The sequence below is a fragment of the Rhipicephalus microplus genome, chromosome 7 (genome assembly GCF_043290135.1).
Source record: "Rhipicephalus microplus isolate Deutch F79 chromosome 7, USDA_Rmic, whole genome shotgun sequence".
In the NCBI taxonomy this organism is placed as follows: Eukaryota; Metazoa; Arthropoda; class Arachnida; order Ixodida; family Ixodidae; genus Rhipicephalus; species Rhipicephalus microplus.
In genome coordinates, this window is record NC_134706.1 from 135,960,553 (window position 1) to 136,104,731 (window position 144,179).

At 45.4% G+C, this 144,179-nt stretch overlaps 1 protein-coding gene and 2 long non-coding RNA genes across 4 annotated transcripts; 2 read left to right on the forward strand and 1 right to left on the reverse strand.

Moving 5' to 3' along the window:
* Window positions 1–3,250: 3,250 nt before the first annotated feature.
* LOC142767640 (uncharacterized) lies at window positions 3,251–9,998 on the reverse strand. The gene is made up of 2 exons (XR_012885061.1): window positions 9,805–9,998; window positions 3,251–4,622 (listed from the first exon to the last, which is right to left on the reverse strand). It is a non-coding gene; the product is annotated as an uncharacterized LOC142767640 (long non-coding RNA).
* A 6,147-nt stretch (window positions 9,999–16,145) lies between these two features.
* LOC119180297 (Glutaredoxin 3) lies at window positions 16,146–69,216 on the forward strand. 2 transcript variants are annotated; one of them, XM_037431456.2, is made up of 10 exons: window positions 16,146–16,378; window positions 20,978–21,095; window positions 21,295–21,369; window positions 25,623–25,739; window positions 26,954–27,038; window positions 27,122–27,211; window positions 32,952–33,108; window positions 45,775–45,885; window positions 46,967–47,099; window positions 69,115–69,216. In XM_037431456.2, exons 1-10 carry the CDS (start codon window positions 16,314–16,316, stop codon window positions 69,157–69,159), a joined length of 996 nt encoding a protein of 331 aa, XP_037287353.2. In that variant the 5' UTR covers window positions 16,146–16,313; the 3' UTR covers window positions 69,160–69,216. The 2 variants fall into 2 exon arrangements, with proteins under 2 accessions (XP_037287353.2, XP_075725888.1); XM_075869773.1 differs by lacking the exon at window positions 69,115–69,216 and adding an exon at window positions 56,047–56,218.
* Window positions 69,217–75,022: 5,806 nt separating this feature from the next.
* On the forward strand, window positions 75,023–80,337 carry LOC142767641 (uncharacterized). The gene is made up of 2 exons (XR_012885062.1): window positions 75,023–76,535; window positions 80,051–80,337. It is a non-coding gene; the product is annotated as an uncharacterized LOC142767641 (long non-coding RNA).
* Window positions 80,338–144,179: the final 63,842 nt, after the last annotated feature.

A 144,179-nucleotide genomic window follows, 5' to 3' on the forward strand; every position in this document is an offset into this window, starting at 1 on the left:
TGCCAAATTAGACGTGATTTTAGCATCTGATAGCATTAGCCCATGCTCTCTTAAGCACACGTTTATGTAATGCCACATTTCACCTAAATATTCGCAGCTGCAAGACAGTGGAATACCATAAACCACGCCAGTAGTGCAAGGAGCATATCTGTGGACATGAATGGAGACACATTTGTTCCCTTTCCCTGGCTGCTGACACAATGCTCTATCCACCAAAGTACACATATTATGCACTTTATTACGTGCTGAGAATGACATGTTTATGCAATAACGAGCACCAACATTTTTTAAACCATGTGCTATCCTGTGTATGTATGGGATAACTGCCTGCCTCTTTTTCTTGCTAATTTCTAGTGCACTAGAATCACAATGATAAAACTTCTCGATCTTTGAAATAAGTTTTTCCGACAAGGAGCAAATCACGTCACTCGGAAAGCCAGAATTTGCAAGGCGAGCAACTTGTGCGTCAAATGCATGCGCCATAAGGTGCTGGCGTAACTTCTGAAGAGCGGCACCCAGCACAGTTGACGCAATGGCTCCCTGTATGGTTTTGAGTGGCCAGAATTAAAATTTAGAATTGGCTTTATGAATCTAGGTTGGTATTGCTATATATGTGATCTTTGACGAAAGCCTGTCTTAAATCGAGAAACTGTAGCTCATCAATTTTTTGAAACTCCAAAGTGAAATGCTGACATTTCGTTTTCCTTAACATCTTTCTTTATATTAGCAACCAGTAAAGAGCAATTGTTAATGTCCAGTAGAACTAAGAAGTCATGGACATATCAAACAGCGTGTGATGATAACCAATTCAAATGCTTTTGCAGCTGCCCGTCTACATACCCAAGAAAAATATAACTAATTACAGGTATATTCATGATTCAATGCAGATACCAGATTTTTGGACAAAATTATTTCCCTTCCAAGACACAACGGTAGAATTTAGGTGGCCTGCATGAGCTCTAAAAACAATGCAATAGAGATGCCACACTGGCACTGAAACAACAACTCATCATTATCTTCTCTCATGCACTGTTTTATACACTTCAAATCTTCACATTGGGGCAAACAATAATATAAATCTTTTACGTCTATACCGAATGCATTACGGCACAAAGAAGGTTGTTCACTTAGTGATAAGATGATAGATTCTGAGTTCGAAATTCTTAGCGGATCACAAGTCTTCAAACGCTCCAAATTTCTTTGAATATACTTTGAAACATTTATTTACCAAGTGTCTTTTTCTGAAACAACAGCTCTTAGTGGCAACATGAATCTTCACTGAAATAAAAACTGATAGTTTTTGCCTTTTTGCTTTTTTCACACTTGCCGCTACATGTTCCTGATTAAGCGTTAGTAACAGGGCATAAACTTATTTGTTCAGTCACCCGCTTTGTGCATCAACACTTTTTTTTTATTAATATATACCCTAAAGGCCCATTCAGGCATTATGCAGGGGGGTTTTAGTGATACAATAAATTTGCAAATCAGAACATTGCCATTATAAAATTAAAGTGGTAAACAATGTAAAATACAGTTCCATAGACAAAGATGCAAAAGGAAAAAAAAAATTGTGGCAGGAATGAAAACTCAATAAGAGAGACACAGCTATAGTGCAAAAAAATATATATACAGAAAATTGCAATGAAAAAAATTGCCCCCTATCTGCATATTTGACCAAAAATGTCGTCAAAAGACTATTGTATTTCACCTGAAAAGAGTGAATAGACAGAAATATTTATTTGATGCTTTGCATGAGAAAACTGGTGAATGGGATCCTGGAGGTGTTGCGTGAGACATGAATGCCCTCTGGCGGTAATTTCAGAAAACGAAAGGATGGCCTTTGTTATAGCGAGCACGCAGCACGCAGCATGCGTGCAATCTTGGAGGCCATATTTTGTAGATTTCAAGACAGGTAGCAGCACAGTATCGTCTTAGCAAAGCGTAGGAGACTCGCCTTTCCATGCGAAGCGTCGCATTGTCAGCTGCAGTGCTTAGAATTACTTATTTATACCTTTTCTAGTATAAATAAACACAGTGCACAATACCGACATGTTGATATTGTGCCTCAAATATGCTCAATATTTGCTTTTTATTGACAATCGTACAAGTATGAACGCAGAAACTTGAACAATACTGGTGGATGCTGTGGATGTGGTCATACTTGAGCCTTTTTGCTGACAGACCAAAATTTTTGCATTGGAGTATCCCAAGCAAGACTATCATCTTTAAGGAGAAAATCTATTTACAATGAAAGAAGAGTAAAAATAAGCACATACATGCACTTACAAACTCACACAGATAGGTAAGTCATATGTCCAAGAAAATATCGAATTGGTTTACAAAGGTGGCACGATCAATGAATCAAGCGATGTCGCTTGGCAGTGTGTTCCAGTGATGTGTGCTTCGAAGTAATGGTGAGTGTTGATACATAATTGTGCGTGCCAAAAAAGGTTGTATTTTGAATTGGTGATCAATATGTTTCAAAATATTATGAGGTGTGTTTGTACAAGCTTCATGAAGGCCCCATTACTATGATAAAATGTACGAAAATGCAACAACTGTGACGACAGTCTGCATTTTTCAAGAAGGGGTAATGAAAGTGAGTGTGTAATATCTGTAGTGCTGCAATTGCGAGAATACCACTTGGTGATAAATCCTGCTGCTTCATTTTATTTTAATTCTAGTTAATCGATGAGATATGATTGATGTGGATTCTAGATGATCGATGCATATTCTATCTTTGAACGGACAAGTGTAGTGTATGCTAGCATTTTAGAGGTATAGTTCACCAAGTAAAGGTTTCCTTTAATAAATCCAAGTGCTTTTGACACCTCACTAGTTATGATATCGATGCGCTTATTCTAAGGCAGGTCAGAAGATAAATGAATTCCAAGATACTTAAATAGGGATACTTTTTCAATGGGGAGAGCTTGAATTTCATATTGACTCATTTCTGTTTTATGTGCTCTTATACACGTCATGGCCTTCATTTTGGAAGTGTTAATTTGCCATGGTGACACCGAAATGCGAGTTTATTAGGGTCCAACTATAATGACTCCTTAGCTTGGGTACTGTCAATTTTTCTATAAATGATGTAGTTGTATGTAAATAATTTGATAGTAGATGACAAACCATGTCCAATGTCGTTGATGTAAATGAGAAACAACTGGTCCCATGATTGATCCCTGGGGAACACCAGACTTAGCATGTGAAAGTGAAGATGCATGTCCATCCACATAAATTGATTGGCTGCAGTTGCTCAGAAAATGATTTATTCAGCTTTTTTCCAAACCAGTGGCTACCTTATCATTATACATAGAGCCATCTAGAGTTGAAAAGAAGCCTTCCTTGTCAGCAACCAAAACATGCAACTTAGCTTCCAGATGCGTCTCAGGCAGCATGAACACCGTTGTGAGGAGTGACCAGGCTATGTACAACAAAGGCAAGCTGAAAAAGCCAGTAGGCTTTTTTTGTGAAGCTAAGTTGCGTGTTTTGGTTACCGTCATGCTACCTTCATTTACGTACTCTTCTATGAACATAATGATAAAATATACTTATGGATTTAATAACACCATCTCAAGGAAATGAAATGAGAAGAGAGTGTGCTACTCTTGAAATAGCTGCAATAAGTGCATAGCGGAGGACGTTTGCAGCTGCATCGCCAATAATAATAATAATAATAGCAATAATATTATACAAGGCAAGACATAGCCCAGCAAACCTCTTGTGATGGCAGTTCTAACATAAGCACCAAACTAAAAGGCCTTCAAGCCAAGCTGAATTTGTGGCCACGACAAATATGCACAAATTTACCGATGTGAGAAATGCTGTGCTTGGAAAGTCAGATATGATATGTGATATGTAGAAGGAACATACATCAAAATAGTACATGTACCAACATGGAAGCTAAGGAATGCTTTAGTCAATGGGAAGAATAAGCTGCCGAGCGAACATTCTGTAGTCTTCTTTACACTGTAGTCTGCCACGAGTGTGACAACCTGTCAGTCTATGAGACCTGTGATTTCAATGAAAGAGTTAAACAACACAACAGTTCAAAATGAAGTCACCAAATCATGGGTGGCCTTGGATGCCCTCGCTGAACATGCGGAATATACAGGCTTTCAAATTGACTGGTCAAGCAACCGTGTTCTGGTCGAAGAAAATAAGCTTGCATCATGCCAGCACCTGGAATACCTGCACATTCACACAGCTGCACATATACTCAATAAGATTTATGGAACGCTGACCATATACTTTTGGTGCTTACATCACGCACCTAGTCATACTTAAATACGATGTACCTTTCTTATGGCTGTCATTCAGAACAATATCAGGTGCCCGAACATCAGTAAACTTTGTGTTATTTTGTGGTCGGTGTATCCTTTTGTTAGTACACTAAGAAGAAACAGTTATGCGTTGCCTTTTTTTAGGCCTCTTCTAGCTGTTCACTGTAGTTGCAGTCGAAGGAGTGACTTTTTGAGTATTGATCAAGGGTAATGCTTATTTTTGTGATGGTGGCACAGACTGGTGCCAGTTTCCATGAATTAGACAGGTTTTACCAAAGTTCCTACAGTTTTCCAGCAAGGCCCCCATTCCCCGACTTTCCCAGGTTGGTAGACACCCTGCACAAACAAAGATAGATGGCAGTTAGCTCGCGTCCTGTTCCCTGTCTTATGCAAGTGTCACTCTGCACTTTATTACCTTAGAAGTACTTGCTGCTAGGCAGGTTGGTATAACATTATTAGGGAAAATTCTAGACGATGCGAATGTGTGGTGCAGTGTAAATATTTTCTGTAGTTCAGCTGCGACCGATGCTCTTTTTTTGTGCTTTTTCATTTTTCCAGTGGTGCTTAGGCATCTATAATTTTTCCCCTTAGCTTAATTACCTCCCTGAAGCTATGCATCATCTTGCCCATTAACAACCATTGTTAAACTATTGTATGTGGCATTGTTGATGCAAAATGATCTTAGAGTATATGCTAAAGCTCCTGCAGGATCACCGGCTGAATGTGACAACCAGTTGACCATTTATAGGACCCGAAGTATTGACATTTTCAATATATCTGTTCGCACAGTGCTTCATTGGAGTCATGCAAGCTTAATATATGGTGTTCCCACAGAGAAATTTTTCTTCCCGTGCTGTGACCAACGGAAAAACTATGTAGAGAATAATGAAAAGAGATCACAACTAGGCTTAGCTGTGTGATGTCTGCCTCAATAAAAATGTAATAAATTATTGCAAGTGTGCTTATATCACCATGGTGTTGCCAGTTTATTACTACATTTGATATGAATCTCTGCTCGCACCACCATGGTGTTCCTTAGGGTGTACACAGTCTTACCTCTGAGACAGCATTGCCAGAACTAATTTCACTGTCACAATCTTGAACAGGTGTGCAACAAGCATGCGCCAGTGCAGAGAACACAAGAGAAGTGGTCACTGCTTGCATGTTCAAGGTCGTATGCACGCACACCGGACTATGATTTTGCAGTGTCTTACATTTTGAGTGGAGTATACATCGTGATGGCGGGAGCCATCTCTGTGGTCACCAGCTAGACTGTCACAATGTGTATATTGTTGCTTCAGACAACTGTTTAGGACAAAAAAAGGGCACCATAGAAAAAAATATTTTTAGGCTAATGTAAGGGCTTGTGGTGAGGAGACTCTCAAAAGGTATATGGTGTGTCATCTTGCAATAGAGAAGCAACATTTATACCTAGTTTATGTTAGTAGGAGTCTGCTAAACATTGGCCATACAAGCTTGTGACTAGAGAAGGATGATGTCCAGAAGATGCCCTCCTGGAATGTTAACCTGCACCGTCCTCCCTTGCCCTTCTTGGTGCACTGGAATTTTCGCCCTATAGGTACTAATTCATTTAGTGGGTACTCTTGAAGGGCTTCTGAATAAGCTCACCTTTACCACCTGCTTTACCCAAGGGCAAATCCTACTGTTGGAACTTGTTTGCTTGGCAGAAATTTTTAACAGGAAAAGAAGCTTCACTCGTTACACAAATAAGGCTACAGCATTGCAAGATTACTATGATGTTATGTACACAGACCTCCCACATACAACTAACTAAAATCACACCACTTACCTCTATGGTGAGCCTGATTATGCCTTAAGACAGCATGTAAGTTTCTTGATCCTATACTTTTTAATCAGTACATGAACCTTGAAAAAACAAGATCATCACGTGCAGTCCGTAAAACCAGTGCTTATGAACTGTAATGATGCCATAGAAAGCATCAGCAAAAGTAAATTCACCCTGCTGGAAAGCAAACTGTGCGTGAAGCCTGTAAATGTACTGTTAACAAAGTCTTCTCGACAACTTCATTACTTCTACTTCTGCAATTTTCATAATCCTGTCTCTTCATACCTTGCTGTCAACCCAAAAATTATTGACCTATAAGGTGTTAGTCATATGACCATGCTCATTTAACATACCTGCAAGCCTCAGAGCTAACATAATAAAATTGAAGACTTTAATAAATTATTGCTCTCTGCTACTGACCCCTTCAAAAAAAATTTTTAGCATCCCCTTCATACCTGTTTTTTTAAAGACTCAACAGGCACAGTGACGTGACTCATGAAAGGCATATCCGGAGCTTGTGGTGCAACTAAAATCTTTTTGGAGCAGCATAAAAGCTGCCTGAAGCTTTTAAGCTAGAGCTGTTGCACCACATGTTACAGGGAACTAGTTCATGAACATATGCATGCATGTTCACTTGGACTTCTGCTCAACATAAACGTAGGCTTTTTGCTTTTTTGCAGACATCCCCAATTTATATAAAGCTACCTAGCGCTTTCCGGGAATTCACATGGCATTTGTAAATGACTCTGGCTTTCAACGATAGTTTAGCTACAATATTGAATCACGGACTGGTAAGACTATTTATGCAAAAAAAAGAGTCTGATTATATTAATGCTTTTATTAGTACAACCTAATCGTTCAATCTGTGGAGAAGTGGTTGCTGTCATCGTTTATGTATAGAATTGTTAGGTTCCCGATTAATGAGCACTTCATAAAAAAAGGGTTTTGTAACTGGTCCTTACTGCCAATTATTTATTATGGCTCGACAAAATTTAGCGTTATGGGGGAGTAAGTAGTTACACTTGGCAAACTGTTTCACATGTACAGTCGTCGAGGTCGAGAAGCCCAGCGGAAACATACCGGAATAGTGGAACACCATGCTTTCTAGGAGAAGTAAAAGTGATTGTACAGCATGCAGTACTGCTGATAAAATTTGCCCACTGTATGGACTTAAAACTTAACCACCTTGTATGAAATATTTTGAAAGCAAACTGTAACAAATAGGACCATAAATAAAAAAAAAATAACTAAGTGGTCAGTTCTATATGCAGGTACTAAATTACTGTATTTTAATACAGTAAAGCAAGACTGTTGTCCAAGCACAACTAGCTCATTATTACTTTTATCTGACAGTAACCACAACAGTTAGAAACTAATTGGCTGAAGTCACGTGGTAACTTTTGTAGTATAAGCGGGTTCAGATTGTTAAGAAAGTTGGTGCCCAGCAACGTTTTCAATTGCACGTGCATGTTCACTGTGATAACATCTTCAAATCGCAGGGGTAACGTATGGATTTCAAGCGTATGCCCTATACTTGCTCCCTGAGAGAACACAACAACGAAGAGTGCACGCATGCTTGACACAAATAATGAAATTTATGAAAAAGATGTATTTATTTATTTATTCATTTTACCTGCAGCGCCAATAAGACATTACAGCAGGGGGGTATATGCAAATACATGAATACGATTTATCATATGGAAAAAAAAAAAAACAGAACTGACATGAGAATGAGTGGTACAAATCTGCACAATAGCACGTCAAATGTACAAGCAGTGCCACAATGAAAAATTTACATGTGCGACAAAAACGTGTGAAACAGAGCATCAGATGTACAATTAACAATATTACCTGGTAGTTTATTCCAGGCCTCAATGGAATGGGGAAAGAAAGAACCCTTGTACACATCAGTACGGCAATCAATTTCACGAATTTTCCATTCATGGTCGCGTCGCTTAGATACAAAGTGCGGGGTTAGTAAGAAAATTTTAGGATCAAGAACAGTCTTATTGAAATAAATACGATATAGTAGTTCAAGTTTGTGATGCAACCGACGTTTACTTAGTGTTTCCCAGCCCAACTCTGATTTAAGTAATGTAATGCTAGTGCGAAAACTATAATTTTTAGTTACAAATCGGGCGGCGCGGTTCTGGACGCGTTCTAGCAGTGTACATAAATTTTCAAATTGTGGGTCCCACACGGCGCAGGCATACTCCGTAATGGATCTTACGTTGGTGAAATATAAAAGTTCTTTAACGTTTGGAGGAGAATCACTGAAGTTGCGTTTTAGAAAGCTGAACATGCGGGAAGCAGAAAAGGACACGTGTTCAATCTGACGTTTCCAGGTTAGGTTAGATGAAAAATAGACGCCGAGGTATTTATAATCTAGCACTGTATCAAGATGCGTACTTCCCAAAGTGTATTTTGATAAAACAGGGCTGCGACTGCATGTGAAGGAAACATGCTTACATTTCGCAATATTCAAAGTCATTTTCCATTTTGCACACCACGTTTGGATATGGTCGAGATCGCTTTGAAGATAGTCCATGTCAGGTGGGCTTTTGATACTGCGATAAACAACGCAGTCATCTGCGTAAAGGCGTACTTTGCAGGACAAATTACTTACAATACAATTACAAATTAGCAGGTTTCGTCTCTTGGTGCAGATCCCTGCAGGCACTTACCTTATTCCCACCCCATTTTGCTAACAAGCAGCCCATGTAAAACGTTCGAACATGCGCTATTATGTCGGGTCATAACCAGTTTCCTCTAACCACCTTGCACTTAGTTCTGGCACGACATACGTTTCAAAGATCTATTTCTTGCAAACTGTGTGAGTAATTGTAGACCATTCTTCAACAGTTATTTTTGTGCTTACTGGATAGGAAAACATGAGCTACAAATTTTCTAAGTTTCTAAAATATGAATGGTAATTGAATTGTGAATGGTAATCTACACCCAGCCTTAGCATATATTTCCTTTATAATCATTTTCAATTTGAGGCATGGCACAAATTTTGAAGTACGACTGAAGCCTCTCATATGCATGTTTCGTTTATTTGAAGGTGCCATTTAACAATCTTGAATTAATCTTGCAATGAACTAACATCTGAATGCCTTGCGAATTGCCTGCCACAAAATATATTTTACTAGGTAAATTGTTCTGTGCTTGTTACACAAGCTGAAGATGATGACGATACTGACTGCCGCATCGTCACTGATGAGGCAGAGGATAGCGCGTGTACAATTTAGGTGCACACACGAGGCCCAATGTCAGTGCTACATTTACAATTTAAACACGAGCGCGCGCAATATGTATGCTTTACCGCAATACACAGCGTGCACTTCACCGCAAGGCACGACTGCCTTGCGGCACTGTTTAATTTTAAGAAGACGCTTAAGGTGGCAATTTTGAGCGAATATTTATAGTGCTCCCAGCATATCTTCAACTTTATTTCTTTTTTTTTATTTGTATACACCCACAAGAAAAGACATAGCTTAGAAAACCGATTATCGTAATCGGCGACAACATATTTAAGCCACCTGGAAAATAACGTCGTGTGAACGCCTGGTAATATTCCATCGCTTCCAACTTGTGCATTTCGTATCTGTCTCACGCAGTTACGCAAGAAGAAGCTTCAATGAAAGTTTTGGCGCAAGCATACACTTCACCGAAGCGACACATCGATCCTTACGCTACACACGCACTTACCAGACATACACGTACGGCATACATCCACAAATAGCATAACACACGGTGTTCATGATCGGGCAAGTCGTTACCACATTGCTTATAGACAGTATTACAGAACGAGACCACGTATCCATGCGCAGAGGCGGTTCTCGCGAATGCATAAGGCTCCTGGCCAAGCAAAGACCACGGATAAATAACCACCGCACGGTAAAGATCCTCACAAGTTAGTGGGGAATCTTAGACCTTTCGTTACCACCACCTAAACGTCCCCCAAAAAATGTCCAACACGGCGATTCTGTCGCCGTCTATTCATACGTTTTCAGCCAAGTCAAGCCGGTTTTAGGCGGCTATTGGGTGAACCGAACCATGACCTACTACACTCCTGACCTGCCCAGAGAGCACCTCTTCCAGCGCCCACGTTCTAGTTCATACCTTCTGCCGCTAGGGCCGTAACTTAGGAGCACTGTGGCGCTAGTCAGCACCTGTTCGCTGACGTCAGCTTGAGTGTTCGTGGTCATATTTCGGCCAACAGAGCACTCATATTGCGTAATTATTATGCACTAATGAAAAATAATTTTGAAACAAATATTTCAAAAGTCATTCACAAATTCTTTGCAATTAAATGGACGCAACATCACATATGCTGTCCTACACTATGTAAGTCTACGGATTCTCGCATTTGTCCACCAGTGTGCAATAAATTTTTCGTCACACTGAACAGCTTACTTGACCAGTCATCTAAGTGAAAAAATAGTCACATATATGCCGGCTGTTCATCACGGAATGCAGCCGTTCTTACTCTAGCGCCGTCCAAACAGCCGTAAAGTAGCAGACGAACAGGTTATAGGTAGCGCCACCTACGGCGAGCGATTGAACGAGAGCGGGGACACGCGCTCCCATAGGAACCCCGCTATCTGAACAGGTCAGGAGTGTAGTAGGTCATGAACCGAACGCTTTTGCTAGAGTGTACTAGAATGGGGGAGTGGGTCCACTGAAGGCTCCACGCTGAGGCGTTTTTTTCGGAAAATCCAGGTGGCGCTACCATCGCCTTCACCTGAAGACTTAGCCGTGGTTGCCATGGTTACAAGTCCCCTTTGCCACGCGGTTCGCGACGGGTGGGTAGTCTGATAGTTCGCGCGGTTCGCGTGCTGCTCGCGCGTCTGGCGCAGTCTCGCAGCGTTGTTGCTTCGTTCGTGCGTGCGTGGCCGTGAACGGCGTCGCACCGTGCTTCCGCGCCAGTTCAACAAAATCTAAATGTTTATATTGCGAAACGCCCTGCTCGTATAGGTAGTCACGCACGCAAGTACCGTGATTTCCACGGTAATTGTTTACAATCAAGAGCGTAAGTTGAATTTGGCTTTTGCGAAAACGTACGCATCGAAAGTGTAATATGAGCATTAACTGCGATGCTTTTAAAAATGTCAATATAACTGGGATATATAAGTAAGTTTGCGTTTGGTGCAAATTTAGACTCACGGCAGCAAATTGAATATGATGCAAGACTAAAGTTACCAGCTGTTATCACGAGAATTAAAGCTAAAGTATGCGAACCCTTCTGCAAATTTGCAGCTATTCGTTAGGGACGCGTGATATTATTGAAAAACTGAACCAGTCCTGTTGCGATTACGTGAGGGTGTTGGCAAAGGAAGTTTAGTCACATCGGACGGCAACTGTGCTATTCGTAGGAAATGACTTATAGGGCGGACGCACGTCCGTCGCGGTGGTTTTATGATGAGTTTTTGTTCGGCATCTAGTGCTGGTATACGTTGTAGGTATTAATGAAATATGTTATATTTTACCTTTTCTCTTCGTGCCTGCGGTACGTGTCCATGCAAACATTTGTTCGAAACATGAACGTGTTTTCACCTATAGATAGGAAGTCTGAAAGACACCAATAAAGAAGTGATATGCGCAAAATATTTTATTTTAAATTGACTGCGCAAGCTTTTCGCATAAATATAAAAAACAAAATAAATATCATCGAAAGACTTCGACACCGTCGCTCAAGGAACGTCAGGCTCTATGTTGTCCTGCTAAGCTTTAAGTGTTTTGCTCTCGCTCGTTTCGAAGCGTTTTCCCTGTTCATTCCCTTCACTAAGAAGTGAAGGCGAGTGAGCACGTAGAACGAAACGAGCTTTGTGCTCACTGCATCTTTGTGGTCTGGACAGCCGACCGCTTTCGAGTTCAGAAAATTAGTTTTCACCAATGAAAAGATGTCAGAGATGCTATCTGTGTGCAACATGGAAACACTGAAACATTCAGTAAACAAGTTTTCAAGTGAGGCAATGAAATCATACAGCTGTCGTGAGGGGTACAGAAGTCCACCCCAGTCGCATTGCTCCGTGAATTGCGAAGGGAGCTGTTCAGCAACCGCGACAGCTTTCTCAAACAGAAGCACTTCTTTGCATTGTACGCATGCCAACTTCAATACACACTTTCTGGCCACGTACCCTGCTGTGTAGTAAATGAGTCTCGAGTCACTCTTCTCCAAAGTCACATCGATGTGGTCAGCAAACTTTTCTGGCATCGTGGCAATCGTGCTTTCGACCTCGCCAAGTTTTCCCTGTGATATAAGATCATCAATTTTTTTGTGCGTGACCTTTAGACCCTGTCTGTCATGCACAGTGACAAGAGCGTTTATCATGTCAGGGTTTGCGTTTGCGCTGTCCACACTGTGCGCCAAGTTATAAAAGGACAAGCAGTTGACGGTTATTAGAAACTCATCCGGAGAGGGGTGCGCGTTGCAGCCACTTGACTGGCGAACGATGCCGAAGAAATGTTCCACGGGATCGGTGCTAAGTCGAGATGTCATGAGATATTTGAATCCAACGCTCTCTGTCAGGTACTTCAGCAATGAAAGGGTATTTGCTATAGTGACCCTAAAACCTATGGCAGTGGACTCGCTGAGAAAGTGCCGCTTGTTGTCACTGAATGATTCCCAGTCATTCAGGAAGTCCAGAAAATTGGACAGGAATGCCACGTCTGTAGAAGCTGGTCTCAGCGCTTCGGCCCGAAACCTGGAAGTCATCACGGTGATCAGTCGTTGGATCTTCCTGCAAAATAAACAAAAAGAATGTATGTCAGAAGAGCGCTCATCATGCGTTTGAGATGTTTACGATTACACTTAATTCATTTGGAACGTAGGCGCAACTCACGAGAAGAACAGCTGAGTTGCCTCGATGCTGCCACACCTTCTCTCGATGTCCTCCTTGTAGAAGGCCAGGCCCCGTAGGACATATGGACCGAATAGTTGGAAGGCGAAAGGGGTTCTCATCTTCTCAAATGAGTTTGGTTCCAGATGCGTCTCGGTCAAATTGGGCATAACTTTCAGTGTCCTAACACTTCTGTCTAGAAGGTACGCCTCCCGAACCGGATGCACAGACACCTAGAAATATAGGTTGAGGTAATGCAATGTATGCAAAAAACACAATCTTTGTAAAATGTCAACCATGAATCTATACGTACCAATCCGTCTGGTGTTGCAAAGCCTTTCTGGAGAAGACCATTCCTGAGGCATTTTAGCAGATGCGGGAAATCGGAGATAAAGTGCAATTTCCTCATCTCGTCGACAGGATGCTGTATGGCGCCATTTATTTTCTTCGATGACGCCGACACCCCCGCTAGCTTCCACATTTTTCGATTCCAGGGGGCTCCGTCACAAGTGATGTGGTCGACGAACAAGCCCGCCTGTTCCACGAGGATGGTAGCTTCCATGAGAATTTTCAATAAAATGTCTCCTCTCACATTTCCTTTTGTCGCAAAAACGCCCACAATTTGGCTCCATTTTCCAGCGAAAGGCACAAACATGATGACCATGCCGTGATCACATTGCTGGTACTTGTCTTCGGGCTTCGTAAATTCTCCAAGGTCCACGAAGCCTTGAATCTGGCCAGACGCCGTCACATTGAAATGTTCTGACAATTTCATTTCGTCCACCAATAGTCCGCCGTGTCTTTCGAGGTCTGACATGCTCGCGGTTTTTTTCTTTAGAGTGTTCATTACTGCTTGATTAAAACCGAAGGCCGACTCGTATGACCTCAAGTATCTTTTCAAAGTAGTGTTGCTGGGCATCATGAGAATTTCGTTCTTTCTGATGTGCTGATAAAGCCGGGGACTCTTTAGTTTCATGAGTAAACACTCGAGGATCCACTCCTGATTGTAGCGCATGCCCTGCTTGCTGGTTTGTTTGGCAGCTTGAAAGCAAGCGCGAACACTTGCCTGCTGCTTTCGCGGTAGTGACGATATTTTATCCTCTAGTATTTTATCCGCGACATTCGCATTGTTTGCCCTCATCTCTTCGAGACGACCAGCAATGTCCAACAGCCTTGTCGCCATCCGCTTGTTTCTCTGACTCAGGACCCGCAGTTTGGTGGAGACTGAGTTTCTTCGCTCTTTTCGTTTTAGGTAGCTTTTTCTGGTGAGTATTACTTTCCTCACGTACTTGCATGAAATGCATGAAGAACCTGGAAGTATACGAGAAAAAAATTATGAAGAGCTTCCAGTTTTTTACCATGCATGTTTGAAACGCAATTTATGCACTTTCACTTTCTGTAGGCAAACTATTCTTTCGTAAATGTTAATGAGTACTACAAAAATTAGGGGCCACACAAATGTTCTAGCATTAAACAGGTTACTGATTGATTAATTGTACAATTACAAGTGACGTCTCAATAAACGTTTGCCGCACTCACCTTGTTGTTTAACCGCTCCTTTGCACGTGACACTGAAGACAAGGCCGTCGGAATGAGAGATTTGCGGCTCCAGTTTCTTCGTAAGAACGTCATAGGTGAAGTCCTTCGCCCTACCTGCTCCTCTGCAAGGGTGAAGAGATTCTGCGCAGTCCAGGACTTGTTTGGCATCTTCAAGGTTATAGGCGACCTTTTCGGAGATCAGCGTCTTCCGAACATATGTCCGACAAATCACTTCACTCCGGTCGGTACCGTAATTCATGAGCACAGTCTTTTCGATGCTTACGAGTTCACGACTTAGGGAGGCCGAAACATAAGCAATTCCGTCATAATGACGAAACTTGTGCATTGCCCAGTGGTCGTTTGGCCGGACAACGTCTTCAAGTTCAAATGCGTTGTCGCTTTGCCTCGCACTTTCGCAATCTTCAAATCTCAGTTGCGGCTCAACTGATTGCAGCGCAGTTCTTTTTGACGGCTGGTCTTCACAGGTTGGTGGTGAAGCCGCTCTCTTCTTCGTTGACTGCTCCGGTGTGGGCTGCTCGTCAGGACACTTCAGGAGATGAGGTATAATTATGGGTACAGCATCACTGCGAAGTTCCGGCTTTCCCCGCTCTATATATACTTCTCGGCCTTCGATAATATGTACATATTGCCTTAGTATGTATTTTTGCTCGAAGTGCAGCTCGCAAATGGCATCGGTGACTTGCAAGGGCCGATCAGCGCGGTTGAGATTCTGGTCCCATAGCCGGCGTCTTTCTTCGTCTTGAGGTACTCCAAAGAGTGAGAGCTTGGGCTGGTTTTTAACTCTGCTGTATCCGGTTTGGCAGCCTACGACACAACAGTAATTTCTACGCCTAGACGTGCTCATCCTCTAATCTTTTGAAGCAGCTTGGAACGCTCCGTTATGCAACCAGCAGACACATATCTGCGCACGCAAACGTGCCGTCTGCCGCGTATTCTTTGTCCAGACGGCTTTGCTCAAAGGGAAATACAAACCTACGCGTTCACGAAAAAAAGCATACATTTTATTTCATGTCACTTGTTTTTGTCTCTAATAATGTGTAAAAAAAGAACCAGGAGACAAATTGTGAAAACAGCGCACGAACGACGGTGCATCGAACAGACGACGGCGCGTCGAGCAGACGACAACATCGAGCGCTCAGCGTCCCCGCCAGCGCGTCGTGCGGCCCGAACCGCCGCACGACTCGCACGCTCCCGCCGAAACTGACGTCACTTCAGGAGAAGGCTACTGCAGCGCCACCAAATTTTCCGCCGTTTTTGCTTCACCCGCACCGCTTGCCGCCGGCCACAGTGGACCCACTCCCCCATTCTAGTACACTCTACTTTTGCCTCGAAAAGGTTTGTGCCACCCGGTGGCAGCAGACGCGGCCTTTTCAAAGCACTGAGGTTTAGGAACAGGGAGGGAAATAGACTTTAAGCGGGTAGACTTAACTAGAAGGAGGTTATCTGATTGGTGGCTAAAGTCAAGGCACGAGTGAAAATTAACTCTTCACTGCAAAGTACGAATCCTCAACCTCACTATTCAAAGGAAAAAAAAAAAAGAGATAAATCTAATGGTTAGTTCACTAAGTATTACGGCTAGATGGCGTTAGCCGCCACCCGATCTAAAGAGTACGGCCACATCCATCCATCCATCCATTCTTGTTTCATCTAGAGACCTTGCGGCTAGTGTGCTCTGGCTGAATCTGGCAGTTGAATTTGTGCTTGCGTGCATAGACGCGTGTTTCGAGGCAGTGAAGAACGCTCTGAGAATATTTGTGGAGGCGTGATATTTGCAAAAATATTTGTTTTACGTGGCCCCTCAAAACGAACCTCAAGATGATGTCCGTTCACAGTGCGATATCAACCGCTGAAGAGCTTCAGGATGCGATTACCCAAGCGAAGTAAGTTGTCTCACAACGATCTGGTGAGAAGTGTGGCAGCTTGGGCTGGTTGGTATGGCATGACGATAGTTATAGCGCGAGAACAAAACGACGTGTTCTTTTTGTCTCTGTGTCGTCGTTTTGTTCTCGCGCTATAACTATCGTCATGATCTGGCGAGGTTTTGTTTGGCTTTAACGTCCAAAGGGAGCTGCCTGGTGCGAATGCAAAAGGAAAAGGTGCGCGCACGGCAAATGGAGACTGCGTTGAGGGTTACGAGGACTGAATGATGAAGAGAAACACATGAAAAAGAGCCCGAATGACTAGAAATATAACTTAGAAGTGTGGCAGCTTGGGCTAGTTGGTATGGCATGACGATAGTTATAGCGCGAGAACAAAACGACCACCTTTCCTTCCTCCGTGAAAACTACGATACAGAGACAAGAAGGTCGACCCGCAGGGAGCGGGTTCGAATCCCGGCTGCGGCGGCTGCATTTCCGATGGAGGCGGAAATGTTGTAGGCCCGTGTGCTCAGATTTGGGTGCACGTTAAAGAACCCCAGGTGGTCTACATTTCCGGAGCCCTCCACTACGGCGTCTCTCATAATCATATAGTGGTTTTGGACGTTAAACCCCACATATCAATCAATCAATCAGAGACAAGAAGGTCGTTGCCAGACTTGGTGGGTCAGTGTTTCCAGGCTGCGGCCAGATTTCACAGAGAAATTTGCCCCTGTAGTTGTGCCTTTTCCGTGAGGGCTCTGTGTCGTCCGTGGTGCATTTTGCGAATGCGTGTGCGACGTTGGACGGAATGAACGGCGCGTTGCTGAATTGTGCCTTCTCCATGAGGGCTCTGTGTCGCCCGCGGGGCATTTTGCGAGTGCATGTGTGACGTTTTCAGTAACGCGCCGTTGATTCCGTCCAACGTCGCACAGGCACTCGTTTCGCCCGGGGATAATTTTGCGTAACGATATTTATAGCGCGAGAAAACGACGACACAGAGACAAGAAGAGCACGAAAGACACGAGCGCGAACTTCCAACTGAGTTTATTGCGCAGAGCACGAAAATATATAGAGAAGACAGTAACCATGTGATAAAAACCATATGGCACAAAGAGCAGAACGTGAGTAAAAGAAACAAAGACAAAAAACAAAAGCTCAGAAAAACGGCAAAGAAAAGTTTATAAAAAAACGAAACGGAAAAGTAAAGATAATATAACTATTTGCGCGCATCGAAACCTTCGAGGAACCTGAGTTTCTTCTCGGACAGAGCCATAGAGGACGTGCTAATACAAGGCACCTGTTCGAGTGTCATCTGCGCGGCCTCGACAATGACTCGAGTGCGCTCATCTTTGTGCTTGTACAGCGTCGCTGTGTCCTTGAAGAGGGAAACACAATTGCACTCAGTGCAGTGCTGAGCAAGAAAGCCATCTTTCCCGTTTCTAACATTGTTAGCGTGTTCTCTCAGCCGATCGTTTCAACACCTTCTGGTCGTTCCGACATAACAAGCACCGCATGAAAAGGGGCTCCTATAGACAACTTCCCGGGAGCAGGCCGCATACCTGTTTCTATGTTGAACTCTGCATTCCGTTGATGACTGCGTTTTCAGGGGGTTTGTTGATTTGGTGAGGCTGATTAATTTGAACGGTGCTGAGAACAGGACACGAACTCCCACACGTTTTCCGATTTTCTTGAGCCTGTGTGATATCTGGTGTTTGTATGGAATCACGGTAATCCTTTCACATTCTGTATCCGTGTTGCTGGAATTCTGTCGCTGCCTTTGCTCTGCCCTATTAGTCCGCAGAATAGTCTCAGCAACGGAAGCGATAAACGCCTCGGGGAAACCCGAAGCCTTAAGCCGGGAAACTTGAGTTTTGAAGCTCGCAGAGATATTGTGGGCACACGACCTATTTAAGGCATTCTCAAGACAGGTTCGTGCTATTCCTCACTTAACTTTCTGTGAGCGGAAGAAAAAGGAAGTAGAGGTTTCTGCGCACGTGGCTCATAACACCAACAGATGTGCTGCGAGCTAAAAACCAGTCTTTAATCTAAAAAGCCTAACTTTTCGTGCTCGGGCATTTCATGTGTCAATACAAGAGGCTTTAAACAACCTTCGAACACACCTATCTTTTCAGTCGCAGCCGAGTGGAACATAGAAGAATTACAATTTAGAAGAACCAAGAAATCATCCACGTATCTAAATACTTTGACGACATGCGAGCTTTCTAACTTTTCTTGCACTTTTGTGCCCATTTTTGCCAATAGAAGATCACTGAGCAGAGGTGCTATGCATGAGCGGATTGAAACACCCTTTTTCTGCAGATAAATGCAATGAGAATCGATGTTGTGCTGAGGGAAGGTAGCTGTGTTGCATTTTTTTTTAGTGAGATGTTATGAAATAATGCTAAATATGTGTTAAAGAGTTGTACACATAGATTTAATTTGAGCAGTGGTATATGGTATACATAAATAGTTGTTTACAGCTGTGTAAGGATACCAAAAACAACATAGTAGTAGTAAGCTGATATGTCACGCTTGTGCTTGCGAGCATGGTAACCCCAAACACTGCAGCATAAATCAACTTCAGCAAATAGCGCCCAAGTACAATTGACATTAACCTACGTGACATCTGTATCATAGGAGTTCGTAGATATGTATTGTTTATAACATTGGACATAGCCAGCACTGCAACCACCCTGGACGTTTCATGAACATTAGGGTTTATTTGAGAGGTGGTTGCTAGGCCTGGCGTGCCGCTGTGGTAGAATACTTGATTGCCAAGCAGAATGCAGGAATTCGATTCCTGCTGGGACCCTGACATTTATTTTTTGCATTTAGCTGATTAAAGCTGCCAATGTCAGCTATTAGTACTCTCGCGTTTAGATTACTTATGCCTATTCTCACTGTTCCTAGGTAGATATAAACTGGCAATCGCCTGTGGCATATACCCACATATCTGATCATCTTGAAGTTCTTGCGCGAATACGCGGGGACAAAGATGAGAAGCATTAACGGGTTCAAAAACTTCAACACAAATATATTCCAGTGGCCGAGTCGCAATTTTGCCGCATACCTGTGGCACTTACCGACCTATCGTACATGGGTATGTGCCACACTTGTCTGGCGGGAGAGGTTTGACGGCATGCTCGACGGGATTCTTGTTTTGTGAATAACTAGTCATAATTGTCACATCATCTTACCCTCCCATATTAATTTTGGTTTACCCTAAGGTAATTGGGTCATCATGCGAGCACCCATATGTGAGAGACAGATAGATAGATAGCTAATAGTTCCTGCAGAACGAAAAGAAATGCTTAGCAAATTAAAGCCATGTGTCCGTCACACACAATTCGACGAGCCAAGTGACAGGTATTAGAATTTTTAATAAATCTACGGTATGCAGTGCACGCGGTCCCAATAATGCAGCAACTATACAGATTGTGAAACTATGCGATTCAAGCAATTTGGACCTCTGCAGACACCAAGCAGAGATTAGCTAGGCATGTACATCTTGTATACATTGAAATTTTATCAGAGACGGGGATCATGTCACTACTTTCGATGCGTTTTACTTTTCTGTTGATATTCATAAACAGTAGAAGCAAGGGGAAGAATGAAAAAAATTCTCAGTACAGGGTGTCACTGGAGCCTTCAGGAATTTATGCAATAAAATGTGGCGATACAGCCGTGGCAGTACACCTCCATGTTACAAAGGGTACAGTAGCAAATTTTCATCATAATTACCTACTTTAGAGGTTTCACTCACTTTCGCTGTGTTAACGTTTTTTACCGCCATGCGCTTGCGTTTTGGCAAATTAGTACACTTATGAATAACTGACAAATTATGCCAAAGATGAAGGAGGCCATAAAAATACCCCAAAAACATGCTCTATACGATGGGAATTCAAGTTAGTATTATTGGCTAAGTACCAGATGCTACATGTATGAAGCTGACTCGTAACACAATAAGTCGGGAACACAGATTGATTGGCGCATCTGGGATAAGTTGCTCCACATCATGCACTTCACGAAAAACAGCTTCTGAAATATTAATGACTCGCTAGTCGTGTCTAGCAGTCTATGGAGTCAGGCAGCTGGAAACAGGAGCGGCAGGCGTGAGAGCACAGCTGCAAACTCGAAATGTTTCCCCAAAATATCCGTACAACTTTTTTCACCCACACTGACATGTTCAAATACAGTTTTTTCTCATCAACTATAGAAGCCTGGAATATGCTGCCCAAAGGGTTCATTCGCTATCACTTCAAGAATTTTTAGAAGCCTGTTCGTTAATGTTGCCTTGTTCCTGTTGTTTTTGTTTTTTTCCACTTCTGCAATAGCCTAAGTGAGGCTGCAGTACGTAAAAATAAAATAAATATACAGCATTTCAAATAGTATGTGTCGCATCACTACGTTATACCCACAAAACAATGTAAAACAGCATACTCAGGTCATTATACTGATACGTATGAGATCCAGGCCTAATTTGGGCCTGGCTCAGGCCCGGGTCCATATAGTGCTCTAGGCTGCCGATTCTCTTGTGACAGTCCTCACATCTTTGTTCAACTGACCACCATGAAATATCTTGCCTCTACTTTACATGCAACACTTATTTCTCTTTCTTAGGGACAAGTTGCTCGCCCTGTATTTCCATGCGAGCTGGTCGCCTCAGTGTAAGCAGGTGGAGGATTTATTGCCCGATCTTGCGAAAGATCCAGATCTGGCGCTGACGAGTTTCTGCAAGGTAAAGGTTGCTGAAAATACTTTTATAAAAAAATATGTGCCTATAGCTGCATTATATCAGCAGTGAATATGCTGAGAAGGCTAATTTGTCGTCATACGTTATGCCGGATTATGTATTTCTAATCTGAATACTTTTTTTTTTCGGCCTTGCTTATCCTGATTATGTACATTTTCAGAAGCATACATTGATTTTTGCGCAGGTCGAAGCTGAGCAAGCCAAGGATGTAAGCCTGAAGTATAAGGTCACCTCAGTGCCGACATTCGTCATCCTTCTGGTAGGTTGAAATTGTTGAAACTTGAAGTAAATGCTGTCAAACTTTTAAGGAGGGCTATAATTATTGTGATTCTTCTCCTTAACTTTAGGAATGCGGATTTGGGCATTGAACGAACAATGAAGGTATAATCTAAGGATGGTGATGTAAGTTAAAAATTGGTTTTTATTGCTTAAAGGACCCCTCACAAGAAATAGCAAGCTTTAGCATAGGAAGTCATGTCCCCAATAGAGAGCATTCTACCCTAGGAATTCTGCAAATCACTTCATAACCACTGTTGCGACCGGGGTTTGCGGCACCGGAGATCCTGATCAAGATGTCGAAGCAGGAGGAGGTTGAACTTCGTTGAGAGGGCTTATTTAGATTATTTACATGGCACAGGCTCTCTGGCCCAAAGCTCTACATTGAAGGCTCTAGATTGAAAAAAAAGGCTGTGTATTGAACAAGCTCTGGGAACCACACTAAGCGGCCCGCGAGGGCTGATTAAATACAGTTTCCTCTCCCCAGATCTCTAGATCGGGGAACAGGTCTAAACGGCACTGTCCAATAACATGTCTCGCAGCACATATGAGTGTCATTATGCCGGCACCGCCCCCAACAAACACACATACACAAACCAAACACGTGTATGGTCCTGGCGATGCTGCCTCTTTCGGCGAATCTTGCTTGAGCGGGGTGAAACGAATCTGTCATCTCGCCGCTTGGGCCGACCACCCAAGCTTTGTCAAACGGCAGTCAGGGTCTAGGCGCCTCCGAGGGGCCATGCCTGGACATCTGGTGCTGATTTGAGCGTCGCTGGCTCATCAGTCAAAGACGCACAGCGTGATGGTCCGACGTCTGTAATCGGCGGAAGCTCGGCATTGGGGCTTTTACCGGGGCACGAAGATACCACGTATCACATCTCTGCATGAACCCGAAGGACAGCGGTGCTCCGTAGAGTGATTTCAGCCACGCAGCGCCCAGCACATGGAAACAGCAGGGCGTCTTGGCGCTGCTCCTTATCTTCACAAAATGAGGTGGTTGCCTTTTTTTCGTTCTGGCAACCGTGCCAAAAGGGTGGCCCCGCCAAACGCAACAGCTCGTTCACCGGCGGGAAAATAGACCTGAGAGTGATCAGCCGTGCAGGTTGCCCGAAGCGTCATTGTTTGTTGGCGTCATCCAGGCCGCTGTCAATAACGCAATACGGCAATCTTCAATCATCCATGGGCCTTTCCTCCCTGGGATTACACAGACATACACACAATCACAGACACGGGAGAGCACCCTGCTCACACTTGAGACGCATTGAGTCTGAAAATATTCTAAAACCACCCTTTCTTAAGTATATTAATTACACACAAAGCAGCAATCGAAGCGTTTCTCACGCTCCCAATTTTAACACGAGAATAATCTTCTCCTAAACTGCTTTCTAGAAAATAAACACCCAATCGATGCGCTCTCCATGGCATACTTGTGCGCCAGCGTTAGTAATCTGCTGTAACTTGCCAGGCCTCTTACTCCTAAAATGAAGCCTTTTGCTTCACACTGTCTTTTAGTCTCCAAAATTTCGTGCTGCCAAAGCTAGTCATCAGTTTCCTTTGAGCTGACAAAGAGATAACTGTCATGCTGCACAAGTACAGGACCTTCCCATTACATGTCCGAAATCACACGCTATAGTGCTCCTGCGTGGATTAACTACTAATTCTGCCTGGCGGTTACCGTCTTCGTAAAAGCTACACAATAATTTTCGAACGAACTAACTCAATTCCTTTCAGCCACACCATACACATGCAAACAAAACAAAAAATAACAAAAAACTGTCGCATCAATCTTAAAAATACTCGCAAAGAGTATCCTTGCGGCTCCATGCTCACTCAAAATCTGTCTCTAACGTCGCTCCTACTCGACAAATGCTCCTAGGTGTGTCGTTTTGCAACCGCACGGTTGCTTTATTAGGTTAGCTTCATTAGCTCTATTAGGCTATGATTTATTAGCTTACTTTATTTCTTAAGCAAAGCTTAAGAAATAAACAAAACCTGATACTTGTTACCTAATTGCTATCTAGTAGCCGAGATACTTGAACTGTTACAAAACCAAAACTAACAAAACAGTAAAACAAAACTTCAAAACAAAACAAACAAGTCCGCTAGGTACCTTTTTCAAATGCTCACTGTTTTTACTTAATTTAGAAATGAACGCGTGGCGGTCGAGCTCTGTGGGGCTTTCTTGGCGAACGGGGGAAAGAACAATTGCAAAACCTATTAGCTTCGCCTCAGATCCCCGCTGAGCTCCTTGCTGGCAACCTGCATTGTTTCTCTCGCTCAACTATTTCTTGCGAGCCAGCAACCATGCACTCACCTGTCCCATCAAATGTGCCGAGGATAGAACTACGGAAGGTGTACTGCCCGCTTCCTTCTGCCTGCATTTTGGCCCAACGCACCCTTCTTTTTCTCTTCATCTGGCAGCTTGGACGCATGCAAGGACACATGCATAGCAACTCCGGCGCCGACGACAAACGTCTCATTCGGATGACTATGGTTGAACGCCTACTGCCTTTCTTCAAGCACGTGCTCGTTGTCACTTTCCTGCCTTTACGACGCTTCTTATAGTAGTCATATATTCTGCGATATAAAATATCTATGCATGTTTATTCAGCAAAGCGTCTTCCCGCACGTCTTTTAAAATTAATACCTTTACTTATATACCACCCTACATTTACCATCTCAACTTTATCGACCGTTTTTTTTTTCTGTACTATCGACATGACAAACAAATGGCATTACTTTTTCCTGTGTAGCACGACGACAAACTGAAGGAGATTCGTTGCACCAAATGTCATTTAAACCTAATGACATTAATTCCTGCAGTGTGACGGGGTATAACTCTTGGCAGACACAATCGTGAGTTCAGGATAGCCGGACCTGGTGAGGGGCGCTTTAAAGAGTGGAGCATTGATAGTGATAGCAAAGGGTAGCGTTGCGCTTTTCAGACAGTGCGTTAATTATTCACGGGGGCAGCATACATGCATATGACACAACTTCATGCATATTTAAAGCTTTTGCATGATCTTTAAGACTTGTAATGGGACTATGCTGGTGCAATGGCTGTGCCCAAAACTTCTACCTGTGTTTGTGTAATTATACTACATTTAGATTGTGATTAACAGTATTGCCTGGTAGTTTTTAATTATAATGTAAGACTTCAAATAAGAAGTAAATGTTGTAAATTAAGTGTTTCGTAACCATTATGCATGGTTTTATGGTAAAGTACTCTATACCATCAAAAATCTAGTATCAGAAGGACCTAAACATAACTTGCTATGTTGTATGAAAATAGCAAATGTGGCAAAAAAGGTTTCTTTCATACAAGTGAAGAGAGTGTAAGAAAGAAACAAACTACAATGAGAAAGAAAGGTGGACAACAATAGAGTATGATGACACATATGCTGCAAGCACTCACTGAAAGCATTTGAATTGAAGACACTTCTCGTTTTAGTAAGCATTGTTGATGGTACATTTAGGAGTGAATCTTTTGTTATATGTGTGTGTGTGTGTGTGCGCACGTACGTGCATGCGTGCGTGCATGCGCTCGCGAGCCCATATTATGATTACAATGTGATACTAAAATTCATCAATATTTTGCTTCTCTGTTCAAGCAAGGTCATCACTTGTGCATATATTTAAAATTTCGGTCTCTGATTGTCATTATCATTGTTAAGCTCTGTGTTCCCATGCTTGTTAGCAAAGCCAGTTTTAAACTTTTGTACTCTCTCCAAGAGATTGAAAGAAGAATTTTTTTAAACAGAGTAAATTATTATACAGATTGAATGCAACACTCAAATAAGTTTTGTGGTAAGTCATCATTGGGACACTGCATGGCTTATTTGGTGTTGTTCTCAGGTAGCAGTCTGCCTATTGGTGTTGGCACTGTAAAATCTCTAATTTGTGCATACTTGGTCATGCTTGGTTAAAACGCAGCAAAATTGTACTAAAATGAGAGGCACAGAGGCAGTGATCGTGCCGACGTTTTTTTTCGTCCCAGCTAAGATGCGTTATAATCTAGTAAGGTAAGTGTCAGTAACAACAGGAAAAAACGGCAGTAAGGGTGGGCTATACTACCAGTTTGCTTTAAATTTTGCGTTGTAGAAAAGCTGCCTAGTAAGTATTAATGCTAGTGTGTTAAAAATGTGACTAGTTAAAGTAGCAAGATGATACATGCCGAAAGCATTGCAACATACACATGATTTGTGCTGATTACTGCCTCTTATCCAAATCCAGAATGGAAAGGATGTTGGCAGAGTAGAAGGCGTGAACATGATGGAACTGGTGGGTAAGCTGAAGGCACTGAGAATTCGTGTGGAAATGCCGCCAATTACTGCTAGTGAGGACGACCGGGTGAGTGGAATTTTGCATTTCTTAAAAGCACGCATGTAAGAGTGGCCATGGGCCAGAGGCTATTTGCCCTACTATTCTCAGTTTAACAGTGTCACTGGGGGCTGGGTGGCCAATATGATGGCATTAAAGACATCGCTTATAGCAAGGTTGACCTGAAAATTTAACCTTACATTACTGTCCGTGAGCGGATCTTCAACTGCCATTATGGCATGCCTATTGTGATGTCTTGAAGTCTAGAGCTACTATTGTGTTGTCTGTTCCAAAACTGTGTGCACTGATTCGGTACATGCTCACTGCTATGTGAGTGCTTAGAAAGAAAGCACTGTGCATGATTTCTTCCCCTGCAATTGAGCAACATTAACAGCTGTCAGGTTCATTAGACAATGCATTGCATCAATGATTTTTTCACTTATTCATTCACATGATGAAAACAGCACAAACAAGAAAAAGCCTTTGAAAGTTTACCTAGACAGACTGCCGACATGTACTAATATTTGAAAATGTGAATTATCTGATTTTCCAAATTTATGGGAGTTGAATTCATGAGGTTTTAGCATACTATAAAATTCAATAACATATTTTTCACTGCACTCAGTGTTCTAATTTTTTCCATGCTTGTTGCAGAGTACATACTACTTTGCATTGAATGCATTGTTAAAAACTTAAAATAGTTACAAAGCTAGAGCAGGTTATTTTAGAACTGCTTTGGTAATGACAAACTTCTAGGTGTATAACTAAATGTAAATCTTGCACGAGAAGCCAGTCATTCTTCCCCGTCCAGTGGGAAACTAAAAATAACCAGATTAGAAATTGCAAAACTAAAAAAGCTATGAAAAATTGAATAAGTTCTTTATTATTCACGAGTTTTATGTATAACATACTTCAAAGTATGTTTACATATGAAATGTATGCAAGTCATGAATTCTATTAAAGAGTGTACTTTGTAATTTTATTCACTTAGTTAAATTAGTAAAATACGTGGTCTATACTAACTTGACTAGTGACATTGAGGAAGTAATGTCAGCCTTGTAAGTAGTTAAGCTTGAGAGATAAATGTCATTCTGAAAGTAGAAATGAAAGAATCCATTGAGTTAGTTTTTACTTATTTGTACCTAAGTTGTACATGACTGTATGTTGTACCTGTAATTGAGCCTTTACACTTGGACTTGAGCTCGGTATTTTTTTTCTGAGGAATTTTCTCTTCAACCCTCTAGAAGCTAATGCAGAGGCTGCAGGCCATTACAGCCCAAGCTCCTTATGTGCTTTTCATGGAAGGAAGCAAAAGTTCACCTGCTAAAGGTATGGTGTGGTGGCAGAAGTGTCCATCTTCTTAGCACCTCTTTTGGAATCTTCTTTTTTTTTTTTTTTTTTTTTTTTTGCAGGTGACAGCTCAGAGGCAGTGACTTTGCTACAAGAAGCTGGTCTTGAGTTTCAGCATTTTGACGTGGCCACCGATTCGGTACTTCGACAGCGTAAGGCACTTCTGTATCCTAGCTTTTTTCGTAACAGGGGGAAGGTAGGGGGAAACCTTTTTTTTTTTTTGGCATTGGCTGTCATTCTTCAGATGCTGTATTAAATATCGGTGTGTCAAATACACAGAAGCGAAAATTTGAATAGCGCACACATGATGCAGTTTGATTGATGATTGATTGATATGCGTGGTTCAACGTCCCAAAACCACCATATGATTTTGAGAGATGCCGTAGTGGAGGGCTCCAGAAATTTCGACCACCTGGGGTTTTTTAAAGTGCACCGAAATCTGCACATCATGCAGTTTAATGCCTAGAAGTGTACACCTAATATGGTGAATAAATTTTCCATATAGGGCTGTAGTCCTGTGATCCGCTGTGCTGGCTACTGAGACAAATGAAATGTCATTGGCCTATGGCTGGTTTCAGTGAAAATCAGCCATTAATGCCTAGTCGACATTCCTTATAAGTTATTGAAATTTATGAGGCAGCTTTTATGGTGGCAAAAACAAACTTGGGCTTAGACATTTCTCCTACATTGGGGCACCATCTGCAAGCTGTGCATTCTTGAGAACTGGCGTGATTGTACTAGACAAATAGTTTTCTAGTTTTCATACTGGACTGGATGGCAAAATTTTTGTCCTGCAGGACGTGCTTAGTGAGTAACAAGCATCTCCCATGTAGAGACTGACAGGGTCGTCTTTTCGTGCTGCAGATGGAGTATAAGTATTTTTCACGAATGATTGCAGCTTTGATGTTGAATTCCAAAGGCAGAGTTGGAGCAGCTGATGTACTCAGCGCTCGACTCTGGTGCATAGCAACGCCTCTAAATCCGCAATCGAAACACTATTCGCGCTGCCGGAGTTAGCATGGGGAGCAAGGTGGAAGCAGAAGTCTTTAAGTTGCCCAGAATACCTTGTGTGTAGTTATTCGGTTCCACCAATTCTATTTTCGAATTCTGTTGAATTATCGCTCATACGATAGTTTCAGTATCGCTGTCACTATCCGATGAACCGTTTATGCAGAAACTGTAGCTTTCTGACATGGAGCTATCGAACAGAAAAAGCAATTCTGCATGATTTGTCCAGTCAGCCATGTCGTCCACCATTACAGTCAAAACACGTGACTACGGCGGCACCCCCCAATTAGGTGAATGTGTTAAAGGGAGTACGTTATTTCGAGTTCCAGTTCACTCCGCCAATTTCGTTAAAGCAACTTCGTGCTCCTCGAAGGCACTCCTTCTTTGAGTCGAGCCTGACTCTCATTGGAACACTTGACTCCTGCCCTCACTCTGCTATTAAAACACACTTGCTTCAAAAGGAGCAGAAAAACTTGCTCCGTTCCGTCATTGGAATTCAACATAAGTTCGCACACACGCGCGCGCACGCACACTCACGTGCGCGCGCTAAATTTAAGATGGTGGCAGAAGAGCCTCTAAGAAAAATGCACACCTGTGCTTCTAATGAAATGCTTTATCGGGCGTGCATGCATTTACTGTTTTGAGTGAACCGTAGTATATCCTCATGTGGGATGAAAAGGGGGGAAAGAAGTCCTTCTAATGTTCCAACAATATGTGACAACTCAAAATGCATCCTCAAGGCACCACACTGTAGAAGTGCTAAGAAGTCATGCTCATATCTAAGGACTCTCCGAGCTTGTGTTCCTAGGAATCACTGCTGCAGGTTTCTGTAGCACAGAAAAGCTTGAAGAAATGGTGGGAAGAGGGGAGAGACGTGCTCAGGATTTCACTGTGTGTGTGTGTATGTGTGTGTGTGTGTATGTGTGTGTGTGTGTGCGTGCGTGTGTTCATTCATTTAGGAGGGGAGATTCAGACATAGGACAAAAATAATGTAGCACAAGCTGTGGATCACATTTCCATCCTTTCATATGAAATATTTAAAGCAGAAGGCTGACACTTTCTACACACAATAGGTATGTTATATTAGTTAGAGGGGGCATAGTCTGCATGCATGTTGTTGCAGCATTCACCATAAAGAAGCAGCATGGCATTAAAAGAAAACATGTTTTGTTTTTTTTCTCAGTTGAAGTATAGCTTGCCTTGGTGTTCTAAATTGTAGTTGGGATCAAAATATAAGAAATTCAAGGAACTTAGTCAGCTCTTGCAGCAATGCCTGTATGTCACAAAAATAATATATTCAGAAAATTCATTTTTTCCATGATTTTACAGCTCCAAGATTCGTCTCCCTCTTAATTTATGCCAAAGTTTATCTTTTTAGTTGTTTTCTTTCATGCACAAAATATATGCACAATGTACCACATTTGTTACTACATGAAAGCTTTAAAAATTTGGCCTAAAAAAACCTACTTGTTATTTCTTTCATAATGCTACCAGTGAAATTACAGTGTACAGCCTCTCATGTCGTAAAACAATATTTTGGTTAATTTTGTAAGTGTATGCTGCTCATAGAATGATCAAGACATAAAAAAATTTATGTATGACAGCTGGTACATTCAGTTGCTAAACGTAACCATGTCATGTTGCTATGAATCTGGTCACTTAGCTGTGATGTAGGCTTTGATGCGCGAGCTCAAGTAAATATTCCACGATGTGACTTAAGGGGGGACGCGGCACTTCGGGACCGAAAATCAGCCAAAAAATCGAGTTTTCGCGGACCTTCTTTTCGCGTTCCCGACATCATTGCGCACCTATTTACAAAATTTCATAGCCGAATACCATCAACTTTTATCGTTATTCAACTTTAAAAAACCGAAAATGGGCGTCCTGCCCTTTAAATTAAGGGCGAATAGCGCAGGTTTCGGCTCTACGATACGCGGGAACTACACGCTCGATCGGCGCCATTTTGGTCTTGTTTGAAAGAACGCGTTTTCAGCTGTTTTTTTTATTCAGTAAGCAACATTGAGCGTTTCCTCGGCTCGAAAAACGGGGCCTCAAAGACGAAGAGCCGCGCTCACTGCCATTGGCTAAACGGCGCACGTGACTGAAATGGCGCTTTCCGGTTGGCTGGAAGCTCGCGGCTTGCGCCTGCATACACGACCCGACGCCATTTTGAAAGGGTTACCGCTGTGACGCCTCGAAATCGGCAGAGCACTCTGAAGCTTCTGATCGTATCGCCATGCCTGGAAACGCAAAAAAGTATCAGACCGTGCACGCATTTGGTCGCAGGAAACGCAAAGGTCGTGGGAGAAAGTCTACGAAGTCATCAGAGCCCTTGGTTGACTCCGACGAACGATGTGTCGACGCTCCGCGGCCGTTCAGCGATGGTGCGACCGAGCGCGTTGCCTCCGACGACGATGACGGTGAAGCGAACTCCGGACGACTACGAATCGACGCCAAGGTGGTGACAAACGCCGAAGTTGAAGAAAATCATGCCCGGGAGAAAGCGACGCTCGACCGGCTTTCATCGGCGCCAGCAACTGCACGGAAAATTGACTTTTTCACCGCGAGTTGTAGCGAGGCAACCGCACAGGACTCGGACCACGCTGCTCCTTATCTGCTTATGCATCTAGATATCCTAAACGCGATAATGGGTGCCTTGTGTTGCAAAGCCTGCCACGGACCGGCTACGATCGTCAGAGGGGATCGGGACTACGGACTTGCCGTGAAAGTGCTAGTGCAGTGTGAAAGGTGCGGCGAGATCGCGAATGAATGGACTTCGCCCCGCACGAACGGCACGAAAACGTGCAATCCGTTTGAAGTAAATCTTCTCGCTTCGAGGGCGATGGTGGCTACCGGCAACGGCCAAACGAAAATGAACGATATTTTCGCAACAATGGGCATCTCACACCGCGGTATGCACCACAAGACGTTTCAGCGGCATTTGAAGAACACGCTGGCACCCGCTGCAACGCGAGCGGCTGAGTCCGCTATGAGCGAATGTGCGGAAAAGGTTAGAACAATTTATGATGACTTGTGCTTCGGCCACCGGGGCAATATTGCCGTTAGCTACGACGGCACGTGGAAGACGCGAGGCCATTCTTCCCACATCGGCGTGGGCACAGTTATCGAATTATTTAGTGGCTACGTGTTGGACTACGTCGTTGTTTCCAACTTTTGCCTAGGCTGCGAGGTGGGCCCAAAGCCTAGTAGTGAGGGCTATCAAGAATGGAAGGCTAACCACAAATGCCAAAAAAATACGAACAGCAAAGCGGGGCAAATGGAAGTGGAGGCGGCTCTAATTCTATTTCAGAGGTCGCTTGAACGCCATGGCCTGCGCTACACAACTATGCTGTCTGATGGAGACTCTAGGACATTTTGCGCCATACAAGACGCCAAGGTGTATGGTTACATTGACGTGCAGAAGGAAGACTGTATTAATCATGTACAGAAACGGATGGGCACCGCATTGAGAAACATGGTGCAGAAACAAAAGTGCGATGGGAAAAGAGGCCTTGGTGGGAAAGGCAGGCTCACAGGTGAGCTGATCACCAGGCTGAGCACATATTATGGCCGGGCTCTGAAATCGCATGAAGGTGACGTGGGCGAGATGCAAAAGGCTGTATGGCCACATACCGCCACGTCACCTCCACTGATGAATGCTCGGACCACAGTCTGTGCCCAGCTGGTGAAACTTCATGGTGTCGGCACAATGCCGCAAAAGCAAAGGGTGAGCCCGACCCCAGGCATGCCTACAATCTACCGAAAGACGTGGCAGAGGCATTACTACCGGTTTATACCCGGCTTTCGGAAAGAGCCCTGCTTCAGAGGTGCAAACGCGGCAAAACGCAGAACTCCAACGAGATCCTACATTCGGTAATCTGGAGTTTGGCCCCCAAGGAGCACCATGCGTCCCTGTTCGCTGTTGAAGCAGCTGTTGCAGAAGCAGTGCTGCGCTTCAACACGGGCAATTTGAATTCTGCAACGGCAATCTTAGGTGAAATGGACATGAATGTGACAAGTACTGGTGCCAGGAGAGCGAGAGAAAAAGAGCACCGTCGCAGCATTGTCTCCAACAAGAAAAGAACAGCCTCATTGGAACTCCGGAAGCTAGTGAAGAGGAGGCATGAGCACAGAATGCATTCAGACTATGCTTCTGGTGCGTTTTGAGGTTGTCTTGTTGCATCTTCTGCAATAAAAATGTGTGCCCACGTTTTTTCTCGATTTCTCAAAACGACAATTTTCATGTGCTTCCCATTATGCCGGAGCAATATCTCTTGTTCTATCTGGGTTATCATTACGATTTCTTTTTTGTTTCGAAGATAAATGCAGGGGATGTGTCGTAAAGTAAGTTTTATTGTAATAATTTTTGGAGAAAATTCTCTAAATGGATCTTTTGTTTCAAGTGTAGATGGGGAAATTTTTCATGTCATATTCAACATCCCACAACTTTGCTTCGAAATAGCCCAGAACAATGATTTATACTTTATTGCACACTGTGAACATACCGAATTGGTTCTATAGGTTGCACATCAATATCCAAGTTACAGTTAATTAGCTAATTAGGCCTTAATTGAAAAAGTCGCAGTTCATTATATCTTTAAAACTAATTGTCACAGCAAAAAAAGATATAGTTTTTTGAAATCAGCAGTAAAATCTACATAGGCTCTCCAAATTTGACTGAGGTACTCGCAAAAATAAAAGAGTTTTTGGAAGGTGTAGCATCCCCCCTTAAACCAAGGGCACTGTGAATCAAAGTATGATGTGGATTATTTAACTCTTATTTGATGTGCATGAGTGTCATTTTCAACCTTAATTTATAGATTTCGGTGGTTATGCGATGTTTTTTTTTTTCTCATTCACTTCCACATGTTTCTTTCGTTTCAGAGCTCCTTCAGCATTTGGCAAAGAAGGGAGCTTCCAATTACCCACTATTGTTTCTCAATGGAGATTTCATTGGTGGCATTGATAAAATAAAAAGGCTGGATGAACAAGGACAACTGGCTCGCTTGGGTGAACCTAAATGTGTAGACCTGACACAGAGGTATTCGCTTGCTGATGGCATCAAATTCAATTCTCAATAATTAAGCCTCCCTGCCATTCCTTACAGTGTTTGCAAAGTTGGGCTCTTTCTGTGATTAACTGTAGTATCAAGCATGAGCTACTGCATCTATTAGCACTTATTCTCAGAATTCAACCACTTCGCGTGCCTGACTAGCTCCTGAGCACCAGATGACCTAAGGATCACAGTGGTTTGAAGGAATACCGTGCTTTGAAATTGTTTTGCATTTCTGTTTGATTGCACTGTAACAAATTGCTTCCACTCTGTGTTGAGTACGTAGTTGGATCAAGCCCTTGAGAACAATGCCTCCCTGCTATGCTGGGGAAGTGCAGGTTCAGAGAGGGTGGTTGTAGTGAGGGTATAAACTTACTGGACCTGCTGTCACTGACAAGTTCATCCAACTACCACAAGTAGAACCTGTTAAAAGATATGTCAATTTGTATGCTTAACATGTCAGTTTTTACTTTTATACTGTCAACCCTCATGGAGAGTTATAACAGAGAGGACAATACAATGACATATTAGTCGAGCCCGCTTATAACGAACCTGAGCCTGACGCGGCATTTGTTCGCTGCATCCAGAAGTTCATAGTAAATGAAACACAGCTTTTAAAAAAGTTGTGAGTGAAAACACAAACCTTTTTTTGCCCAAAAAAGTCCGTGATGCACGTGTTTAGAAGGGCAGAAGCGATAAGGGCGGTCTCGAGTCTATTTCGAACGGCAGCGTGCTCATTCGCCGAGACCCGTGGCATAAGCTGCATGAGGCACTGGCTCCAAAGTTTCGTCGTTCTCTCCATCCAATTCCTGCAAATCGCTCTTGCCGCGTACTTCATTCACAATGCCTTAATCCGTGAACGGTTTCGCGGTGTCGGCATCGTCATCGGCCATAATTAAACCATTGCAACAGATGTCCCACTTGCTCTCTTATATCGGAGTCGATGGCGCTCTGCCACAAATCGCCGCCACAGTGGTCCAGTTAAGAAGCGTTAGGCTTGGCATCGGGCCCGATGCTGACGAAGTCGGCCTCACGAAAACAGCCTCACGCGCATGTAGTCGTCACTGCCGCCCACGAAATATTGACCATCTCCACAGCTGAATACTGGGACGCCCAAAGCGGCAAGTTGGCTGCCAGGTGGTCAACAGCTATGAGCAAGCGCTCTGCAACCTGCCACCTAATGCGCGGATTACGCCCAAGCCAAGTAGTCACACTTTTTCCGTTTTGTTGCGCAGCAGGAAAAAGCGTGAAAGTCCTCCCGTCTGCCATCCTGACCACACACACACACCAAGAGCGAGCAAAGCGCGCACAAGCGACACACATGCCAGAATGCGTGGAACAGCTCTCGGCCCGTTTCTAGTCTGAAAACGAAACTTTTGAATTCGAGCCAGCGTGCCTAGCATTGCGCAGTGGTGGAGACGGGTGAAGGAGTTGTGGTCAAGAGAGGAGAGCCGATTTGCGAGAGAAGGGAAAGGAGTTGCGATAGAGGGAAGAGAGGCGGGAGGGCAACCTTGAAAACCAAAACACGCGGGAAGAAGGCAGGTCAGGTAGCTTGCTTGAAAGGTCCGCGAAACGCGCCACTCGCATGTACTAAAACTTGAAAGAATGCCTACACGCGCAGAGGTCAAAGCACAGCCGCCTGGATCGACGTGCGCGGCGGGTTCGGTGGCCATGGTCAAAAAGTGGTTTGTTGCACCGGCAGGTTTGCGTGGCCTCACGACTTCGATATTTCGGGATTCATTTGGCGCAAATTAACAGCCGTTCTCGTGCTTCCGCACACGTGCGGAGGGCATGCTGAGCAGAGTGCGAAGTGAGCGAGAACAGGTCCTAAACACAAAACGAATCGCGAATTATCAGAATTGGTGGGGTAGCATACATGCATGCACTAGACGCAGACGATCAGATACAGTCGATGGCTGACGATGTTGGCAAATGGTGTGGTCACTCCACGCCGGCGACGCCAACGACAGTACCAGCGATCAAAAACAGGGGAGATGGCAGACCGGTCCTTGAAAGATCGGTGGCAGTGTGAAAACACGGGCCTCGTATGGCAATGCAAGGTGCTCAGAAAAGCGGGGGGGGGGGGGGGGGACAAAGGACGAAGGGGTAAAATGATATGGATTTAGTGAAATTCAGTTTGAGCGTGAAGGAAAGGTACTATACAGTCAAGAAGGGGAAAAAGCAGACGACTGTGTAAGCGCTCACACTGTCGTCTGTTTTTGTCGTCTGTTTCGTGTAATTGTTACCCCGAGGTACTTTAACTGGTGCGCATATACCAAGTGTCCACCAATGCTATGCGAATAGGAATGAATAGTTTTCCTTTTGATGATGTGTATATAGGAAGGCTTAGAATAATTCATCGCCATTCTCCATTTCCTACACCAATAATCTAAATTTTGCAAAATATAAATTTTGAGTTAGTCTCTAGCTTGGTAACTGTGGTGCAAATTAAGCAGTCATCTGCAAAAAGTTTCAGCTGAACACCCTCTTCTGCTGTGCTACTGATATCATTGATATAGTGGAGAAACAATAGTGGTCCCAGTACTGAGCTTTGGGGCACTCCTGAAAGCACAGCTAAAGGATCTGATAAATGACCATCCAGTTTTCCTAACTGTGTATGGTTTGTTAAATATGCTTCAATCTATTTTATTACTGGCTCATTTAAAGCATGACATAATTTGAAGACTAAATGGCTACGGGAACTTATTGAATGCTTTTGTGAAATCCATGCGAACCAGAACAACCTGTTGTCTTATATCTACAGAAGTGCAAAAATCATGAATTGTTTCTATTAACTGCATAACGGTTGATAGCCCGGTCGGGAAATCATGTTGGCAAGGGTACAGCGAAGTGTTCTGATCTAGAAAGCTCAGTATATGTTCTGTTATTATATGCTTGAATGCTTTGCAAGTGACTGAAGTAAGCAGGGTGTGTACAAATACTTAAAATCTGTGGAAACCCTTGAATTAGAAAAATCCGTTTTCGAGGCCCTTGAAAGTTTTTCTGTTGCTTGAAAATCCTTGAATTTCCTGAGTAGTGCACTCTCATATCAACATTGTGGCCTCCTAACATGGGAGGATCGGCAGGTGAACCTGTCAAACTCGCCATTTGAAGAGCAGCAATGTGGTAGGGGTACGCGTGGTTTTGTTTTGCAGAACTGCACGTGTAAAAAAAACCAGCAAGTTTTGTGGCGAGGGCGAAGCAGTGCAAGTTATAGCAACAGTGTTACACAAATAACAGCAAGCAACTCGCTACGCACAGTGCTTCACTTAAGCACGAAGGACGTACGGAAATAACACGTACAGGATGAATGCTAAAGAACAACTGTCACCGCTCGACATATGCGCGAAAATGGCTTTTTTTTGTATGTCTCGAGAATATTGTTTTTGTCACTATGAAAAGCACTCTAGGACGCATTGCAGCAAACCAAATTTTACAGGGTGTAATTCTCTTTAAAAAAAAATATATTTTGCAGAACACCGAAAATATTTTAGAATAAAGAAAATTGTGAAAAGTATATAATTTTTGGTGGCCAGCTGGTGAAAAGTGCAATAGAAAATAGTACAAATGCAAAAATACTCAAAATAAAGAAAATTCAGAATATACATTTTGAAGGTAAATGGCCCAGGACCACTATAAACAATAATAAATTTTGTAGGAAATGTTTCTATTCACATAAACAAAGAAAATTGGAACCGAGGTGCTGCTTCGTAGCTCGTGCTGTGCTGTGAAGCATTGCTTGGTTTTTCTTGAGGCACAAGCAAACTCGTACACATTAAAAAAAAAATTTTTTTTCGCTATAAAAGCTTCCAGGTGTTGAAATATAGATGTATATCCGTGATGAAAATAATGCCTCTATAAACCAGATGTTCAATGAGCTTCGTTATTTTGTCTAGCATAACCTCTTTCCATGAGCCACTTCACTCAGCATAGGTTGGCGTTCCTATATATGCATGTGAGCATATTTCTTAGAAGGTTGCACATCGTATTAAAAAAAGGATACAGTGTGAAGTTCCAAAACATTTCACGCTGCTCTATAGTCAGGGCCAAGATGTGCTCCAGTGGCCTCCTTGTCGTGAGGAGAAGCTCTGCAGCCAGCGCCACACACCGAGCCCCAGCGTAGTGTCGCATGTAATTGGGGTGGCTCTAAGATTGTCATAAAGGTCAGTAGCTACACACTTGCGATAGAGAACACAACTTGATCTGTAAACAAAACAAACCCATGAACGGCTGCCGATGTCTCAGGCTGGCGCAAAACATCGTCGCCACAAAACTTGAAGCTGGGGTTCTGTCATCCTCGGACTGTAAGCTCGTCCTCACTCAGTTCAGGTGGGGTTTCAAGGCAGTTTCGAGTGGTGCGTGTATTTTGTAGTGCTGGTGCGTACCCATCCGCACATGACGGTGACTGGTGACACTAAATGATCGAGAGGATCGACTAGTGGCACTAGATGCGACCCTGTGTCTGACATAACGATACAAGTGAAACTGAAACTGCTAGAAACTGGCTGAGAAGGCTACCTCAATACTTTAAACATGTGACGGACCTTCGAAAACATTTTTTTAGAATTAATTTTGCCATACTCCCAGCAACAGCTTTTTATTGAATAGCTGGCATAAATTACCGGCAATTATTACTACTCAACACTGTCAAATTGCAAAGCTGACTATTTGATTCGATATTTTGCTTGCAAAGGCTCTTTTGATTATGGGCCTTCAATGCTACTCTTGCATAATCACGAGGGGCATGCACATTTGTCAAGTTCGCCAGCCCAGTGCATTTTCCAACAACACACACACCTTGGTTTGTGCAAATATCTTTAAAAAACCACTATGTTGCCCAAAACGGGCAAATTCAAATTGATTCTGAAAGTTGACTGGCTTGACTAACTACTAGAAAGTGCTGGGTCCACGAGAAACAAATTTAACATGCCAAAATAGACGAACCGAATCATTGATCACTGGTGATCGTTTTGAATAAGCACGGTAACGAAAGAAACAAACAAAGATGCTTGAAAAGAATGCACAGGTATTCACAGAATGAGTGTGAAGTGACAACTGTCACAGTTGTTACTTGTGCACAACCCAACGCTCTTAAATTTTTTGTTCTTGAAAACTGCTGCGCTTGGAGCATGGCTTCTGAGATGTTGGGAAAACAGGTTTCTGTCCGCCATTCCAATTGCACGGAGAGGGCATAATTTCACAGGTGGGCATGACTGACTCCTTTGCAGTGCGCCACTCGCCATCAAGGCATTATTGATGCAGCTGCCGCTGTTTTAGTGCAGGTTCGGGCTACTGCATGGTGTTCCACCGACTTAGACTGGTCATTGTGCGCAGCAGTAATGAATGTGTTAGAAACCATACAAAAACATGATGTGCATTCAGCACACTGTGTGCACAGTGGCGATATCGAATTGTCCTTTCAGTTGTGCAGCTACGGTTATCCTGTGTAGGTGCGCAGCACCACATCTACGAACTGTAATCGCTAAAACGCTCAGTTTAAGCTACATGAGCACGTGAGAAAGAAATCGGATCCAGCCCACGCTGAAGAAGGGCTCTAAATGAAGTGATCGAACTAGTCAACCGGCAATAGACATGCTTTCTTCCTCCTATGTCGCCACTGCTGTCGGTTCTAAAACAGTCGTACAGACCTGCTGCTAAAGTGAAATCTGTGCTCGCATAGCTTTCTAACCTCTCTAGCACAATGCTTTGTGCTTTCCTGATAGTGTCTTATATTTCACTTCCAGACTGGAAAAAAAAAATGCTCTAGCACGGGCTGCATGCTTCTTCTGCGTGCAGCTGGTGCATGGCCCTGCAAAATGGCGACCCCGCCGCTACCGCTTCTCGCACATCACATCAAGTTCTTGCCTCCTATACATTTGTTTATCTTTGTATAAGTCAAATAACGTTAAGCTGAAAGTTTTGAATATGTTTGGTAAACTTTACAGAGCATACAGTGCACAAATCTGAACCGCTGTATGAAGAGCACACTGCGTTGTGAGTGTTATCTTTTACTGTTTAGGACTTGCAAAGTGATCCTGGCTACTCATTGTTATATCATTAAGACATACGTTTATTTATCTTTACATAAGTGAAATAACATTGCACAAGTCATTTTGATTGTGCTTGAGTGACTTCAAGCCTATGCTGAAAAACTTCGACCGCTTTTGTGAGCTTTAGTAGTGCGTTGTGATCTTGAGAAGTTATGAAGACTAGATGTTTTTGTTATAATTACGATATCTATTTATTGTAAGTGCAATAAGATGAGTCATTTCTGATAATTTTATAGGCGAAAATTTTAACTTTGCATGCCACTTTGAGTTCTAGAAAATTTGTGACAGGTCGTGGAAAGTCCTTAAATATCTCTGAATTTTCACCTTGGAAACCTGTGTGAACCCTGAATCGTTGCCTGTATTTTGGTTGCTTTCTTTAAATACAGGAATCGCAAAAGTGGTGTGCCACTCTTGTGGCAGTGAGTACGTTGCATAAGATTTTCAAAACGTGATATTTAGATAATGAGACTTCCATTCCCCAAATCCCTTGAGAAATACAGTTGGTATGCTATCGGGACTGCTAGATTTTGTTGTGTCTAAATTGAGTAAGTGTTGAAATACGCCTGCCCTAGATATTTCCAGTGTTTCTATTCAAGCATCCTTTCATTATGTCTCCTGATGCACGGAAGGTTCTTTATTTAGTGCAGCTAGTTCAACTACTAGTGATTAATTGTAGGCAGTTCGTCTGGCATCATCAATATCATATTGAGAATGTCCTACTGCGGCGCATGCATTCTTGTGCATTTACCTTAATTTTTCGGTAAGTAGGACGCTGCTCTTGGTAATATTGTCGTTTTAGACATTGTCATACATTAAGCTTTCACTCTGATGTAAATTGTTATTTGACTTTAGTGTCCCTTTCATTTCATTTACTTCATTTATTGATACTGTCAGCCCTTTGTGGGCTACTACACGAGTGGAGTTGACTCATATAAAACAGAAATGTGCATAAGAGAAACATAAGAAAAAGGACCTTCACTACTGGAACATATCATTTCAGAGCACATACAACAAATATATCATAATGGCTAAGCATGTAGTTTAAACAGAGAAGTTAGTGAAAAATAAGAAAAGAGAGCATCACTGCTGAAATACACATCATATTTTGTGCATAATAAAACACATAATAAATATCATAGCCTAGTTACAAAGCACGTAATTCACACATATTCACAATCTTAGTGCATGATATCAGAGTGCACTATATATTTTATTGCATCTAAAAAATCGATATACCATTTGATTTTCACAACCGAATCTGGTAACGAATTCCACTGCTGAATCGGCCTAGGGAAGAAGCTGTACCTGAAACAGTTATTATGAACTTTGGGGGGCGGTATGTACACACTGTGTCTGTGTCTTGACTTTTCTTGTGTTTTGATTTCGAAGTACCTGTCGTAGCTTTAACGTGATTATGAACTATTATGAAAAGGAATTTCAGCCTTTCATATTCGGTGCGTTTTTGTAGAGGTAAGAGCTCTGCAAGTTTGCATAATTCGGTAGGTGAATGGAAACGACAGTATTTATTAAATATAAACCTAGATCTAAGTCGCTGTATTTTGTTGAGTTTCAAACAGTTCGTTTGGGTATAGGGATCCCACACTACTTTAGCATATTCGATTATGGGTCTTAGCAAAGCTTTATAAGCTAAAGTTTTAACTTTGGGAGAGGCACAATGAAGGTTACGTCTCGGGCCTCATAACACATTGTTAGTTTTGGAACAAAGTTCCTGAAGATGAAGATTCCAACGCAAGTCGGGTGTAAATATGAGACCTAGGTATTTATATTGCTTAGCCTGAGCAAGTTCGTGACCGTTAATACTGTACGGATAACTAAGAATGTTCTTTTTTCTAGAAGTGGACATAAAAACAGTTTTTGTTGGGTTAAGCTGCATTTGCCACTGATCGCACAAGTTTTCAAATCTCTCTAAGTTAAGATTAAGTTTGGCCTGGTCGCTCGGTGACTGTACATTTTTGTATAGTATGCAATCGTCAACAAACATTCTTATTTGGGTAGTAATGTTTTGTGGCAGATCGTTTATAAACACCAGGAACAAGAGGGGCCCCAAGACACTATCCTGGGGCACACCAGATACCACAGGCAATATACCAGATTGGTGGTGCCCTAGTTAGACATATTGTTCTCGGCGTGCAAGATAGGAACTGAACCACCGGTTGAGGGCAGAATTATGAAAGGTACTATCGATTTTAAGTAGAAGGTTATTGTGCAACACCTTATCCAAAGCTTTTGCGAAGTCTGAAAATAATATGTCAGTTTGACCACGAGTATTAACTGTGCTAGATAAGTCTTGTACAAGCTCAATAAGCTGAGTAACGGTGGATAATCCTTTCCTAAAACCATGCTGAGAGGAAACAATTAAATTATGTTCATTGAGATAGGTTAGCAAGTGCTTTGATACAATGTGCTCTAATATTTTTGAACAGGTGCTTGTAAGCGATATAGGTCGGTAGTTGCTAGCGTGAGATGCGGAACCACCTTTGTGTATGGGCACGATTTTTGCACGTTTCCAAGCACTGGGAAAAGAGCCACTATTAACGGATGATTGAAAAATTAATGTTGAAAATTTCGATGACCATTCGGCATATCTACAAAGAAATTCATTGGGAATATTGTCAGGACCAGGGCTTTTTTTTGGTATTTGTATGAAGCAAGAGGTTTAAAACGCCCTCTTCAGTGATGCTTATATCCTGGATCGGAATCATATCTAAGGAATCGCTGATGTTGGGTACAGTACCATCATCGATTGTAAAAACTGACGAGAAGAAGGAATTAAACGCCTCTGCCTTATCCTTGCTACTTCTATGATTAGACATACTACTAGGCCTGGTCAAAGGATTTACGTACCTCCAAAATTTGTCTGTGGATTCTTTCAGAAATTGTTTCAACGTTGAGTTATAAAACTTGTTTTTAGATATCTTCACACTTTGCCGGAGGCTTTTACTTGAAACCTCGACGTTCTTCTTTTTTCAATGCTTGGATTGACAGAGCACGCCTTTCGCTTACGTTTAAGCTTTCCTTTAGCGTGTATTATATCATAATCCAAGGGTTTCGTTTTCTCACATTTTTACGACGTTTGGGAATGAATTGTTCGATACAAAACATTATCGTAGAACGAAAAAACCGCCACAGTTCTTCTGTTGAACAAGATGTTCGGTACATTTCCAGAAATGAATAATATGACTGCTCCAGATGTTTTAGTATGGCTAAGTTGTTTGCGGCACTAAAATTTGGGATCATAAGTTTTTCATCATTGTGCATGACATTGACATACAGATCTAAAGACAATAAAACCATTTTATGATCAGAAAGACCGTCCTCAATATCACACATACCAAGAAACGGGAGCAGTGATCCAGATAAGAACATCAAATCAAGCACTGAAGAAGCGGTTGGACCCACACGCATACAAGATGAAACGACCTGAGTCAGATCGTAGCAGAAAGCGAGCTCTAGCAGCTGATAACCTTTAATAACTTCGCTTCCCTCTGAAGTCAGCGTCGACCAATTAATTACAGGGAGATTAAAGTCTCCTATAAGGATAATAATATCATCATGCTTCAGGTAGGAATCCATAAAGCTTGTTAAGTTATCAAGTGCATTCACTGGGGAGTTCGGAGGTCTATACATAGCACCAATCTATACCGAGCGATGACTGAGCGTGGTTTTAATCCAAAGAGCTTCGACATCAATAGCGTGTGGAAGAACACTAACTAATATATTATTTTTAATTAAAATGGCCACACCTCCTTTTGTTTCACGGTCTCTTCTCACAATTTTGTATCTGGGAGGAGTAACCTCGGCATCCAGTACATCTTTCTTCAACCATGTTTCGGTCATTACTAAAAAGTCGGGATCATGTTCTAGTACCACAGCCTCAAGATCCACCATTTTATTCATAATACTTCTGACATCAATATTTATTAACTTTAACCGGTTAAAACTACTCTGACACCGTCAGTCGCCATCACGACGCCTGTCAGTTGTTTCGGGCGGTGTCTTACATATGTACTTTATATCCCCGTGCGAACCCTACACCACATCATTTATTTTCATTTTGTCAAAAATAAGCTTAACCTTGGCCCCCGTTTTTCTCTCCTCAGCACTAGACTCCCACAGCCTTCTGCGTATCTCAACAACTCATTTAGAAAAATCTTCGTTTATGCTGACCTCCTTACCACGCAGTTTAAAGCAGTTTCGTAGGATACTAGTCTTTTCTCTGAAATCTGAAACTCTCAGGATAACGAGCCTATCTTTGACCCCTGTTTTGCTCCTAAGCGATGACTTCGTTCAACTGAGTTAATTTTAAGGTTTAGCAGCTTATCAAAAACGTCGACGTTAACCTTTTCACGTAAAACATCTTCAGTTTTATTGATGTCTTCTTTTATCCCTCTGATAATAAGATTATTCCTCTGAGAGCGGTTTTCGAAATCGTCAAGTCGCTTGAGGAGGGCATTCCTGTCGGTGCACGACTTAGTAACGAACTCATCAACTTTTTGACTAACAGTTGCTATTAAGGTTTCGGCTTCACTGGCAGATTTCTCAAGGCTAGCAAGCCTGAGAGGGGCTTTGCCCAGAATTTCTAGCCTTTCCTCTATTTTCAAAAGCCTGCCCTCTACCCGAGCCTCAAAAGATGCTTGTATTTTTTTTTATTTTGGTTACTTTCTCCAGGACCGCCTTTTGTGTCTTAATTATTTTGTTAAGCTTTTCTTCAGTGATAGGCCCGGGATTTTCTTAAACATCACCCGAACGTGACACTAGCAAGCTGGCAATGGCAAAACATTCAGATAAACAACAAAGAAGAGTATGTGGACACGGCAACACACTAAGCACAGGTAATCACTACGAAAACAGTATTTTCGATCACCAACCTGGACAAGGAACGGAAAAGTCTGACATTTTCACGGCGGTGCCGCCGTGTCCACTGATGCTTGCAGAAGCAAGCGTCCCTTTTAAAGCATGAAAGCTAGCGGGTCCGGGATGTGCTGGTGACGTCAAGGTGCGTAAAGAAGATGCGCTGTAGCCATACTCCACGTGTGGCAGCCGCCGCAGAAGAGTGTCATCCGAGATTGCGCCTAGGACATCGTTTGGCAGAAGCGAAGGCGATGCAAGCTGGCAGTGTCCATTTGCCGTGAAAGTTTCAGCAGCGCTGATCTAAAAGCACCCAGCTAGAGCCTGCACAAAGAGCGGGAAAGTTGGTGACATTGTCATGGCGGTGCCGCCATGTTCACTGCCTTCAACATGCGATGGAACATAATTGTCTATGCAATAACTTATAACACATTTCAATTCTTGTCATAACTCCTCGACTGATTTTAAACCAAAGGTGCTTTTGAAATTTTTAAGTTGAATTTTCAAATAGTCAAGAATTGAAGTATCATCAGCATTAGCATAGTCTAACTTTTTCGGGTACCCATCTCTTCACATGTCGCATTGCTCGAACAGGCAGATCAAGACAGATAATCCCATAGTCCGATGTACCATATTCCATCATCACCCTGTAATCATTTAATTTATTTGATAGGAACACCAAGTCTAGCAACAACTTAGACATCAGCGTAATTCTGGTATCTTCAAGCACTATTTTTTTCAGATTTTAGGTAAACATAATTTCAGGCATTTTTTTGGTGTTGACTGGTTCCTTACCACTGCAAAAGACTTTTCAGTTTATATGTGGGATATTGAAATCTCCAGTCATTACCAACCTAGTGTTCACATTTACATGAGTGCATAGAAAGTTTTTCAAGGACATCAGGAACTTGGGGGAGCTTGAGGATTGTCGATATACAACTCTGATAAGAAAAATAGTATTTTTGGAAGTTATTCTACACCAGAGAGTTTCTGGTACTTCACAATCAACGAAGGATTAAGAGAACATTTAGTAATTATACATACCCCATCTCCTGTGAGTACTGGTCTTTTCTAAATATGTTGTAATTCGAAGGTACAATACAATCAATCTGTACATTTTTATGCAATCATGTTTTATGCTATTGTGGTTATGTGTGGATTATCTGAAAGCAATAAGTACTCAAGGTGCATAGTCTTGTTCACTATACTGCGAGCATTGAACGAGAGCAATCTTAGCTATTTTTTCTATGCATCCAAAGAGATGCATGAGCCATCAGATCAGTTTGACTTGGGTGATACGATACGTTTGCTTCGCTTCGTATTACCAGTATCACATTTGCTTGAGTACAAATAGTGCTTGCCTCTGACGTCATCCCACTTGTATAAGTCATCATTTATTCTTAGTTTATTATGCACAAGAACTACTTTCGCTCCCGCCTCCCTATCCAAAGCAGTGCTTTGACATATTACATAGTGGTATATGTGGGAGCAACAAGCATGGCGGATATTTGTCCACGAGATCATTGCTCAAATAGCTGTTAAAATTAGAGCTAGAGCAGTACTAGCTTTCGCTTGATAGCGATGGAATGGACCTATGGATATCTGTAAGTAAGTGCTAATTTGTATGATCAAAAGGTTTCTTAGAAATGGAGGAGGTTGTTCTGATATTTTATTCCTTTGCAGTTTGAAGTGCTGTAGTTTGAGGAGCATGAGTGATCTCTGGACACTATTTCAGATTGCAGCAGCTCATTGTTAAGGCACCAATCATGGTCTTCATGAAAGGCTCACCTGACGCTCCTCGGTGCGGCTTCAGCCGAACTTTGATGGAGATCTTCAAGAAGCACAAGTACGGCAATCTTGATATTTTGTTCATTGTCTTGGATGATATTTTCTGTCTTGCTTCGAAGTATTGTCCACATAACTGTTGAAATCCTATGAATAATGAATGAAAACTTGATTTTCTGAGTTTTTTAAAAAATCAATTGACTGACTGTCACAATTGTGAAAAATGTCTGTTGTTCTTGCTCATGTCGAAAAAGGAGTTGCAGCAGGTCATCCATTTTTGTTATTTACTATCTTTATTGAACAATAGCTCCTGATTTGATTCAAGTTTTTAATTTATTTAACGATGAATCTTATGCAGGAGCATAAGGCAAATAAAGTAGATTCTCAGTAAATATAAATCTGTTAAATGGAACTGCTGCATAATATACAGAACAGGTGCTTCTCGCAAAACTGGTTTTGTTCTTGTATTCTGCGCTCTTGTTCATATCTTAGTAAACGGAACTCCTGTTAAACGTAACTTTTTTTCCTGGTCCTTTCAGCTTCCGTTAAATAAGAGTCTACTGTATTTGCACCTGTCATTGTGGTTTTACTGTGTGCCAGTTTATTGTGGCTCCTTCGTTTTTGGTATCACTATGAGGTCTTTGAACCATTTGTCTATTGACTCAGCAGCCCCACCGAGGTGGTCTAGTGGCTAAGGCTAAGGTGTCTAGTGGTTAAAGCTGCTGACCCGCAGGTCACAGGTTCGAATCCCGGCTTCGGCGACTGCATGTCCGATGGAGGCGGAAATGGTGTAGGCCCGTGTGCTCAGATTTGGGTGAACGTTAAAGAACCCCAGGTGGTCGAAATTTCCGGACCCCTCCACTATGGCGTCTCTCATAATCATATGGTGGTTTTGGGACGTTAAACCCCACATATCAATCTATCGATCTATTGACTCAGCAATGAAATAAGGCCACTATGTGGCGGTGCTGTTGAGTAACTATATACTTAAGTTGATCAAGTTGTGCAAATGTTTGAAGTGCCTTTGCCAGATGGCCATTGCACCACTCAAAGATGGCATTGGTCACTGTGCTTATTTTATCGTATTGTCAAAGCATGACTTGGGTTCAGCCATCTTATGTGATGATTACTACCCATTCCAGAGTCACTTTTGGCAGCTTTGACATTCTGACAGATGAAGAGGTACGACAGAGTCTCAAGCAGTACTCTAACTGGCCAACATACCCACAGGTGTACGTAAAAGGAACACTTATCGGTGGCCTCGATATTATCAAGGTATGCAAAACAATTGTCTTGTACCCCATTTCACATGGTGTGATTTTGCTTGTACTTTTCAAAAATATGTGACGTTAAATGAGTGGAAAAGGGGCTCTTTTGAAAATGCTCATTCAAAGTGGGTGGTGAACCTAATACAGTCGATCCCGGATATATCGAACCCGAAGGGGATCACAAAATAGTTCGTAATATCAATAATTCGAAATACAAAGCATGTGCAATATGTGCCACGATCGCACGACACTAGAACTTGTCGAGGCCCACCACGTTAACGCGAGGGCTCCCATGTGTGTTAGCAATCCTTCTTTTGCCTTATCGGAAAAGGAAGTCACGCTACTTATTGAAAGGGGTTAGTCCAGAGGGGAGGGGGGTGCAGGATGTGTGTTCTAGGTTCGTATTAGTGCCTTTTGTTTCGCCCACGATGCACATGCATGGGATTTTGTTGGGCGCCTAGTATGAGTGTTATATATTTTCGGTTCAAGCATTAAAGCTTTAAATTGAGAGTAAGCGCTTGTGGTGCACCCTTCCTTATCCGTGTTTTTTTGCGCTACATTTACGCTATTATGGCACGTTGAATGCCTTAGCAATAACACATAAAACTTTTTTTTTGTCTTGAAGTTGTGTCGTCCCAGCCACGGTCCTGGCAATAGATGTCGGGTACAGTCGCCAGGCAAATGGGCACGCGCCGTTGTTACTTTATCTGGGAGAACACGCCTTGAATTAGAGCGGAAGTGGCACCTTACCCCACTGTGAAAGGAGAAAGGGTGGGAAGTGTTTGTGTGTGGGGGGGAGGGGGAGGGGTGTAGCGGTTAGAAAATTGCTTGGCTTGGAGATTCCAACCCATGCAGAGGATGCTGCATAAGCTGCCTTCGCTGCAGTACATCGGTGCCCTGCGGAAAAGCATACTGAGATTTATGGCGAATTCCATTGAGAGAACAGGAGTAGAGGGGTAGGGCAGTGAGGAGTGGGGGCAGAGCACTGAGAGCAGCGCCACTCAACCTGTCAATGGAATGCGGCGTGCTCCCGGAGGGCAGATGAAGAAAGGGGGTGATGAGTGGGGGACCATGTGACTGAATCATTCCAAGCCTCGGCATATTTTTTGTGAGGAAGCTGCAAAATACGCGTGAAATCGGTCAGCTAGATGTTCTTGATTATCCTAATATCTATTATGTTTGTGCAATGACCCATTCGGCAGATGTCCAGCTGTCATTGTAAGCGCCCGTACAAAACAGTGGTGCCAAACTACGCATAATTGCTACCATTGCCGCCACGCTCGCCGCCTGATAAAAAAAATTGGAAACTGTGACGTTAAAAGGCCATGTGACTCGTGGTACTCCGCCTACTCCGCTTTTCAGGCGAGAGCACTACAATCTGTCCCTGGCTGCTCTTGGCACAGCAAAAGCACTCTCGCTCCACCAATGGATGACAGTGCTCCTGCTGCTGTTCGACAGATGAAATACAACAGCTCTGAAGAGAGCACTTTCAGCATGCTTTTTAAGTGCTTCTGCTATTTCTATGAAATTCGTCGTTAGAAGGGTCTGTTAGCACTTGTCACGGAGACACTGTACATTTTGTTCAGTTACCGTATTTACTCGATTCTACCGCGCCCTCGATTGTAACGCACACCCGATTGCCACCGCGAAAAAAAAAAAAAAAAACACGTAAGACATCGATTGCAACGCGCACCCATTTTTCTCGCTGGCCCGCACGATCACACCACTCGAAAAAACGACTCCTTTCGGGAGCGTCTTTCATTTAAATATGAGGTACGGGTGAAGATTGTGCCCATCTGACGTGTAACAGAGCATTGCCCTCACTGTAGTTTTACCGTGGACCGATGTCAGCACGCGAACTTGCTTCGCCCCCTTCTTCTCGACGGTTGTGGTGCCAGGCATGTCAAAGTAAAGAGGCGTCTCATCGGCATTCCCGATTTGCCCAAGCAGGTAGCCATTGTTGCACCGCAAGTTAAGGACGAACCTCTGAAAACTGTGAAGCTTTTCATCGTACTCCTCCGCAAAACTTTTCGCATATGCATGTTCCCCTTCGGAGGGAAAAGCCTTTCCTCTTCATAAAGTTAGTTAGCCAGCACCTGCTCGCTTTCAACTGGCTCCGCATCAGACCTCTTTCTAAGACTAATTGCATAGCCCGCACTTCGAGCAGTTCTGTCGTCACGGGCCGCTGTGCCGCTCGCTGCTCAAGCACATATTCGCCGAGCAGCTCTTTAATTTGCGGAAACCGACCCTGCTGTGGTCCACTGAAGCCTTTACGTGAAGCTTTGCTGTCGACAATCTTCTGCTTTTGTTTCCGCCGGTCCCGCACGCACGTTTCGGGAACTCCGAACGACCGCGATGCGGCCCGATTTCCGTCCGTTTCTGCACACGCGATGACTTTTCTTTTAAAAGCGGTATCGTGGTGCACTCGAGTTTTTGGAGTCGGCCCTTCCATGCCGTCGATGCTAATGCACTACTAGATGACGAACTCCTCAGCACACGGACGAAGTGCCGCACATGGGAAACACATAGGCAGAAATGGCCGACGCGCCATGCCGACGCATGTAGGGGGCGGCCATTTTGAATTTGCCGATGGCAATAGATTGACCGTAATTTTTTTGTTCGTACTCGATTCTAACGCGCATGCGATTTATGAACTCGCTTAACCAGAGAAAAGGTGTGCCTTAGATTCGAGTAATTACGGTACTCATGCATTTGTACGCCGCATAATTCTGAGTATCAGTGTAATCACTTAAGTATAAATAAGCTACTGACAATCATTTGGAACAGTGTATCATATTCCTGCTTTGATAAAAAACAAACTAAATTTGCACCAGGTTTTCTTCGTACTCCTCGATTATACGAATATGTACCTCCACCAGATTTCAAGGTTGCGAATTCGGCAATTACATATTTAAATTGGAAGAGTCTGACAAATCATTTGACAGGCACAGCAAGTGCTAATATAGACTTTATCATTCTTTGCTCAGTGGGGTGGGTCAAAATACCACTCTTATTGAAATAGTAGCGCTCATGTTCACACTGCACAGTTTAGTTGATGTTGAATAGTTTATGCATATTTTTTTTCTAATTGTAAGCCTTCTTTTTTATACTGCTCCAAATTTAAATTTTAGGGCTCCAAAAGTAACATTTTGCTGCTCCAAAACTTTCTCGAAATTGTATTTCTGCTGTTGCACTCCTGATGGTGCCTCGAAACGCTGATAAGTCGCAGAATTCCCTGAGGCACCATACGTCGTTGTCAGCGGTTACCACGCACCCGAAGACATCACCTGGCCCGCAATGAAAGTTTATGATGTTACTTTGCTTAACGTTGCTCCAAGTGCCTGTCATAATTTTTATCGCTGCGTGAATGAGGATTAATCAAGAACAAGGCAAGAAGTACACAAGTCCATAAGGCACGAAAGACAAAGCTGAGTTCTCATTGTCAACATGTTGGCGATTTCAATGCCACTCGTGGCTTTGTAGGTGGCAGCCACTTATTTCAGCTGCTTTGATTGGAAAAGCTAAAAAAAGCGTAGGCTCCGAGACATGCATTTTAAAACCGAAAACACTAAAAATACATCACAAGGTTGCTTATCTCAAAGACCAGGCTTTTCAGGCTCGCATGTCATTGTGCACTAACAAACGAGGAAGGAAATGCAACCGTTGCAACGAGATCACTGAGTCACTTCACATTCTCATTTTGGTGTCCTCGTTAATCAGTCTTTTGATAAACACTATGCCCACACATTAAGACCTGCAGATCGCGCTTCAGACATAACGGGGCACTCGCAAGTGCCGCGCAACAATCCAAATCAGCGCAATGAAATAACACCGCCTTTTTGTCACCTGCATGTGAAATGGGATCAGGAACTTGTTATAACGTGACCGAAAATGAATCAATATTTGCTAGTAAAAATGCACTTTCTGCGCCTCGGTGCAGCGCAGCGTTTGATATAGCAGATGTCCCGCTGTGCGGGAGTTCAATATTTGGGTGCACCGGTCCCATACTTTTGCAATAGGAAGTTCAAGGGGATTTCTCAACTGTTCGATATAGCCAATAATTCTATATATCTGAGGTTGATATATGTGGGATCGACAGTGGCAGTAGAGTGCTGAACTGGTTTGTTTTGAGCATAGTGAAGCAGAAAAAACAGTGCAACAGTGTGGCATTGTAGTCAGTGCTGTGTATGTTCACTTCACAATGTCCCGCTGCTGCACTGCTTGTTTCGATTTGTAACTGACATGACATGACTTAAGGGGGCACACTCCTCTTAGACATTTTTTTTTGTTCATTTCTTCAGTGATCTTGATCAAACTGCAGAGGCCTATGCAGTTTTTCTGCTGGTTTCAAATATGTAACTACTTTTCCTGTAACTTGTCCTGTTCCAATGATAACTTAAGTTTATACCCTATCGTTCAAGGCCTCCATAGAAAAAAGAGTGCTTAACAAAAAGTGATATTTAAAATATGTCAACGTAGACTAATGATTTGAAATTGAAAGGGTGCAAGAGTTTTTTCTTTTTGTTTTCTGGCCTTTCTTGATTATAAAAAAATGAACTTTCCATTTTCAAAAGCAGTTGGAATTGTGTTACAATTTTGATGAGTAAATCATTGAAATTGAATTGAAATTCTGCTCCCGTATTTGCATTCTACACACGTACAGGTATCCATTGCAAAAAGAATTATTGTTGTACCTGCCCTAGCTGCAGAGAAATTGAGGACTCAAAATCGAACAGTCGTAAACTTACTTTTTCGAGAAAATTAGAAAAACTGATACTAACACGCAGTTTTTTCTTGAAACAACAATCACAGCGGGCATGTTTTGCAATGCTCATAAAGGCGCTAATATATTGGTAGCAAAGCTTTGAACACAGGTGCTAGCAAGATATAGACGCCTTGAAGTAGGCTACCCTCATTTTGTGGGTTCCGAATTTTGGTAACACCAAGAATCTGGACAGTCAGAATGACATTACAAGAAAATTACCACTTCCTGGCGTGTGAAAATTTGCAAAGATAATTACTGTTCCTGGCGTGTGAAAATTTGCAGAGATAGAAAAGTACTTGCAAAAATCAATTACAGTAGAATCTCGATGATACGATCACGGCTTATACGAAATTCTGGGTGATACGAATTTTTCTGTGATCTTGGCCGAGGCCCAATAATTTACTATGAGCTAGAGTACGGTTGTTACGAACTGATGTTTTACCCGAGTTGTTTATACGAATAAACACCACACATGGACGGCCGCGAAAGCAAGCAGCGTGCACGCACGTACTGAAATGCGTGCTGCGCCGCCGGTTTGGCACGTTATCAGTGCCGCGTGCGAGCGGCAGGTCACAGACTCGAAGATCTGCGCAACCTCGAACGCCAGAGTGCGCCTTTTGCTTTCTCCTGAAGGCTCCAGATGGCACTGGCGACGGTGGAGACACAAATCCAATCCAATCTTTGTTTTGCTTGGTGGTGGGTGCTCACTGTTGCGGACACTGCCTTTATATGTGTATATATATATATATATCATTCGTTTTAGACCCATCATTACCTCTATCTCAAATCGCATCGATCCCTGCTCAGATATACTCCTTTTTCAATTTTTGGCTTTTATTTCTATATATGTATTTTTTTCAGTTCAAAATTACTTTGTGTTTGAAAAACCATGAGCCTTTTACTTAAGATCCTGCCGCCCGGTTCTTGGCCGATCCCTCTTTGTGGGTGTGCGCCAGAGTAACAAGGATCATCATCATCCTTGTCATCATCATCGTGGTTACTGTAGTGCGGAGGCTGTCGACAGTCTTGACCAGTGGAGCACACGTATTTGCTTTGTTGTGCCTTTTTGTGGAGTCACAGGAAGCCATGTCTCGCAAGCGGAGGGCTCTCTCCTTGAAGGAGAAACTGGACATTGTGCGAAAGGTCGATGAGGATCCGAAAAGAAAACGCACGGAGTTGGCTAAGGAGCTAGGCCTCGCTACGTTAACATTGAGCACAATTGTTGAAAAGCTGGACACAATAATGAAAAATGTGCTTTCGTTGAGCGTCAACGCGAAGCAAGCGAAGACAACCCAACAGGTGAAATTTGAAGAATCTTTATTGATCTGGTTTAAGGAAGTTACTGCAGCCGGTGTGAACATTGACGGCAAAGTTTTGCGTGAAAAAGCCAACGAGATCGCACTTGCTCTGCACATCGACGGATTCCAGGCCTCAGGTGGCTGCACCGTTTCAAGACGAGACACGGTCTCGTGTACAAAAGCGTCTGTGGAGAAGCCAAGAAGGCGGACGAGACCGTTGTTAGCGACTGGCTCGTGAAGCTGGAGTCTCTTATCTCGGGGTATGAGCCTCGTGATGTTTTTAATGCAGATAAGGCAGGCCTGTTTTTTAATCTTCAACCCGAGAAGAGCCTTTGCTTAAAAGGTGAAGCGTGCCAAGGAGGCAAAAGAAGCAAAAAAAGAATAACGGTTCTTCTGTGCTGTAACGCCGACGGGTCGGAAAAACTGAAGTTGACCATAGTTGGAAAACTTCAGAAGCCTCGGTGTTTCAAGCGCGAGAGCCATTTACCATGCGTCTATCGCGCAAACAAAAAAGCGTGGATGACGGTGGCCCTATTTGAAAGATTTCTGTCTGGAGAATGGCCTGCAAGAATCGAAAGATTGTTCTGATTCTCGTCTAGTGCGCCGCCCACCCGAAGCAAGTGATGCTTCAAAACGTCATGCTGGGTTTTTCGCCCGCAAACACGATGACGCACTTGCAACCGCTTGACGCTGGCATTATAAAAAACGTCAAGCATCATTTCAAGATCCTTCTTGGGCGCCGCCTTCTTGCCAAAATTGATAGAAAAGACGAAGGTGGCCTGTGAATAAGCCTTTTGGACGCCATTCATTTTATCTCAATGGCTTGGAATAGAGTAACGCCGACTACCAATGCGAACTGCTTTGGTAAATGCGGCTTCTTTAGGATTTCCGAAGAGGTGCCAGAGGCCCTTTCAGAGTCGGAGGAGCCCATTGAGGGTCGGGAATGCCTTGATACCGGGTGCTCAGCCGACGACTTTTGCACGGCTGATGACAATCTTGCCACTTGTGGTGCGCGCGCGGTGGAAGATATTGTCAACGAGGCCACGTGTGAGGTTGCCGATTCCAGCGATGATGACGAGGAAATGGAAAAGTGCGACGGCGAAAGACCACCACCGGCGGCTGAAACTCTACACGCGCTCGACATCCTGAGGCGTGCTATGGCTTCTGAAAGAATCAGTGATGACACGTGCATGCGTTTTTACGGAGTTCAGAAAAATATGCTGAGTGACTTGACAAAAACAAAAAGAAGCAGAAAGACATCAGAGATTTTTTCTCAAAAAATTTTTTTTCGAGTCTCGAAAATGAGTTTGCCTTCGACTCGGTGTTAATTTAGCTAGTTTTGCATGTGTTCCAATGATACGAATTTCGGCTATTATGAATATTTTTTGTGACCCCACTAGATTCGTATCATCGAAATTCTACTGTATATCAATTTTTTTAACGAATAATTTTGTCACTTTTTGGTCCCCAAAACTAGTCCACCCCCTTAAATGCTTTAGAACAGATAGGTATTTTTCTTGGCACTCGCATATGTTAGCACCTAGCCCTGGACAATGTAGCAGGACTTATGTATCCAAAGTTTGGCAGTTGTAGTCCAACTGCATCATTTTGCTGCCATGCCTAATCCCTGCGCCTTGGTGTGCACATTCAAGTACAACTTGTGCCAACTGCACCAAATTTCACTAGTCCACCTGTTTACCAGGCGTCGAACTGTTTATGGCCCAAAACTATTCTTGGTAACAACAAATACAATTAGACTTTTTAAATAATGTCAACGGTGCCCTCTTCCCACAGTATTCTAGCGATGTTTTTTTTTACGTTACATTCAGCCTAACGAAGGTCTCTATGCCACGTGTGTCTCTTGGAAGTTTAGCATGCCGTCAATAGTTAGGGAACTTGTAGTAAAGTAGCCTTTCTTTTTTCCCACAAATTTCTTTGCGCACCAGCTATTAGCACTGTGCACTCTTCACAGAAATGAAGACTTGATCATTCAAAAGTTTGTTCAATATTTTGAAGAAATTGTAGATGCTTCCTAATTACGCTGTGCAACCTTGTTTGGTATGACTGTTGGAAAACTAAGTCTAAATGTGTGATACACTTCTGGTGAGGCCCCACCGATCTAACAACTGTTGTGGCAGCCTCGCAGGCTTCCACTTTACGCTTCTGCTGCAATGCCAGAAAGGCCTCCAAGTAGTACATTTCAAATTTGTGTAGACCGGTCGACCTGTGCGGGGTTGCAGGTGTAGTGATGTTTGAGTCTGACTGACGTGCACATGGAGCACACACGGACATTTCGTTGAAGACAAACAAGCATTTAGCTAGAGCAAGGGCCAGGCAAGAGCTTGCAAAAGTTAAGAGGGAAAACACAAATAAGTGTGATGAAAACGAGAACAAAAAGACAAACTATCTTCTAAAAGAACATTACAAGTATAAATATACACAACGTGGTACGTTAATGAAGTAACTGAACATGATGGAAACAAAACGAGGTACAAGGAAGAAATTACAAAATTGTCGTGCTCTCAAATTTGAGCTTCTCATGCTCACAACTAAATATAGCTTGGGATAATATAATAACGGTTAAAAAAAAAAAATTACGGTAACAAGTTTCATATGGACCAGCCCAGCTCGCGGTTCACGTAAAGGAGTTGACGGGGTGCCGCCGATGATCTGGCCAGCTTAGGCAGATGACGAGGGTGCCCGACGTTGCAGCTGTCTCAATACGTTTCACGGCACACTTTATGCTGGCCTCCTACACGAGACTCGCTACACCGACGACTGCGCTTTTCGCTGGTTGAAAGTCAACTGTCGAAGCAGTGAGATATTTTTGGGGTGTACACATCTCCTCGAGCTCATTTACCCTGACTGCATACATACCTCCTTCGCTTCAGGTGTAGGGAAGATGCGGCGGCGCCGTTGTCAAGTAGTTAGTTGCCAGAAATCTTTTCCCAATTTGTCAAAAGAACACATGGTCAAGAATGCTCTATGCTTGTGACAAAATGCCAGCATAGTGCGCGATGTCCTAGTGCTGAGAAGAATGTGGAATTGAGAGGGTTTGTACAACATGATTATGAGTTCTATTGAGCGCAACCGACAGGAGGGGACAGAAGAGAAGACGCTGAGTGCTGAACTTCCAAGTTCAGTGCTTTGTGTTTCTCTCTTATTGTTGTCCTTCTTGATCTGTGAAACAGATTGATTGATTGATTGATCAATATGTGGATTTTAACATCCCAAAACCACGATAGTTATGAGAGACGCCGTTGTAGAGGTCTCCAGAAATTTCAACCACCTGGGTTTCTTTAATGTGCAGCCAAATCTGAGCACCCGGGCTTACAGCATTTTGCCTTCATTGAAAATACAGCTGCCGCAGCCGCGATTCGATCCTGTGACCTACGGATCAGCAGCCAAGTACCTTAGCCACTTGAATTTGTGAAACCGATGTCATGTGCTTGCAAGCCAGCGCACGTATAAATTTGAGTCGTCATTTGACAATAAGAGGTCAAAAAAGACTTTCCAGAAAGCAAATCTTCTCAAAGAATTCCCTCCCACTCCTTTAAAACTATGTTTAAAAAGGGTAAGAGCGCACTGAATACGAATACACAAAGAAAGGACACACACACACACACACACACATAGCGGTACTTTCAACCAATACGTTGAAAGTAGCGCTATGTGTGTGTGTGTCCGTCCTTTCTTTGTTTATTCGTATTCAGTGTGCTCTTACCCTTCTTAAACATGGAATACCAACATGCCCACCTTTCTACCTTGGTGAACTTTAAAACTACACTTGCAAGTTTGCTCTGTGCGGCCACCATTTTTTTGAGTCTCACACTGGCGAACACAGAGGGGTTTTGCTGTAGGGGTTTATCGATGTTCACAGAATACCTAACTGCGTCGAAAGTCCTTTCTGGACCCACTCTTAGGACCCCTGTCAACGGCGAATTCGAATAGTGCTAACTTTTAGAAAGGAGGTAGTTAGGTCGTTCATGCCCTCCACTTCCTCTCAAGAAAGTAAATTATCAGTGGCATTATTTTTTCATGACCTTACAACACCTGTCATTTGGAGAAACCATATGTGCCATGTTTTGCTTGTTACTAATACTTCTATTACTGAGATAGCCTACTAATACTGAGGTAGCCTGCGAGATCAATTCCCGTGAATATGTGCATATCATCTGCAAAATATCAACAACAAACATAGCTTGCAAAGTATGTTATATGAAGTTTGAAGTTTGTGTGCACCGTCCCCTCAAAGGGGACGGTGCTCCCTATGAGGACCCCCCTACTTCTCTCTCGTTACCTTGCTGTGATCAATACAACAAGTTATGATGATGTCGTAGCCGCCACTGTGCCTTCTGACGGCTGCCTGCGAAGCTCAAAAGCGCGCACTGCGCATGCCTGCCCTTTTTTACCTACCAGCCCGCTTGTTTGCTTCCCGCATCAGCGTGCGCACCGAAACGCTATAAGAAGTGCAAGCTGTCACTCCAGCTGTCAGCATGCGTACCTTATTACAAAAGTCTATTTTCGAAAAACTGACGCTGTATGCACGTTTTCGATGGAGTGGATTATCTGAGACTAATGCTCAGAATGCGGCACTCACCGAGCACTGCCAATACAAATTACGTGTTTTCACCACATCATCGCTCGCTGTTTCTGCGGCGACAGCAGGAGTGACACCTTGCGCTTCTTCTGGCGTTCCGGTGCACGCGCTCTTCGATAGAGCGAACGAGCAGGCTAGCAGGTAAACAAAGGCACACGTGCACGCTCTCAAGCTTTACTGACAGTCATCAGAAGGCGCTTCGGTGCTGTTAGACGCGCGTTCCCGTGGTCTGCAATATTTTGACCGCCACTGTACATTTATAAATGCAACCAACTTGTCAGCAACGTTCAAAATACGTAATGAAATCGGTACTGAGGAGAATGGGCTCCACATGATTCTACAGTCTTGCCGGTGTGCATAGTAGTACTTGCTTGAAGGCTGTCACTCACACAGTGTAAATTAAAAGCTTGCTGCCTCGGAGGAGAGCCAAGATTGGCAATGTACACTGCTTATGCCGTGTTATTAGCGTGCAGACTGGAATGAGACAACAGCAATCTCCAATACACTTCTACATTTTCACACCCAGAAAGAAAATGAATGATGTACAATTTAAAAGGGTAAGCCAATGAACACAACTTGAGATATTGTCGAACACGAAAGCATGTTTACACATACGCATTGTGGTTAACCCCTTAACTGTTTCGTTACCATGCGAAAATGATTCTTTTTCGTGTGTCTCGGGAAGATTGCTTTTGCCAGTTTAAAAAGTACTCCAGCATGCATTGCATCACACCAAACTTTGCACAATGAAATGCTCTTCCCCATAAATATATGTTGTAGATCAACAAAAATATTTTACAATGAATAAAAATCTGAGAAGTGTATTTTTGGTCGCCAGCTGGTAAACAGTGGATTAAAAAGCCCTACATATGCGAAGAAATTCGAAGCAAAGAAAATTCAAAATATACACTTTGTAGATAAATGACCCAGGAACACTATAAAAGATAATGTATGTTGTACAATATGTTTCTCTTCACATAGACTGAGAAAATCAGAACTGAGGTGCTGCTTCAGTGCTCATGCCATGCGGTGAAGCATTGCATGTTTTTTTGTGAGACACCACGTGTACTTGTACACTTTCTCAGTAAATTTTTGTTTTCTTGCGATAAGAGTCTCCAGGTGTTCCAATATAAATGGATAACCGTGATGTGAGTAATGCCTCTATAAATGGCACGTCCAATGAACTTTGCCAATTCTTTTAGCAACAAGTATTTCCATGAGCCACCTCGCTCACTATGGGTTACCGTCCCAATTAATGCATCCAAGCATATTTGTTTGCATTTTCGCACATATTGTAATAAATAAAAGGACAATATCTTGAACAGTTCTAAATTGTTTCACGCTGCTCTGTAGTCAGCGTCAAGATGTTCTCCAGGGGTCTTCTTGCCGTTAGGAAAAGCTCTGCTGCCAGCGCCAGCACACTGCGCCCCAGCGAAGTATATACTACGCACGTTACCAGAGTAACTACAGCATTGTGCACAAGGCGCAGCAGCTACATACTTGCGGTGGAAGAGACAACTTGAGGCCGTAAACAAAACAAACCCATGAAAGGATGTGAATTTGTCAGGCTGACACAAAACATGGTCTCCATAAAATTTGAAGCTGAGGTGCTGTCATCCTCGAACTCTAAGCTCGTTCTCACTCAATTCAGGGGGGTTCGCAAGACAGTTTCGAGCAGTGCATGTTTTTTGCAGTTCTGGTGCGCGCCCATGTGTGCGTGACGACGATGTCATAGGAGCGACTGGTGACACTAGATGTGACCTTGCATATGATATAACAATGCAAGCAAAACCAAAGCTGCTGGAAACTGTCAGAGAAGGCCACCTCAACACTTTAAATGCACAGCGGAGCTTCGTAAATACTTTTTTGTATAGCAAATTTTCCCCGACTCCTAGGAACAATTATTTAATTGATATCTGGCAAAACTTCCTGGCAATTATTACTCCTAGACATTTTGTCAAATTGCGAAGCTGACACTTCAATTTCATATTTGGCTTGCAAAGGTTCTTTTCATTACAGAACTCCGATGTTGCTGTAGCATAATCACGAGGGGTACGCACTTTTGTCAAGTTTCCGAGCCTAGTGCACTTTTTCAACAATACACGCACATAAGTTTGCGCTAAGGTCTGTAAAAAATCTCTGTGTTGCCAAAATAAGCAAATTCGAATTGATTCTGAAAGTTCAGTGGCTGGACAAACTATTAAAAAGTGCTGGGTGCATGATAAACAAATTTAAAATGCCGAAATAAATGGTCCAAAAGCGTCGATCACTGTTGATTGAAATGAATAGGCGTGGTAACGAAAGAGTTAACTGCTTCGGACTAGCTGAGCTCGTCCTGGCGGAATAGATACTCCCCTCTAGCGTTAAGGTGGAGAAGCGCGCATTTATGAGTTTCATTGCATGTCATCCACTAGAAGGCAGCATTTTCTCAAGGATTTAGTTTTCTCCTACGGCAGGAGCGCAGTTTTTGTGTGGAAAGATGGCGTGCGCTGGGGGTGATCCAGTCATAGTTGACCCGTGAACACGAAAAAGAAGCTATTTGTTTTCGTCATTCTGTTTGAGTGATGATGATTCGAGTACAGATATTTATCTTGTGTCCGGAAGTGAAGACAGCGATCACTGAATGAGTAGCTCCTCCGGTGATCATGAAGACAGCTCGGAACGCGAACATTGCGAGTGCCCGCCAATGAAGCAGCCTTTCGTTGTTTTGCATTTTGAAAGTTTTCGCACAGCCCCGAAGCTTCCCGAGTGAAATACCCCAAGGGTGCTTAGCTATATACACAAGTGAAGAAATATGTGGTGTCTGTAACTGTCTTGTTTATAAGGTTTTCAATTTTGTTAGCAGTAGGTAGCTCATTTCCTATGTATTATTCAGAAATAAACTTTATTCTGCTGATTAGACTAAGTACGTGGTGAAAATATTTTTTCAATATCGACTAGCTACTTTTTATTACTACCAGAATTAAATTCCGCAATAAAAAAATAGGCACTTTTTGATCGGAAATTTTCGAAAAAAATGAGCAGTTAAGTGGTTAAACAAAATATCACGAAATTTTACTATCATTATCTAGTAACCTCATAGTGCACAAGTGTCATTGGTTATGCAGGATGTTTCAGCTAAAGAGTGTCAAGCAATAAAAAATAATTCATAAGTGCTATGCATTTCCAACCAGAGAAGTATTGTGCTGAGCCATATAGAGCACGTCAAAATAGTTTTCTGATTTACCAAGCTTGGCAGTTAATAAATATCACTTAAAGAACTTTTTAAATAGTGACTCTAGAGAAAAATTTGCAATTTGTAGTAAGATAACTGTGCTGCTTAATTTTTTAACCAGCCTTTGTTTAAAAGTGCACAAAATTAAAAGAGTACCTTGTGATTGGTGCCTAGTGTGCGGCGTGTTTAGTGCCCTCAAATGTAAGTTCAATGAATTATCAAAGACTGCTCATGCATGAAGGTTGCTTGAACAGGCTATCAGTACAATGGAGGGGCGTAGTCAAATTTTTTTTTGGTGTGGGGAGAGGGGGTCACACAGACATGCTGGGGGGGGGGGGGGGGTGAGCATCAGCTTTTCTCTGTGACATCACTCTCGGTGGTACTCTCAACAGATCGTTCACATGAATATCAAGTCATGAGAGTCCCCCTCTCTCTATGCGTATGGTTGTGAAGAGAGTAAGTAACGGTACTGTAAGAATGATTGATATGTGGGGTTTAACATCCCAAAACCACCATATGATTATGAGAGACGCCGCAGTGGAGGGATACAGAAATTTAGACCATCTGGGGTTCATTAACGTGCACCTAAATTTGAGCACACTGGCCTCCAGCATATTCGCCTCCATTGAAAATGCAGCCGCTGCAGCCGGAATTCGATCTCGAGACGTCGGGTTAGCAGCCGAGTACCTTAGCCACTAGACCACGGCGGCGGGGCAGTACTGTGAAAAGTACTCTAAGTACACTAAACGACAGGTACAGTGACCGTTTGGAGCAATGGCCTCTAGCCGCACCATTGAATGAACTATAGGGTTTAAAAACGCTTTATTGCGATTACCCTCCGGATCGTAGAAGACATCGTTAATCGTTAATGTGTGTTAAGCGTAGATAGCGTAGTCCTCATCGGGGCGAAGTGCGTTTGACAGGTCAAGGTGGTTTCCGCTTACTACGAGGAATGAGAAGCATACGCAGCATGTTTTTGTGCATTCATAATTACATTTTGGTTTTGCTTACTTTGCTGAGCGAATTTCTTCCTGTCTATGTCTGTGACTAAATGCCTATCAGAATGATTTTATATTTTATCCCTATATGTCAAGTCGTCCTGACGCACTGGTAGCTTTTAGTCAATTTTTTTTCTTTACTGCATGCATCCAAAGATGCTTGCGATAGGCAATAAGTAATTTTTTTGTAAAATATGCTGCATGTTGGCAATACTATTTTGCAGATGTTAGTTTTCGGGCAAACTTTCAGTTGCACTGGGACTATTGATTTCAATGAAGTACTTCAATCCTGGAGGTTTTATTGTGCACTTGGTCTCAATCAAAAGTGCACATGTAACTGGACTATACCTACTCACATAAACTTGGTCGCTGCGAATATGTGCTAAAACCATTTTAAAATGCGTGCAAAAAATGCGGTATGTTTTTTTTTTTCGGAGTTCTCTTCGGTTTCCTGAAACGAAAGCGTTGTGGCAGGGTGTCTTCTGTTGTTTGCAAGCATGCAAGACTTGTCTCTTTACGTAAGCAGATTCAGAACTGTATGGAATATTTCACTGCGAAGCATAGTATGGGCATTCATGTTTTCAATACTAACACCAGCGTGAACAGGAGCAGCCTCGAACCACACAAAATCTTCAGTGATCGGTTCACCAGTGATGAAGGAATGAACTTTGGATTTGCTCAGAGCATAGTGCACAATAATCCATTTTTCAGAAGGCATGAACTCCGACGAGAACTGCCAGTGCATGCAACAAGAGTTTACTTTTTACTGTGCACTGTCCATGCCTGTTGTCTGTTTCGGGCGCTCTGATGCGAGTCGCTGGAGTTTCACTACTGCCATCACCTCCTTCGTGTTAATTAACGTTTGTGGTATTTCATCATAAGGCGACAAAAATTACCAGCCTTCCGTATGGACGCAGCCACAAACGTGAGACATCTCGCGCGAAGAGCAGGATACTGGGCGAGCACGACCTTACCGGCACCTGAAAGGAAGCGGCGGAAATGTATACCCGCGAATCTTTCCGTCAGGCGAGAAACGAGTGCTAGTGTTTAAGGCGAAACTTTACCAGCCGGACATGTATCGTCGCTAAATTTATCGTTTCTCGCATTCAGGGTCACTGCCCGAACATTGCTTAGCTTTTTGCTTTCTATCAATGCGAAGTCGCCCACTTGAAATACTCTGCCTACATGTATTGCTTGGTATGTTGTGTCCTGGGTCCATCAGCGCCCTTCTATGAGACTCTATAGTCGCACCGAAACGCCTTACGGTATAACGCTTCACGATTATTTCCCGAAAAGTGCTGCTGCTCTCAGTGCGCACTTGACAACTGGGGAGAAAAGAATGCCGCTTGTCACAGACAGGCAGCTTCATCGATGTAACGTGCTAGTGGCTGGCATGGAAGAGCACTTGAGGCTTTCAGTATTTCTGGCCTTTTCTGAACTATTTAATAGACCACTTCAATAGGCGCTTTAAGAGGCATCGGCACACCTTGAAGATGCTTTCTTCGCCTCTGCCACAAGACATTCCTGAATCTGCCAGTTTTCCCACTGCCGAGAAGTTTACTGGCGTGCATACTCGAACATTACCTCAACTTCAGCATTGCGAGGGGAGTTAGCACTGTAGACTGCGAAATGGAAGCGAGAGAAGCGAGAAACGCTGAGCATGTCTGCGATGTGCGATGCAAGTGGTGTCCATTTGCCCAGAGGTATTCTTCCCAAATGTGCACAATCTTCTAAAGATTCCGGCAACTCTGCCGGTGAGCACAGCTGAAGCAGAACGCTTTTTTTTCATTGCTGAGATGCCTAAAGTTGTATCTGAGAGCTACAACAACACATGAAAGATTGTTTGGCATCGCTCTCTGAACATCCACTGTGAAATACAAGTCCGTCCGGAAGACATTTTCTCTGTTCTTTAATGGGAACAAAGTCGGCTTCAGCTGAATGTGTGTGTAATATCAACCATAGGCGCCAGCTCAATCAAGGATGAAAGTTGACTGAAGTTATTCTTGGATGGAGACTTTCTGTAAAACAGTAAAAACATAGTTGTTAATGATCAATTGATGAGGTTTAACATCTGATTGGCGACTTCACAATACCAAGGTACCGAAGAAGCAGTCTGGGGACCAGGCAATAGGAGATTATGGTAACGGTACTAAAAACGCCAGAGAAGAGCTATTAGTGGAATTCGCAGAATGCAATAATTTGCAGATCTTGAATACCATCTACCGAAAACGAGGGAATCGTAAGTGGGCATGGAGGGGCCCTAATGGCTAAAGTAAGAACGAAATAGATTTTAAACTGAATGCACACACAGGCATCGTGTAGGATGTAGAAGTGCTTGGCAAGGTACGCAGTGACCATAGAAGGTACGGTCTCGAACGTGCCTAGACTTGAAAATGGAACGACAAAAACTGATACGCAAGAAGCCAATAAATGAGCTAGCACTTAAAAGGAGACTACAGTAATTCAGAGTCTCGCTTCAAAGCAGGTGCTCGGCTCTTATTGAGGAAAACAGCCTTAGCATTGACGCAATAAATGATAATCTGGCGAATGTGATTACGGAGTGTGCAGTAGACGTTGTAGTTAAGGTACTTTGACAGGACACTGGCAAGCTGTCCCAGGAGATGAAAAACCTCATTAAAAAGGGTCAAAGCATGAAAGCCTTGAATACAATGGACAAAATAAAATTGGAAAATTGGCAAATATTTCGAAGTGGATTAATAAGCGTAAGGTATCTGATGTAAGAAGGTATAACATAGAGAAAATTGAGCACTCTCGGAAGAACGGAGGAAGCGTCAAAGCAGTGAAGAGAAAACTTGGGATAGGCAAAAACCAGATGTATTCACTAAGGGACAAGGAAGGCAAAGTAACTACCAATACGGATAGCATAGTTAAAATAGCACAGGAGTTTTACAGAGATGTGTACAGTAGCCGGGACAACCACGGGCTTAATATTATAAGAACTAGCAGTAACCCAGATGGCATCCCACCAGTAATGATAGAAGAATTCAGAAATGCCTTGGAGTGAATGCAAAGCTGCTAGCGAGGATCAGATAACATCAGATCTGCTAAAAGACGGAAGACAAAACTGGCCACTCTGTTTGTGAAGTGTCTCCCGACGAGAAGAGTACCAGAATCTTAAAGACTGCCAACATCATCCTAATACCTAAGAAAAGAGATGACAAGGACTTGAAGAATTAGAGGCCAATCAGCTTGCTCTCTGTCGTATCCAAGCAATATACAAAAGTAATTGGTAACAGTATTAAGACAACATTACAATTCAATCATCCAAAGGAACAAGGAGGATTTCGGACAGGCTATACTCAACAATCGACCACATTCATACTATCAATCAGGTAGTAGAAAAATGCTCAGAACACAGCCAACCATTATACACAACGATGACGATAGTTATAGCGCGAGAACAAAACTATGACAGAGACAAAAAGGACACGAAAGACACGAAAGTTTGTGTCGTCGTTTTGTTCTCGCGCTATAACTATCGTCATGCCATACCAACTAGCCCTAGCTGCCACACTTCTAAATTATACATAACTTTCATAGATTACGAGAAGGCGTTTGATTTAGTAGAAATATCAGCAGTCATGCGGACACTGCGAAATTAGGGCGTCGGCAAAGCATATGTAAACATCCTGGAAGAAATCTACAAGGGATCAACTGCCACCATAGTGCTCCATAAAGAAAGCGACAAAATGCCAATCAAGAAGGATGTAAGGCAGGTGGATACAATCTCCCCACTGGTATTTACTGCTTGCTTACAGGAGGTTTTCAGAGGCCTAGAATGGGAAGAGTTAGGGATAATAATTATTGGAGAGTACCTTAGTAACCTGTGCTTCACCGATGGCATCGCATTGCTGAGTAACTCAGGGAACGAATTGCAACTCATTATCAAGGAGTTAGACAAGGAGAGCAGAAAGGTAGGTCCCAATATTAATCTGCAGAAAATGAAAGTAATGTACAAGAACCTTTGAAGAGAACGATGCTTCGAGCTAGGTAATAGTCTACCTAAAGTTGTAAAAGACGTCTACTTAGGACAGGCAATAACCGCGGAGCCAAACTACGAGAATGAAGTAACTAGAAAAATAGGAATGGGGTGGAGCATATTTGGCAGGCACTCTAAAGTCATGACTGGTAGATTGCCACTATTCCTGAAGAGGAAGGTATATAACAGCTTAATCTTGCCGGTACTTAACTTTGGAACAGAAACCTGAAAATTTACATAGAGGGTTCAGCTTGAATTTAGGACCACGCAGCGAGCGATGGAAAGAAAATTGATAGGTGTAATATTAAAAGACAAGAAGAGAGCAGAGTGGATCAGGGAGCAAACCAGGTTAAGGATATTATAGTTTAAATCAAGAGGAAATTCACACGGGCCGAGCATGTAGCGTGTTAACAGGATAACCGCTAGCCATTAGAAGTAACTGACTGGATTCCCAGAGAAGGCAAGCGGGTAAGGGGGAGAGAGAAAGTTGGATGGGCAGATGAGATTAAGAAGTTTGGGGGTATAAAGTGGCAGCAGCAAGCACAGGACCGCGTTGACTGGTGGAACATGGGAGAGGCCTTTGTCTGGCTTATGATCATGATAATGAACATCTGAAAACCACAATATGGCTATGAGAGACGCCATAGTAGGCTGCTCCGAAAATATTGCCACTTTGCTTCTTCAACATGCACCTACATCGAAGCACATGGGCCTCAAGAATTTTCGCCTACGTTGAAAATGCGACAGGGATTGGATTCCGCTATTGCAGGTCAGCAATAGAGCACCATAACCACTTTACCACCCTGGCGGATAGTAAAAAGAGAGTTTCGGTAAAGTGAGTATGCGCTGCTTGTTTTCAACCAGTTGTAAGGAAGCAAGTTCAACTGTATGAGACATATTGCTGAAAATCTGACAGCATGGCAAAGTGATTCCGTTCTCTCCCGTTGCCTATTCCTTGCTTTTCAGTGGAATCTTTCACTTGCAGACGTGGTTAGCGGATATGAAAGGTTTGAACGACAATGCAACAACCCAAATTTGCATGTGAAAACTCTAGCAAATTTGGTTAACATAAGGGGCATATAATGTGACATTCAATGCGCAGGATAATCTTTGAGTCAATTGAAAAAGATAATGAACAGTATTTGGCTATGTAGTATGTCTGTGGCGAGAGACATTGCTTGCACAAACTTTCTTTCATTTCTTGAAAAAAATTAGGATTACTATGTATATTACTCGTAATTTTGCATGATAACACGCCCAGCCATGTTTCTACATTCTGTGCATTTCTTGTCGTGTGTCATGTTGCTAGTTACAGAAATTGCTTGGTGTGTCCTTCTAGTCATGTCACTGTAAAGAAACAAACAGATGAAGCAAATAAATATATATAATTTGTCGTATATTTTTCAACTTTATGTTCCTTATTCTTGCGCTGTTTGTCACAGTGCTGAACAATAAAGCTTGTGCTCACTACAGCTGCCCACACTGCATTTCTCATTACGCTGCACTGCTTTAGGTTTATGACCACCATTTTTTTTTTTATGAGCCAAAGTTACATGATTAGTATTTTAGTAGGCCTTTCTAAGGCTGTGATTAGCCTGCACATTTGCCTGTGTTGTACCTTCGTCACTAGACAGCACTTTGGAGTGCCTTATACGTTGGGGCATAATATATATTTATCGACTCTCGCATACCAGCCGAGTTAGGTGTATAAATCGAATATTCTATTGCGTGCATGCGTGCATGTGTGTGTGTTTGTGTTTAGATGTTAGCAGAACATGCGAAGGTTAAATAGAAATGTTATTCTTTGGGTTGAGTATATTTTAGCACACATATGAAGAATCACACTGTAATATGCTTGAATGTGGCCTATCAGACCTTGGAATTGTGTCTGGCTATTTCCATTAAAACGAACCTCTCCCTATTGCAAATCATCGTGGTGATAGACTCTGGCGAGATCTGTTCTGGCGGGTACAAGTATGACCACCACTTGAGCATTTATCCCATCGCCGAGTCAATTTAAAACACTCGTGGCCGAGATTCCTGCCCAAAATCTCACAGAATGTTAAGCCTTGAGAAACACCATGACACGGTATTTTGTATACAGACTTTATACATTGTAAAAGCGCCCAGAAATGATATTGTGATAGCAGTAGTGCTTAGTTTCTAAGTCATGTCAGTGTGAAGCAACGAAAAAAAAAATAATTTGAGTAAGTCCTGGGGGGTGAAGGCTGAAAAAAAATTAAGCAGCACATTTATCTTACCCCAGATTGAAAACTACTATTTGTGAATAAGTGCTACAAGTTTTGCACTGGAATTTTTTCTCTAGGGTCTCTAATTTAAAAAGATGGTTAAGCAAGTGTTAATTGTTGACCTTGGCAGATCTGAAAAAATATTTTACATGCTCTGTATGGCTGAGAACAATACTAAGCTAACTAGAGATGCGTAGTGCTCATGAATTATTTGTTTATTACTTGGTGCTTTTTAGCTGAAAGAGCCTCTACAGAATACGAGATTTGTATAAGAACCCTTACAAGCCCTGATAGGGAGTCTGTACAAGCACTACAGGAGTTAGGTTGTAAAAAGGATTTGTTCTGTGCCCTTCTGAGGCCAAAAGATTCTATAACCTTTGCTCTAGGTTTCCAAAATACCCAGAATTCTGTGCAGAAGTTCCACTGTGGGGACTTGAAGTATCTCTGGTATTGTGCATTCTGGCTGTGAACTTCAGACAGGAGCAACTATTCCAGCACGGCCAGAGTACTCTACATTGTATGCACATCACATGTATTCAGTACAGTTGGAGCTTTCTTGCTGCCAAGTGCTCGCACAACTTTGCATTTTGTGCGTAAGGGAGGGGGGGGGTAGATCGCAGGTGCACTTTCCCCTTTATGTTGAACGGGTCTAAAGGGGTCAAACGCCTTAACATCCACAATTACTGGGTCAACTTATCCTACAAACATACTACTATGCATGAATGAACCCTATAGAAGTCGATTTCAATTTTCTATCACTATGTTGATTTTCTTTCTATGCCTTCTTCAATACAATGCCATCTTAGAGTCGGAGAATGCTCGAGCATATATAATTTGATGCCACAAGAAGACGGTTACTTGCTACGTGTTAAGGCTGCTACGCTGTTGTCTGTTACAGGAACTGGAAGAGAGCGGTGAGCTTGAAGCTGCTTTAAATCTGTGACTTCCTACTGTGTCTTGGTCTTTCACATGAATAAATTTCATTTGTGTTACCTTGCCAGTGAATTTTCTCATTTTCTTGTGACTATGTTTTGTGACCGTGAAACCTGTTTGTTCTGTGGATGTCTGTGCAATCAAAATACAGTGATGTCACGACGTTATGACTCTCATTTAAAGGGACACTAAAGGAAACTGCTATGTCGACGTTGGTTGTTGAAATAGCAGTCCAGAAATCCTGTAGTGTTACTTTTGTGCCAAGGAAGGGCTTATTTTGAAATGAAATCGCGTTTTAGTGGCCCGCATCCGGTTAGAGTACTTCAAATTACCCGCCTCAAGAAGCGAACAGACACACGTCACTGTTGCCGTGCACAACGTTTTCCAGATTTACTGCACACTTGCCAACACTAGTAGACAAAACTACCGTAAAGCAGTGCGAGCCACAGCAGCAACAACAGCCATTGGTCGATTTGCTGCCATTGGCTCCATTATGGCAGACGTTTTTTGGTTCAATTGCGCCCCGCTAGATGGCACGACCTGTCCAGTATAACCATGAGAAAAATTGAATTTTGAACTACTCGCCCTATTCCCAATAGTAATGCCCAGCAGCTCTTTTTTCATTCAATCAAACAGAAACAAACAAGCAGCATTTTATTGTGTCTCTTGATGCACGCAAGGTTCTTTGTTTAGTGCAGCTAGATCGATTAGTAGTGAATAATTATAGGCGGTTCGTCTGACATCATCGGTATCATTTTGAGAATACCCTACTGTGGCACATGTAGTCTTGTGCATTTACCTTAATTTCTCGGTAAGTAAGACACTGCTGTTGATAATATTGTTACGCGAAGGAGACTGACTCAAAGGGGTAGTCACCGATGTATTTACAGCCGGTTAGGCGAGCAGCGCCAGCCACACAGATTAGCTCGCGCCAGTCTATCTGCTTCGTCTTCTTCAGCTCCATGCACTGGCACGTAGCATGACCCCCGGCAGCGGAGGCACCTTCTCGTTGCTTTAAAGGTCGTTATCTGACGCATTATTGTAGGGCTTGATCCGCAAGACGTGTACGATATCACTGGGCCGCATAGTAGATGATGATGGACAGATAGGGCTGTTCTCAGAGGTGAGAGGTGTTACTTGGCGCAATATACGTTAGGGTCCTGTGTAATGAGACAGAAGTTTTTCGGATAGGCCCAGCCGACGATGAGGGGACCAAAGTAAAACGAGGGTACCGGGAGCGAAATGTACGTGTCTACGTTCCGCATCGTACCGATGGCATTGGTGGGTTTGCGACGCCATCACCCGAGCGCGAGCGAGCTGACGGGCATGATCGGCTCACGCAATCGCGTCGCGGGCATACTCGCTGGTGGACGAGGTGTGAGCTGAGATGACTGTGTCCAATGGTAAAGTCAGCTCTCTTCCGTACAATAAGTAGAACGGCGAAAAGCCCGCTGTGTCGTGACGGGATGAATTATACGCGAAAGTTGCGTAGGGCAAGTCAATGTCCCAGTCGGTGGTCGGGCGACACGTACATAGCGAGCATATTTGTTAAAGTGCAGTTAAATCGTTCCGTGAGGCCGTTTGTTTGAGGGTGGTAAGCGGTTGTCAGTGTGTGTTGCGTGGAACAAGAACGCAGAATGTCGGCGATGACTTGGGATAGAAATGTACGGCCACGGTCTGTGAGAAGCTGTCTCGGAGCACCGTGAATCAATATAACGTCCCGTAACAAGACGTCAGCGACGTCGGCTGCACAGCCGGTCGGTAGAGCTCGCGCAATAGCGTAGCGTGTAGCGTAGTCTGTAATAACGGCTATCCATTTGTTTCGCAATGTTGATGTGGGAAAAGGACCAAGCAGGTCTAACCCAACACGGTAAAATGGTTCCGCGGGTATGTTAATTGGTTGAAGATGGCCAGCGGGTAGCAGCGACGGTGTTTTACGACGTTGGCATAGGTCACACGTGGCAACGTATCGGCGTACTGAACGAGCAAGGCCTGGCCAGAAAAAACGGCACCGCACGCGCTCGTACGTGCGGGATACGCCAAGGTGTCCAGCCGTGGGAGCGTCGTGAAGTTCGGTGAGAACACAGCGGCGCAAATGCTTAGGCACAACAATGAGAAAGTCGGGCCCGTCTGGTCGGAAATTGCGATGGTGTAGCACACCCTTTTGAATGACAAAGTAGCGGACGGAAGCATAATTTGTGGAGGATTCCATACGGCTAATGATGTCAAGCAGCTCTGGATCACGCTTCTGTTCTTCCCCAATATTAAGGAAGTCGGACACTGACAAGATAGAGTTCTCCGTGGGCTCGTCAGTGTCCTCAGGATCGTCGACAGGGTACCGGGAGAGGCAATCTGCATCATGGTGTAGGTGGCCAGATTTGTAGACCACTGAATAGGAAAACTCTTGCAGGCGCAAAGCCCAGCGGCCAAGGCGGCCTGATGGATCTTTCAGAGAGTTGAGGCAGCAAAGTGCGTGGTGGTTGGTAACTACCGAAAATGGGCGTCCGTATAGATAAGGTCGAAATTTCGCCACCGCCCATACAAGAGCCAAGCACTCACGCTCTGTTATCGAATAGTTACGTTCAGGGGCGGATAGGAGGTGGCTGGCATATGCAATAACGCAATCATGGCCATGTTGTTTCTGAGCCAGCACTGCACCAATGCCATGCCCACTTGCATCTGTACGGATTTCCGTAGGGGCAGCAGGGTTGAAGTGTGCCAGAATCAGAGGGGTAGTGAGAAGAGCGAGGAGAGTCGAGAATGCAGAAGCCTCTTCGGAGCCCCATGAAAACGGGACTTCTTTCTTGAGGAGCTGTGTAAGCGGCCTCGCTATGTGCGCAAAATTTTTCACGAAGCGTCAGAAGTAGGAGCATAGTCCGATAAAGTTGCGTACATCCTTCGCAGATCGTGGTACAGGAAAGTTTTTGATGGCGCTGATTTTTGCCTGGTCTGGTTGTACACCGTTGGCATCTACTAAATGGCCAAGCACTGTGATTTGATGGCGTCCAAAGTGACATTTGGATGAGTTGAGCTGCAGGCCAGCGTGACGGAAGATTCCCAGGATGGCTGAGATGCGCTCTAAGTGAGTTTCAAATGTTGGTGAAAAGACGATGACGTCGTCCAAGTAGCACAAACAGGTGGACCATTTGAATCCTCTGAGCAGGGAGGCCATCATTCGTTCGAAGGCGGCTGGAGCGTTACAAAGGCCGAAGGGCATGACCTTGAACTAATATAGGCCATCGGGGGTGATGAATGCCGTCTTTTCACGATCCATTTCATCTACCTCTATCTGCCAGTAGCCGGAGCGAAGGTCTATGGAGGAAAAATAGTGGGACCCATAGAGGCAATCAAGCACATCGTCTATTCGTGGCAGAGGGTAGACGTCTTTTTTGGTAATTTTGTTTAGGTGTTGATAATCCACGCAGAAACACCATGCACCGTCTTTTTTGCGGACTAGCACTACAGGAAAAGCCCAAGGACTGCAGGATGGCTCAATGATGTCTTTGGCGAGCATTTTGTCGACCTCACTTTGGATGATGTGACGCTCGGCCGCCGACACCCGATATGGACGCCTATGAATAGGATGCTCATTACCAGTGCTTATGCGGTTGCTCATACCGGTAGCTTTCCCCAACGGATGGCCGCTGATGTCAAAAACGTCGATGAAGGACAGCAGAACCCAGTGGAGCTCATCAGTCTGCTGCGGCGTTAAGTTGGAAGCGATTATCGAAGTAATAGCGCTGTCGGAGCAAGTGGCAAGTTGGTGTTGAGCGTGGGGGTCAGAAGGAGCGGACATCGCGAAAACATTTACCGCATTGTCTTCTAATGTGCAGAGCAACGCCAAAGAGATCCCTTGTGGCAGAACTTGAGGTGTCAAGCTAAAGTTGACAACTGGGAGGCACGTAGAATTTCCTGCGACGGACAGAATGGTGTGCGGTATTGTAATGCCACGGCTTATGAGGACATCGGTGATAGGGGTCAGAACATAGTCAACGTCGGAAACTGGTGGTATCGAAACGAGCTCTATGTAGGTCAGTGTCTGTGGAGGGAGGCGCGCGTGTCTCGTGCAGAGGCGACTCGGCCGTTGTGCAAGAGGTTCTGTTGCGGGCAAGTGTAGACGGAGCGTACTGGTCGAACAGTCTATGAGGGCAGAATGCGCGGACAAGAAGTCGAGGCCTAAGATTACGTCGTGGGGGCATTTATCAAGGACGGTGAAGAGAACAACTGTGTGTCAATCCGCAATGCTCACACGAGCGGAGCACATTCCAACAATAGATGCTATTCCACCATCCGCAACACGGACGAACTGAGTGGTCGCAGGTGTGAGAACCTTCTTGAGCTTGCGGAGAAAATCACTCGTCATCACGGAAATTTGGGTGCCGGTGTCGACAAGAGCAGTGACATGTACGCCGTCTACTTGTTTGTCTATGAGGTTCCGTTTTGTCGGTATCGTCAAAAGAGGATTTTAGGTCAGTCCGAGTGATGCAGGGCCACCTCCGGGGGCTGCAAAGCTTAGTTTTCGGTGGGGGAACCTCGTGGGAAGGCGGCGGAAGATGGTCGGCGGGGCTGTGGAGAAGGAGGCTGGCGACGTTGGGGGGATGGAGAGCGGGAGTAGCGGTGTTCAGAAGCAAGTTCCTGGGCAAAATGGTTGCGGCTGGTCTCATGGCGATAGCCAGGACGTGCATAGAAGGGACGAGAGGACGGTTGTGCAGGAGGACCCCAGCGATTTCTGCAATGGCGAGAAATGTGCCTGATTCTGTGACACGAGAAGCATATCGGCTTGTCATCCTGTGTTCGCCATGCGGACGGATTACGGAACGTTGAGGGAGAGCCGGTCGGGAAGGGACGTGCAGGCATGTATCGGGGCTGGTAGTCGGTGCGGGGAGGCGGTGAGATAGAGTGAATTCCCAAGCTGGCGATTTCCTGCCGGACGATTGCTTGAATGAGAGGCAACGTAATTGGCGGAGAGGGGTCAGGAGACGTTGGTCCCACCTTAGCAGGAGCAGCCGCTTCAAGCTCAGCCTGACGATTCGCGTCAAGTTGTCACAGGTGTCTGGTGGATGATATGTGTCGAGACACGAGGACGTCGCAGTGGTGTTCGGGAGGCGCTGAAACTGATGGAAGATGCGTCTGCTTTTAGCTTGTTGGAACCGGCGGCATTCTTGAATGATCACATCAACTGATGACACATTGTTGAATACCAACAAGTTGAACGCATCGTAGGCGATACCCTCTAGGATATGCGCAACTTTTTCAGGTTCAGACATATTTTCGTCAGCTTGGCGGCATAGTGAAAGGACAGCCTGAATATAACCGATTTAGGGCTCTTTGGAAGATTGTGTGCGAGTCGACAACTGATTTTTCACAGCTTCATGATGACCAGAGATGTTGCCAAAAAGCTCACGGATCTTTGCCTTGAAGCTGTCCCAGCTTGTTATGTCATGCTCGTGGTTATCCAACCAAACACGAGGGGTTCCGTCGAGATAAAAGATGAATTTGCGAGCTTAAGAGTGGGATCCCACCTGTAAGTGGCGCTGACGCGTTCGTAGAGGCGTAGCCACTGGTCGACGTCGGAACCCTTGTTGCCCGAGAACACGCCAGGGTCTTTGAGTGCGGGAAGCGTCACAAAAGTTGTTGCGGGCACTGGGTTGACAGGTCGGGCAGAAGGGGGAGCGACCGGAGAGGATGTAGCCGAGTATTGAGTGGTCATGTTGTAAGCCGCGAGAGAGCGTCTGCTTCGGAGTTCCGTGGCGAGGACAAGGATCGCACAACTCCACCAAATATGTTACGGGAAGGAGACTGACTCACAGGGGTAGTCACCGATGTATTTACAGCCGGTTAGGCGAGCAGCGCTAGCCACACAGATTAGCTCGCGCCAGTGTATCTGCTTTGTCTTCTTCAGCTCCATGCACTGGCACGCAGCAATATTGTATATATGTTGCCATAAATTGAGCGTTCACTCTGACACGAATTGTTATTTGACTTTAGTGTCCCTTTAAATGGAACCTCAAGAGACCATTGAGACCAACAGGAGTTCTGTTCACTGAGAGATCAGTTAGGCTGCAAAATGCAAGTACGAAAGCAATCGTAAGAGAGGCAGCTGTTCTATTTAAGAGATGCATATTTATTGAGAGTATGCTGGTAGTTCTACAGGTGTCATGATGACAGTAGGCCTCGTCACTTTCCTTCTTTAAGTGAGCTGAAGGTAACATTGAGGAGAATGTCAGGCACAGTGGTGTTATGGATTTTTTCTACGTTGAGTCGCAAGCCGTCAGAAATTGTGGAGCTCACTCAGACTCGCCGAAAGTTCCCCGAGCCGAACTCACTCGGACTCACGTTCATGAAACTTTTCTTGAACCGGACTCACTCGGACTCAAGTTCGCCAAAATATTACTCACCTGGACTCGTGGCTCGATCTGAGTCTGAGCGAGTCGACCCACGAGTCTGGAAGTCTAAAATTAGCTTTTTCAGTCATGGCATCAATTTTTTTAACACCAATATCTCACATAATTGGTGCTATTTTTGGTGCCTTTTGATATGGTACCTTCGAATATGAGTCATAAATGGTTGCAAACCAGTGAGGACACTTTTATAAGAGGAGATGACAACATGATATATTTACCAATAACTTCCCCAAAAGAGTTGGTGAAAGGGGAGTACAAGGCATCCTCCAATCTAATTGATGCCTCTTAATAATAAATATTGAAATGGTGTATGAATCGTACTGTTTTGGAATACTTGCAAGTATAAACGTGAATCCAGGTAAGGCTCATAGTAGTGCTGAAGATGAGTGGATAGAACCATAAGTCTGCAAATGTAAATAAGTGGAACTGACTTCCTCAATAAATAAAATATGCCTTGTCCTTTGGGCTCACTTGGACTCAGACTCACCAAAATTTTCCTGTGTCGGACTCAAAAAAAGTTTCTTTAAACAGACCCGTGGCTTGATCAGAGTCTGAGTGTGTCGACTCATGATCGAGTTTACTCACCTGTGGTTGGAGTTTTCGAAGCCCTTTATTTTTATAAAGATAAAAAGCTGAGTTAGTTGGCTAGGACTCTGCATAAAAGGCAATGTGTGCAAATACAAACTCTTTTCTTTTGTCTATTTTCTTGTGTTTGCCTTTGCACACCTTACCTTCTTCTGTGATGAACAGGTACTTATATTTTTACTACCCTACTTCTGGATTTCAATAGTTAAATCGATTTGTCGTAGTGCAAGCACTTGGAATCGCATATAGTTATTTTCCAACCCACTTAAGATTGCTACTACCATGCATTCTAATAGGCTGAAATGCAGCCAAGACTGGCTTGTCATTCAGATAATCCAAATTAGGCTACGATGGTCTTCCAGCGGAGTGTTATACATACTGTACAGTGCCCTTCAAGGTGAGTTTCCAAACTTAGTAAGAATAACAACAAAACCATTTCAATTACTTAGTGTACCTGTGGTACCAGTGCTGGTGTAAAAATTAAGGGTCATGGTGTAATGTTGCTATCTTTTATTCTTGCAAGATGCTGCCATACTTCATAGCTGCTCTTGGTCACTGAATAGATGCAAGAAATACAATGTGGATGGTGCCCGATAAAACAAATTCAATTCGGCCCCTTCTTCTGAACATTCCCCCATTCTACAAAACCAGGCAACAAAGTTGATACATAAGCAATGAATGTGCCAGAAGTACCGTTGTAATTTTTTTCTTTATGTAGGTCAACTTTCTCTGGTATCTGATAAGCCTGATACACGGAGCTGCGTGCATATGTGCATGCTTTCCACAAATGCCATGCCTCTTTGCAATAATAAGATGCACCATTTTTGTTCAGCAGAGGAAAGGGTGGTGTGCATTGGTTGAAAGAACTTTTTTATGCATACTTTTCAATTTTGGTTTTTAGGATGCATGAATGTCCCATGGTACTTAAATTATTAGGTCCTGTGACTTGGGTGCCAAAATGCTTTTACACATTTTGAGAATCAGATCCCCTTTCAGAATCTGTTCTGTTCTGTTCTGTTTTAACTGTTTTGCTGTGGAGAGGTTCAGAATCAAGGGCAAGGCAATACATAGCATATTTGATCCTAACTTTATGGGAATTCTTTTTGAAACTCATCTTAAGCATTGTGGCAATACACTTATTTAATACCTATTTCACATGCTGAGGAAGGAATGGGGGAAAAATAGTATCTCTTGCAATAGGGAGAAAAAAATTTACAGGGCATTTTAAAAAGCGATATTGAAATCTTGGTGATCCAGTATGCTGAACGTTGTGCTTGGAAAGTGGTTTCAGGCGATAATAAAATATCTGGGGTTTTAGGTCCCAGAACCAAGGTATGATTATGAGAGATGCTGTAGTGGAGGGCTCCAAAAATTTTGACCATCTCGTGTTCTTCAACGTGCACTGAAATTTCACAGTACACAGGCTTCTACCATTTCTCCTCCTTCGAAATGCGAACGCTGCGGCCGGGATCGAACCTGTTACTTTTGGGTCAGCAGCAGAGCACCCTTACCACTGCTCCACCGCAGTGGACTGGTTTCAGGCGATGCTCATCCAAGAGACAAAAGGGTCGTTGTGCAATTTTGTGTGACATGATAGTTGGTCTGCCTTATAGCAATTAACTGTCAATGGCAACTATTTGTCCTTCTTGAAAAGATGTTGTAATGATAGGTTTTGTGAAAACAATTAAGCTGAGATGATTTTCGGTGCAGCAAAAGCTCGGGCAAGTTTATGGTGCCCTTCATGGAGCTGAGACTGGAATGATGCGACTAATTCAATAAGATGAAATGTGCCGTGCGGTTGTTTGGTTTACATTATGCCCCCCCGAAATGCAGCTATTACGTCAGGAGTGTAAGGTTCCTGGAGACTTTCTACACAAGAGCAGAATACTGTAGTGTTAATTGACACAGTAGTGAAGCAGTAATTTAATTTCCCCAATAAAACACTACTTTAGAACTTCATCGTTGTTAACTTTACCAGCTGGTCTTTAGAAGTCGAAATGAAGTTTCAAAAGTTCATTTTCAACTTTGTGCCAATACTGCAGCACTTGAAGTCAGTGCGACTTTGCATATAATAAAAGAATATTTCTTTTGTTGGAGTCACACTGTCTCAATAAATTTCCTGAACGTGCTATGATAAGTCTATGGCTGCCTTAGAACACAGTGACTAATTTATGTCTATAATAATAGAGGTCCATCAAAATCTGTTACATCGCAGCGAGTTGGTGCAGAAACTTCAAGGTAGCGTAACCACGCACATTTTCTCACTTGCTAAGTCTCCTCATGACCAAGGTAATACAGCCACAGCCAAGTAGGGGTTTTGCTTTTTAGAAATTGAAAATCTGACTTGATAATAATAGTCTAGAGTTTTTTTCTGGAACAATAGGGTTGTGCTGCTTGCAGACACACTCTTTCCTGCAACCAGCTACATCTAACTGTAGTCTGGTGTAGTGCAAAGAAAAGACATCCACACTAGGCTGAGTAGCACCATTTGCGTCACACCCTTATCCCTTTTAGAAATTTCCTTCTTTTCCATCTTCTGAGACGCCAGTCCAGACACCACACTTTGTTATAGGTGTTTTTTTATTTGTATGGTTGCATCATAGAGAGCGAGGCCCTCCGATATGCCTCAAAGTTATTGACTGATGTTGGAATCGTACATATTTCACTGAAGAAACTTAGTTCCAATGCTTTCAAAACTAATGTTTCATCATACTAGCCAAAGCCATTCCCTTAATGGCAATATTTTATTACTGTACTATAGCCCAGCTCGAGCAAAATGGTTTGTTCAGTGAAAAATGCTTCACCAGCCTTTAATAGCTCCAGTACTGAGAGAGCTGGCGTATAGCATAACCTCGTGCAACCATTTTGAGAATGGCTTCTAATGCGCTTGTGAGATTTCTTTACACAACATCACTCATCGCTTCTTGTAGCTCATCTTGTAGCTTTATAAAACTAACAGGCCTACCAGGAGGATTGGCTTTATGCTAGTTTAAAAAAAAAAAATGCATGAGAAAAGAAAAATCTCAGGGTTCCTTGTGTATTGCTTTGTGTATTGCCGAAGGTGAAAGCTATCTCTCTCTTCTCAGTTTGTGTGTAAGGGAGCAGGGAACATGAGCTGTGGTGTCATATGCTACTGCCGAGCGCAATATTCATTTTCGTTTCTTTAGGTCGTGCACTCTGGTGTTTTCATTTGCTGCCCAAAAGAGGGTGCTACAACAGCATCATGCTGTGTTACGTCAGGTGTCACACCAGAATTTGTGCTGCCATGATCAAGTTGCAAGTTCTTGCAATCTGCGACATCATGGAGACATCATATGTATGATGTCATCACAGGAAATTTTTTGTGTTCTTCATCCACAATGCCACAGTACGTTCGCCACCGCTGGTCAAATTTCCCGACTTATGAGGCATTCAAGGCTTTTGCCTTGATAAATAAAGTAATACTAAACACTATATCTAAAAAAGATATAGCTTGGTGCAAATAAATATATAAATTTTAACCCAAGCAGTGACAAATGAAAGATTCGGATGAAAATGGCCATTTTTCGCTCTTTAAGGCATGGCGAAAAAAAAACATTTTAGGCGTGGGGAGGCACGTGCCCGGTGTGCCACCCCCTGGCTATGCTTCTGGCAACTGATGATAGCCACATACTCGCCCCAACACCTAAAGAACATAAATATGTTGTACGGTGTAGTGTATAGGCTTCTTGATTTTTTTTGCAAGTTATACCAGTAGAATAATTCATTTTTATTGCAACTTGCATAATACTAGCTTCTTTGTTTATATTAGGAGACATGGCGAGTAAAAATATTGCAAAAAATGTTTTCCCTTTTTGTGTTATTTGAAATTTGCATCCTTTTCTGAACCAGAATCAGTCGTTTGTTTGTCTCAGTACAACTTTTTTTCTCTAGAAATGACATATTTCAAAGCTCGAGCGGCAGCCTGCCATGCCCCCATTCTTCAAGCAAAGGATTCCTTGCAGTTCAAGCATCAAACCCATATTAAGAAGTTACAGTTTGCAAGCTGGAGTACATTTGGCACATACTGCGAAAACGAAAGAAAGCTGAGGCATCAAGCTTTCTGTCAAAAAATCTGTATCTGGTCAGGGGCTTCTTAGTGGTGCATCTCTGACACGCACCAAAACTATTATGATTGGGTCATTAAAATAAATAGAGCGAGCTTGGAGGACATGTGAAAAGCTGTCTGATTAATATTTTTACATGACATCAAAGGATACCAAGGCAAGAACATAACACATCATCTTCTGAGTTGGTTCCCAGCTCACCTTGGACAAATCAACGATTCCCCTCCCAATCTCAACAAAGCAGCACACGAGGCGGCGCGAGAACTCTCCAACCGCGCCTCCCCGGGGATGCGTTCTACCGGTGAAGGGGATAACCGGGAAATTCTTACAACATATAACGAGCTCACTAAACATTTCTACCTGTCTAGAAGGATTTTCCCTCCACCTCACAAAAATCTAACCCGGCCCCAAGCACTTACATTAAGGCTTTTGCAAACGCGGATGTACCCTACTTTGAAAATGTTACACATCATGTACCCTGACCTATACCCAAGTAATCTTTGTCCACATTGTGGGGAAATAGCTTCATTAGAACACATGCTCTGGCAGTGCACCAAATTCGCTCATTTATCGCACATCACCTATGCCAGATGGGAGGCGGCAATCCGCAGCTCGTCCTTGGCAGATCAGCTCTGGGCTGTCCACCAAGCCCGCGAGGCGGCTGAGGAGCTTGGCATCTCAGTCCCCACGTGGGAGCTGCCCGCAACACAGTGATCTGTGTTTTGGAGGACCAAATAAAAGTTTATCCAATCCAATCAAAGGATACCAATCAAACCCACAGCCTTTGTTCGAAGGACACCAAAGCTTTGTGTAAATTCAACAAAGCTTAGTTGAATGGTAAATAATTCATTCATTCATAAAGAACAACTCCCAGCATCTGTTATTGAGACTGTTAAGCCAAGTTATCTGAAACTAGTTGATGCAAAATTACTCGCTAAATGCTTCCGTGGGAAAAGTCGAAACCATAGCGAGTCCTGCAAAAAAACATTTTTTGGGGCACCATACACTGTAAATATAGATTCTTGATGCTGTGTTCACTATTAACGATGGCAGTACAGCCCATGTGAATGCACTGAACTATTATGAAATTTTACCAGGGCACTGCTGGGCCTACACACCCTTGAACTGCTTCAACAATACTGTGCCAACATGGCTGCTTAGCAGGCGACAAATGAGGCTCGCCAGGCAAGACGTTGCAACATAAAAAATGATACTGATGATGAGCATCTGGCTGGTGCCAATATAACAAATTTGTCAATTTGCTGCTATCTCATTGTACTTTTCAAATAATACAGATTTGCAACTTTAAATGCGAACATGCTTTTTATGTACTTATATCCCCTTTTCTCAGCAACCTCAGCATCTAGAAATTCTGCCAGTATTTAGATAACGAAATAGGGAATATGCTCAAGCAGAAATATTGTTGTTCAAGGAAGTGCGCTTCAGAAACACGAAATTTAATAGCTACTTTCGAGTGATAATTAGGTACCTTAGGTAAAATAATTCACAAAAAATGAACATTACAATTTTCAGGACTCAATCTGCATCATGAGAAGAGAAATGGCCCATGATCACAATGATAGTAAAATGATAACTGTAGCTCTTATGGTTATAGAGAAGAAAGGTCCACAAACTTCGTCTAAAATACATGGCGAGTATGTGGCTTACTTTGTTCCCGTGACCTTAGGACTTAATCTGTAGTGTTATCAATTTTACTTGTTGCTGCGTTTTGGTTTGCATGTGATGTTTGTCGTATGAATGTATTTTGATTGGCCTAAGGCACACCCAAGGTTTATGCCAAGACAATGTGTATAGAATGTGGGTGTATGCGTGCGATTGTGCATACGTGTGTGTGTGCGTGTGTACGCGTGCGTGTGTTTGCGCGTGCTTGTGTGTACACGCGTGTGTATGCGTGTGTGTGTGCGCATACGTGTTTGTGTGTGTACGCGTGCGTGTGTGTGTGTGCCTGTGTGTTTGTGTACGTGTGTGTGTACGTGTGCGTTTTTGTGCATGCGTGTGTGTGTATGTGTAATTGTGTGTATGCGTGCGTGTGTGTACGCGTGCGTGTGTGTGTGCATGCTTGTGCGTGTGCATATGTGTGCGTGCGTGTGTGTATGTGTGTCTGTGCATGCTTGTGTGTTTGTGTGTACGCGTGCGTGCGTGTCCGCGTGCGTGTGTGTGCGTGTACGCGTGCGTTTGTGTTCGAGTGTGTGTACGCGTGTGTGCGTGCGTACGTGTGTACGATTGCGAGCGTGTGTGCGTGCGTGTGTGTACACGTGCGTATGTGTGCGCGTGCGTGTGTGTTCGCGTGTGTATGTGCGTGTACGCGTGCGTGTGTGTGCGGATGTGGGTGTACGCGTGCGTGTGTGCGTGCGTGTGTACGCGCGCGTGCGTGTGTGTACGCGTGCAAGTGTGATTGCATGTATGTGTGTGTGTATGCGTGCGTGTGTGTGTGTATGCGTGCGTGTGTGTGTGCGTGTGTGTGTGCGCGTGCGTGTGTGTTTACGTGTGCATATGTGTGTGTACGCGTGTGCGTGCGTGTGTGTGTGTGTGTGTACGCGTGCGTGTGCATGTGCGTGTGTACGTGTATACATGTGCGTGTGTGTGTGTGTGTGCCTGCGCGCGTATGTGTGTGCGCGTGTGTGTGTGTGTGCCTGCGCGCGTGTGTGTTTACGCGTGTGTACGCGTGCGCGTGTATACGCGTGCGTGCGTGTACGCGTGTGTGTTTGTGAATGTGTGTATGCGTGCATGTGTTTGTGTGTGTGTGCGCGTGTGTCTGTGGGTGTACGCGCGCGTGTGTGTATGCGTAAATGTGTGCGCGTGTGTGTGTATGCGTGCGTATGTGTACGCGTGCGCGCGTGTGTGTGCGTGTGGGTGAGTCTGTTTGTGTGCGTGCGTGTATACGTGTTGTGTGCGTCTGCGTGTGTGTACGCGTGCGTGTGTTTACGCGTGCGTGTGTGTGTGTTTGTGTGTGTGTACGCATGCATGTGTGTGGGGGGTGCGCGTGTGTGTACGCGTCCGTGTGTGTGTATACGCAGCGTGTGTGTGTGCATGTGTACGCGTACGTGTGTGTGTGCGTGCGTATGTTTGCGTACGCGTGCGTCTGTGCGTGCGCCTGTGTGTGTACGCGTGTATGTACGCGGGCGTAAGCGTTTGCGCGCGTGTGTGTACGCGTGCAGGTGTGTGTGTGTCCGCGTGCGGGTGTGTTCGTGTGAGTGTGTTTGTGTGTGTGTACGCGTGTGGGTGTGTTCGTGTGAGTGTGTGGGTGTACGCGTGCGTGTGTGTGTGGGAGTGTGTGTGTACGCGTTCGTGTGTGTACGCCTGTGTGTGTACGCGTGCCTGTGTGCGTATGTGTACGCCTGCGTGTGTGTGTACGCGTGCGTGTGTGTGCGTGTGTGTGCGTATGTGTCTGTGCGTGCGCACGTGTGTGTATGTACGTGTGTATGTGTGCGTGTGTATGTTCGTGCGTGTGTGTGTGTACGCGTGCGTGTGTTTGTGCTTGTTCACGTGCGTGTGTGTGCGTATGTATGTTTACGTGTGTGTGCCTGTTTGTGTGATTACGCGTGCGTGTATGTATGCGTGCGTGCGTGTGTTTGCGCATGCGTGTGTGTGCGTGTGTGTTTACGTGTGCGTGTGTGTGTGCGCGTACGTGTGTTTGTGTGTGTGCGTGTGTGTGTGTACGCGTGCGTGTGTTTGTGCCTGTGTGTTTGTGTACGCGTGCGAGTGTGTGTGTGTACGTGTGCGTTTTTGTGTATGCGTGTGTGTGTAAATGTGTATGTGTGTGTGAGTTTGCGCGTGTTGGTGTGTTTCTGCATACGTGTGTGTGTGCGCGTGCGTGTGTGTCTGTGCGTGCGCGCGTGTGTGTGTGTACGCGTGCATGTGTGTGTGTGAGAGTTTGTGTGTGTGCGTACGTGTGGGTGTACGTGCGCTTGCGTGGGTGTGTGCGTGCGAGTGTGTGTGTACGCGTGCACGTGTCAGTTTGGTGTGTGTATGTGTGTGTTCGCGTGCGTATGTTTGCGTGCGTGTGCGTTTGTGTGATTACGCGTGCGTGTGTGTGTGCGTGCGTGCGTGTGTGATTACGTGTGCATTTGTGTGTGTGTACGCGTGCGGGTGTGTCCGCGCGTGGGTGTATGCGTGCACGTGTGCGTGCGTGCGTGTGTGTTTTGCGTGTGTGTGTACGCGGGCGTGTGTGTATGTGTGTGCGGGTACGCGTGCGTGTGTGTGTCTGTGCATGTGTGCCTGTGTGTGTACGCGTGCTTGTGTGTGAATGCGTGCGTGTTTGTGTGTGTGATTACGCGTGCGTTTGTGTGTGTAGGCGTTTGTGTGTGTGTAGGCGTGCGTGTGTGTGTGTACACATTCGTGTGTGTGCATATATGTGTGTACGCGCGCGTGTGTGTTTATGATTGCATGTGTGTGTTTCCGTGCATGTGTGTGCACACGTGCGTGTGTGTTTGGTGTGTGTGTGTTTGCGTGTTTGTGTACGCGTGCGTGTTTGTATGTGTACGCGCGCGGGTGTATGTGCGTGTACGTGTGTGTGTATGCGTGCTGCCTGAGTGTGTGTGCGTACGTGCGTGTGCGCGTGTATGTGTGTGTGTGCGTACGTGTGTTTATGTGTGTGCGCGTGTGTGTGTACGTGTGTGTTCGTGTGTGCCTGTGTGTGTCTGTACGCGTGCGTTTATGTGTATACGTGTGTGTACGCGTGCGTATGTGTGTACGCGTGTGTATGTGTGTACGCGTGTGTATGTGTGTGCGTGTATGCGTGCGCGCGTGTGCGTTTGTGTATGTGTCTCAGCGTACGCGTGCTTGTGCGTGAACGCGTGCGTGTGTGCGTTTGTGTGTGTATGCATGCGGGTGTGTGTGCGTGCGTGTGTGTATAAGCGTGTGTGTGGCGTGCGTGTGTGTGTACACGTGAGTGTGGGTTCATGTGTGTGTGTACGTGTGCGTGTGTGCGTGCGCGCGCGCGTGTGTGCGTGTGTGTACGCGTGCGTGTGGGTGTGTGTGTGCGTGCGTGTGTGTATGTTTAGCGTGTGTGCGTCTGTGTACGCGTGGTTATGTGGGTGTGCGTGCGTGTGTGTGTACCCGTGCGTTTGTGTGTGTGAGAATGCGTGTGTGTGCGCGTTTGTGTGTACGCGTGCGTGCGACTGTGTGTGCGTGTGTCCGTGTACGTTTGCGTGTGTGTGCGTGTGTATGTGCGCGTGCTTGTGTGTCTCTGCGTGCGTGAGTGTGCGTGTGTGTGTGTATGCATGCGAGTTTGTGTGTGCGTGTGGGTGTGCGTTTGCGAATGTGTTTGTGCGTGCGTGTGTGTGTATGCGTGCGTGTGGTGCTTACGTGTGTTTGTGTGCGCGCGTGTGTGTGTCTGCGTGTGTTCGTGCGTGTGCGTGTCTGCGCGTGCGTCTTTGTCTGAGCATGCATGTGTGTGCGTGTGTGCGTGCTGTGTGTGCGTGCGTGTGTGTATGCGTACATGTGTGTGTGCGAGAGTGTGTACGTGTGAACGCGTGCGTGTGTGCGTACGCATGCACGTGTGTGCGTGCATGTGTGTGTACGCGTGCGTGTGTGTGCAGGTGTGTGTTCGCGTGCTTCTGAGCGTGCGTGTGTGCGCATGCGTGTGTGCGCGCATGTGTGTATCTTTATGCTTGCGTGAGTGTGTGCGTGCGTGTGTGCTCGTGTGTGTGTGTGTACGCGTGCGTGTGTGTGTGCGTATGCGTGTACGCGTGCGTGCATGTGGGGGTGTGTAGGCGTGCGTGTGTGTGTTTTTGTGTGTGCGTGTGTGTGTTTGTGCGTGAGTGTGTGTGTGTACGCGTGTATGTGTGTGCGCGCGTGTGTGTAGGCGCGCGCATGTGTGTTTGTGTGTGCGTGTGTGTACGCGTGCGTGTGTGTGCGCGTGTGCGTTTATGCTTGCGTGAGTGTGTGTTCGTGCGTGTTGTGTGTAAACGTGTGTGTGTGTGTGTTCGTGTGTGTGTGTACGCTTGCGTGTTTGTGCGTGTGTGTGTGTATGCTTGCTGCCTGGGTGTGCGTGTGTGTATCTGTTTTCGCGTGCGTGTGTGTGTTTATGCTTACGTGTTTGTGTTCGTGCGTGTGTGTGTACGTGTCTGTGTGTGTAGGCATGTGTGTGTGTATGTGTATGCATGCGTGTGTGTGTGCGTGCGTGTGTGTAAGCATACATCAGTGTGCGTGTGTGTGTGCGTGCGTGTGTGTCTGTGCGTGTGTGGGTACGCGTGCGTGTGTGTGTACGCGTGCGAGTGTGTGCGTATGTGTACGTTTGCGTGTTTGTACGCGTATGTGTGTGTGCGTGCGTGTGTGTGTCTACGCGTGCGTGTGTGTTTTTGCGAGCATGCGTGTGTGCGTGCGTGTGTGTGTGTACGCGTGCGCGTGTGTGCGTGTGTGTGTACGCGTTCGTTTAGGTGTGTGCGTGCAAGTGTTTGTGCATGCGTGTGTGTGTACGCGTGCATGTGTGTGTGTGCGCGCGTGTGCGTCTGTGTGAACGCGGGGGGGTTGTGTGCGTGTGTGTATGTATGTGTGGGTACGCGCGTGTGTGTATGTGTGCATGTGTGTCTGTGCGTGTGTGTATGTGTCTTTGTGAACGCGTGCTTGTGTGAACGCGTGCGTGCGTGTGTACACGTGTGAGTGTGTGGGTGTGTAAGTGTACGTTTGCGTGTGTTTGTGCGTGCGTGTGTGTGCGTGTGTGTGTGTACGAGTGCGTGTGTGGGTTTGCGCGTGCGTGTGTCTGTGCGTGCATGTGTGCCTGTGTGTATTTGTGCGTGCGCTTGTGTGTGTGTGTGCGTGCGAGTGTGTGTACGCGTGCGTGTAGGTGTGTGTGTGCGACTGTGTTTGTGCGTGCGTGCGTGTATGTATACGCGTGCATGCGTGTGTGTGTATGTGTATGCGTGTGTGTGTGGCGTGAGTGTATGTGTACGCGTACGGTTGTGTGTGCGTGCGTGTGTCTGTGTGCGGGTGCGCTTGTGTCTGTGCGTGCGTGTGTCTGTGTGCAGGTGCGCTTGCGAGTGTGTAGCGTGCGCGTGTGTGTATGCGTGTGTGTGTTTGTGCGTGCGTGTGCGCGTGTACGCGTGCGTGTGTGTGAACGTGTGAGTGTGTGGGTTTGCGCGTGCGTGTGTGTATGTGCTTGCGTGCCTGTGTGTGTATGCGTGGGTATGTGTGTCGGAAGACGGCGGAAGATGGTCGGCGGGGCTGTGGAGAAGGAGACTGGCGACGTTGGGGGGATGGAGAGCAGGAGTAGCGGTGTTCAGAAGCAAGTTCCTGGGCAAAATGGTTGCGGCTGGTCTCATGGCGATAGCCAGGACGTGCATAGAAGGGACGAGAAGACGGTTGTGCAGGAGGACCCCAGCGACTTCTGAAATGGCGAGAAATGTGCCCGATTCTGTGACACGAGAAGCATATCGGCTTGTCATCCTGTGTTCGCCATGCGGGCGGATTACGGAACGTTGATGGAGAGCCGGTCGGGAAGGGAGGTGCAGGCATGTATCGGGGCTGGTAGTCGGTGCGGTGAGGCGGTGAGATAGAGTGAATTCCCAAGCTGGCGATTTCCTGCTGGACGATTGCTTGAATGAGAGGCAACGTAATTGGCGGAGAGGGGTCAGGAGACGTTGGTCCCACCTTAGCAGGAGCAGCCGCTTCAAGCTCAGCCTGACGATTCGCGTCAAGTTGTCACAGGTGTCTGGTGGATGATATGTGTCGAGACACGAGGACGTCACAGTGGTGTTCGAGAGGCGCTGAAACTGATGGGAGATGCGTCTGCTTTTAGCTTGTTGGAACCGGCGGCATTCTTGAATGATCGCATCAACAGATGACACATTGTTGAATACCAACAAGTTGAACGCATCGTAGGCGATACCCTCTAGGATATGCGCAACTTTTTCAGGTTCAGACATATTTTCGTCAGCTTGGCGGCATAGTGAAAGGACAGCCTGAATATAACCGATTTAGGGCTCCTTGGAAGATTGTGTGCGAGTCGACAACTGATTTTTTGCAGCTTTACGATGACCAGAGATGTTGCCAAAAAGCTCACGGATCTTTGCCTTGAAGCTGTCCCAGCTTGTTATGTCATGCTCGTGGTTATCCAACCAAACACGAGGGGTTCCGTCGAGATAAAAGATGACGTTTGCGAGCTTAAGAGTGGGATCCCACCTGTAAGTGGCGCTGACGCGTTCGTAGAGGCGTAGCCACTGGTCGACGTCGGAACCCTCGTTGCCCGAGAACACGCCAGGGTCTTTGAGCGCGGGAAGCGTCACAAAAGTTGTTGCGGGCACTGGGTTGACAGGTCGGGCACAAGGGGGAGTGACCGGAGAGGGTGTAGCCGAGTCTTGAGTGGTCATGTTGTAAGCCGCGAGAAAGCGTCTGCTTCGGAGTTCCGTGGCGAGGACGGGGATCGCACGACTCCACCAAATATGTTACGGGAAGGAGACTGACTCACAGGGGTAGTCACCGATGTATTTACAGCCGGTTAGGCGAGCAGCGCCAGCCACACAGATTAGCTCGCGCCAGTCTATCTGCTTTCTCTTCTTCAGCTCCATGCACTGGCACGCAGCAATATTGTATATATGTTGCCATAAATTGAGCGTTCACTCTGACACGAATTGTTATTTGACTTTAGTGTCCCTTTAAATGGAACCTCAAGAGACAATTGAGACCAACAGGAGTTCTGTTCACTGAGAGATCAGTTAGGCTGCAAAATGCAAGTACGAAAGCAATCGTAAGAGAGGCAGCTGTTCTATTTAAGAGATGCATATTTATTGAGAGTATGCTGGTAGTTCTACAGCTGTCATGATGACAGTAGACCTCGTCACTTTCCTTCTTTAAGTGAGCTGAAGGTAACATTGAGGAGAATGTACGCGTGTATTTGTGAACGCGTGCGTGTGTGTGCGCGCGCGCGTGTCTGTACGCGTGTGAGTGTGTTTTTGTGTGTGTGTGTGCGTGTATGCATGGTGCCTGTGTGTGCGTGTGTGTGTACGCTTGCGTGCGTGTGTGTGTATGCTTGCGAGTGTGTGTGTGTGCGCGTGTGTGTGTACGCGTGCTTGTGTGTGTGTGTGTGTGCGAGTGCGTTTCTGTGTGTGCACGTGTGTGCGTACGCGTGCGTGTGTCAGTTTGCGTGCGTGTATGTGTGTGTGCGTGCGTACGTGTGTGTGTGAGTGCGTGTGCGCGCGCGTTTGCGTGTGTGCGCGTGTGTGTGGTGTGTGTGTGTGTGTGCGTGTTTGTGCGTGTGTGTGTGCGTCTGTGGGTTTTGACGTGTTTGGGTGCGTGTGCCTGTGTGTGTCTTTACGCCTGCGTTTCTTTGTATGCGTGTGTGCGTATGTGTGAATGTCTGTATGCGTGCGTGTGTGTGTACGCGTATGTGTGCGTGTGCTTGTGTGTATATGCGTGCGTCTGTGTGTGCGTGTATGTGTGTGGGGGTACGCGTGCGTGTGTGTGTATGCGTTCGTGTCTGTGTATGCGTGCGTGTGTGTCTGTGCGTGGGTCTATGTGTCTGGGTGTGTACGCATGCTTTTGTGTGAATGCGTGCATGTTTGTGTGATCACCCTAACGTTTGTGTGTGTTTACGCGTGCGGGTGTGCGTGCGTGTGTGTGTGTACGCGCTCGCGTGTGCGTGCATGTGTGTGTGCGTGTGGGGGTGTGTGTGGGTACGCATGCGTGTGTGTGTGTGATTACGTGTGTGTGTTTTTCCGCCCCCTATATGTAAAAATAACTAAAAAAAGGGGGGTAGCCCGTACCACCAGGAGGTATAACGGCCTCAAGCCAATTTAACATAAATGAAGAGGAGAAACTTCCCAAATTTTTATTTTTTTTTGAAAAAGCCAATTAGTTAAAAAACATGGGTAAACCTAGTGAGTGCGGCATGAAACTGTGAGAAATAAACTAGTTAGCTTTTCAGGAATGAGCAGGTCGATATGCAGCAGCAGTGTATTTCCCCCACTTGAGTTTTTGGAGTTCGTGTGTGTGTGTGTGTGTGTTGTGTGTGTGTGTGGGTGTGTTTGTGTGTATGTGTGTGTGTGTGTGTGTTTATTTTAAATGCATTGTCGTTGAATGCAGAAAGTCCAAAAACAAACAACGAAGTAGAATGCGAGCCAGTGGTCTTGAGGATGGGTAAACGTTGACGAGGATGGTAGCAGTGGCTTCTGTGATGTCGAAGCCCATTTCTTCACCAGGAGTCATGTAGCCAGGCACGTCGGGCTGTCGTTCCAACCAGCGATGCAGCAGGGAACCTTGGGCAGCCTGTTTGCCGCTGTGAACTTAGACAAGGCGCCCTGTCGAGACATTCGGCTTCTCTCGGTGCGGCACTCTCGGCTCCTCGGCCTGTCCAAACGGCCGTGACTTATGCGGCGGCAGCCGCGCGGAGCACGGCGCGTCCTACCGCGGTCCCGCCCTTTTGGCCTGAGACTTGTTCTCACCCTGTACTGCCATCGCACTGGTCTGAAATCGCTGACCAACACAGAACGCACACCACCAGGCGAGAGCGTGAACATCTTATGTTTCTAACCCCACTCATTCCGTCTACCAATCCTGCCAATGAGGTCAAGAAGATTATCAAGTCAAACATTGACCCCATTAGGGAAAACATTGGCGAACTGACTATTAGAAAGACACGTCATGGATTAACAATATTAACAAACGACCATAACGCTATTACTAGGTTAAAGAATGCACTTGAAATGAACGCAATCACAAGTATGTCATTGTCAGTCCGATTGCCCCAAAAGCGAAAAGCTCGCGTCAAACTCACTGGTGTAGACTCCGATATTCCAGCCGCCAACATCATCTCACAGCAAAACATGCGCAATCCGAACCTACATTTAGACCCGACCACATGCCGAGTGGCGGTATCGTACAAGGAGCGATCGGGCAACTTCACACATGTGCTCGAAGTGGATCCTTCCACCTGTCGCTCACTGCTTGCTCAGGAACGAGTTCTTCTTGGTTGGACAGCATGTAGCGTGAGTGAAGACTTTCATGTGCCATTGTGCACATATTGTGCAACGTACGGCCATACAAGAAAGTCCTGTCCTGTCGCCAACGAACCTGACAAAGTGGTGTGTACGAAGTGCACGGGTACACATCTTGGTGAAGCATGCACTCTTAGAATGAACGATCCAGGAATTGTTTGCAACGAATGCCAAAAGGTCGCAAGGCCTAGTTCTCATCCAACTGGACACGAAATGTGTCCTATATTGCGAGACCGTGTCGCCCGCATGAGGGCCAGAACAGACTATGGATAATCTAGGAGGCGTGTACATCAAAGAAGGACGCAGCGGCCTCTATAACTTGCAGTGTTATTTACGGTTTGCTGCATTATTGCCCGCATCCTTTTCGACTCATTTATATGGACCACATGGAGGTCGCTGCTTTTGCCGCTATTCTTCTAATTATGGCATATTTATACACGAAATTGCACCATATGACACACACTTACAAGTAACTACACATCCCACAAAATTACACGATATTTCTTTCCTCAAGATATTTGCTGGCTGCGCGGGTCACACTGCAATACATGAAAAAAGGCTCCTTACAGCTTTTCGCTTTTTTGTTTTAGGAAAGGCGTTGCGATTGTTATTTAAATTGACCAGAACTATCATGACTCACAGCAATAACTTAAAATTTTTACAGGCTAATCTAGACCATACACGTGATGCCACAAAATTATTGATAGAACACATGACGCAACAACACTTCAATTTCGCCTTCGTGTGTGACCCGCACATTCGCGCAGGCACCGTTCAAGGCATAACACACACCATAACAAAGTTCCACGTACCAAACAATCCTCGCGTCATGCTTCTAGTACACAACACTAATTTTGACTTCTTCCCATTACACGTAACAGATTTGGTTGTTGCAGTAAAGCGTATAAGCCTTGACCAAACATTAATACTGATAGCTGTGTATGCACCGCCGCAAAGAACTATTGACCCAGTTCTGGGTGAGTTGCAATGTGTAGTTCCATTGATTACAGATTGTACTGTCATCATAGCCGGAGATTTCAATTCTAAGCATAGAATATGGGGGCCAGCTACAGGGGATGTTCGAGGCTCTCAAGTAGTCCAATTCGTGACGGCGAATGACTTATTCATATTGAACAACCCCAACTCCTCTCCAACTTTCACAACTCCGTATGCAGATTCATGGAAAGATTTAACCATGGTTTCGCATGACCTCACTCGCGATGCTTATCATTGGAAGGTTCTCCAAATTCCTACCCTCTCTGACCACAACTACATTGAATTCTCGTTCTCGCAAGCACATACCAGCAGTGCTAAACGATTAACTAATCTAAGAAGAGCGAAAATTCTTAACCAATAAAGGACGACACTTAGTTCACAAAGATACTCGGCAGCAACATTGGGTCACCTGAAGCCCTAAACATTGTTATAGACAAGTTTTATGCCATATGCTCCGCTTTAAGCCAACGTTACTCACGACGCATAACATTGCGTAGTAAATTAGGTAATGGTTGGTGGACACCAGAATTGACTATTGAACGTAAGCGTGTTCGGGCTATGCGACGACGATACCAGCAAACAGCTGACCCCCTCCTTCGAGACTTGTATCGCAAACTGTACGTTGATGCATTCTCAACCTACAAGGACAAAATCAGGAAAGCAAAATCATCGTTTGATAAAGACATTTGTGACTTTCTCACTAAGAAATGTTTATATGGTGATGTTTTCAAAACCGCATTTCAAAAACACCACCAAGTAGCTTTTCTTCATCCTCTAGATTTACCTAGCGGCACTCGCACAGCTTCTGTAATTGAGTCCGCCCGGCTACTACTCGATACATTGGTAGTAGTGGACAGCTGTTCTGAAGACAACATGCACCACACTATCATGCGTAACATTGCGGCTAGTCCTTACCCGTGGCATACTTGTGACCCTCCTTTTACAATATCTGAGATAAAGAACACGATAAAACAGGGTAATTGACACTCTGCTCCTGGACACGACGGATTAACCTACTCGTTCATTAAAGGATTATTTGAATACCATCCTCAATTTTTCTATTTTATCTTCAATACCGCCTTAAGAATCGGACACTTCCCACAGGCTTGGAGAAGACGGAAAGTAATATTCATACCAAAGCCAGGACGTCCGCTCAATTCGCCTAATGCATATAGATCAATAGTTATGAACTCTGTATTCAGTAAAGTATTAGAAAGACTCTTAAATGCTCGCCTGTATTATTTCCTGCACAATTATAATCTTCTTCACAATAATCAATTCGGTTTTACGCACAATAAAAGTGCTTCTTTAGCACTATACACACTGCGAAGCAAATTGGCTGCGTACAAGGAAGCCAAACTTCCTATCATACTATATCTCTTGATGTTGTAGGAACATTCGATAGTGTATAGCATCCTGCAGTCTTGAACTTTTTACGCAAGCACAGGTGTCCACAAAACTTGTACTTTCTACTCAAATCCTTTTTATCGAACCGCACTGTAACTTTTTCAACCAACGTCGCAGAAGAGACAGTTCGTACAACAATTGGCAGCCCGCAAGGATCCCCTATCAGTCCGCTACTGTGGAACATAGTAATACACAGCTTGCTCAATCTTCCCGTGCCACCCGACGTACACATACAGGCGTACGCGGACGATACCATCATTATTATCACAGATAAGTCAAGACTCCGATTACAAGCAAAGGCTGAGCATGTCTTGGCTTTGGTATCTGGTTGGGCACGAGAACAAAAAGTTACCGTAAGCGCCGAGAAGTCGTTCTTCGTGTTCTTTAATAACGGACACATGGGTAACTCGAAACGCTGCCCGTCTATCCGCATGGACGGCATTTTTCTCAAACACAAGAAAGAAATTAAGATTCTAGGCGTATTATTTGACACCTCTTTAAATTTTCATGCCCACATTGACTACATTAAAGGAAAGGCTGAAGTGTCCACATCCCGGCTCCTCGCATTTGTTAAATCACACCGTTCATTTAAAAGTACACTCATTAGACGACTCTACCGTCAAGTGATATTGCTCTCTCTCACGTATGCATCTCTGGTATGGTGGCCTATGTTCCCATCAAAATTCATTAGGGCGTGAGTTTTATCAGTTCAGCGAACCGTCTTAATTTCCTTAACAGGTGCATTTTACTCCACACGTACGTCATTCTTACAGAGTCTCGCTAACGCGCCTCCGTTACCACTAGAGTTGGACAGACAATCTGCAGAATTTTCCTTATTCATACTCCGGAACGTAACTTATTATGGTGTAAAAACATTCAAACCGGCTGACATACTATATTCATGCAGTCCGTGGGCTCATCACTCCAGTAAAAAATATAAATTTACTTTCACTAAACTCTCACCATCACAAGAAGCGGTTATTTTCAAAGGAAAAGCCATTCACGTATACACTGATGGCTCATACACGTCCTACGCGGCGGGTGCGGCATATATTGCTTTGAAAAAGGATGAAAAATACATAACTGTTAAAAATTTCAGATCCGCAACGCTTCAAGCGCATACGACACGGAATTAATAGCATTCCAAGAAGCCCTTCATTTCGTTTTCACAAACAACTTTAACACGCCAGCCCACATTTAAACAGACTGTCTATCGCTTCTAATGAAACTTCTCTCTCACTGATAACGATGAAAAAATTCGGAACATTTAGCTGCTTCTTAACCATATAATCTCGTCAGGTAAAATTATAAAATTGTATCATGTACCTGGCCATATGGGAATTTCGGGAAATGAGCTAGCTGACGCTGCAGGTGCATTAGGAGGGAAATCAGGCTTCGTGCGTTACGCCAAAATATCAATTTGGTCAGTACGAACTCAGTTTCATAAAATCTTGAATTCATATTGGCACACCCATTGGCAGACTGAGGGACCTGAGACAACGCTATTTCATTGGATCACAAGTCCGTACAAAATTCCTTAAGGGTTCCCCCCTCCTAAAAACCTAACACACTTATTATACGGTCACGCATATTTTCAGTATTATCTTCATTGATTCAATATAACTGCATCGGACAGGTGTATGTGTGGTGCACCTTGCTTGAGCGAACAACACTACTTTAATGAATGCCCAAACATGCAACACATTGTGACCCATTTACGAGTGCCCAAAAGTGATACAGAAGTACCTGCGCATTATTATGGGCTATTGACCAATAGAAAATCTCGCGCGTATCTACTTCAGTTAGTGACTGTCATGCGCAACTCTGTTTCTATGACATCCACATGACACGCATTAGCTACCAACACTTTATCAGGACGTCGCTTCATACTCCGAATCACCTCCCCATCACAACTTTTGCGTGAATGTTCTCGATTACAGTCGCAGTTATGCCAACAAAGGTGGGGGAAAACCTCGGCGACTGATAACGATAGCATCACTGCTCCCTTTTCTCTAAGTACTCGAACCATAGCATTCGCAACGCTTGTGCAAGTACCTAATCGTGCCCCCCCCCCCCCAAATTTTTCTTTAAAGCGTGTTAGTATTGCGAATAGCGCCTTGTCTAAGTTCGCAGCGGCAAACAGGCTGCCCAAGGTTCCCTGCTGCATCGCTGGTTGGAACGACAGCCCGACGTGCCTGGCTACATGGCTCCTGGTGAAGAAATGGGCTTCGACATCACAGAGGCCACTGCTACCATCCTCGTCAACGTTTACCCATCCTCAAAACCACTGGCTCGCCTCTCACTTCGTTGTTTGTTTTTGGACTTTCTGCAATCAACGACAATGCATTTAAAATAAAAACACACACACACACACAACACACACACACACACACACAAACACACACACACACACACGAACTTCAAAAACTCAAGTGGGGGAAATACTCTGCTGCTGTATATCGACCTGCTCATTCCTGAGAAGCTAACTAGTTTATTTGTTACAATTTCACGCCGCACTCACTAGGTTATACCCATGTTATTTTTTTAACTAATTGGCTGTTTCAAAAAAAATTTGGAAAGTTTCCCCTCTTCACTTATGTTAGATTGGCTTAAGCCTGTTAGATTGGCTTGATAGATTGGCTTGAGCTACCGTCCTTTTTCCTTTTAGTTATTTTCACATATAGGGGGCGAAAAAAACACACACGTCTGCACACACAAACACACGCACACGTACGCACATGCACGCACACACATGCGCGCGTACACACACGCGCGGACATATGCACGCACGCCCACATACCCAGACATACACACACACGCATGCACGCGTACACACACGGACGCGTACACACACGCGCGTACACACACGCAGACACATGCAGGCGTACACACACGCACACACGCACACACACGCACGCGTACACACACGCACAGACATACGCACGCGTTCACACACACACACACACGTATACGAACACACACACTCACAGACACAATACACACAAGCACACACACACATGCACGCATACACACACATGCACAAGCACGCACACACACGCGTACACAAACGCACGCATACACAAAACGCACGCGTACACACACACGCGCACGCGTGCAAACACACAGGCACACGTACACATACAAACGTACACCTACGCACGCGTACACACACACATACACGCACACACACGCACACACACACGCGTACACACTCAAGTACCCACACACACGCACACACACGCGTACACACACACACTAAAACACACACACGCGCACACACGCGCACGCGTACACACACACGCAAGCACACTCGCACGCGTAAACCCAAATACGCACACACACGCGTACACACACGCACGCATACACACACACACACTCGTGCGCACGCACAAACGCACTCATGCGCACACACAAGCACGCGTAAACACATAAGCACACAATAACGCACTCGCATGCGTACACACACACGCACGCGCACACACGCAGCACGCGTACGCCACGCACATACACGCACGCACGCATACGCACACACATGCACACATACACACACACGTACACATACACACCAACGCACGCGTACGCACGCATGCACACACACACGCACTCGTACACACACACAAACGCACAGACGTACGCACGCGTACACACGCACACACACACGCACGCGTACACACACAGAAACACGCATGTACTCACACACGCACGCGTACACACACACCCACTGAACAGCACGCATACACACACACGCACACACACACTCGAACGCGTACACATACACGCTGGCATACATACACACACGCGTGCACACACCCTCACGCATGCACGCACACACACACACTCACAGACACACACGCACGCACACACATACACACATACGCATACACACACATACATGCACACACACGCGCGCGCGCGTACACACACACACGCACACACACACGCATAAACACACTTGAACACACACACCCACACGCATAAACACGCACACACGCACGCACGTGTACACACACGCACGCACACACACACGCACAAACACGCACGCACACACCCAAATGCAGGTGTACACACACACACACACACTCGTACGCGTACACGCACACACTTACGCACGCACAGACACACACGCACACACACACACGCACGCGCAAACACACGCACGCACAAATACACACACGCATTCATACACACACACATGCACGCACATACCCGCACGTGTACATACACAGATGCGCGCACACACACATGCGTACACACACCAACCCGCACCCGCACGCACACAAACGCACAGACACACACGCACGCACACACACGCACGCACACACACGCAAACACACACACACACACACACACAAACACTCTAACGCACAAACCCATACGCAGGCGTACACACAAGTGCACACACAATCACACGCATACACACACATGCACACAAGCACGCACTGACACACACGCACACACACGCGCACGCACAAGCACACGGAAACGTACACAAACGCACACGCACACACACTTGCACGCAAACACACATACGCACGCGTACACACACACGCACGCACGCGCACACGCACGCGAACACACACACATGCACGCACGCAAGCGTACACACACGTACACGTGCACGCACGCACACACACACACCCACTCGTGCACACGAACACATGCACGCACACACGCACGCACACACACACGTATCCACATACACACACACGCATACATGCACACACACACACGCACGCACAAACACACTCGCATGCACACACCCAAACGCACGTGCACACACACATGCACACGCACACTCGCACGTGTACACTCACACACGCATGCACGTACAGACACACATGCACGCACACACACACGCACGCACGCGCAAACACACACACGCACAAATACGCCCACGCACTCGTACACACACGCACGCATACACACACGCACGCACACGTACGCACGCATACACACCCGCACATATACACACACATGCTCGCGTACATACAAAGACGCACGCACACACACACGCGTACACACACCACTACGCACGCGCACGCACACAAAAGCACAGATACACGCGCACACACACACACACACACGCACGCACGCACACGCGCGTACGCGTACACACACACTCATGAACACGCACATGCACGAATACACGTACACACACGCACGAACGCACGCACACACGCACAAACACACTAGAACGCACACACCCACACGCACGCATACACACAAGCACACACACACAATTGCATGCGTACACACACACATGCACACACGCACACACACGCAGATACACACGCTCGCGCACACACACGCACGCACGCACACACCCGTACCCGTACACAAACACGCACGACTACACATACACACATGCGCACACACGCACGCGTAAACACACACACGCGAACACACACGCGTACACACACACACACGCACACACACGCACGCGTACACACCCACACGAACACAAACGCACGCGTACACACACACACCCTCACACCCACACACGCACACGTACACACACGCATACATGCACACACAGGCATGTTTACACACACACATGCACGCACACACGCGCACGCGTACACACACACGCACGCTTACAAACACACAAACGCACGCGTAATCACACACACGCACGCGTTCACACACAAGCACGCGTACACACACACGCACACTCGCACGCGTACACACACACACAACCGTGTTCACACACTCACATACCAACGCATACAAACACACGCACGCACCCGTACGCACACGCACGCAAACACACACACACTCACATGCACGCTTACACACACACAGGCACGCACGCACACCTACACGCACACACACGCACGCGTACACACACACACTCCCACACGCAAACAGACCACGCGTACACACACATACATCCACACACGCATGTGTACACACACACGCACGCACACTCGCGCACGCTGACACACACACACGCACCTACACACACCCGCACGTGTACGCACACAAAAACGCTCGCGTAATCACACACACACGCACGCAATCACACACAAGTACGCGTACACACACAGACACATACACACACGCCCTGACGCACACGCACACATAAACACACACGCACGCGTACCCATGCACACATACACACACGCACGCGTAATCAGACAAGCACGCGTACACATTTACACATACACACACACGTATACACACAAACGCACGCGTACAGATACACACAGGCAAACACACACTTACACGCACACACACACGCACACACACGCACTCACGCACGCACACACACATACACCCACAAAAACACACACACGCACGCGTACACAGACACGTGCACCCGCACAAATACACTCGCACGTACACACACATGCACACGTACACACACACACTCGCACGCATACACACACACGCACACAAACACACACGCGCGCTCACACACACGCATGCGTGCTCACATACAGGCGTACACACACACACGCACACACACACGCACGCGTACACACCCACGCACACTCACACGCACGCATACACACACATGCACACACACGCTCACGTACACACATAGGCACGCACACACACGCACACATGCGTTATAACAAACACACACCGCACGCGCACACACGCGTGCACGCATACACGCACGTACAAACACACGCACACGCACGCGTACACACGCATGCCTACACACACACACATGCACACACATGCACGCATACACGCACGCACACACACACGCATTTACGCGTACACACATGCACACACACACGCACGCACACACGCACGCGTACACAGATACATACACAGACGCACGCATGCACACACACGCGCGCGCACAGAAACACGCACACACGCACACACACGCACGCACACACACACACACACACACGCACACACACACGTATATATGCACACACATACACGCAAACACATACACACACGCACACACCACGCACGTGTACACACACGCACGCACAAACACGCACGCACGTGTACACAAACGCACACACTCAGTGGTTAGAGCATTGAACGCGTTATTTGAAGGTCGTAGGTTCGATTGCTGCTCACGGCTGGTTACTTTCCCCGCATGGGCGCCTGCGCAAGTAGGCGTTTGGTGTGTAGCGACACCGCGGATGCGAGCTAACGGGGAGGTTTCGGCTCCCTTCCACGCCTAGCCGTGCGTGGCTTTGCCGTGTCCGGGGAAAAGGGGATCCTGGGTGTTGAGCCGACGCTGGGTGATTGGACCTTTAAGGCCCCCCGGCAGAGGCAACACACCCCTTTGGCCCCGGCTTCACGTAGACGGCACCCCTGGGCTGACCCATCCAGGGGAAATTGGCAGTCGCCTTTTCCTGTCTCTCTCCTCCCACATCTTCGTCTTTTTCTCACACTTTTATCTTTCCTGTCCTCTCCTCACTTCTGTTGACTTCCGATATTCATGGCGGCAAGGGTTAACCTTGTGTAGGTATCCCATCTTGGATAATTACATAGGGTTATAGTGACAGCGTAAGGCTGGCGTCGGGAGGGCTTGTTTCAACAAGTCCAACCGCGTCCCCTTGTTGAGCTTCGTGGTAGATGGTCGCCGCTGTTACCGAACACATTTATACTTGTATGACTTTACAAGCATCCGCCGACCTTGATTGGTCTCGTAAGAGAGGCCGCACCGAAGCAAGTTATCACGTCTCGACAGAAACTAAAGTTACTTTTGCGAAGTGCCACGTTATCCACAGTGACAGCACACCTCTAAGAAAATTATCCGTATTTTTGGTGGCCAAGTGTCTAAAAGAAAAAATAGGACCCACATACAAAGCATCCGAAATGTCAAGCGGCGACCTCCTTTTGGAGCTAACCGAAAAAGACCAAGTGCCTAAGCTATCCCAACTAACCAGTGTTGGAAAACAGCTGTCACCGTTTCGGTCCATCGCTCTCTAAACACCAGCAGGGGAGTAATCTCTGAGGAAGACTTCTTAAGCCTTAGTGACGAAGAGCTCCTCGAAGGTTTCCAAGGCCAAATTTTATCAAAGTCCAAAGAATTGTAATCCGTCGCAATAATCAGGAAGTGCCCACAAACACGTAATACTAACCTTTGAAACATGTGAAATGCCCACCTCTCTTAAGGCTGGGTACTTAAAAATAAACGCGAGACCCTACATTCCCAACCCCAGACGCTGTTTCAAATGTCAAAGATTCGGACACGCCTCGTACTCTTGCAGAGGCAAAGAAACATGGGCAAAATGCAGCGCAAACGACCACAAATCATAAAACTGCTCATCCTCACCCCACTGTGTTAACTGTGACGGGGAATACCCAGCGTATTCCCGGTCATGCCCATGTTGAAAAAAAGAAAAAGAAGTGATCGCTCAGACCGTCAAAGAAAAAATATCATTCAGCGAAGCGTGAACACGGCTATCATACCTTTTCCACAGAAGTTACACCGAATTGACGCTGTCGGGAGCAGCATCACAAAGGCCTCAGGAGTCGACTGCTACCACACCCAGTGGTCCTGTGGTGACTCGAACCGCCCCCGTAAAAGAAGCAGCGCCAGCTGCTCCATGCACATAAAAGGCCCCGCAGACTCCGGTCTCCCTAGGCCCTAAACTCAGTAGAGTGCCAAGGCCTGAGATCCGTTTCTCAGCGCCTCACTCTCGATCTTCCAGCGCCTCAGACAAGGCAATGGAGATCGACCACAAAACTCCGGTGTCATCCACAACGAAGGACAAGCGCTTTCTTGAGCGTACCAAACAGGACAAGGACAAAGTCCCAGTAACCAAAATAAGTAAGCAATAACCGTAATGGTTATCGTATTTCTCTCTATATCTATTTCTTAATATTGTCACCTATCATCTTTTATACCGGTCAATCTCCAGAAGAATATTTACTTAATTTTATTCCGCCATGGCTTTTATCGTACATTGGAACTGTAGAGGCTTAATTCATAACTTAGGTGACATAAAGGACAGCATTAACAAATTCTCACCAGTAGCCTTTTGCCTCCAAGAGACAAATCTTGGTGCAAAACACAGCCATTTCCTAAAAGGCTTCAAAGTTGCCCGAAAGGACAGCGAACATTGCAACCGTCTTTCAGGAGGAGTAGCTATAGTGGTGCAGGGCAGCACTCCTACGCGAGATGTCCAAATAAACACATCTTTCGAGGCTGTAGCCGTCACCATCCTATCGTACAAAACCATCACCATCTGTTCACTGTATATCCCACCTCACACCCTTTTCACAACCAATAAACCTAGTAAATCTAGTGGAACTGTTTCCAAAACCATTTATCTTAGTTGGCGATTTCAATGCTCATTTAACCCTTTGGGGTAGCGACAAAACTGACGCAAGAGGGCAAGCCGTGGAAGATTTCATTTTGTCAAATGAAATCTGCCTTCTTAATTCCGGTGCTTTTACTTTTTTTTTCACCAACCTTGCGCAGTTTTAGTTGCTTAGATCTCGCCATGTGTTCATCGTGTATTTTTAATGATTTTAAATGGGACGTCGTCAACACGTCTTATGGTAGTGATCATCAACCCGGCATCATAAAACTCATACCATCTTACCCAACTTTAACAAGCAGGTCACGCCGGTGGAAACTACAGCTCGCGAACTGGCCAGTTTTCACAGAAAACGCTAAGCTCGATGAAGTTTTTTCATCGGAGCTTTCTGTTGAGGAACTAAACGAAGAGTTCGTAAAAGTTTTAATCTTAGCAGCAGAAAAAGCAATACCGCAATCATCCGGCATTGTACGCAAGGAATTCAACCCTTGGTAGACAAACGAGTGTACTGATGCCAAAGAACAACAAAATAGGGCCTGGAGAATTCTACGAAGATACCCCACCTACACCAACCTCATCAACTTCAAACAGGCAAAAGCCAGAGCCCGATTTATTCGAAGACAGGCAGAAAAGGATTCATGGCAAAAATACATATCATCAATTAACAGTTAAGTCACATCTAAACACACCTGGGACCAGGTGAGGAAGTTAAAGGGAGAGTACTCCTCCTACACAATACCACTGCTTACAAGTCCAGACACACAATCAACACTAGAAGACCAAGCCAACTTATTAGGAGAACACTTTTATAAGGTATCATGCTCAGCAAATTACACCAATACATTCCTGAAATATAAAGAAAATGCAGAAAGACAAAGATTGCCTACTAGCAGTACCTCAAATGAAAGTTATAACCTTCCTCTTACGCTGCACGAATTGAACAGGGTACTTTCTGCTGGTGAAAAACGGCAACAGGGTCGGACCAGATACACTACGCAATGTTGGCACACCTATCCCAAGCATCCGCGAAGGCACCTCTCCAATTCTTCAACAAAATATGGGACTCTGGCATAATTCCTGAAGATTGGAAAAAAGCCATAGTTATACCGTTCCTCAAACCTGGTAAACCCCCAACAACTCCAAGTAGCTACAGGCTCGTTGTATTAACAAGCTGCCTAGCAAAAACTTACCAAAGCATCATAAATATTAGACTTACCTTCACTCTGGAATCCGAGGACCTAATAGACGCACACCAGTGCGGATACGAAAAGGGCTTTTCCACTACTAATCACCTTGTTAGGCTGGAACAAGAAATACGACAAGCATTCCTACAGAAACTGTTCTGTCTCTCGGTCTTCTTTGACTTAGAGAAAGCATATGACACAACTTGGAGATATGGAATTCCCAGAGATCTAGCTAACTTAGGGATCCGCGGAAGAATGCTGAACTGCTTATACGATTTCCTATCGAATAGAACTTTTCTAGTACTTTTTAGTACGATATTATCATGAATATTTGTCCAAGAAGATGGTGTACCACAGGGCTGCGTTTTGAGCACCACCCTGTTTATAGTCAAAACGAACTCTATCAACAGGGCTATACCCCGTACAGTCATGCACTCGATCTACGTTTATGATCTCAAAATCGCATGCCGTGCCTACAGCCTATCGTCCTGCGAAAGGCAACTCCAAATTACAATAAATCGGCTTACGAAATGGGCCGACCAAAATGATTTTTGCTTTTCAATCCCCCCTCCCCCCCCAAAAAAAACACCGCTGTTCTTTTTACGCAAAAAAAGAGGATTGTTCTCTGAGCCCACGCTCAAACTATACAACATCAACATGCCGGTAAAACAAGAACACAAATTTTTAGGAATTACATTTGACCGAAAACTAAACTTTCTGCCACACATAAATGTACTGAAAACTAAGGCAAACAGAGCACTCAACGTGCTCAAGGTACTCTCCTATAAACACTGGGGTTCTGATCGACTCTGCCTTAAACGTATTTACCGATCTCTTGTACGCAGCATTTTAGACTACGGATGCATAGTCTACGACTCGGCGCGAAACTCATACATCCGCCGTCTTGACCCTATACACAACCTTGGTCTCCGTCTGTCAAGTGGTGCTTACAGACCATCACCTGTGCAAAGTCTATACGTAGAATGCAATGAGCCCCCTCTATGTGATCGAAGAGGAATACTAACATTGTCATATGTTTTAAGAATAAGGTCGTCACCTGAACACATCTGCTATGAAATTGCCGCAAAATGTGACTCGCGCTCACACTACCTCAACAAACCGAATCTAATCAAACCACTTGTCCTACGTTTCGAGGAATACTGCCGCTTTCATACCATCCCTGATGGATCACTAGATGCCGCCATTAAACCACCAAGACTGCCGCCATGGTTCGACCTGTCACAGCTATGCGAATTTTCACTAAGCCGTTTCAACAAAAAAGGCACCCCACCAGAACACATAATACAAGAATTTTATACACTTCAGCACGAATATAGGGATTACGAAGAATATTACACAGATGGCTCAAAAACGGAAGACCACGTGGGTATTGGGATTGTTACGACGAAAAGTGCAATTTCTGTGAAAGTACCTCGTAGTTTTTCCATTTTTTCAGCTGAAGCTTATGCCTTGAGTGAAGCAGTTCGGAAAATTATCGCTGAAAAATACAAGAAAGCAATCATATACACCGACTCACTAAGCACACTAAAAGCACTACATATAAAATCCGAATGTGAGCCTATAGTGGGCGACATTCTAAACATGGTATACTTAAACAGCCAGGCCACCTGCATCCATTTCTGCTGGGTCCCAAGTCATGTTGGGATACCCGGAAACGAAAAAGCAGATAAGTATGCTTCCCAGGCAGCCCATAAAACAGTAACAAAAGTAAAAATTCCCCTAAAAGATATCCAGAGAACAATTCGCCTGGCCCTACTAGCAAAATGGCAAAAGCAATGGGACACCTGCACGAACAATAAGCTCCACCTGGTGAAACCCACACACGGGGAATGGAAGACCTGCCGTCACAAGCAACGGTTTATTGAAGTTATATTATGCCGACTTCGCATTGGACACACACACTTGACACACAACTTCTTACTCGCGAAGGAAGAACAACCATCGTTTGAAAAATGCCAACAAGCGTTAACACTTATGCACATCCTAATCACATGTCCTGCCATTGAAACACAGACAAAAAACATTTCAGCAAGCTATACAAACAACACGTACCTTTACACCCTGCTTTTTTCCTAGGAGATGACCCTCTAGTACCTCTGCCTGACTTACTAAACTTTTTGAAAGAATGTAACCTGTTAAATAAGCTTTAAAATCTCATCTTTTTAGTGTCCATTGCTGAAACTCTTGTGTCTGGCGCAGCATAGCCTTAGCTGCTTTTGCGCCATAAAAACCAAATTAACCTAACAAATTAACCTAACACACACACGCACACACACACGCACACATACACACACATGCACACACACGCTCGCGTACACACCTAGGCACGCACACACACGCACACATGCGTTCAAACACACACACACGCGCACGCACAAACACGCACGCACGCATACATGCACGCACAAACACACGCACACGTACGCGTACACACACATGCACACACATGCACGCATACACGCACCCACACACACGCACGCGTACACACACGCGCGCAAACACACGCACGCACGTGTTCACACACGCATTTACGCGTACACACACACATGCACACACAAACGCACGCACACACGCACGCGTACACAGATACATACACACACGCACGTATGCACACACACGCGTGCGCACAGAAACACACTCACGCACACACACACACACGTACGCACAAACACGCACGCACACACACGCACACACACACGTACACATGCACACACACACACACACGCAAACACATACACACACACGCACGTGTAGACACACGCACGCACAAACACGCACGCACGTGTAGATAAACGCACACACACTAACGCACACACACACTCGCACGCGTACAAACACGCACGCACACGCATAGACACAAACACACTCGCACACACACACACGCACGCACGCGTTCACCCATGCATTTATACGTACACACACATGTACACACACACACACGCGTACACACACACATACACACACACACGCAAGCACACACACGCGCGCGCACAGAAACACACTCACGCACACACGCCCGCACAAACACACCCACTCGTACGCACACACACGCACAAACATGCTCGCACACACACACACGTACACATGCACACACACGCAAACACACACGCACACACCACGCACGTGTACACACACGCATGCATACACACGCAAGCACAAACACGCACGCACACACACACTGGCGCGCGTACAACACACACGCGCACGCACAGACACAAACGCACGTGCACACACACATGCACACATTCGCGCGCGCACAGACACACGCGCACATGCAAACACACACACGCACAAACACATACACGCGCTCGTACACACACACGCACGCATACACACATACACGCTCGCGTACATACACACACGCACGCACACATACACGCGTGCACACACCCACACGCACGCACGCGCACACACACACGCACGCACACGCACAAGTAAGCGTACACACACATTCATGCACACACACACACGCATACACATACACACACACGCACGCACGCGTGCACACACACGCACGCACACACATACACGCATAAACACACTTGTACACACACACACCCACACGCACGCGTACACACAAACACACATACACTCGCACGCGTACACACACGCACGCACGCACAGACACACACGCACGCGCGCACACATACACATGCACACACGTACTTATGCACAGAGACAACCGCAAGATATTTGCTGGTTGCGCGGGTCACACTGCAATACATGAAAAAAGGCTCCTTACAGCTTTTCGCTTTTTTGTTTTAGGAAAGGCGTTGCGATTGTTATTTAAATTGACCAGAACTATCTTGACTCACAGCAATAACTTAAAATTTTTACAGGCTAATCTAGACCATACACGTGATGCCACAAAATTATTGATAGAACACATGACGCAACAACACTTCAATTTCGCCTTCGTGTGTGACCCGCACATTCGCGCAGTCACCATTCAAGGCATACCACACACCATAACAAAGTTCCACGTACCAAACAATCCTCGCGTCATGCTTCTAGTACACAACACTAATTTTGACTTCTTCCCATTACACGTAACAGATTTGGTTGTTGCAGTAAAGCGTGTAAGCCTTGACCAAACATTAATACTGATAGCTGTGTATGCACCGCCGCAAAGACCTATTGACCCAGTTCTGGGTGAGTTGCAATGTGTAGTTCCATTGATTACAGATTGTACTGTCATCATAGCCGGAGATTTCAATTCTAAGCATAGAATATGGGGGCCAGCTATAGGGGATGTTCGAGGCTCTCAAGTAGTCCAATTCGTGACGGCGAATGACTTATTCATATTGAACAACCCCAGCTCCTCTCCAACTTTCACAACTCCGTATGCAGATTCATGGATAGATTTAACCATGGTTTCGCATGACCTCACTCGCGATGCTTATCATTGGAAGGTTCTCCAAATTCCTACCCTCTCTGACCACAACTACATTGAATTCTCGTTCTCGCAAGCACATACCAGCAGTGCTAAACGATTAACTAATCTAAGAAGAGCGAAAATTCTTAACCAATAAAGGACGAAACTTGGTTCACAAAGATACTCGGCAGCAACATTGGGTCACCTGAAGCCCTAAACATTGTTATAGACAAGTTTTATGCCATATGCTCCGCTTTGAGCCAACGTTACTCACGACGCATAACATTGCGTAGTAAATTAGGTAATGGTTGGTGGACACCAGAATTGACTATTGAACGTAAGCGTGTTCGGGCTATGCGACGACGATACCAGCAAACAGCTGACCCCCTCCTTCGAGACTTGTATCGCAAACTGTACGTTGATGCATTCTCAACCTACAAGGACAAAATCAGGAAAGCAAAATCATCGTTTGATAAAGACATTTGTGACTTTCTCACTAAGAAATGTTTATATGGTGATGTTTTCAAAACCGCATTTCAAAAACACCACCAAGTAGCTTTTCTTCCTCCTCTAGATTTACCTAGCGGCACTCGCACAGCTTCTGTAATTGAGTCCGCCCGGCTACTACTCGATACATTGGTAGTAGTGGACAGCTGTTCTGAAGACAACATGCACCACACTATCATGCGTAACATTGCGGCTAGTCCTTACCCGTGGCATACTTGTGACCCTCCTTTTACAATATCTGAGATAGAGTACGCGATAAAACAGGGTAATTGACACTCTGCTCCTGGACACGACGGATTAACCTACTCGTTCATTAAAGGAATATTTGAATACCATCCTCAATTTTCTATTTCATCTTCAATACCGCCTTAAGAATCGGACACTTCCAACAGGCTTGGAGAAGACGGAAAGTAATATTCATACCAAAGCCAGGACGTCCGCTCAATTCGCCTAATGCATATAGATCAATAGTTATGAACTCTGTATTCAGTAAAGTATTAGAAAGACTCTTAAATGCTCGCCTGTATTATTTCCTGCACAATAATAATCTTCTTCACAATAATCAATTCTGTTTTACGCACAATAAAAGTGCTTCTTTAGCACTATACGCACTGCGAAGCAAATTGGCTGCGTACAAGGCAGCCAAACTTCCTACCATACTATATCTCTTGATGTTGTAGGAGCATTCGATAGTGTATAGCATCCTGCAGTCTTGAACTTTTTACGCAAGCACAGGTGTCCACAAAACTTGTACTTTCTACTCAAATCCTTTTTATCAAACCGCACTGTAACTTTTTCAACCAACGTCGCAGAAGAGAGAGTTCGTACAACAATTGGCAGCCCGCAAGGATCCCCTATCAGTCCGCTACTGTGGAACATAGTAATACACAGCTTACTCAATCTTCCCGTGCCACCCGACGTACACATACAGGCGTACGCGGACGATACCATCATTGTTATCACAGATAAGTCAAGACTCCGATTACAAGCAAAGGCTGAGCATGTCTTGGCTTTGGTATCTGGTTGGGCACGAGAACAAAAAGTCACCGTAAGCGCCGAGAAGTCGTTTTTCGTGTTCTTTAATAACGGACACATGGGTACATCAAAACGCTGCCCGTCTAGCCGCATGGACGGCATTTTTCTCAAACACAAGAAAGAAATTAAGATTCTAGGCGTATTATTTGACACCGCTTTAAATTTTCATGCCCACATTGACTACATTAAAGGAAAGGCTGAAGTGTCCACATCCCGGCTCCTCGCATTTGTTAAATCACACCGTTCATTTAAAAGTACAATCATTAGACGACTCTACAGTCAAGTGATATTGCTCTCTCTCACGTATGCATCTCTGGTATGGTGGCCTATGTTCCCATCAAAATTCATTAGGGCGCGAGTTTTATCAGTTCAGCGAACCGTCTTAATTTCCTTAACAGGTGCATTTTACACCACACGTACGTCATCCCTACAGATTCTCGCTAACGCGCCTCCGTTACCACTAGAGTTGGACAGACAATCTGCAGAAGTTTCCTTATTCATACTCCGGAACGTAACTTATTATGGTGTAAAAACATTCAAACCGGCTGACATACTATATTCATGCAGTCCGTGGGCTCATCACTCCAGTAAAAAATATAAATTTACTTTCACCAAACTCTCACCATCACAAGAGGCGGTTATTTTCAAAACAAAAGCCATTCACGTATACACTGACGGCTCATACACGTCCTACGCGGCGGGTGTGGCATATATTGCTTTGAAAAAGGATGAAAAATACATAACTGTTAAAAATTTCAGATCCGCAACGCTTCAAGCGCATACGACACGGAATTAATAGCATTCCAAGAAGCCCTTCATTTCGTTTTCACAAACAACTTTAACACGCCAGCCCACATTTAAACAGACTGTCTATCGCTTCTAATGAAACTTCTCTCTCACTGATAACGATGAAAAAATTCGGAACATTAAGCTACTTCTTAACCATATAATCTCGTCAGGCAAAATTATAAAATTGTATCATGTACCTGGCCATATGGGAATTTCGGGAAATGAGCTAGCTGATGCTGCAGGTGCATTAGGAGGGAAATCAGGCTTCGTGCGTTACGCCAAAATATCAATTCGGTCAGTACGAACTCAGTTTCATAAAATCTTGAATTCATATTGGCACACCCATTGGCAGACTGAGGGACCTGAGACAACGCTATTTCATTGGATCACAAGTCCGTACAAAATTCCTCAAGGGTTCCCCCCTCCTAAAAACCTAACACACTTATTATCTGGTCACGCATATTTTCAGTATTATCTTCATCGATTCAATATAACTGCATCGGACAGGTGTATGTGTGGTGCACCTTGCTTGAGCGAACAACACTACTTTAATGAATGCCCAAACACGCAACACATTGTGACCCATTTACGAGTGCCCAAAAGTGATACAGAAGTACATGCGCATTATTATGGGCTATTGACCAATAGAAAATCTCGCGCGTATCTACTTCAGTTAGTGACTGTCATGCGCAACTCTGTTTCTATGACATCCACATGACACGCATTAGCTACCAACACTTTATCAGGACGTCGCTTCATACTCCGAATCACCTCCCTATCACAACTTTTGCGTAAATGCTCTCGATTACAGTCGCAGTTATGCCAACAAAGGTGGGGGAAAACCTCGGCGACTGATAACGATAGCATCACTGCTTCCTTTTCCCTAAGTACTCGAACCATAGCATTCGCAACGCTTGCGCAAGTACCTAATCGTGCCCCCCCCCCCCCCCAATTTTTCTTTAAAGCGTGTTAGTATTGCGAATGGCGCCTTGTCTAAGTTCGCAGCGGCAAACAGGCTGCCCAAGGTTCCCTGCTGCATCGCTGGTTGGAACGACAGCCCGACGTGCCTGGCTACATGGCTCCTGGTGAAGAAATGGGCTTCGACATCACAGAGGCCACTGCTACCATCCTCGTCAACGTTTACCCATCCTCAAAACCACTGGCTCGCCTCCCACTTCGTTGTTTGTTTTTGGACTTTCTTCAATCAACGACAATGCATTTAAAATAAAAACACACACAACACACACACAAACACACACACACACACACGAACTCCAAAAACTCAAGTGGGGGAAATACTCTGCTGCTGTATATCGACCTGCTCATTCCTGAGAAGCTAACTAGTTTATTTGTTACAATTTCACGCCGCACTCACTAGGTTATACCCATGTTATTTTTTTAACTAATTGGCTGTTTCAAAAAAAATTTGGGAAGTTTCCCCTCTTCACTTATGTTAGATTGGCTTGAGCCTGTTAGATTGGCTTGATAGATTGGCTTGAGCTACCGTCCTTTTTTCTTTTAGTTATTTTCACATATAGGGGGCGAAAAAAACACACACGTCTACACACACAAACACACGCACACGTACGCACATGCACGCACACACATGCGCGCGTACACACACGCGCGGACATATGCACGCACACCCACATACCCAGGCATACACACACAGGCATGCACGCGTACACACACGGACGCGTACACACACGCAGACACATGCAGGCGTACACACACGCACACACACACGCACGCGTACACACACGCACAGACATACGCACGCGTTCACACACACACACACGTATACGAACACACACACTCACAGACACAATACACACAAGCACACACACACATGCACGCATACACACACATGCACAAGCACGCACACACACGCGTACACAAACGCACGCATACACAAAACGCACAAGTACACACACACGCGCACGCGTGCAAACACACAGGCACACACGTACACATACAAACGTACACCTACGCACGCGTACACACACACATACACGCACACACACACGCGTACACACTCAAGTACCAACACACGCACACACACGCGTACACACACACTAAAACACACACACGCGCACACACGCGCACGCGTACACACACACGCAAGCACACTCGCACGCGTACACCCAAATACGCACACACACGCGTACACACACGCACGCATACACACACACACACACTCGTGCGCACGCACAAACGCACTCATGCGCACACACAAGCACGCGTAAACACATAAGCACACAATAACGCACTCGCATGCGTACACACACACGCACGCGCACACACGCACGCGTACGCCACGCACATACACGCACGCACGCATACGCACACACATGCACACATACACACACACGTACACACACACCAACGCACGCGCACGCACGCATGCACACACACACGCACTCGTACACACACACACACGCACACACGTACGCACGCGTACACACGCACACACACACACGCACGCGTACACACACAGATACACGCATGTACTCACACACGCACGCGTGCACACACACGCACTAAACAGCACGCATACACACACACGCACACACACACTCGAACGCGTACACATACACGCTGGCATACATACACACACGCGTGCACACACCCTCACGCATGCACGCACACACACACACACGCACAGACACACACGCACGCACACACATACACACATACGCATACACACACATACATGCACACACACACGCGCGCGCGTACACACACACACGCACACACACACACGCATAAACACACTTGAACACACACACCCACACGCATAAACACACACACGCACAAACACGCACGCACACACCCAAATGCAGGTGTACACACACACACACTCGTACGCGTACACGCACACACTTACGCACGCACAGACACACACGCACACACACACACGCACGCGCAAACACACGCACGCACAAATACACACACGCATTCATACACACACACATGCACGCACATACCCGCACGCGTACATACACAGATGCGCGCACACACACATGCGTACACACACCAACCCGCACGCGCACGCACACAAACGCACAGACACACACGCACGTACACACACGCACGCACACACACACACACACAAACACTCTAACGCACAAACCCATACGCAGGCGTACACACAAGTGCACACACAATCACACGCATACACACACATGCACACAAGCACGCACTGACACACACGCACACACAGGCGCACGCACAAGCACACGGAAACGTACACAAACGCACACGCACACACAATTGCACGCAAACACACATACGCACGCGTACACACACACGCACGCAAGCGCACACGCACGCGAACACACACACATGCACGCACGCAAGCGTACACACACACGTACACGTACACGCACGCACACACACACCCACTCGTGCACACGAACACATGCACGCACACACGCACGCACACACACACGTATCCACATACACACACACGCACACATACACACACACGCACACATGCACACAGACACACGCACGCACAAACACACTCGCATGCACACACCCAAACGCACGTGCACACACATGCACACGCACACTCGCACGTGTACACTCACACACGCATGCACGTACAGACACACATGCACGCACACACACACGCACGCACGCGCAAACACACACACGCACAAATACGCCCACGCACTCGTACACTCACGCACGCATACACACACGCACGCACACGTACGCACGCATACACACCCGCACATATACACACACATGCTCGCGTACATACAAAGACGCACGCACACACACACGCGTACACACCCGCACATATACACACACATGCTCGCGTACATACAAAGACGCACGCACACACACACGCGTACACACACCACTACGCACGCGCACGCACACAAAAGCACAGACACACACGCACACACACACGCACGCACGCACGCACACGCACGTACGCGTACACACACACTCATGAACACGCACATGCACGAATACACGTACACACACGCACGAACACACGCACAAACACACTCGAACGCACACACCCACACGGACGAATACACACAAGCACACACACACAATAGCACGCGTACACACACACATGCACACGCGCACACACACGCAGATACACACGCTCGCGCACACACACGCACGCACGCACACACCCGTACCCGTACACAAACACGCACGACTACACATACACACATGCGCACACACGCACGCACGCGTACACACACGTGCGCACACACACGCACGCGTAAACACACACACGCGAACACACACGCGTACACACACACACACGCACACACACGCACGCGTACACACCCACACGAACACAAACGCACGCGCACACCCTCACACCCACACACGCACACGTACACACACGCATACATGCACACACAGGCATGTGTACACACACACATGCACGCACACACGGCCACGCGTACACACACACGCACGCTTACAAACACACAAACGCACGCGTAATCCCACACACGCACGCGTTCACACACAAGCACGCGTACACACACCCGCACACTCGCACGCGTACACACACACACACACACACAACCGCGTTCACACACTTACATACCAACGCATACAAACACACGCACGCACCCGTACGCACACGCACGCAAACACACACACACTCACATGCACGCTTACACACACACAGGCACGCACGCACACCTACACGCACACACACACACACACGTACACACACACACTCCCACACGCAAACAGACCACGCGTACACACACATACATCCACACACGCATGTGTACACACACACGCACGCACACTCGCGCACGCTGACACACACACACGCACCTACACACACCCGCACGTGTACGCACACAAAAACGCACGCGTAATCACACACACACGCACGCAATCACACACAATACGCGTACACACACAGACACATACACACACGCCCTGACGCACACGCACACATAAACACACACGCACGCGTACCCACGCACACATACACACACGCACGCGTAATCAGACAAGCACGCGTACACTTTTACACATACACACACACGTATACACACAAACGCACGCGTACAGATACACACAGGCAAACACACACTTACACGTACACACACACGCACACACACGCACTCACGCACGCACACACACATACACCCACACAAACACACACACGCACGCGTACACAGACACGTGCGCCCGCACAAGCACACTCGCACGTACACACACACATGCACACGTACACACATACACTCGCACGCATACACACACGCACGCACGCGTACACACACGCACACAAACACACACGCGCGCTCACACACACGCATGCGTGCTCACATACAGGCGTACACACACACACGCACACACACACGCACGCGTACACACCCGCACACTCACACGCACGCATACACACACATGCACGCACACGCTCACGTACACACATAGGCACGCACACACACGCACACATGCGTTCAAACAAACACACACCGCACGCGCACACACGCGTGCACGCATACACGCATGTACAAACACACGCACACGCACGCGTACACACGCATGCCTACACACACACATGCACACACATGCACGCATACACGCACGCACACACACACGCACGCACGCGCTCACACACACGCATTTACGCGTACACACATGCACACACACACGCACGCACACACGCACGCGTACACAGATGCATACACAGACGCACGCATGCACACACGCGCGCGCGCACAGAAACACTCACGAACACACACACACGTACGCACAAACACGCACACACGCACACACGCACACACACGCACGCACAAACACACGTATATATGCACATACATACACGCAAACACATACACACACGCACACACCACGCACGTGTACACACACGCACGCACAAACACTCACGCACGTGTACACAAACGCACACACTCAGTGGTTAGAGCATTGAACGCGTTATTTGAAGGTCGTAGGTTCAATTGCTGCTCACGGCTGGTTATTTTCCCCCGCATGGGCGCCTGCGCAAGTAGGCGTTTGGTGTGTAGCGACACTGCGGACGCGAGCTAATGGGGAGGTTTCGGCTCCCTTCCACGCCTAGCCGTGCGTGGCTTTGCCGTGTCCGGGGAAAAGGGGATCCTGGGTGTTGAGCCGACGCTGGGTGATTGGACCTTTAAGGCCCCCCGGCAGAGGCAACACACCCCTTTGGCCCCGGCTTCACGTAGACGGCACCTCTGGGCTGACCCATCCAGGGGAAATTGGCAGTCGCCTTTTCCTGTCTCTCTCCTCCCACATCTTCGTCTTTTTCTCACACTTTTATCTTTCCTGTCCTCTCCTCACTTCTGTTGACTTCCGATATTCATGGCGGCAAGGGTTAACCTTGTGTAGGTATCCCATCTTGGATAATTACATAGGGTTATAGTGACAGCGTAAGGCTGGCGTCGGGAGGGCTTGTTTCAACAAGTCCAACCGCGTCCCCTTGTTGAGCTTCGTGGTAGATGGTCGCCGCTGTTACCGAACACATTTATACTTGTATGACTTTACAAGCATCCGCCGACCTTGATCGGTCTCGTAAGAGAGGCCGCACCGAAGCAAGTTATCACGTCTCGACAGAAACTAAAGTTACTTTTGCGAAGTGCCACGTTATCCACAGTGACAGCACACCTCTAAGAAAATTATCCGCATTTTTGGTGGCCAAGTGTCTAAAAGAAAAAATAGGACCCACATACAAAGCATCCGAAATGTCAAGCGGCGACCTCCTTTTGGAGCTAACCGAAAAAGACCAAGTGCCTAAGCTATCCCAACTAACCAGTGTTGGAGAAACAGCTGTCACCGTTTCGGTCCATCGCTCTCTAAACACCAGCAGGGGAGTAATCTCTGAGGAAGACTTCTTAAGCCTTAGTGACGAAGAGCTCCTCGAAGGTTTCCAAGGCCAAATTTTATCAAAGTCCAAAGAATTGTAATCCGTCGCAATAATCAGGAAGTGCCCACAAACACGTAATACTAACCTTTGAAACATGTGAAATGCCCACCTCTCTTAAGGCTGGGTACTTAAAAATAAACGCGAGGCCCTACATTCCCAACCCCAGACGCTGTTTCAAATGTCAAAGATTCGGACACGCCTCGTACTCTTGCAGAGGCAAAGAAACATGGGCAAAATGCAGCGCAAACGACCACAAATCAGAAAACTGCTCATCCTCACCCCACTGTGTTAACTGTGACGGGGAATACCCAGCGTATTCCCGGTCATGCCCGTGTTGAAAAAAAGAAAAAGAAGTGATCGCTCTGACCGTCAAAGAAAAAATATCATTCAGCGAAGCGTGAACACGGCTATCATACATTTTCCACAGAAGTTACACCGAATTGACGCTGTCGGGAGCAGCATCACAAAAGCCTCAGGAGTCGACTGCTACCACACCCAGTGGTCCTGTGGTGACTCAAACCGCCCCCGTAAAAGAAGCAGCGCCAGCTGCTCCATGCACATAAAAGGCCCCGTAGACTCCGGTCTCCCTAGGCCCTAAACTCAGTAGAGTGCCAAGGCCTGAGATCCGTTTCTCAGCGCCTCACTCTCGATCTTCCAGCGCCTCAGACAAGGCAATGGAGATCGACCACAAAACTCCGGTGTCATCCACAACGAAGGACAAGCGCTTTCTTGAGCGTACCAAACAGGACAAGGACAAAGTCCCAGTAACCAAAATAAGTAAGCGATAACCGTAATGGTTATCGTATTTCTCTCTATATCTATTTCTTAATATTGTCACCTATCATCTTTTATACCGGTCAATCTCCAGAAGTATATTTACTTAATTTTATTCCGCCATGGCTTTTATCGTACATTGGAACTGTAGAGGCTTAATTCATAACTTAGGTGACATAAAGGACAGCATTAACAAATTCTCACCAGTAGCCTTTTGCCTCCAAGAGACAAATCTTGGTGCAAAACACAGCCATTTCCTAAAAGGCTTCAAAGTTGCCCGAAAGGACAGCGAACATTGCAACCGTCTTTCAGGAGGAGTAGCTATAGTGGTGCAGGGCAGCACTTCTACGCGAGATGTCCAAATAAGCACATCTTTCGAGGCTGTAGCCGTCACCATCCTATCGTACAAAACCATCACCATCTGCTCACTGTATATCCCACCTCACACCCTTTTCACCACCAATAAACCTAGTAAATCTAGTGGAACTGTTTCCAAAACCATTTATCTTAGTTGGCGATTTCAATGCCCTTTGGGGTAGCGACAAAACTGACGCAAGAGGGGAAGCCGTGGAAGATTTCATTTTGTCAAATGAAATCTGCCTTCTTAATTCCGGTGCTTTTACCTTTTTTTTCACCAACCTTGCGCACTTTTAGTTGCTTAGATCTCGCCATGTGTTCATCGTGTATTTTTAATGATTTTAAATGGGACGTCGTCAACACGTCTTATGGTAGTGATCATCAACCCGGCATCATAAAACTCATACCATCTTACCGAACTTTAACAAGCAGGTCACGCCGGTGGAAACTACAGCTCGCGAACTGGCCAGTTTTCACAGAAAACGCTAAGCTCGATGAAGTTTTCTCATCGGAGCTTTCTGTTGAGGAACTAAACGAAGAGTTCGTGTCAAAGGTTTAATCTTAGCAGCAGAAAAAGCAATACCGCAATCATCCGGCATTGTACGCAAGAAATTCAACCCTTGGTAGACAAACGAGTGTACTGATGCCAAAGAACAACAAAATAAGGCCTGGGGAATTCTACGAAGATACCCCACCTACACCAACTTTATCAACTTCAAACAGGCAAAAGCCAGAGCCCGATTTATTCGAAGACAGGCAGAAAAGGATTCATGGCAAAAATACATATCATCAATTAACAGTTAAGTCACATCTAAACACACCTGGGACCAGGTGAGGAAGTTAAGGGAGAGTACTCCTCGTACACAATACCACTGCTTACAAGTCCAGACACACAATCAACACTAGAAGACCAGGCCAACTTATTAGAAGAACACTTTTATAAGGTATCATGCTCAGCAAATTACACCAATACATTCCTGAAATATAAAGAAAATGCAGAAAGACAAAGATTGCCTACTAGCAGTACCTCAATTGAAAGTTATAACCTTCCTCTTACGCTGCACGAATTGAACAGGGTACTTTCTGCTGGTGAAAAACGGCAACAGGGTCGGACCAGATACACTACGCAATGTTGGCACACCTATCCCAAGCATCCGCGAAGGCACCTCTCCAATTCTTCAACAAAATATGGGACTCTGGCATAATGCCTCAAGATTGAAAAAAAGCCATAGTTATACCGTTCCTCAAACCTGGTAAACCCCCAACAACTCCAAGTAGCTACAGGCTCGTTGTATTAACAAGCTGCCTAGCAAAAACTTACCAAAGCATCATAAATATTAGACTTACCTTCACTCTGGAATCCGAGCACCTAATAGACGCACACCAGTGGGGATACGAAAAGGGCTGTTCCACTACTAATCACCTTGTTAGGCTGGAACAAGAAATACGACAAGCATTCCTACAGAAACTGTTCTGTCTCTCGGTCTTCTTTGACTTAGAGAAAGCATATGACACAACTTGGAGATATGGAATTCCTAGAGATCTAGCTAACTTAGGGATCCGCGGAAGAATGCTGAACTGCTTATACGATTTCCTATCGAATAGAACTTTTCTAGTACTTTTTGGTATGATATTATCATGAATATTTGTCCAAGAAGATGGTGTACCACAGGGCTGCGTTTTGAGCGCCACCCTGTTTATAGTCAAAACGAACTCCATCAACAGGGCTATACCCCGTACAGTCATGCACTCGATCTACGTTTATGATCTCCAAATCGCATGCCGTGCCTACAGCCTATCGTCCTGCGAAAGGCAACTCCAAATTACAATAAATCGGCTTACGAAATGGGCCGACCAAAATGATTTCCGCTTTTCAATCCCCCCCCCCCCAAAAAAAACACCGCTGTTCTTTTTACGCAAAAAAAAGAGGATTGTTCCCTGAGCCCGCGCTCAAACTATACAACATCAACATGCCGGTAAAACAAGAACACAAATTTTTAGGAATTACATTTGACCGAAAACTAAACTTTCTGCCACACATAAATGTACTGAAAACTAAGGCAAACAGAGCACTCAACGTGCTCAAGGTACTCTCCTATAAACACTGGGGTTCTGATCGACTCTGCCTTAAACGTATTTACCAATCTCTTGTACGCAGCATTTTAGACTACGGATGCATAGTCTACGACTCGGCGCGAAACTCATACATCCGCCGTCTTGACCCTATACACAACCTTGGGCTCCGTCTGTCAAGTGGTGCTTACAGACCATCACCTGTGCAAAGTCTATACGTAGAATGCAATGAGCCCCCTCAATGTGATCGAAGAGGAATACTAACATTGTCATATGTTTTAAGAATAAGGTCGTCACCTGAACACATCTGCTATGAAATTGCCGCAAAATGTGACTCGCGCTCACACTACCTCAACAAACCGAATCTAATCAAACCACTTGTCCTACGTTTCGAGGAATACTGCCGCTTTTATACCATCCCTGATGGATCACTAGATGTCGCCATTAAACCACCAAGACTGCCGCCATGGTTCGACCTGTCACAGCTATGCGAATTTTCACTAAGCCGTTTACACAAAAAAAGCACCCCACCAGAACACATAATACAAGAATTTTATACACTTCAGCACGAATATAGGGATTACGAAGAATATTACACAGATGGCTCAAAAACGGAGGACCACGTGGGTATTGGGATTGTTACGACGAAAAGTGCAATTTCTGTGAAAGTACCTCGTAGTTTTTCCATTTTTTCAGCGGAAGCTTATGCCTTGAGTGAAGCAGTTCGGAAAATTATCGCTGAAAAATACAAGAAAGCAATCATATACACCGACTCACTAAGCACACTAAAAGCACTACATATAAAATCTGAATGTGAGCCTATAGTGGGCGACATTCTAAACATGGTATACTTAAACAGCCAGGCCACCTGCATCCGTTTCTGCTGGGTCCCAAGTCATGTTGGGATACCCGGAAACGAAAAAGCAGATAAGTATGCTTCCCAGGCAGCCCACAAAACAGTAACAAAAGTAAAAATTCCCCTAAAAGATATCCAGAGAACAATTCACCTGGCCCTACTAGCAAAATGGCAAAAGCAATGGGACTCCTGCACGAACAATAAGCTCCACCTGGTGAAACCCACACACGGGGAATGGAAGACCTGCCGTCACAAGCAACGGTTGATTGAAGTTATATTAGATGCGGAAGCATCTTATACTCGCGCCTTGTAGTGCGCCGTCCGCGCCGTCCGCGCCGTCCGCACCGCTTCTCGAACATTCGACAGCTGACGCGCGCGCATGCGCCGTCGTGCCGTCGCCCACTCTTCCACCATCTGTGCATCCCTTCCTCCTCTACACACCGCGCGCGCTTCACTCCTCCACCATCTGTGCACCCTTCCTCCTCTACACACCGCGTTCGACATCTACAATTCTCCTGATTCTCCAGTGGACGCGCATGTGGCGTCGCGCTTCGAGAACATTCAACAGCTGACAGTGCATGCGCCGTCGTGCTGTATATATACTCAAGGTCGGCGCTCGCTCGCTCAGTTGCCGCTCGTCGGTTGGTTTGTACGGCGCGTCGACGTCCAAGGTCACGTGAAATGAATTCCAACGAATCCACAAACACAATGATCGACGTCCCTTCGACCAGCGCCGCCCTTTCGCATACGTGTGTACGTGTTCACTCATTTAACACCCCCTCCTACAACCACGTTAACCAACTAAGCCATCGACCCAAGTAAGTCGCAATTTAACACCCCATTTCACAACCACGTTAACCAATTTAGCCATCGACCCAAGTAAGTCGCACTTTAACACCCCGTTAACCAATTATATGCTCCGCATCCTCCTCAGTGTTCCCCCGAGGGAAGCTGCGGGCAATTTTTATGCCGACTTCGCATTGGACACACACACTTGACACACAACTTCTTACTCGCGAAGGAAGAACAACCATCGTTTGAAAAATGCCAACAAGCGTTAACACTTATGCACATCCTAATCACATGTCCTGCCATTGAAACACAGAAAAAAACATTTCAGCAAGCTATACAAACAACACGTACCTTTACACCCTGCTTTTTTCCTAGGAGATGACCCTCTAGTACCTCTGCCTGACTTACTAAACTTTTTGAAAGAATGTAACCTGTTAAATAAGCTTTAAAAGCTCATCTTTTTAGTGTCCATTGCTGAAACTCTTGTGTCTGGCGCAGCATAGCCTTAGCTGCTTTTGCGCCATAAAAACCAAATTAACCTAACAAATTAACCTAACACACACACGCACACACACGCACACATACACACACATGCACACACACGCTCGCGTACACACATAGGCACGCACACACACGCACACATGCGTTCAAACGCACACACACACGCGCACGCACAAACACGCACGCACGCATACATGCACGCACAAACACACGCACACGTACGCGTACACACACATGCACACACATGCACGCATACACGCACCCACACACACGCACGCGTACACACACGCGCGCAAACACACGCACGCACGCGTTCACACACGCATTTACGCGTACACACACACATGCACACACACACGCACGCACACACGCACGCGTACACAGATACATACACACACGCACGCATGCACACACACGCGTGCGCACAGAAACACACTCACGCACACACACACACACACATGTACGCACAAACACGCACGCACACACACGCACACACACACACACGTACACATGCACACACACACACGCAAACACATACACACACACGCACGTGTAGACACACGAACGCACAAACACGCACGCACGTGTAGATAAACGCACACACACACTCGCACGCGTACAAACACGCACGCACACGCGTAGACACAAACACACGCGCACACACACACACGCACGCACGCGTTCACCCACGCATTTATACGTACACACACATGTACACACACACGCACACACACACGCGTACACACACACATACACACACACACGCAAGCACACACACGCGCGCGCACAGAAACACACTCACGCACACACGCCCGCACAAACACACCCACTCGTACGCACACACACGCACACACATGCACGCACACACACACACGTACACATGCACACACACGCAAACACACACGCACACACCACGCACTTGTACACACACGCATGCATACACACGCAAGCACAAACACGCACGCACACACACACTGGCGCGCGTACAACACACACGCGCACGCACAGACACAAACGCACGTGCACACACACATGCACACATGCGCGCGCGCAGACACACGCGCACATGCAAACACACACACGCACAAACACATACACGCGCTCGTACACACACACGCACGCATACACACATACACGCTCGCGTACATACACACACGCACGCACACACACACGCGTGCACACACCCACACGCACGCACGCGCACGTACACGCACGCACACGCACAAGTAAGCGTACACACACATTCATGCACACACACACACGCATACACATACACACACACGCACGCACGCGTACACACACACGCACGCACACACATACACGCATAAACACACTTGTACACACACACACCCACACGCACGCGTACACACAAACGCACATACACTCGCACGCGTACACACACGCACGCACGCACAGACACACACGCACGCGCGCACACATACACATGCACACACGTACTTATGCACAGAGACAACCGCAAGCGCAACACACACGAACACACACGCAGGCGTACACACACGCACACATGCAGACACACATACGCACGCGTACACACACACGCGCACATTCATGCACCCACACATGCACGCACGCACTCACGCAACACACACACGCGCGTACACACGTACACACGCCTACAACTACAAACGCGCACGCATACACATACACACACACGCACGCACGCACAACACACGCATACACACGCACGCATACACACACACGCATGCGTACACAAGCAGACGCGCACATACGCATACAAATACATGCACACACACACGCACTACACACACAGGCACGCGTACACACCCACGCACACACACACACGCGTAAACACACACACACACGCACAAACACACTGGAATACACCCACCCACACGCACGCGTACACACAAACGCACACACACTCGCACGCGTAAACACACGCACGCACGCACAGACACACACGCACACACACGTACTTATGCACAGACACACACGCAAGCGCAAACACACAGACGCACACACACACGCAGGCGTACACACACACATGCAGACACACATACGCACGCGTACACACACACATTCATGCACCAACACATGCACGCACGCGTACACACACCCACGCACTCACGCAACATACACACACGCGTACACATATACACGCACGCGTACACCCACACGCGCACGCATACACACACACGCACGCATGCACACACACGCACGCGTACTCAAGCACACGCACGTATACGCATACAAATACACGCACACATGCACGCAACACACACAGGCACGCGTACACACACACGCACGCGTACACACATTTAGGCATACACACACATGCATACACACACGCACATGTACGCACACACACACGCGTGTACACACACGCGAACATATGCACGCACACACACACATACACGCACGCGAACACACGCACGCACACCCACATACCCACGCATACACACATGGGCGCACGCGTACGCACACGCACGCGTACACACACGGACACACGTGCAGGCGTACACACGCGCACGCGTACACACACACATGCATGCACGCGTACACACACGCACGCACGCATACGCACACGGACACGAACGCACGCGTAAACACACAAGCACACCACACATACGCAGGCGTGCACACACAACACGCGTACACACACACACGCACGCGTACAAACACGCACACACACGCACGTATGCAAACACACACGCACAGACACTCACGAACGCGTACACACACGCGCAAGCGTACACACACAAATATACACGCTCACACACACACACATGCACGCATACATACACATGCACAAGCACGCACACACACACGTACACTCACGCATGCATACACACAATTACACATTCACACACACGCACACACAAAACGCACGCCTACACACACACGCGCGCACGTACACATACAAACGCACACACACGCACGCGTACACACACAAACACACGTACGCGTACACAAACACACGCACACGAACGCGTACACACTCAACCACGCACACACTCACACACACACACACGCAAACAAAACTCAGCGCGCACACGCACGCACACCCACATACGCACACACACGCACGTACACACACACGCACGCATACACACACACTCGTGCGCACGCACAAACGCACTGACACGCACACACAAGCACGTGTACACATATACGCACACACACACGCTTTCGCATGCGTACACACACACGCGTGCACGTACGCACACACGCAGCACGCTTACGCACACGCACACATGCAGGCGTACACACGTGCACGCGTACACACACACATGCATGCACGCGTACAAACACACATGCATGCACGCGTACACACACGCACGCACGCGTACACACACGCACGCACGCATACACACACACGGACACCAACGCACGCGTAAACACACAAGCACACCACACATACGCACGCGTGCTCACACACAGATATTCACACATATGCACACGTACACACACACGCGCACGCACGCACGCACACGCACGCACACACACGCACGTATACATACACACACACGCACAGACACAAACGAACGCGTTCGCACACACGCGCAAACGCACACACACAAATACACACAGGCACACACACACATGCACGCATACACACGTGCACAAGCGCGCACACTCACACACGTACACACACGCACGCATACACACAATTACACATTCACACATAAGCATACACAAAACGCACGCGTACACACACACGCACGTACACATACAAACGCACTCACACGCACGCGTACACACACAAACACACGCACGCGTACACAAACACACACACACACACACACACACTCGCAAATACTCAAGCACCCACACACGCACGCACACGTGAACACACACGCAAACACACGCAGCACACACGCGCGCACGCGTACACACACTCGCATGCGTACACCGACATACGCACACACACGCGTACACACACACACTCGTGCGCACGCACAAACGCACTCGCACTATACACACACACGCATACACACACGGCATACAAACCCCTATGTACGCGTACACACACACACACACTCACGCGCACGCACACACACACGCACAAACACACACGCCTGCGTACACACATACACGCACACACGCACGCATTCACACAAACTTAGGCGTCACACACACACGCACAGACACACACGCATGCGTTCACAGAATCACACACACACACATGCATACACATAAACACACGCGTACACACCACACGTGTACACACACAGGCACACATTTAAACATACACACGCACAGCCCCATGCACACACGCGCACGGGAACAACCACAAACACACGCACGCGTACACACATACACACACACACGCACGCATGCACACACATACGCACGTGTAAACACACGCACATACACACCATCGCACGCGTACACACACCCACACACATACACACACGCGTACACACACGCACACGCTAACATACATACACACACACGCGCGCGCGCGTACACATACACACACGTGTGCACGCACAGACACACACGCAAGCGCACACTCATACTAACACACACGCACACATACACACACACACAGGCACGCATACACACACGCGCACACACACACACACGCGCGCGCGCGTACACATACACACGCACACACACATACACCTGCACGCGTACACATACACGCACGCGTACACACACACGTGTACACACACGCACGCGTACAGATACACGCACGCGTAGACACACACGCGTCCACACATGTACGCGTACAAACACGCACGCACGCATGCACACACGCACTTGCACACACGCTAGTATGCATGCACACACGCTCGCAAGCACACACACACAGAGACAGTCACACGCACACGTACACCAACACAAACACAATCACACGAACACACCCGCACGCGTACACACACACAAACACACTCACACGAACACACCCGCTCGCATACACACACACGCACACACCCGCACGCATACACACACACGTACGCGTACACACACACACACGCAAACACTCACGCACGCGTACATACACACGTACACAGACACGTGCACACGCACGTGTACACACAGATAAGCACACACACACACGTACGCCAACACATGCATACACACACGCACGCGTACACACACACACACACGTAGACACACGCGTACACACACACGCACGCATACACACACACACCCGCACGCAGACACACACACGCACGCGTACAGACGCGCAAACTCACACGTACGCGTACACACACACACACAAGAAAACACGCACGCGTACACACACACACACGCACACAAACACGCATGCGCACACACATACGCACGCAGGCACACACACACACGCAAGCGTACACACACGCACACGCACACGCACGCATACACATGCACACACGCACACATAAGCACGCGTACACACACACGCACGCACACACACACACACATACACTCACACGCACGCGTACACACACACACACGAACACACACACATGCGCATACACACACACGCGTACATACACACGCACACACACACAGGCACACGTACACACAAGCACGCATGCATGCACACACATGCATGCACACACACTTGCACGCGTTCACACACTCCCGTACACGCACACAGGCACGCGTATACACACGCACGCACGCACGCGTATACACGCACGCACACACGCACGCGTACACTCACATCCGCACACACACACTCGCGTACACAAGCACACGCACACGTACACGCACACAAACATGCACGCGTACACACACACAGGCACACGTACACTAACGCTCACACAGGCACGCATACACACACAAACACACGCATGCGTACGCACACACGCGCACACGCACGCACACACACACGCGAACATATGCACGCACACACACACACACACACATACACGCACGTGAACAAACGCACGCACACGCACATACCCACGCATACACACACACGCACGCACGCGTACACACGCGCGTACACACACGCACACGCATGCACACACACACACGCACATGCATACGCGTACACACACACACACGAACACCCACACACGCGTACACACACGCACGCGTACACACACGCACGCACACACACACACGCACACGTACACACATTCGCACACACGCATGCATGCGTACACACACATACATGCACCCACACTTGCACGCATTCACACACTCACGTACACGCACACAAGCACGCGTACACACACGCACGCGTACACACACGCACGCGTACACGGACACACGCACGCAAACACACTTACGCACGCGTACACACACTCACGCACACACATACGCACGTTTACACACACGTACACACACACGCACGCACACATACTCATGCACGCGTGCACATACACACACGCGTACACACACACACGTGTACACACACGCACGCGTACAGATACACGCAGGCGTACACACACACGCGTCCACACACGAACGCGTACAAACACGCACGCACGCATGCACACACACACTTGCACACACGCAAGTATGCATGCACACACACTCGCAAGCACACACACAGAGACAGTCACACGCACGCGTACACCAACACAAACACAATCACACGAACACACCCGCACGCGTACACACACACAAACACACTCACACGAACACACCCGCACGCGTACACACACGCGCACACACCCGCACGCGTACACACACACACGTACGCGTACACACACACACACACACACACACGCAAACACACACGCACGCGTACATACACGCATACACAGACACGCGCACACGCACGTGTACACACAGATACGCACACACACACGTACGCGAACACATGCACACACACTCACGCGTACACACACACACACACCCGCACGGAGGCACACACACGCACGCGTACAGACGCGCAAACTCACACGTACGCGTACACACACGCGCACACACACACACAAGAAAACACGCACGCGTACACAACACGTACGCGTACACACACACGCACACAAACACGCATACGCACACACATACGCACGCAGGCACACACACACACCCACACACACGCGCACGCATACACACCCACATACGCACGCATAAGCACGCGTACACACGCACACTCACACGCACGCGTACACACACACGAACACACACACATGCGTATACACACACGAACGCGTACATACACACGCTCGCACACACACAGGCACACGTACACACACGCACGCATGCGTACACACACATACATCCACACACACTTGCACGCGTTCACACACTCACGTACACGCAGACATGCACGCGTAAACACACGCACGCACGCACGCGTACACACGCACGCACACACTCACGCACGCACGCGTACACTCACATCCGCACACACACACTCGCGTACACACACACACGCACGCGTACACGCACACAAACACGCACGCGTACACACACACAGGCACACGTACACGCGCACACGTACACTAACGCGCACACACGCACGCATACACACACAAACACACGCATGCGTACGCACACACGCACACACGCACGCACACACACACACATACACGCACGCGAACAAACACACGCACAGCCAATACCCACGCATACACACACACGCACGCACGCGTACACACATGCACACGCACACACACACGCAAATGCATACGCGTACACACGCGCGCACACACACGCACGCATACACAAACACACACACGCACACATAAGCACACACACACTCACACGCACGCGTACACACACACACACGAACACCCACACACGCGTATACACACACGCACGCGTACACACACGCACGCACACACACACGCACACGTACACACATTCGCACACACGCATGCATGCGTACACACACACATACATGCACCCACACTTGCACGCATTCACACACTCACGTACACGCACACAAGCACGCGTACACACACGCACGCACGCACACACGCACGCGTACACGGACACACGCACGCAAACACAGTTACGCACGCGTACACACACGCACGCACACACATACGCACGTGTACACACACGTACACACATACGCACGCACACACGCACATGTACACACACACGCACACAAAGCGCGCGTTCACACACACACACGAACGCATACAAACACACACACGCACACACAAAAACGCACAGACACACAGGCACGCGTACACACACACACAAGCTGCACAGACACACATACACACACGCACACACACACACACACATGCACAAGCATGCACGCACACACGCACGCGAACACACATGCACGCATACACACAATTACACATACACACACACGCATACACACACACACGCACGTGTACACACACAAGCGCGCACGCATTTACACAATTAAACATACACACACACGCATACACAAAAACGCACATGTACACACACACGCACGCGTACACAAACACACAGGCACACACGCACACACGTACATATACACACGCACACACACGGACGCGTACACACATAAACACACGCACGCGTACACACACACACGCACGCACACGCACGAACACGCACGCACACACACACACGCGTACACACACGCACACACACACGCACGTGTACACACACACACACACACGTATGCACACTCGCACGCGTACACCCACATACTATACACTTTGTCCCTGCACGAAGCTTGAGTGTGCCTGAGGCCAACCAATATACATTCATACGACATACATCACATGCATACGAAAACGCAGTCAACGAGTAAAATTGATAACGCTACAGATAAAGTCGTAAGGTGAAGGGAACAAAGTAAGCCATATACTCGCCATGTATTTTAGACGAAGTTTGTGGACCTTTCTTCTCTATAACCATAAGAGCTACAGTTATCATTTTACTATCTTTGTGATCATGAGCCATTTCTCTTCTCATGATGCAGATTTAGTCCTGAAAATTGTAATGCTAATTTTTTGTGAATTATTTTATCTCAGGTTCCTAATTATCACTCGAAAGTAGCCATTAAATTTCGTGTTTCTGAAGCACACTTCCTTGCACAACAATAATTCTGCTTGAGCATATTCCCTATTTCGTTATCTAAATACTGGCAAAAATTCTAGATGCTGAGGTTGCTGAGAAAAGGGGATATAAGTGCATAAAAAGCATGTTCGCATTTAAAGTTGAAAATCTGTATTATTTGAAAAGTACTATGAGATAGCAGCAAATTGACAAATTTGTTCAATTGGCACCAGGCAGATACTCATCATCAGTATAATTTTTTTTTATGTTGTAACGTCTTGCCTGGCGAGCCTCATTTGTCACCTGCTATGCATTTAAGTTGGCACAGTATTGTCGAAGCAGTTCAAGGGTTTGTAGGCCCAGCAGTGCGCTGGTGAAATTTTATAATAGTTAGGTGCATTCACATGGGCTGTACTGCCATCATTAATAGTGAACACAGCCTCAAGAGTGTATATTTACGGTGTTTGGTGCCCGAAAAAAATTTTTTCGAGGGCTCACTATGATTTTGAGTTTTCCCACTTAGGCATTTAGCGAGTAATTTTGCATCAACTAGTTTCAGATAACCTGGCTTAACAGTCTCAATAACAGATGCTGGGAGTTGTTCTTTATGAATGAATGAATGATTTACCATTCAACTGGGCTTTGTTGAATTTACACAAAGTTTTGACGTCCTTCAACCAAAGGCTGTGGGATTGATTGGTATCCTTTGATGTCATGTAAAAATATTAATCAGACAGCTTTTCACATGTCCTCCAAGCTGGCTCTATTTATTTTAATGACCCAATCCTAATAGTTTTGGTGCGTGCCACAGATGCACAACTAAGAAGCCCCTGACCAGATATGGATTTTTTGACAGAAAGCTTGATGCCTCATCTTTCGTTTTCGCAGTATGTGCCAAATGCACTCCAGCTTGCAAACTGTAACTTCCTAATACGGGTTTGATGCTTGAACTGCAAGGAATCCTTTGCTTGAAGAATGGGGACATGGCAGGCTGCCGCTCGAGCTTTGAAATATGTCATTTCTAGAGAAAAAAAGTTGTACTGAGACAAACAAATGACTGATTGTGGTTCAGAAAAGGATGCAAATTTCAAATAACACAAAAAGGAAAAAAAAATTTGCAATATTTTTACTCGCCATGTCTCCTTAAATAAAAAAAGAAGCTAGTACTATGCAAGTTGCAATAAAATGAATTGTTCTACTGGTATAACTTGCGAAAAAAATCAAGAAGCCCATACACTACACTGTACAACATATTTATGTTCTTTAGGTGTTGGGGCGAGTAGCTGGCTATCATCAGTGGCCAGAAGCATAGCCAGGGGGTGGCACACCGGGCACGTGCCTCCCCATGCCCCAAATGTTTTTTTTCGATATGGCTCAAAGAGCGAAAAATGGCCATTTTAAGGGGGTGCCCCTCCTAAAATTTCATCCCAATCTTTTGTCACTGCTTGGGTTATAATGTATATATTCATTTGCACCAGGCTTCATTATTTTTTTGGATATAGTGTTTAGTATTGCTTTATTTATCAAGGCGAAAGCCTTGAATGCCTCATAAGTCGGAAAATTTGACCAGTGGTGGCAAACGTACTGTGGCATTGTGGATGAAGGACACAAAAAATCCTCTGCGATCATACATATGATGTCTCTATGATGTCACAGATTACAAGAACTTGCAACTTGATCATGACAGCACAAATTCTGGTGTGACATCTGACGTAACACAGCATGATGCTGTTGTAGCACCCTGTTTTGGGCAGCAAATGAAACACCAAAGTGAGCGACCTCAAGAAACGAAAATGAATATTGCGCTTGGCAGTAGCATGTGACACCACAGCGCATGTTCCCTGCTCCCTTACACACAAACTGAGAAGAGAAAGATAGCTTTCACCTTCGGCAATACACAAAGCAATACACAAGGGACCCTGAGTTTTTTTTTCTTTTTTTCACGCATTTCCTTTTTAAACTAGTGTAAAGCCAATCCTCCTGGTAGTCCTGTTAGTTTTATAAAGCTACAAGATGAGCTACAAGGAGCGCTGAGTGGTGTTGTGTAAAGAAATTCAGGCAAGCGCATTAGAAGCCATTCTCAAAATGGTTACGCGAGGATATGCTATACGCCAGCTCTCTCAGTACTCGAGCTATTAAAGGTTGGTGATGCATTTTTCACTGAACAAACCATTTTTTTCGAGCTGGGCTATAGTACAGTAATAAAATATTGCCGTTAAGGGAATGGCTTTGGCTAGTATGATGAAACATTAGTTTTGAAAGCATCGGAACTAAGTCTTTTCAGTGATATATGTACAATTCGAACATCAGTCAATAACTTTGAGGCATATCGGAGGGCCTCGCTCTCTATGATGCAACCATAGAAATAAAAAAACACCTATAACAAAGTGTGGTGTCTGGACTGGCGTCTCAGAAGATGGAAAAGAAGGAAATTTCTGAAAGGGAAAAGAGTGTTAAGCAAATGGTGCTACTCAGCCTAGTGTGGATGTCTTTTCTTTGCACTACAACAGACTACAGTTAGATGTAGCTGGTTGCAGGAAAAGGTGTGTCTGCAAGCAGCACAACCCTATTGTTCCAGAAAAAATCTCTGGACTATTATTATCAAGTCAGATTTTCAAGTTCTAAAGAGCGAAACCCCTACTAGGCTGTGGCTGTATTACCTTGATTATGAGAAGACTTATCAAGTGAGAAAATGTGCGTGGTTACGCTACCTTGAAGTTTCTGCACCAACTCGCTGCGATGTCACAGATTTTGATGGACCTTTATTATTATAGACATAAATTAGTCACTGTGTTCTAAGGGAGCCATAGACTTATCATAGCACGTTCAGGAAATATATTGAGGCAGTGTGACCACAACAAAAGAAATATTCTTTTATTATATGCAATGTCGCACTGACTTCGAGTGCTGCAGTATTGGCACAAAGTTGAAAATGAAATTTTGAAATTTCATTTCGACTTCTAATAACCAGCTGGTAGAATTAACAATGATGAAGTTCTAAAGTAGTGTTTCATTGGGGAAATTAATTTACTGCTTCACTACAGTGTCAACTAACACTACAGTATTCTGCTCTTGTGTGGAAAGTCACCAGGAACGTTAGACCCCTGACGTAATAGCTGCATTTCGTGGCGGCATAATGTAAACCAAACAACCGCACGGCACATTTCATCTTATTAAATTAGTCGCATCATTCCAGTCTCAGCTCCATGAAGGGCACCATAAACTTGCCCGAGCTTTTGCTGCACCGAAAATCATCTCAGCTTAATTGTTTTCACAAAACCTATCATTACAACATCTTTTCAAGAAGGACAAATAGTTGCCAATGACAGTTATTTGCTATAAGGCGCACCTACTATCATGTCACACAAAATTGCACAACGACCCTTTTGTCTCTTGGATGAGCATCGCCTGAAACCAGTCCGCTGCGGTGGAGCAGTGGTAAGGGTGCTCTGCTGCTGACCCAAAAGTCGCAGGTTCGATCCCGGCCGCAGCGTTCGCAGTTCGAAGGAGGAGAAATGGTAGAGGCCTGTGTACTGTGCAATTTCAGTGCACGGTAAAGAACACGAGATTGTCAAAATTTTCGGAGCCCTCCACTACAGCTTCTCTCATAACCATACCTTGGTTTTAGGACCTAAAACGCCAGATATTATTTTATTAACGCCTTAAACCACTTTCCAAGCACAACGTTCAGCATACTAGAGCACCAAGATTTCAGTATCGCTTTGTAAAATGCCCTGTTTTTTTTTCTCCCTACTGCAAGAGATACTATTTTCCCCCCATTCCTTCGTCAGCATGTGAAATAGGTATTAAATATGTGTATTGCCACAATGCTTAAGATGAGTTTCAAAAAGAATTCCCATAAAGTTAGGATGAAATATGCTATGTATTGCCTTGCCCTTGATTCTGAACCTCTCCAGAGCAAAACAGTTAAAACAGAACAGAACAGAACAGATTCTGAAAGGTGATCTGGTTCTCCAAATGTGTAAAATCATTTTGGCACCCAAGCAACAGGACCTAATAATTTAAGTTCCATAGGATAGTCATGCATCCTAAAAACCAAAATTGAAAAGTACGCATAAAACATTTTTTTCAACCAATGCACACCACCCTTTCCTCTGCTGAACAAAAATGGTGCATCTTATTATTGCAAAGAGGCATGTATTTGTGGAAAGCATGAACATATGCACGCAGCTCCATGTATCGGGCTTATCAGATACCAGAGAAAGTTGACCTACATAAAGAAAAAAATTACAACCGTACTTCTGGCACAACCATTTTTTATGTATCAGCTTTTTTGCCTGGTTTTGTAGATTGGAGGAATGTTCAGAAGAAGGGGCCAAATTAAATTTGTTTCATCGGTCACCATCCACATTGTATTTCTTGCATCTATTCAGTGACCAAAAGCAGCTATGAAGTGTGGCAGCATCTTGCAAGAATAAAAGATAGCAACGTTACACCAGGATCCTTATTTTTGCACCAGCACTGGTAGCACAGGTGCACTAAGTAATTGAAATGATTTTGTTGTTATTCTTCCCAAGGTTGGAAACTCACCTTGAAGGGCACTGTACAGTATGTATGACACTGTGTTGGTAGACCATCTTAGCCTAATTTGGACAATTTGAATGACAAGCCAGTCTTGGCTGCATTTCAGCATATTAGAATGCATGGTAATAGCAATCTTAAGTGGGCTGGAAAATAATTATTTGCAATTCCGAGTGCTTGCGCCATGACAAATTGATTTAACTATGGAAAACCAGAAGTAGGGTAGTAAAAATATAAGTACCTGTTCATCACTGAAGAAGGTAAGGTGTGCAAAGGCAAACACAAAAAATAGACAAAAGAAAAGAGATTGTATTGCACACATTGCCTTTTATGCAGAGTCCTTGCCAACTAACTCAGCTTTTTATCATTATAAAAATATAGGGCTTTGACAACTCCAACCAAAGGTCGGTGAACTCGATCATGAGTCGACTCACTCAGACTCTGATCAAGCCACGGGTCTGTTTGAAGAAATTTTTTGTGAGTTCGACACAGAAAATTTTGGTGAGTCTGAGTCCAAGTGAGCCCAAAGCACAAGGCATATTTTATTTATTGAGGGAGTCAGTTCCACTTAATTACATTTGCAGACTTATGGTTCTATCCACTCATCTTCAGCATTACTATGAGCCTTACCTGGATTCATGTTTATACTTGCGATTATTCCAAATCAGTATGATTCATACACCATTTCAATATTTAATATTTAGAGACATCAATTAGATTGAGGATGCCTTGTACTGCCCCTCCACCAACTCTTTTGGGGAAGTTATTGGTAAATATATCATGTTGTCATCTCCTTTTATAAAAGTGTCCTCGGTGGTTTGCAACCATTTATGACTCATATTCGAAGGAACCATATCAAAAGGCGCCAAAATTAGCACCAATTATGTGAGATATTGGTGTTAAAGAAAAATGATGCCATGACTGGAAAAGCTAATTTTAGACTTCCAGACTCGTGGGTCGACTTGCTCAGACTCAGATCGAGCCACGAGTCCAGGTGAGTAATATTTTGGCGAACTTGAGTCCGAGTGAGTCTGGTTCAAAAAAAGTTTCGTGAACGTGAGTGGAGTGAGTTCGGCTCGGGAAACTTTCGGCGAGTCCGAGTGAGCTCCACAATTTCTGACGACTTGCGACTCAATGCAGAAAAAATTCATAACACCACTGTGCCGGACATTCTCATCACTGTTTCTTTCAACTCAATTAAAGGGGGAAAGTGACGATGCCTACTGTCATCATGACACCTGCAGAACTACCAGCAGACTCTCAATAAATAGGCATCTCTTAAATAGACCAGCTGCTTCTATTACGATTGCTTTCGTACTTGCATTTTGCAGCCTAACTGATCTCTCAGTAAACACAACTCCTGTTAAATAGAACACATTTTCATGGTCCCTTGAGGTTCCATTTAAAGGTACACTAAAGTGAAATAAGAATTCGTGTCAGAGTGAACGCTCAATGTATGGCAACAAATAAAACGACAATATTATCTAAAGCAGTGATATACTTACCGAGAAATTAAGGTAAATGCACAAGACTACATGTGCCACAGTAGGGTATTCTCAAAATGATACCGATGATGTCAGACGAACCGCCTATAATTATTCACTACTAATCGATCTAGCTGCACTAAACAAAGAACCTTGCGTGCATCAAGAGACACAATAAAATGCTGCTTGTTTGTTTCTGTTGGATTGGATGAAAAAAGAGCTGCTGGGCATTACTATTGGGAATAGGGCGAGTAGTTCAAAATTCAATTTTTCTCATGGTTATACTGGACAGGTCGTGCCATCTAGCGGGGCGCAATTGAACCAAAAAACGTCTGCCATAATGGAGCCAATGGCAGCAAATCGACCAATGGCTGTTGTTGCTGCTGTGGCTCGCACAGCTTTACGGTAGTTTTGTCTACTAGTGTTGGCAAATGTGCAGTATATCTGGAAAACTTTGTGCACGGTAACAGTGACGTGAGTCTGTCCACTTCTTGAGGCGGGTAATTTGAAGTGCACTAACCCGATGCGGGCCACTAAAACGCATTTTATTTCAAAATAAGCCCTTACTTGGCCCAAAAAGTAACACTACAGGATTTATGGACTGCTATTTCAACAACCAAGATCGACTTAGCAGTTTCCTTTAGTGTCCCTTTAAATGAGAGTCATAACGTCGTGACATCACTCTATTTTGTTTGCACAGACATCCACAGAACATACAGGTTTCACGGTGACAGAACATAGTCACAAGAAAATGAGAAAATTCACTGGCAAGGTAACACAAATGGAATTTAATCATGTGAAAGACGAAGACACAGTAGGAAGTCGCAGATTTAAAGCAGCTTCAAGCTCATCGCTGTTTTCCAGTTCCTGTAACAGACAATATCGTAGCAGTTTACCACGTAGCAAGTAACCATCTTCTTGTGGCATCAAATTATATATGCCCGAGCAACGGTGTTGCTTTTCCATTTTCTCCGACATTAAGATGACATTGTATTGAAGAAGACATAGAAAGAAAATCAACATAGTGATAGAAAATTGAAATTGACCTTTATAAGGTTCATACATGCATTGTAGTATGTTTGTAGGATAAGTTGACCCAGTAATTGTGGATGTTAAGGCGTTTGACCCCTTTAGACCTGTTCAACATAAAGGGGAAAGTGCACCTGCGATCTACCCCCTCCCCCTTTTACGCATAAAATGAAAAGTTGTGCGAGCACTTGGCAGCAAGAAAGCCCCAACTGTACTGAATACATGTGATGTGCATACAATTTATAGTACTCTGGCCGTGCTGGAATAGTTGCTCCTGTCTGAAGTTCACAGCCACAATGCACACAACCAGAACTACTTCAAGTCCCCACAGTGGAACTTCTGCACAGAATTCTGGGTATTTTGGAAATCTAGAGCCCAGGTTATAGAATGTGTTTGCCTCAAAAGGGCACGGAACAAATCTTCTTTTTTACAACCCAACTCCTGAAGTGCTTGTACAGACTCCCTATCAGGGCTTGTAAGGGTTTTTATACAAATCCCGTGTTCTGTACAGGCTCTTTCAGCTAAAAAGCACCAAGTGACAAACAAATAATTCATGAGCACTACGCATCTCTAGTTAGCTTAGTATTATTCTCAGCCATACAGAGCATGTAAAAATATTTTGTCAGATCTGCCAAAGTTGACAATGAACAAAGATTGCTTAACAAACTTTTAAAGTAGAGACTATAGAGAAAAAACTTCAGTGCAAAACTTGTACACTTATATGTACGATTCGAACATCAGTCAATAACTTTGAGGCATATCGGAGGGCCTTGCTCTCTATGATACAACCATAGAAATAAAAAAACACCTATAACAAAGTGTGGTGTCTGGACTGGCGTCTCAGAAGATGGAAAAGAAGGAAATTTCTGAAAGGGAAAAGAGTGTTACGCAAATGGTGCTACTCAGCCTAGTGTGGATGTCTTTTCTTTGCACTACAACAGACTACAGTTAGATGTAGCTGGTTGCAGGAAAAGGTGTGTCTGCAAGCAGCACAACCCTATTGTTCCAGAAAAAATCTCTGGACTATTATTATCAAGTCAGATTTTCAAGTTTTAAAGAGCGAATTCCCTACTAGGCTGTGGCTGTATTACCTTGATTATGAGAAGACTTATCAAGTGAGAAAATGTGCGTGGTTACGCTACCTTGAAGTTTCTGCACCAACTCGCTGCGATGTCACAGATTTTGATGGACCTTTATTATTATAGACATAAATTAGTCACTGTGTTCTAAGGGAGCCCTAGACTTATCATAGCACGTTCAGGAAATTTATTGAGGCAGTGTGACCACAACAAAAGAAATATTCTTTTATTATATGCAAAGTCGCACTGACTTCGAGTGCTGCAGTATTGGTACAAAGTTGAAAATGAAATTTTGAAATTTCATTTCGACTTATAATAACCAGCTGGTAGAATTAACAATGATGAAGTTCTAAAGTAGTGTTTTATTGGGGAAATTAATTTACTTCTTCACTACAGTGTCAATTAACACTACAGTATTCTGCGCTTGTGTGGAAAGTCACCAGGAACGTTAGACCCCTAACGTAATAGCTGCATTTCGTGGCGGCATAATGTAAACCCGAGCAACGGTGTTGCTTTTCCATGGCGGCATAATATTATGCCGTCATGGAACACTTATTGCCGTCATTGTACACTTATTCAGAATTAGTAGTTTTCACTCTTTTGGATAAGATAATTGTGGTACTTAATTTTTTTTCTGTCTACGCCCCCAGGACTTACTCAATCTATTTTTTTCGTCGCTTCACACTGACATGACTTAGAAGCTAAGCGCTACTGCTGTCACAATATTATTGCTGGGCGCTTTTACATTGTATAAAGTCTGTATACAGAAAACCGTGTCGTGGTGTTTTTCAAAGCTTAACATTCTGTGAGATTTTGGGAGGAATCAAGGCCACGAGTGTTTTAAATTGGCTCGGCGATGGGATAAATGCTCAAGTGGTGGTCATACTTATACCCGCCAGAACAGATCTTGTCAGAGTCTATCACCACGATAATTTTCAATAGGAAGAGGTTCGTTTTAATGGAAATAGCCAGACACAATTGCAAGGTCTGGTTACAGTGTGATTCTTCGTATGTGTGCTTCAAGCATATTACAGTGTGAGTCTTCGTATGTGTGCTAAGATATGCTCAACACAAAGAATAACATTTCTATTTAACCTTCGCATGTTCTGCTAACATCTAAACACACACACATGCACGCACGCGCGCAATAGAATATTCGATTTATACACCTAACTCGGCTGGTATGGAAGAGTCAATATAAATCTTTATTATGCACTAACGTCTAAGGCACTCCGAAGTGTTGTCTAGTGACGAAGGTGCAACACAGGCAAATGTGCAGGCTAATCACAGCTTTAGAAAGGTGTACTCAAATACTAATCATGTAACTTGGGCTCATAAATAAAAAGATGGTGGTCACAAACCTAAAGCAGTGCAGCGTAATGAGAAATGCATTGTGGGCAGCTGTAGTGAGCAGAAGCTCTATTGTTCAGCACTGTGACAAACAGCGCAAGAATAAGGAACATAAAGTTGAAAAATTATACGACAAATTATATATATTTATTTGCTTCATCTGTTTGTTTCTTTACAGTAACATGACTATAAGGGCGCACCAAGCAATTTCTGCAACTAGCAACATGACACACGACAAGAAACGCACAGAATGTAGAAACTTGGGTGGGCGTGTTATCATGCAAAATTGCGAGTAATATACATAGTAACCATATTTTTTTTTCAAGAAATGAAAGAAAGTTTGTGCAAGCAATGTCTCATGCCACAAACAGACACATTACATAGTCGAATACTGTTCATTATCATTTTCAATTAACTCGAAGATTATCCTGCGCATTGCGTGTCACATTATATGCCCCTTATGGTAACCAAATTTGCTAGAGTTGTCACATGCAAATTTGGGTTGTTCTATTGTCGTTCACACCTTTCATATCCGCTAACCACGTCTGCAAGTGAAAGGTTCCACTAAAAAGCAAGGAGTAGGCAACGGGAGAGAACGGAATCATTTTGCCATGCTGTCAGATTTTCAGCAATATGTCTCATACAGTTGAACTTGCTTCCTTACAACTGGTTGAAAACAAGCAGCGCATACTGACTTTACCGAAACCCTCTTTTTACTACCCGCCAGGGTGGTACAGTGGTTATGGTGCTCTGTTGCTGACCTGCAATAGCGGAATCCAATCCCTGTCGCATTTTCAACGTAGGCGAAAATTCTTGAGGCCCATGTGCTTCGATGTAGGTGCATGTTAAAGAAGCAAAGTGGCAATATTTTCGGAGCAGCCTATTATGGCGTCTCTCATAGCCATATTGTGGTTTTCAGATGTTCATTATCATGATCATTACCCAGACTACATCCACTGCAGGACAAAGGCCCCTCCCACGTTCCACCAGTCAACTCGGTCCTGTGCTTGCTGCTGCCACTTTATACCCCAAAACTTCTTAATCTCATCTGCCCATCCAACTTTCTCTCTCCCCCTTACCCGCTTGCCTTCTCTGGGAATCCAGTCAGTTACTTCTAATGGCTAGCGGTTATCCTGTTAACACGCTACATGCTCGGCCCGTGTGAATTTCCTCTTCTTGATTTAAACTATAATATCCTTAACCCGGTTCGCTCCCTGATCCAGTCTGCTCTCTTCTTGTCTTTTAATGTTACACCTATCAATTTTCTTTCGATCGCTGGTTGCGTCGTCCTCAATTCAAGCTGAACCCACCATGTAACTTTCCAGGTTCATGTTCCAAAGTTAAGTACCGGCAAGATGCAGCTGTTATGTACCTTCCTCTTGAGGGATAGTGGCAATCTACCAGTCATGACTTGAGAGTGCCTACAAATGTGCTCCACCCCATTCCTATTTTTCTAGTTACTTCAATCTAGTGGTTTGGCTCCGCGGTTATTACCTGTCCTAAGTAGGCGTCTTTTACAACTTCAGGTAGACTATTACCTAGCTCGAAGCGTCGATCTCTTTCAAAGTTGTTCTACATTACTTTCATTTTCTGCAGATTAATATTAGGACCTACCTTTCTGCTCTCCTTGTCTAACTCCTTGATCATGAGTTGCAATTCGTCCCCTGAGTTACTCAGCAATGCGATGCCATCTGTGAAGCACAGGTTACTAAGGTACTCTCCAATAATTATTATTCCTAACTCTTCCGATTCTAGGCCTCTGAAAACCTCCTGTAAGCAAGCAGTAAATAGCAGTGGGGAGATTGTATCCACCTGCCTTACATCCTTCTTGATTGGCATTTTGTCGTTAACTTTATGGAGCCCTATGGTAGCAGTTGATCCCTTGTAGATTTCTTCCAGGATGTCTACATATGCTTTGTCGACGCGCTAATTTCGCAGTGTCTGCATGACTGCTGATATTTCTACTGAATCAAACACCTTCTCGTAATCTGTGAAAGTTATGTATAATGGTTGGCTGTATTCTGAATATTTTTCTATTACCCGATTGATAGTATGAATGGGGTCGATTGTTGAGTATAGCCTGTCCGAAATCCAGCTTGTTGCCTTGGATGATTGAATACGAATGTTGTCTTAACACTATTACCAATTACTTTTGTAAATAGCTTGGTTGTGACAGAGAGCAAGCTGATTGGCCTCTAATTCTTCAAGTCCTTGTCATCTCTTTTCTTAGGTATTAGGATAATGTTGGCAGTCTTTATGATTCTGGTACTCTTTTCGCCGGGAGACACTTCGCAAACAAGGTGGCCAGTATTTTTTAAACAATCTGTCTTCCGTCTTTTAGAAGATCTGATGTTATCTGATCCTTGCTAGCAGCTTGGCATTCACTCCAAGGCTTTTCTGAATTCTTCTGTCATTACTGGTGGGATGCCATCTGGGTTACTGCTAGTTCTTATAATATTAAGCCCGTGGTTGTCCCGGCTACTGTACACATCTCTGTAAAACTCCTGTGCTATTTTAACTATGCTATCCGTATTGGTAGTTACTTTGCCTTCCTTGACCCTTACTGAATACATCTGGTTTTTGCCTGTCCCAAGTTTTCTCTTCACTGTTTTGACGCTTCCCCCGTTCTTCAGAGAGTGCTCAATTTTCTCGGTGTTATACATCCTTACATCGAATAACTTGCGCTAATTAATCAACTTCGAAAAATTTGCTAATTTTATTTTGTCCATTGTATTCAAGGCGTTCATGCTTTGATGCATTTTTTAGGTTTTTCAACTCCTGGTATAGTTTGCTAGTGTTCTGTCAAAGTACCTTAACTACA

Excerpts from the sequence above, each read along its gene's own strand:
- LOC119180297 (XM_037431456.2), top strand. The coding sequence starts at position 16,314 with ATGATGTCCGTTCACAGTGCGATATCAACCGCTGAAGAGCTTCAGGAT. Across the intron at positions 16,379-20,977 it reads GATGCGATTACCCAAGCGAA|GGACAAGTTGCTCGCCCTGT; the intron begins GTAAGTTGTCTC and ends TCTCTTTCTTAG. Across the intron at positions 27,039-27,121 it reads CAAAAGTTCACCTGCTAAAG|GTGACAGCTCAGAGGCAGTG; the intron begins GTATGGTGTGGT and ends TTTTTTTTGCAG.